The sequence below is a fragment of the Molossus molossus genome, unplaced genomic scaffold, assembly GCF_014108415.1.
Source record: "Molossus molossus isolate mMolMol1 unplaced genomic scaffold, mMolMol1.p scaffold_m16_p_18, whole genome shotgun sequence".
Lineage (NCBI taxonomy): Eukaryota > Metazoa > Chordata > Mammalia > Chiroptera > Molossidae > Molossus > Molossus molossus.
The window spans coordinates 55,652,638-55,774,533 of NW_023425353.1; the positions used below are offsets into that span (position 1 = coordinate 55,652,638).

Consider the following 121,896-nt stretch of genomic DNA (forward strand, 5'->3'; position numbering starts at 1 on the left):
CGCAAGAGTCCCCGTTTCTCGGGAAGGCCCCCGGCTGGCGACGGAGGGGAATCCAGCTCCGGAGGGCACTATGCCCCAGCGAGCGAGTTCAGCGGGTGTAGACGCGCGCGCACACACAGCACACTTCGGGCACCCCCGCGGGACCGGCACCCCCGCGGGACGGGCACCCCCGCGGGACCGGCACGGCTGCCCGCCCCGAACGGTGCGGGGTCTCAAGTCCGAGGGACAGAAGTGCTCCCACCCCCGAGGCGGCGTCCCCCGCCCGGGTCGGCGGGAGCGCCAGGCACTTACCCTGGGGAGGCCGCGCGGGGCAGCGGGGGGCCGGCGGGGCCGGCCGGGCCGGGGGCGGCGGCGGGCGCGGGGTGGGCGCGGCGGCCGGCATGGTGCGGGGTCGGCTCCGGGAGAGCGGGGCTCGGCGGGCGGCGGCTCGACGGTCGGGCGGGCGCGGGGAGGCGGGGCGCGCGGCCGGGAGCCCGCAGCCCGCGCCGCCCTCTCCGCTGCTTCCCTCCGCTGCCCGCCCTGCGCCGCGGCGACAGCCCGGAACGTCTCCGGGGGCGCCGGGCTTAGCAACCGCTCGCCCGCCGCAGCTCCCGGGCCCTGCGCCGGGCCGGGGCGGGCCCTGGAGACCAGGCGGGGCGGCGGGGAACGCGCGCTCGCACCCACTACTTTGACGGCGAGCGCCGGGGGGCGGCCCGGGGACCCTCGGCAGCCCCGCCCCGCCCCGCCCCGCCGGCCAGCCCCGCACGCCGGGAGCCAGGCCGCGCCGGGCTTTGAACGCGCGCCTCGCCCACGCGCTGTCTCCCACAGACCAAAGACGCCCCCAGCACCCCAGCAGTCCTCGCCGCTCCCGGCAGCCCAGACTTCCCACAGCACTCCCTCCTCCCACCCCACTCCCTCCTCCCACCCCCCACTGCCTCCTCCCACCCCCCACTCCCTCCCCCTACCCCCCACTCCCTCCCCCTACCCCACTCCCTCCCCCTACCCCACTCCCTCCTCCTACCCCCCCACTGCCTCCTCCTACCCCCCCACTGCCTCCTCCTACCTCCCACTCCCTCCCCCTACCCCCCACTCCCTCCTCCCACCCCACTCCCTCCTCCTACCCCTCACTCTCTCCTCCTACCCCACTGCCTCCTCCTACCCCCCCACTGCCTCCTCCTACCCCCCCACTGCCTCCTCCTACCTCCCACTCCCTCCCCCTACCCCCCACTCCGTCCTCCTACCCCACTCCCTCCTCCTACACCCCACTCCCTCCTCCTACCCCACTCCCACTGCCTCTGTCACACTGGCTCTGGGTCCAGCCGCTGCCCTGCGTCTTTGTTGCCCCTCAGAGACCTGCTCACACTCTGGGCCGCTCGTGGCCTCAAGAAACGGGCTGCAAAACATCCTTCCAGCTTCAGGACTTCCTGGTACCATCCAGAGGCTGCTCGATGCCCCTTGTGCTGGTATACCCCCAGACCCTTCCCAGCACCCCAGCCTAATCCTCGTATTTGTAGATCCCCCAGGTCTGTAGTCACAGGGCAGGTGGGGGTGGCCAGGGAAGACACACCATTTCTCAAGTGGCTCCCAGGTGCTGCTGGGGAGATGATGGATGCACCCGGAAAATCATGCCCACCTCTCGACATATCCACTGACATGGTTACGGCATGGTCTTGATTTTACCTCCATCCATCAAGTCACTGAGGAGCCTTGTCCAACGCGGGTGTTCTGTGAAATTGTTCATACTCAGCAGAACACCCAGACTGAGCTGACAGTACCAGGTCAGCTCCCAGGTGACAGTCTCTCTCTCACGCACATTACAGAAGTCTAGAAGGTTGCTGGGTGCTGCTTCCACTTCTCAGGGGTGACCTGAGGACCTAGTCTCCTTCCAGGCTTCTCCAAGGTCACTTTCAACAGTTTTCTTTTCTTCTCAGACTCACCTTGGGGTCACAAAATGGCTGCAACAGCCTCATGAAGCCACTGTGTGAAAAGGAACTTCAGAAGGTTCTAGCGGGTTTGATGACCCAAGGTGATCAAAGGACCTTTTACAAAGTTTACAGCAATCCAGTTCACCAAGAGTGAACAAAATGACAAATGACCTGCCTTCTGGTGGGGTGGCGGGGAGAGACATAATGCAATAACCAAGGACTGGAGAGCGTTGTTCTTTTCAGTAAGGCCTCCTGATGAGGTGACATTGAGAAAAAGCCTGAAGAAAGAGACTACAGTGGTCCCCTTTATCCATGGTTTCACTTTCCATGGTTTTAGTTATCTGTCACCCACCACAGTTCAAAAATGGTAAATGAAAGATTCCAGAAATAAACAATCAGTAAGTTTTCAATTGTGCACGGTTCTGAGTAGCATGATGAAATCTCGCACTGTCCCACTCCGTCCCACCTGGGACGCAAATCATTCCTTTGCCCAGTGTGAACCACACTGCGCACCCCTGGGTGCCCATTAGTCCCTCAGAAGCCAGATTAACTGTTGTGGTATCACCGTGCTTGTGTTCAAGTCACCCTTATTTTACTTAATGATGGCCCCAAAGTCATTCATATCACTTTTATTACAGCATATGGTTATAATTGTTCTATTTTTATTAGTTATTGTTGTTCATCTCTTACTGTGCCTAATTTATAAATTGAACTTTAGCAGAAGTATGTATGTATAGGAAGACATAGTATACATGGGGTTTGGTATTATCTGCAGTTTCAGGCATCTACTGGGACTCATGGAACATGTGCCCCGTGGATAAGAGGGGACTACTGTATCTGGAAATTTCTGTTGGGGGAAGTACCCCTCATGCACTTAAATACTTGCTTTTTAGGTGCCTTTACAGCGCTCTTCCTGGACCTATCATTTATATTTTAGGAGTAAATAAACCGAGTTTGGGGAAATGATTTAACTTTGTGGAGGAGAAATTAGATTTCTTACAGAAGGAGCAGTCCAGCAGTGTTTAATTAGTGGCTAGATAATCACTGATATGTTGATTAGCTATATACTTTAAACAATTACAATGAGCATCTTAACTCAAGTAATCAGGTTATTTTGCAACAGTGAGGGGTGACCATGATGCCTCTTGGTGAAGAAATTGCTAGCTGTGTACTCAATACCTACTCTCTTTTTCTGACCAATAACAGTCCCTGATTTTTAGCCAAGAACACTGCAACCTTGAATAAAGAATGGATTCCCCAGTCTCCCTTGCAGCCAGGAATAGATATATGAAAAATTTCTGGCCAATAAGACAGAATTGGAAGTGTTGGATTAAAGTTTCAGATGGGTTCCTTAGAGATGCTAATGCCCTTAATAGGTACATTTCCTTGTCCCTCTCAACCTCCTTCTTGGTCCTGGATTTTGGACATCGTGTCTGTGGTGGTTTGGATTGTTACTTTTGACTCTTCACTCTGTCCCTCAGTGGAATTAGACAACCACCCTCTCTGGTACGTGGAGTGTACTCCCTATACGGATTTTACACTCACTGACTTTGACCAATGGGATAGTTTTGGACCGAATGTGAACAGAGGGTTGGAATGTACTCCTGAGGGTTGGTTTGCATTTGTGTGCTCCTGTCAATGGTCCAGGTAGCTGCCTGTCCCAGAAAAATGTGAGGAAACACACAGCAGCCCTAAACTTCAACCTGCTGCTGGGTTTATAGTAAGAGAAACACTGACATACACATGCACAATTATTTAAATAAAATAAAAGGCAGGGAAGGAAGCCCAGCCAGTGTGGCTCAGTAGTTGAGCATTGACCCATGCACCAAGAGGTCACCAGTTCAATTCCTGCTCAGGGCACATGCCCAGGTTGTGAGCCTGATCCCCAGTGGGGGGGGCATGCAGGAGGCGGCCAATCAATGTTCTCTCTCATTGATGTTTCTATCTCTCTCTCCCTCTCCCTTCTTGTCTCTCTAAAACCAATAAAGAAAACAAACAAACAAAATTTTAAAGGGGGGGAGGAATATCACATTTGTAGTGAGCCACTTAACTAGCAACTCCACAGAGCTAAAGAGGGGAAAACAAGCCCCGATGATCGAGTCAAGGTGTCTGAGCAGAATTTCACTCAAGTAGTTCAAGTGCAGGGAACACAGGGTAAGTTCAGGCTATCTGAAGAAACTCACAGACATCCCAAAGCAAACTGGCCTCCACCTCATGACCTGACTACCCCTCAGAATCCAGTTTCTCCAGGGAGACAATATACTCGGCCCAGTTTATTTATTCTGACCAGGCCATTTAGACCACTGGCCAACCACCGGACCGGCTGCTTCGGGCTCGGTGTGTCCATCCTGGTGCGCACAGCCATGGCTCTGGGAAAGAGGCTGGAGGGCGTGGACAGAGGTGGACGCTAGAGGGCTGGCATGACTGCCTCCGCTTAGGACTTTTAGGCCAAAAGGGGAAATGACCGATGGAAGAAACTGACAGACATCTCCAGGACACCAGGGCGGCTCTGTTGAGGAAGGAGCTAGAGGCATTTCTAGGAGGTCAAGCCTCGGTGGGGTACCACTGTGTATTTTTGTTCTTAGGAGAGACTTGGAGGGAAGACTAGAAAAGGGGATGATGGAGCCTCTGAGAGAAATTCCCAGCGTTACCCGGGATGACTCCAGATTGAAATCTGGGGAAAGGAGAAAACTGCAGAATCTTATACAGATCACCCTTCTAATTAATTTGCGATGTATTTTCTTCCTTGACACTTTACATTTCTTTCCATCACGTCGATAGAAACTTCCTCAGCGCCTTCCGTCCCCAGCTGTCACCTCTCTCCCTCCTTCCCAGGTAGACTCCTGGAGAGACCACTTCACATTCCCCACCTACCCCTTTTCTGTCGTGCTCCTCAGACCTGCCGCCACCTCCCTTGTTTCCCTGCTGCATTACCTGAGGTTAACGACCTTTTACCTGCCAGATTTACTTGCACAATTCAGTCCTAGTTTTATTTTCTCTCAGTGCGGCGTGTGAGCGTCTTGAGACTCTCTCCTCTCCTGACCGCTATAGATCCTTCTCCACCCTCTTAAACACTTTTTTCTCTACTTCGTGGGTCTCTCTTTCTTTCGTCTAGTCCTTGTTGCTATTTCTAAGGGCTCTATTCTTGTCTTTGGTAGATTCTCCCTGGGTGACCTTTTTCTTTTTTTGTTAAGTTCTAAGTTTATTAATCTTCTCCTGAAAAATCTGCGCAGTCGCCACAGATAAAGTCACGGGAGAATCTTCGCTCCTTCTGCGGTCCCATCCCCAGCTCACTCTGCAGCACCACCGTTGGCCTCTGCAGACCTGACGCTCTTCATCCTGTTCTCGTGTTCCTTCCTCTGTCTTCCAGAGGGCTTCTCGTGCAGGCTGGGCCTTGCAGGTCTATGTCTGGGTTCATTTTTCTTTGCGTGATCGAAGGAATCATACATACATCATGCCAGAGCCAATTGTCTTGCCACCACCAAAGTGGGTTCTGAATCCAAACACAAAGGTGACATCTGGGGTGGTCTTATCCATGTTGGCTAGTTTTTCACGAATTTCTGTCTTAGGTACTGTTATCTTTCCAGGGTGAAGGACATCAGTGACCCTTGGTTTCCACTGAAGTAGTCAGTTGCTAGGTCATTCATGGTGGCGGCCAACCTTCAAGTAGCCTGGGAGGAAAAGACTTTCTAGTTGATCTCATCTCCTCTCTTGGTTTTAACTCCAGACCAATTTCTTCTCCTCTCTTTCAACATCCAGTTGTCCTACTGGACAACTCCTCACAAACATCTCATAACCACCTCTTACAACACATCCAAAACAAAGCTCATCATCTTTCCCCCAAAATCTGTCTCTCCCATTGGGTTCTTCTCATTTAATTCCGTTTTCCAAGCCATAACCCAGCAATTACTGTCAACTCCACTTCCAGCCACCAAGTCCGCTGCTCTCCCTCGGCCTCCTCTCGTCTCCCTGCCGTTTCCTTACCACACTCTCGGGACAGCCCATCGTGACCATGCCAAGCGTCTCCCACCTACATTCCTACACCCTCTCCATTCTCGCTCCTGGATCATCAGCCTTCCTGGAGACAAGGAAATCATTCTCAATATGACTCTCTCTGTTACATAATTTCTCCACTAGAGGCCTGTCGCCTGAGAGTTGAAATCTAAACCCCTTAGAATGATCCTCAAGGCCCTTCAACCTAGGGTCTTGTCTACCTGTGACCCTCCCCTCCCGCCGTTCCCGTGCATACTCAGGGCTCCAGCTACTGCAGATTCCTTGCTTTGGCTTGTCCCCTACCTCTTTCCGTACGCTGCTCCATCTGCCCCTGGGCAGCCCTGACTCAGGCATCACCTCCTCACGAGAGGAAACTGCCAAGCTGTGATTCAGATCCTAACCATTCTGCCCTCCCGACCAGCAGAAAGCTAGGAAGGCCGGTGTCCGACATGACCTGTCCCCAGGGCTGACTCCTGACCCTGCACACTCCATTCAGCCAGTGATTCTTATCCACCTTGAAGGCAACCCAAATGCTTCAGTCTGGGGTGAAAGGCTCACCACAGAGGCCATTCTAGTGAAAGGTTTCACAAAAGAAGGAGTCCGAACTAAGGCCGAGGATAAAGCCCAGGATTGTCCGTGGATGTCCTGGGAGCGCGCAGCCTGCCTTTTCGCTCCGGTTCAGATGACCGTGCGCCGGGTGTGTGCAGCCGTGATGTAAGGAATGTATCAAAATATGTACCTTCCTGGAGACCAGCGCCTGCTTCCAAATGAATCCCTTTATTTCCAGTGTCTACTGAAATTGCCATCTGGGCCGTCCTGATGCCCCAAAATATGGCATTCTGTGCTGTAAAAGCAAGGTGCAGAAAATTGTTTCTGTACTAAATAAAGCAATAAAAACAAATTCACTTGCAAAACAACTAATCCGTTTTCAAATATGGAAGGGTAATAAACGGACAGTCCAAGACGTTCTCAAGTCCTTGCAGTACAGTTTACGCTCAGGGCAAGATTTCAGGTAGCATAGGACCCTAGGTTACTTTTAAAACTTACTCAGAATTTCTCAAAATACTGCCTATAATTAGATATATGAGCTAGAGAACTGAAGTGTGCCTAAGTCTGAAAAAGCTGGACTATGGTAGAAACATGCTTGTGATCTCTATTGAATTACTGAACTTTCCTTCAAAAAGAAGAGAGATAATAAGTACATGCCACCCAGTCCTCAAGCTCCAGAATCAGAGAGGTGGGTGGGCTCTCACACACACGCTACGTATGGTTCCTGCCTTTGTATGGGGCACACTGAAACTCAGAGTGCTATACCGAAATTCCTAAATTAGGGGCTCAAATTCTCTCACATGAAAACTTAAAATAAATGTACCAATGATTCACTTGGCATTAGATAAATTCTCCCTGTTCATCGTAATGTTAAGGGAAGAATAGAAGTCACCTCGGATACAGGTACTGCCCTCAGAGTGAGGCAGAGAGAACGTGGACAGACCTTTCCTGGTTCTCAGATTTAGCACAAGGTAGCTGCCCTAGGGCAGAGGTCTGCAAGCTACACGGACCTCATGGACGATCTGGCCCACTGCCAGTGTGTATAAATAAAGTTTTATTAGACTGCAGCCACACCTATCATTTCTATATTGTCTGTGCTACTTTTGAATACTTGAGACAGAGACTGTATATTCCACAAAGCCAAAAAGATTTATTATACGGTCCTTTACAGGAAAAAAAAAAAGTGCAGACCCTTGCTCTAATGTCAGCATATTTCTGTGCTCTGTGTTTGAATGAAATGGAGACGAGTAAGTCACCAAAATCTACTTATTGATAGGTTTAATAAGGATGAGATCTTTTCTGGGGGAAAAAAAAAATCGAAGTTCCTCATTCTCAGGTTCAAGACAGTTGTTCTGTTTAAATGTAACACTTTCAGCATCTAGCTCACTCAGTAGATTAACGCCCTCTCTGAACATTCTCAAAATCTCTATCAGGTCGAGAAGATCGAGACGAGAGGAAAGACGAACATTTCCAAATTTTCAGGAGCTTCCAAAATGGGTCATTTCTTTCAAACCTCATAACTGTATGAAAAACTATCATTCTTGCCGTTTTTCTGAGACTCAAACACTTGAGAAAGCTGGGAATTGAAGAGCTTAAGAAACTCCTCCAAAGTCACCCAGCAGCCCGGTAAGTTACTGAAGCAAAACTGGAATCCAGGTCTGTCTGATCCCATTGCCCGTGCTCCTCCCACCACATCCTGCGCCTGGTCGATTTATTCATATAGTCATCCAATGAATAATTATCCAGCACTTCAGGGGTATCTGCTACATTCAATCACCAAGGACACAAAGATCATCAAAAACAATGAAAAGAGACTGATAAGATCCAATTCTAATAAGATTGATGTGACCCTCCACCCCGGAATCCCCTCAATTTGTAATCTAATAAAAAAAATTTAAGAGTAACCGTATCATTATGAAATACAGCACATGGTTTCATTTTTTCTAAAAGATGCAGCATTTACTTATTATACTGTGACCCTGAAATATATGCATTATGTAGATACAATGCAGAGAGGTTGCCTCGCTCATGAAATTGGAAGCAATTTCTCTAACCAATTTGGTTTTTCTTTTATCTAGATTACCTTTGAATTTCTATTACCCATCACATCAAACATAATTCTTGTAGCACAGAACCACCAGACTGTGATGAATTATGCACAGTCACTGTGCAATAGTCTCTTACTTGGGTGCCATTATTCTTCAATGTGATCTTGGGAAATCTTTTTTGTCTAATGTTTAAAGAATTGAACACAACAGAGAAGAGAATTCTGCATTGTGTGTGTGTGTGTATGTGTGTGTGTGTAATAGAAGTTACTTCCTCTTAGATTTGGACAATGTGCTACAAAATATAATCTAACTCATTTTTTCAAATTAGAGTTGACACACAATATTAGTTTGACATGTAACTAACACACTATAACTAATATACATATACTATATTCATTTCAGGTATAAGTAGAGTGATTCAACGTTTATATACCTTACAATGTGGTCACCATGCTAAGTATAGACAGCACCTGTCACTGTATTAGCATGTTATTAGCATGTAATTAGCAAGTTATTAGCATGTTGGCTATATGCCCTGTGCTGTCCATTGCATCCCTGTGGCTTCCTTTGTAACTGAAAGGCTGTACAGTTCAGCTCTTCACACCAGGATGGAACATCTCTAGGGAGAAGTGTCCAATGATTTCCATGCTCCGGGAGAAGAGATTATTTTGGCAGCTGGGTTATATGTTGGAAAACAAGCGTCGAGGTCAAGGCTGATGGGGCATTGGCCACATCTGAAGCAAAAAAGTATATTTTTATACAAAAAAGGGCCTGCTCCCGCAGGCCAACTTACATGCAGCTTTGATAGAGAACAGTCAGTGGTCAACAGCAGGCCCTCTGGTACCATGTCAAGGGAGCCAGTGAAAACCACAGACATGATTAGATCAGAGCAACTTAGTGTCGGCCTGGGCAACACGCTGCGAGAAGAAATGGACAGGTGACGCTCCGCTTTGCCCTCGCTCAAGTGTGGTTACAGCCAAGAAGAAATGTGCTTCCATTAAATTATGACGACGAGAATTGTACTTTTCTTTTTCATGTCACTGATGCTGTAAAAAAAAAAAAAGACCTATTCTATGATTCCAAGTGGCAAGTGTCATTGACATATTCAGTATTGGAGAGAGGCCGAGGTTATAACCTCAAAGCTAATATGTCACAATTATAAATACTATCAAAGCTAAAACATTCTAATTCCATTGGGCAGAGTCTTCAGTAAGAAATCGCTCCATGATTTCTGGGTGATAGCCCGATGCCAATATCCAAAGCAACCAACAGAGCTATCAAACACCTGCTGGTATCCCGAGAGCCTACAATTGTGATTTAGTGGAAAGAAGGAATTAGACAAGAAAACTGCTAGAGAGTGAGCCTGACTATTTTTCAAGTTGGCAGAGATAGATACCCTGGTGAAAAAAAATATATTCTTCTCCTACATAATGTGAAACTATTGTTACTAGTGTCAACATTTTATTTTATTTTTTTCTTTATTGATTTGAGAGAGAGAGAAAGGGAGAGGGAGAGATAGATAGAAACACGAATGAGAGAGAACATCGATTGGCCACCTCCTGCATGCCCCCCACTGGGGATCGGGCCCACAACCTGGGCATGTGCCCTGACCGGGAATTGAACCAGTGACCTCTCGGTGTATGGGTTGATGCTCAACCATTGAGCCACACCAGCCAGGCTAGTGTCGACATTTCAATGTCATGCTTTGCAATATTTGAATATCGTGATGATATTTTGAACTTAAAGTAGGTACAGTGTGTGATCTGTACCCCCATGAGTGGTCTAAATTTTTTTTAAAGGATCATTCCCAAATGAGCATGTTGAAGACAAATAAGCACTGGAGCACAGCTGCTGTAGCGAAATGAACGCAGGGCCGCGGCGGGGTCTGGACAGCCAGTGCCGTCCGTGTGTAGCTCTCTTTGTCATTCACACTCCACAGAACCTTCCTGGCTGGAAATTTCAGGCATTTTGCAAGTGCTCCGTGAACCTTTGACTATCCCACTTAGAGTGGGTGGAGACCCAGGGAAATGAAACAGACTCTTCTGGGTGAGAGAAGAGAATAAGAATGGGGAAAAAAATCCCAACTTTGTTCTGGTTCACTTTTAATAATGTTGTTTCTTGCAGCATGCTAGCGACAAGAAAATTAAAATTAAAATTGAAAAAGACTCAAATTGCCCCTAAGTTTCAGAAAAGGTAGAAAATATAGATTATTTTTTAAAAGTTATTTTCAGGAAGGCATTTAAAAAGCACAATTATTGCCCAGCAGGTGTGGCTCAGTGGTTGAGCGTTGACCCATGCACCAAGAGGTCACCAGTTTGATTCCCAGTCAGGACACATGCCCAGGTTGTGGGCCTGATCCCCAGTGGGGGGCATGCAGGAGGCGGCCAATCGATGTTCTCTCTCATCGATGTTTCTATCTCTGTCTCCCTCTCCCTTCCTCTCTCCCTAAAATCAATAAAGAAAAAGAAAAATAAAAAAGAATTTTTTTAAAAGCACAATTATCTAACAAAGCAAAACAGATAATTATATCATTCCACAGCCCTGGCAGCATGATAACTTGTTTAAAAGGATGGGTGGGGTTTATCTGATTCCTTCACATCTGCAGAACTTTGTGCCTGGGCTCTTTAGAGCTCCCCCCCCACACACCCCCGCAGAACAACACGGGATCCCCAATCACGTGTCTTGCGGGAACAGACAGTACATATCTTAGTCTTTAGGAAAACAGAACTCAGAGAATGCAGTTGGGAATTGCTGATAATTAAAACAGCCCAGATGTGGTTTAAAGAATGTTTTCTCTGAAAAAGGAAAGCAAGGAGGGAGGGAGGGAGGAAGGGAGGGAGGGAGGGAGGGAGGGAGGGAGGGAGGGAGAGAGGGAGAGAGAGAGGGAGAGAGAGGGAATGACACACAGTGAGAGAAGACTTGGTTCCCCAAAGATGGCATCTCCTACACCTTGAGCTTTAAGCAGGTGTCACCTTCATTCTTAGAACCTCAGCTACAGAACATCTATTGTGTACTAAGCTGTGTGGCTACCCGTATGTGAATATTTTTATTTACTCTTCACAACAACCTGTTTGGAAATTGTTGTGCCCATGTCAAAAATGAATCCGATGAAGTGACCCTCCAAGAAGCCACACCTTGATAAATCCAACAACAAGAAATGAAAACGCAACCAACGTACTGATGGATAACACGTAAGCCATTCCAACACAAAGCCAAGGCCAAACAATAATTACCAACGAGAAGGTAATGCATGTTATAAACCACACCATGTGTTTAAACCATCTCAATAACTGGTTTTCATGGTAACAACACATGGATTGCGCTGTTTGGCTGGTGTTTTTTGCTATGTGTATGTGAGAAGGTAATGCTTGTTTTAAAATCATAGCATATTTCCTAGTTTTTGTTGTTACATATGGAAAGATTACCTACCTGACTCCTTTTGACTTTACTGTGAGCATGGACGTAGGGAAGCAGGTCACAGGAAACCACTGTTGGATTTGTGCGTCTACTCTTTATGTGGCAACAGCCCAGTTTCCAGTCTAAATGCAGAAAACAATGAGGGGATCAGGTTCAAGTTCATGCCCAGCTTCGGGACTCAAATGTCAACAGATTTCTCCATGCAATACCCAGAACCCTAGAAAAGGGATTTGGGGGCATGGAAATGGCACTGAATGCAAAATGTGAAAGCAAGACAATTCATTTAAGGCCAAAGACTTTTTAATTAATTTGCCAGATTCTATAGCTCAATTGTAATAACCTAAAGGCAAGGCCTACTCAGTCATGATCCTCGTTAGGGAAGTACTTCACAGAACATGTTCCCAGGTCTTAGCTCATTTCACCCTCAGTACCGAGCCTGCCAGGCAGAGATGTTACCATCCTCATTTCTCATGGGGAATCAGACTCTCCAAGAGGTTAAGTGACTTATCCAAGGTCATTCAGCTAAGTCCATTATGGGCCTGGAAGTGGATGTTAAGGCCTTTGACTGCAAAAACTGTGTTTCTTCCCCTATGTTAGTGGTTCTCAAACTTTTTAAAATGTAGGTTCTGATCTATCAGGTGGGATAGGGCCTGAGATTCTGCATTTCCCACTCCTAGGTGATGCCGAGGCTGCCGACCTGTAAACCTCACATTGAAACACAAGGCTCTGCATTGACCAGCCTCACTTCCCCTGGTCAGGGAGGGGAAGCAGCTTATGAGCCGTGACCTGAGGGCCTGCTCTGGCCCCAGCAAACCTCCTTACCACTGTCAGAAGATGAGAAGTTTGGGGGTCCGTGAGGAAGAGGTAGGGCAGAAGCCTCTTTACATAGGATAGCGATTTCCAAACGGGTATTTTTAGCAAAGCCCTTTTTTAAACTGAAACTTTAATGCATAAGACCAACAACAGCAGAATTTTCTTGGCGAAGATTTATGTTATATATTCACATCTATAACATACTCGTGTTACAGTTAAACAATGACATTGTTTTCACAACAGTATTTTGAAAGAGTTTATGGAAGATAAAATATTATGTAAATCCCAGTATCTAGAAGACAAGGTGTCCCAGTAAACAGAAGGCAAAGTACACCAGAAGTCTATCGAGTGTTTAAAAAGTATATACAGTATAGCAAAATATTCAACTGCAGTTGCTATCAAAGCAATATAACACAGTGAGAATAACCCAATATAACAGCAGACAGAACCTTTTTACTCAATGTTGGCCAGTATGTGGCAAGATGTACATTCACAAACATCACTTTCATCATGGTACGATTTTTGAAAAGTAATTAGCTTTGAGATTCTATAAAACATGTTTGCATCCTTTTCCCCCCGTAATTTCCTTTCTAAGATTCTGCCCTGGAGAAATAACCTTGGCTACCGAAAGATGAAAGAAACGAATATTTACGAAGTGCCTACACTGTTAGACATCCTGCTAGGAGCTTCAGATTGTGGAAAACTATGAGTTGGATGTGAAATAGATACGATTCTCTTCATTTTACACAGTGTCTAACTTATCTCATATCACACAAGTAGACATTCCAGTCCAGCTTTATGTGCCTCTGAGGTCCAACTTGTGTCTTTAACATTTCTTGGGTGTCAAGAACCCGTACCATCATTCCCCATGCTTGTCAGTGACCATCCTTCACCTCCCTTCCGTCTTACCTGGAGTCACAATATCTGTGAGAATCTGAGGCTTTAAGAGACACAACTAGAGGATGCCAATTAGATGAACAAACTAATGTCATCAGATGAAACTTGACTCTCTACATTTGGGAAATTGTTAGCGGGAAACCATCTGGATCCAACAGGAAATACTGAGAGAAACCCAGGAATGCAAGTGTGGGAGCCCATTGTACTATTTCCAGTTCTCAGTGAAAAAGTCCATCTTTAAGGGTGTTACAGACAGATGCCATTGCGTCATGGGAATCGCCCATAAGAAACCAGGTCAATGGGAAACCAGTGTGCTCCAGGGACATAAAAAGCATGCTATTCTGTGAATAGACACGAAGAACTCCTATGAGACCTAAGCCATGGAAAATTCGACGGGACACGGGAACATTCCAGGAAACAGCTAATGAGGCTCCTCCCTTCTGCTCAGCCTGCATGAGCCTGATGAAGCCCATGGGGGAAGAAGGTGCTCCCCCCAGGAAAGGGACTCAAGGAAAGAATTCCTAGACAGAGCTGCCACGCCACACCCTCCGTTCCAACATGAACTCTGTGGACGGGACACCGCAAGTGATGGTTGACGTCTGCTGTACTGGCCTTGGATGGGGGCCCAAGGTCACGCAGGTGCATACTTTCCGTGTGGAAAGCCAGGGACAGGGTGCATTGCCCTAGTTGACATCAGGCTCTGTGTCTTAATGGGAGATGGTAACTTTTGATTTACCTAAAAGAATAAAAATATGAAAGAAAATGATGGTCACCCATGGCCATAGCCTGTGTGAGCTGTGGCCAGAAATCAGGTTGCTGGCCTCTTCTCCCTAATTTGTCACACATGTCTTCACTGGTCCTGGGAGCACAGGTGGCCCTCTCAGCCCTGCCAGCTTTGGAGCAGGGATTCCTCCGCATGGGTGCACTTAAGATCCTGGATGATCCTTTGGATTCCCATAAGGATTGGCATCCTTCCCAAGATGGGCGTGAGGATGAACCACAGAAAATACCCCTTGAAACTCTATCCCACCAGCCAGACCCACAGTCTGAAGGTCTCGGCGCTTCAGAGAATTCTCTCACCACCAAGGTAATATTTATCTAGGTCCTTGCATTGTTTCACTTGAGTCATCTGAAACTTAAAACTTTAGGAACCCTAGAGAATAAAAGAAGTCAAATAAAATATGAATAATAAAAAGGTCCTTTTCCATTACCATATGCAATTGAATCGTGTTTCTTTTTGAAACACACCGTCGAAAGGTGTGTTTCTTTTTTCCAATTGAAATTTGCTTTTGCAGTCTTTGGGGAGTAACAAAATAACCTTAAAGAAAACTTGAATAATGACAGCAACCTAAATGCAGAATAGAAAGCGACAGTGGGCTCGCCAGAAATTTTATTGCTGTAATTTTATACCTTCCTCTCTCAGCCCCTGCATCTACTTCACCACCAAGTCCTGTCAATATTACCTCTAAACTAGCAAATTCATCCACGTCCCAACTACCACCACCACCTAGTCCAAGCTGTTGTCACATCCTGCCTGGACCACTGCCACAAGCTCCTAATTAGTATCCCCCTTAGAACCCTGCTCTCTGCCCCGCTATTCCACACCAGAAGCGGGAGAGGGCTTCTTAGGATGCACATGTGATTGTGTTGTGATCTTGCAGAAGTCTCCAATGGCCAATAAACATTTAAAAAGATGCTCCCCTGTTTATTCATTTGAAAAATGCAAATTAAAAACACAATGAAATATGACCACAGAACACACAAAAGAGCTAAATTTAAAAAGCTGCAGCCCAGCCAGTGTAGGTCTGTGGAATGAGCGTCATCCCATGGACTAAGAGGTCCCAGTCGAGATTCCTGGTCAGGGCACACGCCCAAGTTGCAGGCTCGATCCCCAGTAGGGGGCGTGCAGGAGGCAGCAGATTGATGTCTCTCTCACATTGATGTTTCTATCTCTCCCTTCCTCTCTCTCTAAACAAATCAATATAAAGATTTTTTTTTTAAAGATGCAAAATGCCGAGTATAGGTGAGTATGAAGAGAGACTGAAAGTCTCATACCATGCTGGTGAGAATGTAAAATGATGCCACCACTTTGGAAAAATAGTTTTATAGTATCTGCTAAAGCTGAACATATGTACATCCTGTGATCCTGCAATTATGCCATCAAGGGATCTAGGCAACAGAAATGCATATGTATCTAGACACGGTCACAAATGTTCCCCACGATTTGCAACAGCCTGTAACTAGAAACTCCCCAGACACTCATCCACATTACCAGGGATAATCCGCAGTGGTAAAGTCATGCAATGAGAATGAACAGTCGGCAGGTACGACTGCAACAGGTGAATCTCGTGGACAGTATTGTGAGCGATACCGGATCCCAGAGTACATATTGTCTAATTTTGTTTGTATCGGGTATAAAAACAGGCTGGCTGAAGGGATAAAGGAGAGATTATATTGTAGTGGAATTATTCTATACTCCCAAAGCTAGTCTGAGCAAAGAATTTGAGAGTATTTGGGGGAGTGCACAAGAAAGAGCCAGTGTGGGGGTTGGTTGCCGTAGGTATTGTCTAGGAGGCCACCCTAGAAGGACAAGCCGAGTTTAGCATTAGAGAGACTGAGGCCACTGCCTGAGCCTAACATTGTGCTAGGGCCTTGACCTACATTATCTTAGCTGACCTTGAGAAACCAGGAGCTGGCATTTACAGTAAAGAAGCCCCCATCTGGTTAGAGAAAACGACGGTTCACCAGGGGTGGAGGCTTTGTCCCCAAAGCGCCCACAAGAGGAGGGGTCAACATCTTCTGCCTGCCACATTCAGAGCTGCAAAGACACCTTAGTGTAGCCCAGCACCTCTCTGTTCTCTCCTCCCCTCTAAGAGAGCAGACACCAATGTTACCGGGCAACGAGGGGGGCAGAAATCTGAGGCAGACACACCTATGAACATGGCTAAACTTTAAAAAAAACTGACCATATCAAATGCTGCTAAGAATGCAAAACAATCATACATTGCTGATGAGAGAGCAAAATGCTACAAGCCAGTTCAGAAAATAGGCGACTTCTCATGAAGTTAAACATACGCTTTCTATGTGACCCAGCCATCCCACTCTTAGGTATTGAATGAAAGAGAAATAAAAACTACAAAGAGCCCTGGCCGGTTTGGCCCAGCGGTTAGAACGTCGGCCTGCGGTCCAGAGAGACCCGGGTTCGGTTCCCGCTAAGGGCACGTACCTCGGTTGCAGTTTGTCCCCGGCCCTGGCTGGTCGTGCGGGTGGCAGCCACTCGAAGTGTCCCTTCACATCGATGTTTCTCTCTCTCTTCCTCTTTCTCCCTCCCACTCTATGTTAACAAAAAAGTAGAAAAATGTCCTCGGGTGAGGATAAAAAAAAACACAAAGACCTGTACTTAAATGTTTTATTTCTAATCACCCCAAACTCAAAATACCCAAATGTCCATCAGCTGGTGAATAGACAAATTAACTCTGATACGTCTATACAGTGGACTCTGACAATAGTGGAATGAACTACACTTGGGTGGTACTCAGATGCATTAGGCTAATCGAAAGGAGTTGGACGCGAAATCTACAAGTGTGTGATTGTATTTCTATGACATTCTGGAAAAGACCAAACTACAGGAACAGAAATCAAATAAAGGATGGGAATGGAGGAAAGAAGTTGACCACAAAAGGGGTCTGAGGGAACTTTCAGGACGATGGAAATATTTTGTATCTTGGTCGTGGTGGTGGTTATACAATCAAACACATTTGCCCAAACTCCTAGACCTGCACGCCTGAAAAAGGTGAACTTTACCACACATAAATGATACTTCAGTAAACCTAATTTTTAAACGGGGAAGAAAGAAGAAATGAGAGGCAGGAGAAGAACATTGATGTGCTGCTTCTAGAGAGCAGGGATCTGTAAGGAGGACTTGGTTTGTCATTATGCTGGTGACATCGAGTTTCAGACATTCTTTTATTTACAAGGGACCAATAAAGAGAAGAACAGCCCAGCTACAAAACGTAAAATTAGCAGTTGGAAGTGAAAAACATGAGCTACGTTTGTTTAGCACAGCAGACCCCCTGGTGATGACCTTGTTCGGTGCCTCACCCTGGGCTGGCTTCCCCACACCAGGCTCTTTGATCAGCTCCCCAGAGAACAGCAGCACTGTGGCGACCAGAACACCAACCACAAAGCGAAAGATGGCAGAGAACTGGAAGGAAATGCATTTTGAGACTCAGGCAAGAATATCCTTAGTGTGGCTCATTTCCTCACACAGATCTAAAGTGTGATTTATTTAGTGCTAATTAAAGACTAGTGGGCAACTCTGAAAAGAGAGGTTTTTCTCATCCAAATTATATAATGAACGCACCAAATCCTATAGGCACACCAAAATCTTCCTACTCGCTAAGATTTTTTTCAATGAAAGGAAAGGTTTTATGAACAAAAGCACAACAGAATCAACTATTAGAATAAATAACAGAGTTCACCATGGTTTTCAGAAACATAACTAACAGAAAAATCAATTTCGGGGAGGAGGGAATAGAGAGTTATTGTTCAATGGGTATAAAATCTTCATTTCACAAAATGAAGAGAGTGACAGAGATAGACGATGCTAATGGTTGCACATTATGAATGTATTTAATATCATTGAACTGTACAACCTTAAAATGGATAATATAGTACATTTTTTTATGTTTATTGCACCACAATTTTTTAAATCAAAAAAAAAATCAATAGCAATTCAACCATTTTTGGAAAATTATTGGGTGGTCTCTACTAAAAATGGCCATACGCAGACCATATTCTACTCCTAGGTGTTTAGAAATATGTACATATGTGAATGATTATAATCAAATTAGCCATAATTGATTCGCAATGCCTGCAGTGGTGGTATCTATGCTGTAGTGTGTGTTTTTTTCAATCCTCACCCGAGGACATTTTTTTGCATTTATCTTCAGATAGAGTGGGAGGGAGAAAGGGAGGAAAAGAGAGAGAGAAACATCGACATGATAGAACCACATCGACTGGTTGCCACCCACACAACCCCAACAGGGGCAGGGACAAACTGCAAGTGAGGTACATGCTTTTAACGGGAACCAAACCCAGGTCTCTCTGGTCCACAGGCCAATGCTCTAACCACGCTGAGCCCAACCAGTCAGGGCTATGCTGTCATTTTTACCATTATATTATGTAATGAAAAGACACTTCCCTTAACCAAACTTCAGTCAGGCGCCTCTGAGCCCTCTTTTCAACCAGGCCTTGACATGGACCCTCGTCCTGGGTGGGGCCTGCCTAGCCCAGTCTTAACAAGAATGCTGCAAAGTCCGGTTAGTAAGGGTCTCTCCCGCCTTGGTATCTGACCACCCTTTCTACTCGATCAAGTTCCTTGTCCCCCACCTTGATGTGCACGTTCTTGGCCTACCTTCAACATTATTCCTGTTAAGTCAGTTTAGCGAGAATCCCCCTTCCTTTCCTGTCTTCCCCGAGTAATCTTCCATCCTCTGACCCCCTTACTCCATCCGTGGGCCATGCATCCTCACTTGCCCCTGTTATATTCTGAGTGAAGCCTGATCCCTCAGCCCAGTTGTGCTACCCCTGCTGGAACAGTCTGGAATGAAGTCTTCCTCGCCTTTTTAAAAAGTGTCGGAATGATTGTTTTTATTTAACAATCGTCTTTAGGGTAACCCTTCCATGGGGAAGGCCGTTAAGACGGAAGGACCCGCACCCCAGGAGGAGTGGAGGGTGTGCCGTGGTGGGCGGACTAGCAAGCAGATGGGCGACGACAAAGAGCCTGTGACAGGTATTTTGGTTTGTGTGAGAACCCAGAGAGACCTGTGAACAGATCTGAGTTTCATTTCAGGGTAAAAAAAAATCCTGCAGTAGTTATATAAAGACGAGGTTAGACTAAAAAGAATAAAAAATATAGGCTATGGTAGCAAGAAGGGTAAGGGGCTGAAGCCAAGTGACCGGGACTAGGAAAACACACATTGAAGACACGTAGACGGTAGACCCGAAAGGTGGACTATGGAACACAGATGTCAATGCCAGCCTTCCAGAAGACACCCCAGATAACCTGATTAGCAAGCAAAATCGCTGTAACCAAACTTGCTACAGTAGGGGACTGCAGCCTTGACATGTTCTTGCTAGTGTCTTAGCAGGGTCAGGAGCAGACATTTATAGGGTTTGGGCCCTGGCCAGTTTGGCTCAGTGGTTAGAGCGTTGGCCTGCGGTCCGGAGAGACCCGGGTTCGGTTCTCACTAAGGGCACGTACTTCGGTTGCAGTTTGTCCCCAGCCCTGGTTGGTTGTGCGGGTGGCAGCCACTCGATGTGTCCCTTCACATTGATGTTTCTCTCTCTCTCCCTTCCTCTCTCTCCCTCCCACTCTATCTGTACAAAAAATGGAAAAATATCCTCGGGTGAGGATAAAAAAATAAATATAGGGTTTAGGTCTGGGATCAGTGGTTTAAGATAGGTCTTCAGGTGGATTAAGCAAAGTTTGTGACATTTGTAAAGGCAAATGTATATATATTTTTAGAAGAGGCTTCATTCTCCCTGTTGAAAATAAGGGAAGAGACTTCTCCCTGCTCTTTTTTTTCTTTCAGAATTTCTTTGTCCTTTTCAAATATATGTATATCTTTTTTTTTCTTTATTGATTTGAGAGAGAGAGGAAAAGAGAGGGAGAGAGAGATAGAAACATCGATGAGAGAGGCCCTGGCTGGTTTGGCTCAGCAGTTAGAGCGTCGGCCTGCGGTCCGGAGAGACCAGGGTTTGGTTCCTGTTAAGGGCATGTACCTTGGTTGCAGTTTGTCCCTGGTCCTGGTTGGCTGTGCGGGTGACGACCACTCGATGTGTGTCCCTTTCACGTCGATGTTTCTCTCTCTCTCTCTCTCTCTCTCTCTCTTCCTCTCTCTCTCTCCCACTCTGTCTGAACAAAGAATGGAAAAATGTCCTTGGGTGAGGATAAAAAAAAAAAAGAAAAAGGAACATCGATAAGAGAGAACATTGATTGGCCGCCTCCTGCATGCCCCTCACTGAGGATCAAGCCTACAACCTGGGCATGTGCCTGACCGGGAATCAAACCAGCGACCTCTTGGTGCACAGGGTCGATACTCAACCACTGAGCCACACCCGCCAGGCTCAAATATATGTATATCTTTATAATGGCTAACTAGCCTCCTGTCAGCCTCACAACTCAAGAATGTTCCTCACAAACACGGGAGCTATCTCTTTGAAATGCAAACATCAAGGCTGGGAGCACCCCTACCTCCCAGTTCCTGTGGGAGGGCAAGAAGCTGAGTTCCATGGATGCCTTGCTCCAGTTTGCAAAACCATCTCCTGTCGTAAAGATGTGAGAAGTATGTTTCTCCTCCAATAAAGCCAACACTGGGCGTCTCCCCACTGACCATGTTGGTTAAGACAACTATGTGTGACCACAGGTATTATCAAGTCTCCTTTCTTGAGGACCAGTTATCATTTATTTTAAAAATATGTATGCCATGGGTTGAAGCTGCTTGGATATAAAAACGGGTGAGATTTCTTTCTGTCTTTGCTGTAACTTAGAGGATGGCTTGTGCTGGTTAATTCAATCACATTCTGATTACACAAAAATGAAAGTGTTTTCTTTCTCTGCCCTCTTTGTGGCCAGGACTTCTGGGTCAGAAGAAGATTCTGTTTTTAATCTAGTTCCCCAATCCATTATAGTTTAGGATTTGTGGTGCAGGGGAGAAAAAAAACATCCTTCTCCACTACCTGTTCTAGGTTCTCCCCTGGGGTGCTGCAAATTCAAGTTAAATGACAAAAGACAAGTTAACAAGAGAGAAACACACAGTTGCTTGTTAACAGGTGCATCTCTCAGACACAGGGGAGCACTCAGTGATGAGTATCTCAAAGGGGTGGTTAGAACTGGGGTTCATAACATCTTAAAAATAATAACAATCTATTTCTAGAGATGTGACAGAACAAAGGAAAAAGACTGAGTTTCAAAGGGCAGCCAATTGTGCGGAAGCAAATGTAGGAAGAAACTAGCGCAGATAAGGGTAGTTAGTAAGGTTTTTATGTGATTCCTTTGCTGTCCTCTCCAGACTGACCCAGTCTGGCATTGTCTCCAGTGATTCACTTTTGTTTTTTCTGATAAAGAGGGACAGGCTCTCGGTGCTGAAGATGCAGAGGTGAACAGAGAGATTTCCACCTCTCGAGGAACTTCCACTCCAATGGGAGAAGACAGACAGTAAAGGAAAAAACAAATAAGAGAGATAACTTCTAATTCTGCCAAGTCCTATAAGGTGACTAAAGCAGAAAGCTATGACCAAACGTAAGGAGCTAAGACAGGTGAGCCTCTCAACTGCTTGCTTCTGGCCTCGTGTGGTCTTGGCAACTGAAGGCAACAATCCTCATCCTCCAAGGGAAGAAGAGAAACACCTTGGGGAGGGGGTGAGAAGTGGGGGTGGATCCCTCTGTCATTTCAGCAGATTGTTGTCATCGGAGCCTCGTTGCCAGGCAACCCAGACATGCCACAGGCAAACCTGGCAGAGAGCTTAGAACCCAGGTAAGCAAAGCTAATTTCTGCTGAGCAAGACTGCTCTCCCCAGAGCATCTGGGTGTCTGGATAGCCTTGCCCAGTGGTCCTTGAAGAAGAGAGAAGAGAGCACTTATGGGGACAGGGGCAGCAGGCCTAACTCTTGGTCCATGGAAGAAGACAAGACTGAAGCATCTTTTCGGAAAAACAGTGTCAACAGCCACAATGCTTAGCACTGGGCAAAGCAAATCTCGGCCAGAAAGGTCATTCAGTGTCTCTCGTTTACACCCTCCCTTTCAGTTTGATTATGATGTGTCTAGACGTAATTCTCCATGTTCAGTTGTCCTTTTCAGCTCCAAAAGTTCTATTCATTTCCTTTACAGCATTTCCACCTTTTTATCCATGTTCTCTATCGCCATGAGATATTGTTCTCCTGGTTTTATTGAGTCCTCTGGCCCTGGGACATTGGGGCAGGTGGGTCGTGTGCCTAAATGAGAAAGCCTGAAAGAGGAGGTGACGGTGTGTGACCCTAATTGGCTGCTCAGGAAGGAGAATTTCCCAGCCTCTAGCCAGAGCCTCTGAACTGGGTCAAGACAGTATTTTTTAAAACTACGATTCACAGTTATAGTCCCTGTGGTCCTGTGGAGTTTATCCTACAGGATTTGTACTAAGCAGCAACCAGAGGCAGGCGTCCTGGGGGGTATTTGTTGAAAACACTTATAGGCTAAAAGACAAACGTGTTAGTTACTGCTGCCTGAGATGCGAGATAACAGTTGGAGCCAACAATAGACCAGCCTAAACGCTTGGGAGAAAAAGCTGGGGGGGGAGGGGAGGGTCAGAAAAAGAATGTATCCATTGTTATTAATTATTAGGATTGAAAATCCACTAGGGTGCTCCAGTTACCTATGGCTGCATAGCAAACTACCCCAAAACACAGTGGCTTAAAACATTTCTTCTGTCTACAGTTCTACGATTTGAGTCGGCCTCGGTGGGCAGAGCCTGTCTATGCTCCACTTGGCATCACACGGGGCAAGGGTAGAGGCTGAGATCACCTGGAGTCTTGCTCACTCACATACCTAGTGGTTGATGCCGGCTATGGCTGGGACTTCGCTGGGGCTATTGGCTGGAACATGGGGCCTCTCCCAATGGCTACTTGGGCTTCCTTTCAACATGGTGGCTGGGTTCTCCAAGAGAGAGAGCCAGGGGGAAGCCATATCGCCTTTTATGACCTAGCCTAGGAAATAACGCCGTTTTTCTTCTGCCATATTCTGTTCCTTAAGGAACTAACAACATCCCACCCAGCTCAAGGGGCGAGGAGTATCAGACTGCTGGTAGAGCATGTGGGACTAGAAACAGTGCTGTATCTCCAGTTCTGGAAGATCCAACCTACCACAGGAGAGGAGGGGAAGAGAAGTTGGAGACGGTAGGGAGCACAGGAGATGAGGTAGGGGTGTCTCTTAGGGGAGAAAGGCAGTAGGGGCACATTAAGCTTGGCTGCAAGGAGCTGAGAGAAGCACGCGCAGCGCCCGGCCCGGTGGAGACCGAGCTCGGAGAGGCTGCTCGGCAGCAAGGGGCTCTCAGGTCCTGCCTGAAGTCATCTTTAGAGGCAGCTGTGCTGGGCTGATGATGCCGGGGTGTGGAGGGACAGGTAGTCAGTGGTACCTGCTGCTGGGTCAGATCCCAGGGTGCACTGGCTCAGCCTTGGCAGGCAGGAAGGGCAAGTCGGAGCGTCCACGGACATGGTGGGGCAGCGAACGGCATTCCTGAGTTTATGCCGTGCCAGCGCGGGGCAGAGCAGGGCATGAGATGGGTGAGGAAGGGCAGGGGCGGGCGGCTTGGCCTCTGCACCTGTCTCTACATCTGCACACTGCTGGCTTCCCAAGGTCACCGGGAGGCTTAAATACGACGACCATGAGACCCTTGGTTCCGAATGCCAGCTGGTGGGAGCCCCGCACAGGAGCCCGATCACGGGGAGAAATAGCTCCCGAGCCTTCTGGAAGGAAAAGGGACTAAGGGACAATTTGGGACCAGGAATAGATTGAGTTCCCGGTGTCAAAATCATCTTGTGATACTAATTCCTGGGGGGCACCTACGGGAAGGCAGGAGAGTGTGATGGGAGCGACGACCCACTTCTTGACTTGAGCCTGGCGGAGCTCCGAGCTCCCTCTGTGTCAGGACCTGAGGGGGGGGGGGTTCCCAGAGAAACCAGCTCGCTGCCCTGCAAGGGAGGTGCCTCTGTTTGAAGCTAAGAGTGACACACAGCCCTAGATTCGGGCTGGAACAAGGCCAGGTGCCTGGCTCTTCTCTCTCTGCAGGAGCCTCCAGCATTTTCTCGAGTCTCCCCATGGGGACTCGCGGTGGCCTGGCCCTGTGGACTGGCAGGGCCGTCAGTGGGTCAGCAACACGGGAGGCTGTGCTCAAACAGACATTATGACGGTTTCAGATGCACCCACTCGAGTGCACACTCTTGGCTCTGATTCTGTGTTAAGCTGTGAGCCAAAAATGTGTCTCCTCTCTAGGGAAAAATGTGTCTGGAACAGCAATCGTCTGCACCTGTACACGTACCCCAGCAGCCCCCACAAATTTAGGGGCTGTACTCAGGCCTGGCACTTAGTGAGTGCTCCTCTCTGGGCCTCCCTTCCTTTCACCCCACCCCCTGCCCCTCAGGGACGGCTTCCAGTCCACTTTGGAAGACAGAAAGCCTGGTTGGAGGGCACCAAGGATTCTTTTTTCTTTTTTAATGGTCCTCTGAGTCCCTCGCTCCCTCTAATACATAAGTCCAATTGAATCCAACAGGCATTTATTGAGCAGCTACTATGGCCATGGCCCTTGCTTACTGCCAGGACGCATCCAGGAGCTCTCGGAGAGCACGTCTGTCCAGCGGAACTTTCGGGGCGGTGGAAACGCCCCGTGTCTGTGGGTGCTGCAGAACCACCAGGTGGTTCATTTTAACTGGTTCTATTTTTAATCACCACGTGGCCGGGGACTGCTAGGAGGCGGGCAGGGGCACCAGCCTGATTCCACATTAGGCTCTGAAGCAGGGTGGAGGCACGGAGACTACATGCTGGGAGCGGAGTCTCAGTCCCCACCCATCCCCCAAACAGGGCCGTGTCCACATGGGGATTAGAGAAGGCTTCCTGGGGGTGGTGGCCTGGGAAAAGAGGAATCGAGGAGGGAAAGGGTTTCAACAGGCGGATCTGGGTAGGAAAGGGACTTCCAGGCAGAAACCAGCACTTGGCAGAGGTGCAGACGCTGGAACGTGCCACGTGTTCAGGGCACGGCTAGGAAAAGGGAGGCTTGGGGGCAGGGGGTGCACATGAGGCTGGAGAGGCGGGCTGGTGAGAGCTCCACGGGCAGGCTGGGCACCCGTGTACCTGGGTGCCTCTGCGCAGCAGGTGAGCGCGGCCAGTGTGAGCTTTGAGAGCCGCCAGCGCCGGCCAAGACGCGCGAGGGGAAAGCCGAGCCGTCCCAGCAGGCACGGGCCATGGTCCAAGGAGGAGGAAGGAAGACCTGCATCAGGACAGAGGTAAGGGTTGGGGGGAGGGGAGCCGGGCTTGTCCTCCAAGGCCACTCCTAGCACCTCCTACTCTGCCTTGCAGCCCTAGAACCCAGCTAAGTTTCAGCTGATACAAGGAGACCACAGCACATAGTAGGTGCTCAATAAATGTTTTCAGGGGGATGGATGAAACTTGGCAACTGATTAGAAATTAGCCATGGGGATAAAGCGGGGTTAGAGATTCATGCCGTCAGTCTCCAGACAGCTCCCGAGCGCCTGCTAAGGGCTGCATGGGTCAGAGAGAGGGATACGGCAGCAAGCAGTCCAAGTCCTGCCCTGAGGGAGACCAGTCTCATGAGGGATGCCACCAGCCTCTTCTGAGGCCTGTGACCGGGGGAAGATAACCTTTCATGGAAATCGAGACACCGGGAAGAAACGCTGGCCTGCAGAGCATTCTGTTTGGGGCCCAAGTGAAGTGCACCAGGAGACACCAGGGTGGAGAAGTCCAGCAGCCTCATGGAGAGGGGTTGGGGCGGGAAGACTTGACTGGGAAGTCACGAGCACAGCAGGGAAACTGAGGCCGTAAGAGTGACGGAGACGTCCAGGGAGTATGATCAGAACAGACAAGAGGGAGACACAAGACAGAGCCTAAAGGACAGGCTCAAGCCCAGCCTCAGCCAGTGTCCAGGTCCCAGCAGCACCTGGACCTTCTAGTCAGCCAGATGACAGGTCCCTGTGCTCAGCCAGAACGTCCCCGTCACAGGCTCCATTCGCTGTGATTTCACAGCTGGGGCCGACGGAGTCTCCAAACTCCTTCTTCCTCGGTGTTCCTCAGAAAAGCCGGAGCCCGGTGCCCGTCCCTGGTGCCCGTCCCTGGTGCAACGGGCTGCGTGCGTCCTCCGAAAACCCGGGTGCAGGGCTCCCAACCCCCAGCGCCTCAGAGGCTGCCTGCATTTGGAGATAGGCCTTTGAAGAGGTAATCAAGTTAAAATGAGTCTATCAGAATGGGCCCTCATCCAATACCCCCGTGTCCCTACAAGAAGAGGAGATAAGACACACACACACACAGAGGAAGACCATGTGAAGACACAGGGTGAACAGGGCCCCCTGTGAGCCGGGGAGGGAGGTCTCAGGGGAAAGCAGACTGCCGACCCCTTGACCTTGGACTTCCAGCCTCCAGCACTGTGAGGAAATACGTTTTGTTGCGTAAGCCCCCAGGTCGGGGTACGGGCACACTGGGTTTGATGCCAGATCGCCACCACAGAGCAAGTATCACAATAAAGCAGGTTGTGATCATTTTCCATGCAGAGCGTCTTGCCTCCATTTATAAAAACGCCAGCATCTGTGGAGCACAGCACACAGGTGTGCCTGGACTTTGTTCGCGTGGAAATACACCTGGTTATCACTAGTGGTGTGATGGCCCTAATCAAGCAGGCCTCTGTTCTCCACCCCAAAGGGGCAGCGCCCGCCCCACCCACGGAGCTCCCGGCCCTCCTGCGGCCGCACCCACACGCACCTACTGCGTCAGCACCAGATGGGAAAGAATGTGCATCCTTCTGGACTGCAGGCTCTTACTTTACTTTTTAAAAGACCTCCTGCAAGAAGAGCAGACAAAACAGGGTTTGTCCTTTGGCAAAGACTCCTCCCCAAACATATGTGCGGATTGTAGGTCCCTTGGACCACAAGGCCAGACTTAATTCCACCTGGACACCCCCGGAGCAGCCGGTGTGTTTTAACCTTTGAATTAAATGCGATGAAGAGACAGAAAAGATAAGAATTTTCAGCCACTTGCACCCTCTTTCCCCAAGTCACAGCCTCCTACACACACGCATACGCACACGCATGCACACACACATGCACATGCATGCATGCACAGATACCGTCCTGCCTACTCACACGCTGTGCCCTCGGGGCCCAGGCCACGACCTCCAGCGTAGACACCTGACAGCCCAGCATCTGCAGCGTCTACTTCTCTTCTAACACAATTACTGCTGCTTTCAAAATGTGTGTGAAAGCCCTCGCCAGGAAGACGACTTGAGCTCCAGGAAAAGGGTTTCAGCTGGACACCCAGGTCTCCCTGAAAACGCTAACCTAACTGAGTTCCTAAGAGCTGAGTTTCGACGAGCCAAGAGAATCGACCATCGAGGTCGGCAAACCTGAGGTTGGCTTCCAGGTTCAGATGCTTGGCCTCAGGAACTCAAACTCCAGGACGGCAGACACATCCTCCGCCTTCCGCCCGCGGGCCTGACATCTCACAGCCCCAGCGGAAGGAGGCAAGTGTGTTTCCCAGCTCTGACCCAGAAACTCTGAGTAAAGCTGAAGAAGTCACCAGCCTGGCCTGTTCTGTCTGCTCCCTTGTGAAATCAGGAACATCCCGTGCGAAGGACTCTCTCCCTTCCTTGGACGTGGCCCAGCCCTCTCCTGTCCCAGGGGCCCCACTCCTGGGCTGACAAGACCATCACACGGTGGGAAAGAACCCCTGATGCTGGGTTCACCACTGAGCTCTCACCCAGCACAAGGGACTTTGTGCAAAGCAACGAAAAACACTCCCCCCTCCTTCCACTTCCAAATGAGCACCTGCAAGGTGGGCAACCAAACAGCCAAAGGACTCCAAGAAACTGGAACACACAGATCTGCTTGAAAAATAAAACAACACCAACCTGGAGGAGGAAGTTGCTGAAGTTGAAGATGAAAAAGACGTCTTTTTATTCCTATGAAAACTTCCAAACTTCCACCCTCTCTCTGTCTGTACAGTTCCAACGAACTTGCCTGTGTGGGCCAGTGCTGCAGGGGGTCCTGAGGGCCAGGACAGGCTGGCTACCGCTCCAAGGCCTTGGTTCCCGGCTGTGTGACGGGTGTGATCACATCTCTCTCACCAGCCCTCGTGAGTACGCACGGGGGCGGTACCTGTTCGAGCTGGCCCCGAAGCACTCGGTCACTAAATGGCAGCTGTTACTATCATGGTGGCTATTGCATCGTCTCAGGTCCCGTGGCCGGAGGAGTATGTCTTCATAGCTTAGGAAAGAAGCCAGTAAAGGTCGTGGGAGGGTATCATCACTTGTGAGACTTAAGGGAAGAATGCCCTCAGGGAGTAGGACAGGTCTAGAACCAAGATTACGACGAGCAGGGCATACAGGGATCAGGTGATCAAGGTCAAGGTGGAAGTGATGGACAAGCTTGGAAGCTGAGGTTCCTTCTTCTTCACAGCTGGCTGAAGCTGCCCACCAGTTCGGTGGGGGTCAGTTAGGTGAGAAGTGGAGGACCAAGCTGGAGCTGAGCAGGCCCACAAGGGGTGTCCAGAACAGCATCCTCTCCTACTGGGTCACCACGGCCAGGGAGCACATGACATCATCTCTTAATGTCGCTTCTTAAATTCCTGAGTGGGCGGAGCACATTCATCTCTGACCATCTCACTGAGCAACAAATATTTGCCTCCTGCACCTCTTCGTTTTGATTTCCAAATATTCATTACTTTTTGTGACCACAAATAGACTCCTCACTATTTTTAAAACCCCACGTCTTCCAGAGCACTCAAGGTCACCACCTCCAACAATTTGAAATTAATTTTCTAATTTTACAGAAGTGGCCGGAATGGTAGACTCAAACCCTTTAGCGTGAGTTTTCCGTGAACGGTTAGATCTTTGCCATATTTCCATACGCACAGGGTCTTTCCAAAACCTGCGCCAGGTCCCTGCTGAGCACGCAGCTTGTCTCCAGCTTGGGACCCTGCCAGACACCTCTGCAATGAACACTGATTTGGATATTTGTAAGACGGTGTCTTTAATATAAATCCCTAAAAGTAGGAATGCTGGTAATATACATACAATGGAACATTATTCACCCTAAAAAAAGGAAGGAAATTCTGCCACATGTTACAACCTGGGTGAACCTTGAGGACGTTATTCTTTGTGAAATAAGCCAGTTGCCAAAAGACAAAGACCACAGGAATCCACGTGCAGGAGGCACCTGGTGTAGTCAAAATCACAGGCAGAGATAGGAGGGCGATGGCCAGGGGCTCGGGGCAGGACAAACGGGTCCTCCGAAGGGGCAGGCTTCCGGTTGTGTAAAACAAACACGTTCTGGAGACTGGTTCACAGCCACGTGAACGCACTGAGCCCTCCTGAGCTGTCAGGGCAAAAACAGGTTGCGAGAGTAAAGTATATGCTATGTGGATTTACCATCATTAAAAATAAAAACAAACAAGTGGGAATGCTAAGTCCGAAGGGCTGTTCTGGTCTTGTTCCCACCGCACTGGGCAGGCGCCCTTCTCCCCGCCTCCCTGCCACCGGCCAATGTCTCTCCACCGTGATCCCGTCATGGCAGATGGGGACCGAAAGAAGACAGAAATGGACACTCAACTTGCAGGGAACAGAAGGATGTTGTTCTCCTCAGCCCCTGCAGACCCTCAAGAGTGGCCACGAAGTAACCTCAGGTGGCAGGGGCAGCTCTCCGTGACGCTGCCTCCGGGAACTCCAGAGAGAGTATTCTCGCTCTCTTCCCCCATCCCACTCCCTAACCTTAAAATGATGAGTCCAAATATCACAGACTGGCCTACATATTTCCCTGGAACAGCTGTCCTGCAGAATCACTAAAACTTGGGTTAAAAATAGTCTCCGTCTCTAAAACAAGGTTGGGTCCCTGGGAACAAAGCCCTCTTAGAAATGTCCCCACCTCCATAAAGGACACCCAAAAGCTGACCCAGCTTTGTCCCCAGGGCTCATCATTGCTCGTGACCACCTCTCCCTGCTCTGGAAACAGATCTCTGCCTAAAACCTTGTCACATTCTTGGTCCAGCTATGGAAGAGAGGCAGGGGGAGGAAGAGTGATGATATTACAGCCAAGCTACAAGCTTGCGTCTTTATTTCCATTTTATAAATCCCCCAATAGGCTCCGAGACTTTCCTTTCCCTCTGGTCTACTTCTGAATGCCCCTCACCAACACCTAAGTCAAGATTGCATGATTTGAACAGGCTCTTCATTGTGTTTTGCTTTTTTAATTAAAAAAAAATTTTTTTTCAATAACCATTGACATACAATATTATATTCGTTTCAGGTACGCAGCATAGTGGTTAGACATTTATATAACTTACAAAGTGATTCCCCCCATACGCCTAGTACCCTTTGGGCACCACACATAGTTATTCCAATATTGTTGACTAGATTCCTTAGGCTGTACTTTCCATCCTGGTGACTGTTTTTGTGACAGTCACATTTTAATCCCCCTTTGCACCCATTTACCCAACCCCCCTCCCATCTGGCATCAAAATGTTCTCTGTATCTATGAGTTTGTTTCTGTTTTGTTTGTTCATTTATTTTGTGTTGTTGTTTTCAGAGACTTTAACTAACATGCTTGAATTTCCAGGAAAAGAGGATGAATTTCAATCTTGTGGCTCACTTCAAAGGTACTGTGATGAAGGTACTGTTTCCCCAGAGCAGCCCCGCCCACAGAAAGGTCCTATTAGGTTTCCAGGTCGCATCGGCAGTGAGGAGGGCAAGATGGGGTTTAAGCACAGAACGCAGGGTTAGAATTCTGCAGCACCAGGAGACAGGGTTCTGAACAGCCCACCTAAAGAACACCTGCCCCCTTGCTGATGGCTTCTCCCTCCCCCTTGGCGAGCAGGGAGACACATTTTCCTGGGCGGTGGGTAGGCGTGAGAATCAGCTGCCTGCTGTTGTGGGCAGACCTGTTTCTCAGCTTCAGAAAACAATGCCAGTCTATCAGGTTCAATAGGGAGGCTCCCGTGAACTCCTACCCTCTGCGCCCGTATGAGGCTTGCTGGGAGGACAGTGGCTCCTCAGGCTGCCCAGACCTTCCCCTTGGCAGCTGGCACCTCCGAAGCATATTTCAATTGACAAGATCCAAAATGAGTCACAGTTGCTTAGGAAAGGTATTTGCAGCAGAAGGGAGAGCAGTTCCCTACTGCGTTGATTTACCCATCCTCCGATCATAAACTTGAGGGTGACCCCAGGCACACAGCAGTTCCACTGCATTGACCCAGGGACACGTTCAAGGCATCCCAGCCCCGGGATACGCCTGTGGGAGAAGGCCAGGGAGGGACGGCAGCTATGTTAAGCATTTCAGAAGAATTAGATGGTAATCATGGCTGCAGAATCTATGGGTATTGGAATCCTGTCCTGCAAGGACTCAAGGACACAGATGCAGGAGAAATGACCAAGAGAAGCAGCACAATGCTGTGTCATTAGCTAAATACTGTGCCTCAAATGTGCAAAACCAGTACAGATCCATGGCCTCTTCCAGTTCACATTTTGTACCCAGGAGCACCCCGCCTCCCCAAATACCCCTGGGTCTCTTCCCTGCTGATGTGCTGGGTCCAGGAGGTGTTTGGGGAGGAAGGGGTGCAAATATATAATGAGCTTGCATGTGAGGCTGGAATGTCCACACACACACAAGGGAAGTCCCACTGGTGCAGGATGAAGCAAAGGGTGGGTAGAAAGAGAAGGGATAGGGGAGAGGTCTCTTGTATTCACACCCCAAGCCCCCAAAATATTAGGGGCAGACCTGCCCTTATGTGACAGCCAATGGTGTTGGCCACCAGGGTCTCAGGGGAACCAGACCCAGGAGCTGAGTGGAGAGAACCCGGTAACATTGGTCGGGGTAACTCCTCCTGCTGGTTGCCCTGGCAACCAAGTCTCCACTGCTGGCAAAGGCCTGAGGGCCAGCTAAGGTCAGGGCTTGGAGGGGAGGTGGCTAAGAGGACGAATGGCTGGTTCCAGGATCCCTCAGGGTACGGGGCACGAGGATCCCCTCTGGGCCAGGAAAACGGGAAGAGGCTGAGGCCCTTTCCTTCCAAAGGCAGACCGTGCACCACCAGGGAGCTCTGCTCTCGGCCCTCAGGCAACCCTCCCTTTCCACATACACAGACCAGAGGTCCGTGCGTATTACACTATCATTGTTCAACCACTAAACTCCAGGACGATCAAAGCCATACTGACATCAGATGAAAACACAGGAAGCTTACATTCAACGCCATTAACACTTTTTGAAAAAGGAGAGAATAAAGCCATCTGTTTGGGGGGCAGTGCTGTGCCTGCTACCCACTGGGAATGACTTCTGGTGACTCCCTGGTCCAGTCCTTGGGGGTCAGAGGCCAGGCTGCCAGGGTGGATGACAGTGGAATATGTTAATTTTCTAGCCAGGAAACATTGGGGGTGAAAGCAGGAGAGGTGGAAGGGAGTTCGCTCTGTGAGCAGCCAGGAGCCACCGGGAGCCACCGGGGTCTGCGCTGCACTGGGCAGGGAGGAGCCCCGAAAAGAATCGCTGGCATTTGCTGTGAGCCTCAGTGTGTGAGTTGTCCATGGAAAGAGCGCTGGCCGGCATCAGGACACCCAGGTCCAGGCTCAGCCCTGACCCAGGCTGGCCCTGCAACCCAGAATAGGAAATAGCCCCTAGGCCTCAGTTTCCCCTCCAGCACCTAGGTCAGGGCCGAGGTGCTAGCACAGAGCTGGGGGAAGCTGTTATCTCCCACATTCGTGTCCTCCCCTCCATCAGTGAAAGATGACTCTTGTCCCCTGAGAGAATGTGAGGAGGACGAGGGCTCTTGGCTGAGAACAGTCAGGACAAAGTGTATCTGTGAGAGTGGGAAGGGGGAGGGAACAGCCACCAGAGGCATCGGGCCCTATCCCTTTCCCGGCAGACCCCAGGGGCCCAAGCTGCATTCTGGAAGGTTAACAGTGGCTGCAAAGAAGTGGAATACGTGTCTGAGACAGCCAGAGAGAGCTGGTTCTTCATGAAGACGCACTATCGCTACAAGTCCACTCCCTGGACCGGAGACACAGAGCAGGTACACACGCACCCTATTCACAGCTGGATACACAGGGGGATCTGCAGGCAAGCTCACAGGGTGATCGGGACAGAGCCCCAACCTGGGGGAACACCCCCCCCCCCCTCAGTGCAGAGAAGAGCTGTGGCACAGCAGACCTGGCTACTGTCCTCTGAATGGCCTGCTGCAAGGGTGGCCCTCGGCTGGGGTCAGGGGACTTGGATTACAGGAGGGTTCCTGTAATTCCCAGGACTAATAACCAGCTTGCAGAGCCCCAACTGTCTGCACAATGTGGCTTATGCTGAACACCTGCTCTGCATCTGAGACTCTGGGGCTTCGGTATGTTCGAGGCAGAGGATGCCTGGGTGACCAGCACCCGGTAAAATCCCTGAGCTCTGAGTCTCCAGTAAGTTTCCCAATTGGCACCGTTTACATGTGTTGTCACACTTGTTGCTGGGGGACTGCACTGGTATCTCCCAGACTTCGCCCCTGTGCCTTTTCCCTTTGTGGGTGCTGCTAGGTGGGGTTTCACTATAATAAATCAGAGCCATGAGTACAGGTCTATGCTGAGTCCTGTGAACCTCCTAGTGAATTACCAAACCTGACAGTGGTCTTGGGGACCCCTGACACATACCCCATCCTGATCTGCCAGGCAAGGCCTGGGACACTGAAGTGCCTGCTACTGGCCTGGGCCTCAGAACTCAGGGTGGGAATTACTGATTCTGCCGCTGAGTCCCAGCCTCCTCCCCAGTCTCCACACCCACACGTGGACCCGTACGAGTCGAGGACGCGGTTCCGGAGCAGCTCCTTTAGACAGCGCTGACACACACGGTAGCAGCCTCGTTTCTCCCAGTCCTGAGCCGCAGGGACCTTGAAGCTTAGGACCGGAGGACACTTTGCTTTCTTAGACCCAGCTGTCCTGCTCACCCAACACCAGCACACACTGGGATCACACAGCCAAGACCTGAGGGTGTTCAAACCCATGGCAACAGCCTACACAACCCTCTGCATCAGGACAGGAAAAAGTCAGACCATTTCCCAAAGGGGAAACCGGCCAGGCGGGGTTACGTAAATGCTGCTCCGTCCCCAGGCCATCGCCGCCATCCCTGCCTCCCTCTCTCTCCCACAGCAGATGGGAGACCCCGAGGCCGGACCGCGTTCAGGCGCTCGAGAGTGCTGACGGATCTGACTCACCTCAGGTTACACGGCTCATCAGGGCAGGTGGAGGATGCGACTCCAGGTCCCGCCTCCCAGGGCAATGTTCCTGTGAGGGGCAGTCCCAATACCCAATAGACGGCACTGGCAAAATTCTGTACAGTCCACACCCCGCATGCTCGGGAGCATCCAAATGGAAAAGAAGATGCCCAAGCAGGCCCTCGGGAGACGCTGGGAGCAGCTGTGAGGGCCAGGCTGTGCCTTCATTCTCGGTCCCTGTCTTAATTTCAGGAAGCTCAGAGAGCGTCTGCCCTGGTCAACATCGACCAGCTACCAGGAAGAACCACCCAGGGTTACCCCTTTACGCTGAGTAGAGAGTGGAAATAAACAAATGGACAGCAGCATGTAAGAGAAATGACTTAACTTTATAAAAATGTGATAGTACAGCAAGATTTGATTGGGTGTTTTTTTTTTTTTTCTTTTTTTTCCTGGCAAGTAAAGTTTATAAAAAAACACCTGGAATAAAAATTAGAAACAGAACTAATAAAAATTAGAATCATGAACATTTCAAGGAAATAAAGTCATTTGGAAAGACAGTGAAGAGAGACAATGAGCAGCAAAAGCAGCAGCTTTGTCGTGATGACAAAACAGTGAGGGACTGAAGGGAACCTGACCTTTCAACCCAGGCAGAACTGAGGGGCTGGGGAAATGGTGGGCAGTGATCGCCAGAGAGGCACGAAGACTTCCCACATGGGACTCTGCTGCCCGCTGGCCCAGCGGGGTGCAGGAGACAGCGACACCCCTTGCACACAGACCCGCCCCCACCCTCCTCTTCCAGGGCCCACCAGCCGTGGGCAGTGATTCAGAGCCCTGTCCCTACAAGCGGGCACCACACAACAAGCCTCCTCCTCTGTGCACCTGTGCCAGCCTGCGTCACTGCAGGTCCCTATCCCACGGTGGTGAGCTCAGTGGGAGAAAACTCATCAGAATGTCAACCTGAGCTAGGATGACAAACCGGCCAGGGAGAGCTAAGGACACCAGACATACAAGGCTACATACAAAACACTTTCTGAAAATGCCTCATCACAGCTGGGGCAGAGTGAGGACCACCATGGCGAGGCAGCCTGGGAAGCCCCCAGCAATAACCCCCAGCCTCTTTCCAAGGGGAAGTCCTTAGCTGGCTGCCACAAGGACACTGGGGGGATTCTCGACTACATTCTGAGGTAGTCTAACTGCGATTTGCACAGGTAGCTGAGCATGTGGGGGGAGGGGGCAGAAAAGTTGCCACGGAGAGAAAAGGCTAACGTATGTAACGAGACCAGCTACACTACAAGTGAGCTCGGAGATGACTAGACTGTGGCTTGGGGTCAGGGGAGCCGGCGGCAGGGCTCACTCAGATCTGGGCATACGCAGCTCTTGCTGCAGCTGTGGGGAAGGAGTTGCGGGAATCCCTGGGTCCCTGGAAGGATTTCCTGGCCCAGGGCAACAGCAACTGTGAGGTGAGGGGTGTCCCTCCTACTGGCTCAGGTGGTGATGGTTTTGAGCCAGGGAACTTGACAGCTTTGGGGTGAGGCATCCCAAGGTCCCCTTCAGTGATGACTTAACTCGTTTTAGGGGAATTAATACTTCTAGACTTGAACCAGGAAAGCATTCAAGGTCCCTGCTGAGGGAGAAGTCAGACCCTCAGCCACCATAGAAAAAGAAGTAAGGACAACCAAGGTCAAAGAGATTGCTAGACTCCCCTCCCTGTCCATGCTAATGAACACCCTTTGCCCTTCTGCCAGCACTCCGAATTCTAAGTTGGGACGGACTGTTCCAAAGGGTTCGGCGGTGGCAGCTGTGTAGATCTCAGTATTTTCTCTGCTTTCCACATTTCCGCAAACGCCTTCTGGGCTGGAGCTCACCGAAGTCCTCGATTTCGTTTTCATAATCATCTTCCTGAACGATTCCTATTTAAAAAGCACACAAAAAGAAAAGAGAAAGAAACAACATGCAGAATGATGTTTTCCCCCTCTCCACTGCAAAATATAACCTCCTAGTAAAACTCAATGTCTCTGTAATTGTCGCTGTAACGTAAAGAGGAAAGCCTTCTGCCAGGGCACCACAGAGTGAGGCCGTGTCTTTGAGCCAAAGCCAGAGGAACCCCTCTTCTCTAGAATTATCTTACAGGCCTTAGAGTAGAGGCCCTTTAAATGGAATAAATCAAACAAAACCTAAACTCAACCACAGACTTGACTTGATATACCAGTTAGCTTCCTTTTGAAATAATAACCAACACCAGAGTCCCAGGTTTTTTATTGGTACACATGTGCCAAATCCCCTCAAGTTTTCCCCAGCTTTAGGGTCTGAATTTTCCAGTAGCATCTGGAGGAAAAGAACTCACAGAAGGGTGACCTGGGGTGAGCGGAATACTTAAGAGCATGAAGAAATGTAAGCAGGCAGGGAGGGGGCAGCAGTTGAAATGGGCAAGAGAGAAGACATCCCAGATCAAATGACACTTGACAATTCCGACAATTCCAGGCAATTCCGTCTGGAGAGAAAGCTGACTCATCACACAAGCCTTGACTGCTTGTAGGAAGACACACGCAGGCTGCCCTGATGACTGTGTTTGTTTTCTATCCCCAAGCCCAAGAGAGTTCTAACACATACTAAACACTTAATAAATAATCATTAGCTCGAATGCAAACACACTGACCAAGGAATAGCTCTACACTACTTTAGGTAAACTTGGGAGTCAGTATTCTGAGCACGAGTAGAGACTGAACAGCATTGATAAGAGGCAAAAGAGGTCTTTGAAAAAGCAACTAAGATGAGCCCAGAGTAATGCCCTCACAGTCAGATGGCTAACAATCTGATCAGCGGGTAATGCTCCCAGACAGAGAGTGGTCAATACCGACGGCACAGGCAGCCCCACTTCAGACTGACCTGCAAGTCAGCAGAACCAAGAGCAATATCCTAGGACAGATGGCTCCTTACCTTCCTCCAAGTGCAGTTCTGTTTTCTCCAGCCACTTCCTCGCTTCCTTGACTAACGGGATCAGAGTGTTGACGAGCCGGGTCATCATCTCCTCCGCTATGGGAACCAAAGAACAGGGCTCCAAGTGAAGGGGTGCTGTAGGGTCCAAACCCCTCAAACCTCCCAAGCGTGTGTCTCTGTGCTACCACTGAGGAAAATGACAGGTAAGGACCCACAGCTGCCTTCTGCCGCCAGAAGCATAAACTACAATTGAATGCTAGCCTGATGCCCTCACTGTGAGTCTACAGAGTGCCAACAGCAAGCCTCTCAAGGAAGCTTTGTTCCAAGTGTCATTAAACCTAAAACAGTCGTGCCTGAATTATAGAGTGATTCTAAAATATGCAATTTCACTCATTTTATATGTAGCATAACTTCCATTCAGTGTTTCTAAGAAGTAGCTAATGAAGTTACAGGAAATCGGAATCAAAGACCCGCTGAATTGTCATCATTAAAGGCTCACGCTAGCTGTGGTTTATGCCCCCCTCCTAAAAGGAAAAGACCAGCTATGCACATCCAGGTCTTAGTCCTGAGTGAGTGCTCAAGGAATGATCGCCAAATGAAGGAATCAAGCTTAAAGAGCTTCCTCGAGACTTTAAACGTTCTCCTAGTATCGTCTCCACTGAGCCAGTTAGCAAGCCCTTTTCTTGTATATAGGGCCAAGGAAACATCCGGCCCAGGATAACCAGGAAGTTTTAACTGGGGCAAGGGTGGTCCAAACCATGGGTTTTGCTCTAATTTGAGAACACACAGTCCTCACCTGTATCTCTGCAAACGCCAAGTTCCATCACCCCAGGTAGACCTCAACAAAAGGACTTGACTCTGACATGTGTTCCCAAAGCCCAGGTTCTAACACTATCTGGGCCCCCATTTCCAAGGGCCCCTTACCGCCAGCCCAGGTCTTCTGCCTGTAGAAGTCCTCCACAGCATCCGAGACCTTCTTGATGTTCTCCTGGATCTTCCTCTGCAGCATGCGGCTGTGCTCTTTAGAGCCCTGATTGCGAATCCGCACGCTCTGCTCGATGTCCTGCACTACCTGCCTGCCTTGGTCAATGGCCGGGTCTACCTTCTCACGGAAAAATTCAGAGTATTTCTGGTAGGCCATCTGCTGCCTCTGGTGGCCCTCCAGGCGGATGTGATGCTCAAAAGACTCGCTATTCCTCTCCCGACCTTCCTTGTCATCCAGCTCAGCCTCAGATAGGGCCACCGCCTCCGAAGTCTCTCCCTCAAAGGCTTTACTGGAGCTGAAATAGTTCTCAAGACCTCGGGTGAACTTCACTCCACACAGGTCGCACTGGGTCCTGTCAATGTCAGCCTTTTTGAAGATCCCGGTCCCAGGCTCCCCGGTCTCCTCTCTGGAGCACCCTGTCTGGGCACTCACCCTTCTCTTCCAGCTGATGCACAGGGACACCACCAGGCACGCTCTCCTCAACTTCCGCCGGATGGAAGCCTTCCGCTGTTTCTGGGAGAGGATGGTGGCAAGGAGGGAGTCCCGGTCCTCTAATGCCAGCTCATCCATCTCGTCCTGACCAAACTCACACTGTGGTTCAGCAAAGTAGTCCACGGGGTCCAGAGAGAGCAAGCGGTTCAGTTTGACCTCCTCATGATAGAGGCCGCGGACCATGACCCCTTTGGTGTGCATGCTGTCCCACCGCCAGTGACAGTCCATAAGGTACTCCTCATCCCGCTCAAAGAGCAGGTCCTGCAGTGCTTCGGCCACAGACTTCACATCAGCCGCCATCAACACCCGCTTCACCACGTTCCGGAGCCTCTCGGGGACTTGGTTTGGGAAGTTCACACTCATCAGCTGCAGCCTCTTCTCGACCTCCTGGAAGTGGTGGTACAGCAGAGGCTTGCACAGCGGCTGCAGAACCACCTCGGCATTCACCAGCATCACCAAGCACAGCACCAGGGTCCGCTCTGCCTCCCCGGAGACCACGTAGTCCACGTCACTGAAGGCATCGAGCAGGACATTGAAGTGCATATTCTCGTAGCCGCATAGCACCCTGGCGAGGTAGGAGAGGTGGAATCGGAAATCCTGAATGGCTCTTGTCACATCCTTCGGTTTGTACTCCTGAATGATGGAGAACACGTCCCCAAGCTCCTTGTCCTTCTTGCTGAACAGAAACTCCCAGTAGTGCATGAGCGCGATGTAGCTTTTGGGGAGGCACAGGACGGTGCTCTTCCAGAGGCGGGCCAGGACCACTCCGCAGTGGACAAACTGGAACTCCAACAGGGCCACTGTGTTCCCAATGCTGGGGATGAGTGGTTCTTTGCACCTCTTGACAAGGACGTTCATGAAACGGAAGAAGAACCTCTTGTAGTTTTCTGGGTTCCTGTGCACGTAGAGCTGGTCGAGGCAGCTCTCCAGCAGCCGGATGAAACACAGGTGGGTCTTCTCGGTGCTCTCGTCATCTTTGTTGGGCGCCAGCATGCCGAACTTCCCCTCTATTCCTTTCAGCCTGCTGCCTCGCCCCCTGCCCCTTTCCTCTTTCTCCAATGCTAGAGCTTTGAGCTCCCTGTGGTAGTTGTCTTCCTCCTGGTGGAGCAGCTTCCCAAACTCCTCGGGGTAATTGGAAGAGAGAAGGAAGGCCTGCATGGCGCTCAGCCACAGGTCGGTAGATTCCCGGCGGCTCCGTGCCCTTTCGTTCTGAAACTGAAAATAGATGTACTCTCTCAGAGCGAACCTGTAGGATCGAAAGGATTTGTAATTCAGTTTGAGGATTTCCTTGCATGCCATGGGGTTTTCTGACAGCACTCGCTGGTGGAAGTGCTTAGGGAAGAGGGCCTTCAAGATGGATTTGCAATGGCTGTACTTGTCTGTCGGCAAAATATTATCAATTCCTTCAAGTTCTTCAGCTAAGATTTTAGGGAATACTTTTTTGGCTTCCAAAAGCAATCCACTGATTGCCACCTGGTGTGTTTTTGACTGAACCAAACACCTGGCCTCACAACGCCGCAGAGGCCTGTGGTAATCTTCACAGTTTTCATCCTCACATTTGAGGCCAACGATAAACCGCGTGCAGACATCCGGGTAGGTCTTCCCAAGCAGGCTCTGTGTGATCTGGCACAGCCTGCTCAACAGGTGTTTGTTTAGGGCCAGTTTCACTTGGTCAGTCAAGATCAAGAAATGGTCTTTGGTTTTCTTCTCTCTCAAATTCAAATCCAGGCCAACAATTATTTTTAATATGGGTCCAGGGTCGTTCTGAGCTATCTGGCAATACTTGGCATCCACTTGAGAAATCCCAAAAAACTCAAAGCAAGACTTGACCATATCCTTCTCAGCATTGTTGTTCACTCTCTTGAGGGCTCTGACCAGACTGAGGAGGACTTCCAGCCCCCCTGGAGCCAGGGCCAGCACCTTCTGCGGGTCCTCCTCACACTGGCTGGCGGCCTCGTAGAGCGCTTCCACCACGCCGGCCGCGTGGTTGAGCGTGTCAAACTTGAAGAAGGCGTCCTTGAGCTTCTGAAAGTCTCTCAGGATCACCCCCAGCAGGAACTGGGCCTCAGCGATGCCGGACTGCTGCCTGGTTTGGGAGCAGAGATCAAGGGCTTCTGTCAGAATGGCCTGGGTGTGCTCTACATCCGAACCCCGGGCCACATTGAGGCGGGCGGCCTCCAGCAGACATGAGGCCTGGAAGTCCTTGTCAGCGGTGAGTCTGGCAGCCTCTAGGAGGTAGCCATGCTGCTTCATCAGCAAGGCAGCCTCTTCTCTCCGGCCTTCCCTGTCCAGCAGGTCTGCGGCTTCTGTCAGCCGTTTCCGGGACTTCAGGAACTCCAGCTGGTCGTCTGTGTCCAGCTTCGAGAGGACAGCCATCATCTCTTTGGTCTTGTTTGCACTCAGGTACTTCGCTGCAGCCTCCAAGTAGAACTGACTGGCTGAATAGGAGAGCTTGAATACAGGAAGGGTCTTGGCCCTTAGCATTTCTTCATACCTGCAATGACAGGTGACTCAAATCATCTCATTATCACTCAACCAATAGAAAACATCCTCCAACATGCAGTGCAGAGCAACTTAAACAGAACTGTCACACATAGTTATAAATTACAAAATAGGACCTCAACTTATTATCCAGCTTCTTTAAAACTGCATCATTTTACAATGACAAAATTAATTCTTGATTCTCCAAAGGAACCAAGCATTAGCAAAATAGAGTAGAGTTGCAACCTAAGCAAGTGAGAGGTAAGTTTCAAAGTCAATCTCTAGGGCAAAAATTATGCACAGTCAAAATTACCCTTGAAAAATAAATTCCTTAAGCTTTCATAAAAGCATGAGAATCCTTTTAGGTATACAACCCCATTCCACTCAACGTGTCATTGAGAGAGGATGAAGAAGGGGCTGTCCACACCAGTGATTCCATTCGTCTTCCTTTGATTAGCCAATCTGTGGTGTTCCTCTTTGCCAGGTCTGCATGGGGCTGAGTAAGGGTGAGATTAATGAAGCTCTGAAGGGCTCCCCTTTACTCTGCTGATCAAAGTTGGTATATGTCCCACACTATCAATTTTCAAGGCATTGGAACAATCCAATAAAACATGCTTACTTTTGAGCTCTCATAGGACAAAATACACGTTCTCACAACCAGAGAAGTGCCCAGGGATCTTATGATTCCCCAGGTTAGCCTGCAAACATCAGACTTCCTAGAATCACAGGCCCCCATGAAGGGTGTAAATGAGGATGAAGGAAGGGAATATACTTCTCATGAGAGTACTGGCTGATGGGGTAGGGAGTGTTTGAGCAAATTTAAGGGGCTATCTAGGTATTTTCTTTTCAAATCTAAAATGTCCTCAATGTATTTTGAGTCAGGCCATTTAGCAACTGAATTCTACATCCAGCATGCAACATGTTCAAAGGACACTCAGATAAGCCCAGTGAGAGGTCCCAGTTACGCAGACACTTAGATATGAACTCAATACACCATTTAAAACTTAGTTGTATATCTCATTAAGCTGAAAAAATAAACAAGGTCATTAGAAACTGGGGGGGGGGGACGTTTTGGGGGAAACTCTATTATTCAATGCTCTTCTGCAAAAGTGAGAAGAGGTTAAATAAATAGATGAAAGTATAAAAACAATAACTCTCAATCAGTTTTGTCATACGAACTTACAAGGGAATTGGCCTGGTCCATTTCTCACAACACCACTGCATAGCACACTGGTATCTGAGTACCCAGGAAATGTCACAGTTGGCACCCTGTATGGGCTGACAATTTGTGTCCCCCAAAATTCCTATGTCGAAGCCTTAATCCCCAGTGTGATTGTCTTTGAAGACAGGGCCTCCAAGGAACTAATTAAGATTAAATGAGGCCAGAAGGGTGGAGTCCTGGTCTGATAGGATTAGTGTCCTTGTAAGAGGAGACACCAGAGAGTGAGTGCACTCCCCCTGCCTCCAGGTATAAGCACCAAAGAAAAAGCATATGAGGACATGGTGAGAAGGCAGTCACCTGCAAGCCAGGAAGAGAGCTCTCACCAGTAACCCAATGGGCCAGAGCCTTGATCTTGGACTTCTAGCCTCTAAAGCTTTGAGAAAATTAATTTCTATTGTTTAAGCCACCCAATGTATGACATTTGTTATGGCATTCTGAGCTGACTAATACACACTCGTTTTGTGTATCATAGTCATAATGGCATCAAAGACCTGGATAAAGGAATATGCTCAATTACCAACCATGGCAATGGACACCTACTTTTCCATTTCCAAAAATAAACCTCAATTTCTTTATCTAGATGCTGGTTATGCAAATGTATTTATTGTGCATATTCTGTGCACCTTTTTTTAAATATAAGTTAACCTTATATAAAAGTTTAACATAAGACCTTAATATATAAGGTCTTCAACAAAACCTTAATAAAATCAAACTTAAAATTAAAATCTAAAGTATGAACATCTTTTATGGTCAATTATATTCATTTCTTCACATGTATAATTTACTAAAAAGCAAAGAAGATATAGAACTAACCCATAGCCTACTTTCCAGGAGCCGAGAGGGGACTCAAACCCCTGCTAAGCAAAATACAGAATAGCAGACTCTAATACCACCACGGAGATCTCCTGGGGGCCTCAACCACATGCTGTTTCTAGATTCCTTGCCAACCTTTAACCCCAGCCATCTCCATTTCCCCCTTGGAATATCAACTGGGCTAAAGGTTCAAGGAGCCTCCACTGGATCATGTATGAAACCTATGTGTCACTGAAACCTATGTGTCTATAACCAAGGGTATGTACACATACATAGCACACACATATTTATAAGTACATGGCTGAGCACCTACCAGTAGATCACAATGAAGCAAAATCCTGACTGCCCACTAGTGCTCTTACCTGTATCCAGCCATACATCAGCAAAATCATCAACTTGGCAGGTAAAGGAGAGAGGACAGAACCATCATTAAACACAAAACTGCTGCATGTTATCTATAAGTTATATACATACTCATAACACCTTCAGCCCCCTCTCCTCAGGACATTGTGTCTAAGCTCATAAAGAACGTCAAAGCTCATACAGAGTCCTGCTCTCAGGGAGTTCTGGGCCCAGCACCGAGGCCACCACTCAAATGGAAGAAGGATGACATGGCCAAGCCACTGTGGAAGCACAGGATAACAGAATCCAGGGCAGGCTGCCCCAGAGAGCAGGGGTAGGGAGGGAGAGAATAAAACCACCTACTTTTCCACTGCAACAGCAGCTTCTTCATAAAGTTCCTCTTGACAGTACATTTCAAGAGCTAGATCAAATTCCTGAATCTGCTCAAAGCATCTGAAAGCATCTCGGTAGCACTGGCTTCGCTTAAAGAAATAGGCGGCATCTTTTATCTAAAACAGAGAAAATATTTCCTCTTTGAGCATTCAGAACATCACTTTTTAAGTTAAAAATAAACCAAACACCCTAAATCATAAAGAGGATGGTCATATGCCTTGCTATTTGTTATAATCCAGTTAAAAACACTGAGACACAGGTAAAAAGAGGAAAACTAATTCTTAATAGGGAGAAAAATAAAGTTAGATCCCAACCTCACACCATACACTATACACCAACTGCAGATCCAGATGGTTTGTTAAAGCTCTAAATACAAAAGCTATTGGTATATTGGAAGAAGGTGTGAGACTAGCTCTTGTGACTTGAGAGGTAAAGAAAGTCTTCAACGAAACCTGAGACAAACATTTCAGGGGAGAAACGGAGGCTTTGAGTACATCAAAACTGTCCAACAATGGACACATGAAACACAGTTAACAGAGAAGACAAACATTAACATCTAGATCAGCACCATCCAATCAATCTTTCTGCGGAGATGGAAATGTCCCATATCTATGCTGTCCAACATGGCAGCCACTTGCCGTGTGTGGACAGTAAGCACATGAAATGTGGGTAGTGCAACTGAAGAACTGATTTCATTTAATGTTAATTAATTTTAAATGCCACTTGTGGCTAATGGCTACTAGACTAAGCAGGCCTAGAACATAAAATGGATTCCTGAAATCACCAAAAAAAAAAAAAAAAGAAGACGACGACTTTCCTGAAAACACAACAGAGGATTGGGCCAAGGATATCAACTGGACATCCACAGTGGGGGAAACTTAAATGACAAACAAATAAATGAAGATGCTCAGCCTCACTGATAATCAGAGAAATGCAAACTACAACCACAGTGAGATCCATCCACAAGGTTTGCAGAAACCAGAAAATCAGGACCCACTGAATGTGGTGAAGAATGTGGGACCATGGCACCGTCAGGCACAAGGTGCATGGCTGTCCTGGAAAGCTCTCACCTTCACTAGTGACATTAAGTAAGTTCACACCCCGGGGCCAGCAAGCCCGTTTCTAGCTCTGCACTTCCAGGGCTCACACAGAACTGGACGAGGCACGCTTCGCCACTGTGTGTAGCAGCCTCCAGCTGGTGGCAGCTTGGATGTCCGCCACTAGGGAAATGGGTAAAGAATGCAGGAGATGCCCGCTGTGGAATACTATCAGCGATCAGAAGCCTGGTCAGACACAACACTATAGCAGGAGGTAAAAAAAAAATTAAAAACAAAATAAGATGCTATTTAGATAAGCTTAAAATAGATATGCACAGAAAATACTATTTATTCTTCCACCAAACCTGCCTACGGGGACATCTAGTTAATGCACTGGGATGGCTGCTGTCAAGGAGAATAGGAATGGAGACTGGCTAGGAAGAGGAAGAAGATGAACACAATGAGTGTAACCTTGGACCACGTTCATTGGTGGGTTTGCCAGGAACAGAAGAGTACATTCCACTCCCTTTCCTCTCATACTTCCCACCCAGACCACCGGTTAATCCTGTCTGCTTGGCTCTCCCAGCGTTTCCCAGATATGAGCCGTTCCCCCTCCTCCACCACCATCATGACAATCCAAGCCACATATCCCAGCCTCAGCCACCACTAGACTCTCTTGACCTTTCTGCTTCTCCTCTTGCTGCCCACAGACCTCTTGACAGAACAGCCAAATAATTAGCTTCACATCAGTCCTCCAATCCAAACCTTCCAGTGGCTACCCCACCACACTTGAACGAAGTCCAGTCCCCTGCCATGGACCCTGAGGCCTGACATGATTTGTTCCTGCCCCCTCTCTTGCTCATTTTACCATGTCTACCCAGCTCACTCTGCTCCTGCCAAATGGCATCCTTGCTGTTCTTCAAACTCGCCCACATGGTCCCACCTGCAGCCTTTTGTCTGAGAGATCTGCAACCTGCTGTGCCCCCCAGCAACTGTTCTCACTGTCTCAGCTCAAAAGTCAGCTCCCAATGCCCCCTGTCTAGAACAGCAACACCTACCACCCTCTCTCCTCTCCCCTAGCCCTCAGCCCCGCTGGCATCCTATATACCGCTGCTTATCTATCATCTCTCACCAGACAGGGAAGCTCTGCAGAGGGAAAGCAGAGCCCCTGCTCTGTCGCCTGCTGCCTGCTGAGCACCCACGGAGCCTGGCACAGAGCAGGGGTCAATAGACTTGTTAAATATTTAACCTCACAGCTCTACCTGCTGCACCTGAAGTCCAAAGAGAAAAACAAAACAAAATACATATGCCAGGTCCTCTAATAAATCCCAGCGGGCTCTTATTTAACAAGACACACTCCCCAGAGAGCCAAAATAGACACAAGCTTCAGGTGAGAGGTTCTTCTGTGTCCAGAGACCTCACAGACTGGGCAGCTCTTAGATCCATCTTGCCACATCAATAAAACCCCAAATTAGTGCATCTAAACACACTGTCTTTGTTCCTCTCCTTGACAATGTTCATTACTCAGGAAACAATGCCCTGAGTGTGAGTGAAGGCCCTCTTAGGTGCTAAGTGTGCACCCAGTTGGAGAAGCGGGGGTGGTTCTAAAAGCCAGCCCCCAACTGGGCCAGCTCTGCTCCATGAGGAGGTCCCTACCGCCATCCAGAGCAAAGGCTTTGAATGGTTTCCAGGGAAACCAATATTACCCTCAGAGAGACGCATGAAGCGGGCACGCAGAGGAATCCCTGCAAGGAAATCTTCCACTCCCACAGCCCCCTCACAAGCATGTCTTCCCAGGGGCAGCACACACGTGGGGGCTGGGAGCAGGGAGGTGATCTGGCTTAAGGATTGTCACAAAGGCTGCTAGCAAGCTGGTCATTTTGAGACAGGCTGGTTGTTTGGTGGGATGACTCCAAGAAGCCTGAAGCTGGCTGAGGGTAGAATCCCCTTCCAGGGAGGGGCCTAAGCAAAAAAGAAAAGGGGGGGTGGATAGACCAGACTCTGCCCTGGTTGGGGCTGGGAGCTACTAGAATGTACTGGTCAAGCCTGCAGAAGTGGAAGGAAAGAGGGAGGGCTCTGCCTTTAGGAGCACGTGGCCTCCACATTCTGAAATCCTAGAGAAGGGAACGAGGGCTGTGCTTATGGCTGCCTGGGCCGCCCACCCCACCCCACTTTCAGAGGCAGAGCTGGGCATGCTGGGGAAGGCAAGGTGAACAGATGAGGAGCAGGTCTCTGGCTCAGTCATGATGGGCACTGGTAGGCAGAAAGCGGAAAGTAATAGGCTTAGGCCTGTAGTTGCCACTGCTCGGGGTCCCAGGTGGTGGCATTAGAGATTGGAGGGCGTGGGACTAAGGAACATGGAGAGACTGGAAACTATTCTAGTTCCTAGAATCCAGGACCCACACTGAAATCCCTATTCCATCCCCATCTCCCACATCCTAAGAAGTCACATCCCATAACAAACATGAGGCAGGGCAGGCAGACTTCAAACTTCCCAACAGCTCCCCCTGCCCCACTCTGTGCCCATGGTGCTCTGAGGATCTAGGAGCCACTACATTCCATGCCACCTCCCTACTGGAGGGTCATAAAGGCCCTCAGGGCCAATGCACCAGCAGCAGCTGGACACCATAGAGCACAGCTTCACAGACTGCCCAAGCTGAAAGACCAGATGTCTCTCTACGTCCAACCCACCTCACCCAATACACTGAAATGTATCACGTGACCTCCAGCACAGTGACTATAATTAATGAAGCTGCCTTGTATATTTGAAAGTTGTAAGAGAGTAAATCCTAAAAGTTCTCATCACAAGAAATTATAACTATGGTGATGATATTAAACTTAAGGTGGTGACCATCTGACAATATATACATATATTAAATGACAATGCTGTATACCTAAAACTGATACAATGTTCCATCCAATTATAACTCAATCAAAAAATGATCACTGCCCAGGCGGTGTGGCTCAGTGGTGTAGCATTGACCCATGAACCAAGAGGTCACCAGTTTGATTCCCGGTCAGGGCACATGCCCAGGTTGTGGGCCTGATCCCTGGTGTGGGCATGCAGGAGGCCACCAATCGATGTTATCTCTCATCGATGCTTCTCTCTCTCTCTCCCTCTCTCTTCCTCTCTCTCTAAAAAAAGAAAAATGATCACTAAGAAAGCTATCACCACTAGGGTGTCATCGCAATGCTAAATTGCCATAAAAATGCCTAACTGCTTACTTTCATCTTCTGTGTTCATCTGGCTGCGGACAAGTAATCATGCGTGGCCCTCAGCCAGCCTGCTGACCACCCTGTGAGTCACTGTGCTCCAGGCTAGCAGCTCTGTCCAACTGAGCTTTCCGCGATGATGGAAATGTTCTATCACAATGAGCACTTGAAATGTGGCCAGTGAGACTCAGGAAATGAATTTTTCATTTTCTCACATTTTAATTAACTTAAGTTTTAAATTAAATCGCCACATGTGGCCAGTGGCTGCCAGAATGGTCGGTGCAGATCTAGAGCAATCACAGGGAACGAAGAAAAACCCAGGCAAATGTCAAGCCATTCACCCAGGAGGACCCCAGACTGTGAATACAGAGAAAGAGAAGGCAGGAATATTCAAAAGCCCATCTTGTCTTTGATTGGAACATATGGCCTCCTTGTGGTTAATATCAGGTCTCAATATTCCCACAGATGTGCGCGCGTACACACACACACACACACACACACACAACGTGTCCTTGAAGCCATCCAAACACTTGTGCAAGTGCAGAAAGAAGGACTACCTAGAGTCGACAGCACGAACCTCGCCCTCTTTGGAGGACTGAAGCCCCTTCCTGAAGTAAGCAGAGGCAGCCCCCCCCCCCGCCCCACCTCAATCTGCCCAGGGGGAGCCCAGTTCTCCCAGGAGCAGCCGCAGCCAGGCTATACCTTCCCCAGCCTCTCGCACAGCCGAGCAGAGAGCTGGAACTCCTTGGCGTAGCTCAGACACTTAAGGGACAGCTTTGGCTCTTTGCATTCCAGATAGGTCTTAGCCAGTTCCAAGTACTCCACCTGCTTTTCCCTGGGAGGGGAGGAACAAAACAGAGTTTCCATGGGATGTTAACCTAACACCAATATCTTTACCTGCTGATCTCATCAGAGCAAACCTGAAATGACCTGAGACTCTTACTTGGGGCTGAGTTTCTTGGATTTCATGTTCAGGGCGGTGTTATGAGCGAGTGCTAGTTTCTCCTTCTCAAATGCACCTCCTTTTTGGTAACATTTGGCTGCAACCTGGAAAAGACCAAAGGTATGGATTCCCTACAAGGTAATGGAGGTGACAAACAGAACCAGAGTCAGCCTGCGCTGAGTCTCAACCCAGCCCAATCTGAGGGAGGAGCAAGAAGGTGCTGGTGAGGTAAAGAAAACAACCTCCAAGGATAAAGCCCAACACTCTTGCCAGCAAACACTTCACACTCAAAGATTCCTTCTGGAAGTACCCAGAAGCCATGGGAAGAGCACAAAATATATATTTTTACAAGCCACCATAATAACACCCTCAGTTAACCTTCCAACAGCCATGCATGAGAAGTTACATCTTTCTCTTGTATGTAGCAGCAACTTTAGGTAAGAGACACAGAAAGATTGGCCAAAAGGTAACCAGGAGCTTTTCTGGGCTCAAAACAGGTTCTCTCCAGTTGGCACCTATAATGGCTAACTGGTGGTGTTGGTGGAATAGCCTCAGTGCACCTACAGGGGGTAGAAATGGGGCTAGAGATATCCCAGAAGATAAATGACCAGATCCTTGGGACATGGAGATCTGTGTAGACCTAACAGAAGGTGGGCAGACAAGTGTCACAGGGGAGTCAGCCTGCACCCTGATCCCTGCCAGCAGAAAGCTGCTTTTCTCAAACAGGAATGCTGACACCATGTCTCCAAACACAGCCCACAGGGGCAGAAAGTTCACATTCTGTCCAACCTGCAGACACTGGGTCTCAGTGTGGGCAAGGGATGGGTTAAGTGGCACTTGCTGATCAAATGGACAGGATTGCATCTCTTCCCCTCAGGCACTTCTGCAGACTCCCAGCCACACAGGCCTCCTTTCATTCCCCTTCCCACCACAGGGCCTTTGCACATACTCTTCCTCTAATTGAAATGTTCTCTCCCTTCTCTGTCTGGTTAACTTCATCCCATAGGCATCAGCTCAACACTACCTTACTTAAAGTAGAGGTCCCTGTCCAGCACAGGTGGTTCTGGGGGCAACTGGTCTCTCATCTACGACACCTGCAACAGCTGGGACTGTTCTGTGTGCCTGCCTTCCTCATCATCATATCCCCACAACCTGAACACAATGTTGGCCCCTAGCTTAACAGGAATCTGTTGAATGAATTAATGAATCTCAAGTGCTTTCCAATTGTATAGTGGCTCGGAAACATTCACTGGCATGCAGCCAAAAGCTCAATAAACCACCTGAGTTCTGAAGTCCTTTAGTGGAGTATAAATAAAGTCAGGCAAGGAGAAGGCTTTTTATAACATTCTCATTTGTGCTAGCTCCCCTAAAAAGACTTTAGATTAACATTCAATAGGCATTTTTAAAGAGCTAAAGAATTGGAAATTATGGGCAATGCGTATGGGTGATACCAACAGTGTTCTGAAAGAATGAAGGGATGTGATCTAGTTTTCCAGTTCGTACCCATACCTCTTGCCCATATCACCTCTCCCTTTTCTCCCTACCCCCTCTCCAAAAAAACAAAAAAAAATTATTGATTGTATAACAATAGCCAAGTGTTTGATATTTCTTTGCAGTTATAACAAGGACGAGCAGTGAATAAAGTTCTGGGGCTGTATCAACTTCTGGGGCTGTATCAACTTCTGCAGCTAAATGGTACATTTACAGAAACTTTCCAGACACACCCAATAATGAGAATTCTGCTTTCTCACCCTCAGGATTGATTCAAGGGTGGCCACGGTCCTCCATTCCTCCATGTGTCTGCCCTCACCCCTTTACCAAACAACCCAGCACCTCCTCCCATCAAAAAGGCTGCCCATTTCCCCCGCTTCAGATCTGAGCTGTGACTGGCTTGGCCAGCAGGGGAAGCAACACTGGGCGAGCCCAGGCCTCAAGAGGACTGTGTGCTTCTGCTACCCTCCCTGAATCCTGCTCAGGCATCATGTGAACAAGCCCAGGTTAGCCTGCGAGGGGCTAAAGGGCATGGGATCCACTCACCTCCATCCCCAGAGCCAAAAGCCAGCCAAGCCTCAGAAGCAACCTGCTTGCCAGCTGGCAGCTGAGCTCAGACTCGGGAGGGCCCAGCAGAGACCGGAACTGCTCAGCTGGGTCCAGCTTTGCCAACCCACAGAACCAGGAGTGCAGGAGTGACTTGTTTTAAGCCATACATTTTGGGGTTGTTTGTTATGCAGGTGAACCTCAGATATGACTTACTTGCTGTAGACTTACAATCACTTTCCCTGCCGCAGGAGACAAAATGCTCCTAAGAATTGGGGAAAAGAAAACTCTTGGGAGTCCTTCTCCAGGCAGGTCAGATGGAAGACACCACCAACAGTGACTTCCAGAAAGTTCTGACGTTCATTTTCATCGCACTCATCCCTCCTAGCACCTCCACTCAGGTCCAACGCTAAAAATTCCAAGGAGAAGGGTCATGAAAGCAGCAGGACAAGGTCTTCAGGGAAATTTCTGTCTCAAAACGTTTCTTCAGGCGCTTTTCTGGGAACGTGAGCATGGACACATGGGGAAGAAAAATAGCGCCCTGCCCACAACTCCGCTCCGGATGTTCCCTGGGCAGCACGGCTGAGCCCGCAAGCACGAGACACTTGGGGGCTCGGGGAGTCAAATCTGAGGGCAATGTGCATTTCTGTGTGGTCATGCCTGCCATGGCTGACAATGTCAGTCAGTTACCCACACCTACTCCTCCCCTTCTTGCCTGTTAGTAGAACCTGCCTCCCATAAAAGGCTGTAACTGCCAGATGGGCTTGCTCTCCCAGACTCCCTTACAGCCAGGCATGTGACCCAGTAGTGACCAATGAGATATAAGGAGAAGTCCACGGGGGACATCTTGATAAAAAAAAGAGACCCATGAGAAGAAAGTGCCTGCCCTTCCTTCCTGCGTGGGATGCTACTGAGGGAAATGAGATGGTTGGCACTGCCACAGTCATCATGCAACCATGAGGGGGACGTCTCTGACCAGCTGCAGGTGACCCAAGGAGGAGATGGGAAGAGAAGGGGCCCATATTGACTTGGTTGAGCTGAAGGTGTTTGTGACCTGCAGGTGAAGACGTCAGTAACGCCACATCACAGCAGACACACGTGCCACAGTGTCCCACCCGAGACCACAGGATCTGGAGAGATGCTGACTGTGGGGAAAGAGGTGGGGCTCTTTTAGCTACATCACAGTCCAGTGATGGCATTTCTCGGAAGAAACTGCTCAAGCTCACGAAGATGGCTTGTGGCTGGAAATGAGTCAGCTCGGTCTAGTGAAAAAGCTCAACTATGCCTACCAGACTCAAACAAGCTGTGAAGTCTGTCTGGTCAATTTTACAAAAAAACCAAGAGGATGAATCTGTTACTATTTTAAAATGTCTCATGAGCCCTGGCCATTTGGCTCAGCGGTTAGAGCATAGATCCACAGACCAGAGAGACCTGGGTTCGGTTCCCGCGAAGGGCACGTACCTCAGTTGCAGTTTGTCCCCAGCCCCAGTTGGGGTCGTGTGGTGGTGACTACACAATGTGTCTCTCTCACATCGATGTTTTTCTCCCTCTTCCCTCCCCCCCACTCTATCTGAAGATAAATGCAAAAATGTCCTCAGGTGAGGATAAAAAAAATGTCTTATGATTGCAGCAAACACTTTTAAGCATAGAACATGGATGGAAAGTAAATAACTGGAAGTGTCCCTCGGTAGGGCAAAAACCCTCAGTTTTGGTACCAGCACTTGCTGGCATTGGCCACAATGAAGGGCTGTTGTGGTTGCATTAGGGAAGGAGCAGGACGGGGCCTCTCCTCATCAAGGGGTGAGCCGATGTTGCAGGAAGTGGCACAAGCACCAGCACCCGCGCCGTCCTGGCAGAGGTACGATGGTGGGAAGCCGCCTGTGAGGCCTGATGAGGACGCCGGGCATCAAGACCGCCGCCGGCGCCCGGCCCAGCCCCTTACCTTCCAGCACTGGTGTTTAGCATAGTACTCCCCTTGTGCGATCCATTCCTCGGGGGTTGAGGTCTTAACAAACATGCTATCATCAAAGTCTAAAATGAAAAAGAAAAGTGAATTTGCTTTATTCACTTAAACCTATTGTTATGAGATAAATTTTGTCCCCCCTCCTCACCCTCTGAAAATTTAAATGGGACTGTATTTAGAAATCAGGCCTAAATGAGGCTATTCTGTGGGCCCTGATCCAATCTGACAGGCGTCCTTATTAGAAAAGGAGATTAACATACACCAAGAGAGACACCAGGTGCTCGCACAGAGGAAAGACCATCTGGAAGTCAAGGAGAAGCCTAAGAAGCCAAACCTGCTGGCAACTTGATCTTGGACTTGTAGCCTTCAGCACTGCAAGAAAATAAATGTCTATTGTGTAAGCCACCTAGTCTGTGGTGGTCTGCTTTGGTGCCCCAGCAAACAAATACACCTGTGGTTGTCTTTCTAGCATTCCTTAAAAGATATACTACAGCTTCTCAGGTCAGGTTGTTGTGGGTTTGGGGAGCGTATGGGGGTGAGAAAGGATGCTGTTTGGTTTTTGAACTTGGCTCTACCTTCCCTTTCCAGGGCTATGAATCAGAAGACAAGTAGCATTTCTAATTCCTCCCTGAAAATCCAAAGCCTTGTAGCTCTTAGCAAACTCAGATGTTGGGGCCTTAGCAAGGGACAAGGTGACAGAATGACAGTGTTTTCAAATGTGCAGACTTTGACCTCCTCATAGTGAGCCATCCGACAATCCCGCTGGTAGACACAGACTAGTATAAGCTCCTGCTGTCAGACCCACCTGTTATCCTCACTAGCCTACGGGGACTGTGTCAGCTCCCCCTCCCTCCACTTCTGAGCATCGCCAGCAGTGGGCAGCACTCTCTGTGGGTCGAGCCACAGCTCCATCGAGCACATGAGTGACAGTGACTATCAGGACAACACAGACAGCCAAATCTGAGACACCCAGGACAATGGATGTTAGCCAGAGCCAGGGAGCAAGGCAGACATGCCCTGCCAACTTTGGTTCGAAGGTGCAAAAACACACGTTAAGCCTTGCAGCCTGACTCCTCCCTGTGGGCCCTCTGCCATGCCCTACAGCACTGTGTGCAAAGATGACTTCATAGCATCTTGTTCTGACTCCATGTGCACAATCAGTGCCCTGGTGACACTGTATCCCCATGGCAAAGCCTGCAGAGGGTCAGTGATCTCAGCCAGCACCACACTGAAGAAACCCACATTGCAGTCACTATACTCATCCCCAGCTCCCTTGCACAGTGGGGACAGATATTCTCAAAGATACCATGTGCAACTTATAACACAATTAAGACTGTATTTTTGTTGTATTCTTAATGCTACCAAGACAAAACAAACTATAATCCTTTTTCATTTTGAATTTTTAAATTTATAAAATGCCTATCTTGATGGTCTCATAATGGGTGGCTGAACAGGTTTTGAGGATAAAAGGTGTGCAAGAAAGGTCAAGCATGGCCACAGCAGAGCAACCCACCTGCTTTCCTTTCAGTTGAGGAAGTGGAGGCTCAAGTTGAGAAAGTGGGGCCTGAACGAGGTCATGTGGCTACACAGGTGGAGAATTCTAATATGATGCTAGGTTAACCCCAAGCCTTCAACTTTTCCCACAGCACCACAAAAGTCAGGGCCCAGGAACAGAACATCTAATCCTGGTTCCCAATCGAGCCATTGGCTATAACCAGAAAGCCTTCATAAAACTGGCTGAAAGATGCTCGGGAAGCCAGCGAACACCTCTGTGCGGCAGCTGGGCCCTGTGCTTGCCCCTGTCCTTGGAGAAATCAACCAAGACCTGGAAGTTAATTAACCAAGTCTTAATTAACCAAGACTAATCCACAAGAAAAAGTCACAGTTACCTCCTTCATGCAGGGCTGATTATTTCTCCCCGAGTTATCCTATCAGGAGAACTTCACTCCATTTTTTAATTACCTAGTTTTTGTAAATTATGAAAATAATGCATAAAAATTAAAATTAAATAAAAAAACTGAAAACATCACGGAAGGGTATAGAGGCGAAGAGGAAAAGGTACCCACATCTCCACACCCGCCAGTCCTACTTGGCAGCAGAGGAGCAGCTAGGAACAGTTTCACTGGGGGACATGTGGGTCACGTTTAGTTTCTTATCATTACAAACAGGGCTGTGATGAACACTCTTGTTCATGAAACTTTGAGATTTATACAAGAATATCTCTAGAATCCTAGAGTGGAATTCTTGGGTCAAAGGTATGCTCATTCTTTAACTGATACTGCCAGTCAGCTACCCAAAACCCATAGCCATGTGTGTTCTCCCAAGAGAGCCCATCTCCTCTAACCCTTGACCATGACCCTCTCTATTAAAGGACAAATAAAAGATCTTCCCTAAAGGAGCTAATCTCTTAATCCCATTACAGCCCTACTGTCCAGTCCAGCACACCTTATCAATAAATATGAACTCATTTCTCAGAAGAATAGGAAGATATTTCAAAACCTATACCATCTATACCCGACCACAAGAACAGTGGGGAATGACACACTTTCTATCCCACAGCCAGAATATTTTCATGAGTTCTCACCTTTATTTTCATCCATCTTCACAACTTTGACAAAATTTCTCCGAATGAAATATCCAAAGGCAGGAGCCCGCTTCTCCAGGTTTTCGTCGAAGATCCAGAGGTTAGCACGAGCCCGGGTGATGGCAGTGTAAAGCTGCTTCAGCTCTCCATTGAGGAGCTAGAGGCAAGATTGAGGACAAAAACGATGACCCTTTTGTCGAGAGCTACAGGGTGACACACATCCGTGGCTTACTCTGATTTTGGAGAAATGGGGGAAGTAAATTATTGAGAAGTCCAGCACAGGCCATGATGACACGAGGAGCTCCCTGTGGCCTCCGCACAGATAAGCAAAGCTCTAGCATGCAGTACACTTCAGGACCACCCTGGAATTTGCAGCAAATTTATCTTTCGAAATAATGATAGATTCATAGGAAGTTACAAAGATAGTCCAGAGAGCTCCCATGTACCTTCTGCTCCATTCACCCCAGTGGTTATATCTTACACAGTTACTGTGACTTATTTTTTAAAATTAAACCAGTCCTACACTTCTTTTATAACTATCACTAATACTAAATGACTCACTACCTACCCTATGACTGAGTTCTGTGGATACAAGTGATTATGACGTGGACACAGGGATGGCCTACTCAATTCAATAATGCACATTTCAAGACAATAGCGGATTTGCGGCTACCTAAAAGTCCACAAAGTTTGGCAGTAACTTCACTTCTATTTCCACAGAGCCTTCAAGGCATTTACAGAAACAACCTGATAACTGCTCCTGTGTTTCATACTTTGAGATATAAAACTAGAATAGTACTTTCTCCTAAAGTGTTTGGTTTTGCTGGTTCCATTTTCTGTGATGTCACCCTCACTTCCTTGAGTCAAGAACTCCATGGGACTTTCCAGCTTTGCCTCCTCCTCGGTGACATAGCTGGGACGTGAAGAACATGGAAAGTCAGGCCCTTAACAGTCACGGCTGCTATCCACTCACTACGGTCTGGGCCTACTTCCAAGATCCCATCAGCAACATCAAAATTTCTGAACAGAGCCCAGTTCCCAAGGGAAACAGAAGGTACAACCCACCCTCCTCCACTTTCAGATGATGCCCCCCCATCAAGCCCAGCTCCGCTAAGACCAGGGAGTCTGCTGGGATGGAGGTCCCTGCTGCTCCACTCCCCGGGGCTGATGTGCAGGAAGACAGGCCAAGTGCGAGCCTCCCGTCTTTCATCTCATCCTCTGGCCCAAACCTTGTTCACTGGCTCTCTGTCAAATAAGTGAGGGGACAAATGGCAGAAATCACCTTATACATTTCTGGATTCACCATGGAAGAGCGACCCTGAGAGGAGCTAGGTTTCTCCAGGGGCACGTCAATCAGGGGCCCATTATCTTCTCTGCAGTCCGATGATGAAGGTGTAAATGAGGAAATGATCTTCCATTCCTTGTAAGCCTGAACAACAATGACAAATTAAAGACCAACGGAATGTGCTTTTGAACTCTACACACAGACCCCCTGAGCCTCATAGAGAACTGAGCCCCTTTTCCCTAGCCTGGGGGCCAGGCCATCAGCCCCAGCCACGAGGAGGGGGCCATCCGATGGCCTTAGAGTGGTAGGGCGAGACTCAGGTTGCGCAGGCAGAGGTCGGGGGTGCTTCCAGAAAAACTCCCCGAGACTTCGTCAAGACAACTGAGAAGCCAGGCACATGTGCCCACTTCCAGAAGGAAGGCTGAGGGCCCAAGTTCTGCTTGTTGAAAAAATTCAAAAAGCAGCATGGAAAAAAGAAACCCAGTGTCCACACCACTGTTCATTACATGTTAAGAGATGCCATTACGGTCAGCTGCTAAAATACATGAGGCAGAAGTATCTAACTGACCTATTCAATCAAAGATGGAAGAAAATTCCAGAGCTGCGCGGTACACTGTGCAAGGTAGATTCTGAGCTCAGACAGAACAAATTCATATCCCAGTTCTTTCACTTAATAGCTGTGGGGCCTTGGACAAATTATCTCTTCAAGGTCTCCTTTTTCTGCTCTATAAGATGAGGATGCTAGAATTGCTCAAGTTTGTTGGGAAAATAAATGATCATCAATGCCAAGTATCTAATGCTATGCCTGATAAAGAATTTGATATTTTAGCCAGTTTTCCCTTTTTATAAACTCAGGCCACACTGACTGTGTAAATCAGGGGTGGGGGCATGTTTTTTCTCTAAAGGATCAGATAATAAATATTTTTGGCTTTGTAGGCCATCTGGTCTCTCTTGCAACTACTCAGCTTGGCCACTGCAATGCAAAAGCAGCCAAGACCGATATGTAAATGAATGGGCATGGCACAGGTGTGTTCCAGTGAAACATGCTTTTCAAAACTAAAATTGAATTTAATGTAATTTTCATGTGCCATGAAATATTATTTTCCTTTTAATTTTTTTTAACCATTTTTAAATGTATAAACCATCTTAGCCCACAGGCCATACAAAAATAGTCAGTGGCCCTGGCCAGTTTGGCTCAGCGGTTAGAGCGTCGGCCTGCGGTCTGGAGACACCCGGGTTCGGTTCCCGCTAAGGGCACGTACTTCGGTTGCAGTTTGTCTCCGGCCCTGGTTGGCAGTTAGGGTGGCAGCCACTCGATGTGTCCCTTCACGTCGATGTTTCTCTCTCTCTCTCCCTTCCTCTCTCTCCCACCCACTCTATCTGTACAAAAAATGGAAAAATATCCTCGGGTGAGGATAAAAAAATAAAAATAAAAAAAAAGTCAGTGGACTGGATTTGGGCCTCAAGGCCATGTCGTAGACCTGGTGAAGCTCAAGTGCCCAGATCAATGCAGAATTTAGAGTCCAGAATTCCTATAAAAGTCTAAATTTCATAACTTGACTGTGCCTTGTGGGAGTAGCTTGTTAACTCTCCTAGACATGACTTGTCATCTGTGTATCTTTTCAAGGAGGACAAAAAAATGGAGTGGATACTGTTCATTACCTCCTATGAGTTACTCTATAAATTAAACTATATAAATATTAGGTTTAAAGGCTTACAACACTACCTATTACATAAGAATGGTTATGCCAGTAACCAATTATGGACTCAATCACCAGGTTCTGAAAAGAGATGTGAATCGTTACATCATTTACATAGCTGGAAGTTAAACAGCCTCAGGACATATTACGGCTATCCTATTGGTAAAACTGTTTACACACCGAATTGTTTGCCAAGGAAAGCAGGCAAAACACAAGTGCTTGACATGTGAGAGGACCTCGTAGCAAACCGCAGAGGTGCAGACTGGCTGGCCTTGGAGGGCTAGTGAGGCAGAGTGTATTTTAGGACTGCTGAATGAGAAGAACGGTGGCTCTTATGGCACATGACTATCTGTTTCCATGAATAAAACACATCTGACTTTCAAGACAAAGCCTTGTCGGAGTGAGTACATGTATTTGTGCAAAAGACACAAACAAGAATACAGGCCTGCGGCACTTCTGGCAATAAAAGAAGAAGCATTTAAATCTTCTGGCTTCTTCTATTGAAATTAATCATTAGGAAGGAATAAGGCTTAGTTTCTACAAGCCTACCATTGTAGGGCCTGCTCTCTAGGTTAGTTGAGCAACCCACAGAAGTTGTGGTTTTCAAAGTCTTTACTGTCCTATTTGCACCTGAGTGTGAAGGAAAGGCTCCCCACTGGGGCAGACTGTAAATGCCAAGTGCCCTTCCAAAGCCCCAGAGGAGGAGAGTTTGGGGGTGACTGGGAAAATGACTGCTCCTCCCCAAAACGAGGCAAACTCCTACAAGAGAAGGACTTGGTGTAACATTCGCTGGTTCTTTCCCCAGCTCAGAAGAGGGCCCTGGTGAACTGTGGCTGACCAGGTACGAGTAAATCCTCTAGAGAGAAGAATCACAAACCAGGGCAATAAGAATCCCCCCTTACACATGCATGCACACATGCACACTCACCCAAGTGGCAGATTCTGCAAAGGGAGTGCCTGCTAGAAACATAAAAGCAGGGCAGGGGGTGGAAGAAGCCAGGTATGGAGAGGAATGCTCCACAGTTCCCCCATCTCAAATGGCAATTAATATTCAACAGCCCTCTGCCAATCACCCCAAAAGAACCCACTTGAGCAGTCAGCCCACAGGCAACTGGGGACTTATGTGATCCCTGTCTTTCCTCTGCTTTGATTAAAGCATTTCCTCTCATGTGCTGAATGACATTTTTGGGTCTTAGAGTTGTCAATGATAGACTGAGGGTATACTTTGTACCAGGGATGCATAATTATATTGCCTGGTACCCAGGGAAGCACCATTTCAGAGGTCTTTCTATAAGTTTTGTTGTGTATATAGGAGGAAGTGGACGATACCAAGATTCCATTTGTGATTGTTTTATTTTCATGTAACTCACAAGCCATTGGTGGGAGCATAGGGTCAAGATATCTGGGCCTTTCCCATTTCCAGGATCAAGATGAGACAATCACTGGATTTTTCCTTCACAAACAGCGGTACCACAAGTTACACATCCATAAGTCCAGAGCTCCTTGAGCTTCTTATTGGCACAAGCATACAACTGGCACTTAATAAAGGACAGGAACAACAAAGTCTTACCCCTTCCTCTTTAGGAGAGCCTCGGTCCAACCATGACCAATGGATGTATTATGAGAAAAAAAAGTTAGTCCTCAGAGATTAAAAATGGTTCCAGGGTTAATGAAAGTGCATCTGATTTTATCAGCAAAAGTCAATAGAAAAGGAATGTACTTAAGGAATGGCAGTGACATACATATTGTGGAAGGTTCTGGAAGCTGATGCATGCAGGGCTTTGAAAAGAAGGGAGTACAGTGGAATTCAGAACTCAAAGCATTTGAGTTCATTTCTAAGCTCTGCCGCCTTATCACCATAGGCCACGGATGTAATTTCCATGACCTTCAGCCTTATCTACAGAATGAGGGTAATAAAATTACATACAACCTCAGAGCACTGGCGGAGAATAAAGTGAGACAACACTTCAAAGGTGTTTCGCAAACTGTAAAGCACCCATAGCAATATTAGTCATAGGTATTATCAAGTAAAAGATGACTTTTTTTTTTTTTCAAAGATCACAAAAAATAAAATAAAACCCCATGTAAAGGGTCAGTTCTGGGATAGATTTTAAGGTGTCAGAGCTAACGGTGGTCTGACTTGGCTATGGAAACAGACCTTCAAGCATGCACCATGTGCAGAGGAAGTCTGCAACAGGGACCAGGGCCCTGCCAGCTAAGTCCCCAAAGGAGACCCCACAGCACATTCAGCAGCCAGCCTGAGTCCCCACCAAAGACAATGGTGAAGAGAAATCAGTGGCTAGAAAACTGAGGACAATGATCTTGAGTTAGTGGCTCTACCCATAATGCACTGAGTTTGGGGAGAAAGACCATCAAGTCAAAGCAATGAGTTGGCACAGAGGTCACTGGGGGTCAGTCTGGGGACATTGTTGCTGCCATTGTCTGCATGGGCGGCAAGCAGTGGTGGTGAAGCCATGCCAGAAGGCAGCTCCCAGGCAGGGCGGCTGTTCTCGTCCCCCGCATTACCTGATCCAGTGGGCAGGAACCAAGCCTCATTTGTCTTCCCGGAGTTTTCTCTTTCTAAAGACTGACCTTGCCCAGTTCTGTCCTCAGTGGGTGGACACTGCTAACCTTGCCTTCATTTGTAAGGCTCTCCTTAGAGCTCACTCCAACTTGAGCATCCTTGGGAGTCAAGCATAACAGTAGCTAGTGAAAACCAGAAGCTGGCACTTGGGTACCAGGCATTTAGAAGGTGAAAACAAGAGAACAGGGAAGGGCAGGGCACGGGGAGAACCAGCCCATGGCACACTGTGAAACAACCCACAGCCATTGTCAAAACCCACATCAAACACTCCAAGCCCCACAATGAATGGGTGATGCTCCAAAACAGAAACAGGCACCTGTGACAAACTCTCTCCTACTCAGCTCCCAATTCTCTTTCACGGAGAGGCCGTGTAACTTGGACACAGACATGCACTGTGTGAAAAGAAGCCAGTGTGACATACCTCAGAATCAGTAAAAAAGTTGTAAAGGAGCACATCATCAAATTCTAAGCCTTTTGCTTCATAAACAGTTAGCACAAGCGCTAACTCCAGCTCTTCTGGAATTTTCTCCTTTGCCATTTCATTGGCTACAAGGATGACCTAGAAAAAGAAAAAAGAGATGGGAGAAAAACAAAACAAAACATCAAATTCTGCAAGGAGAAATCTGCCGAAGTTCAGTCCATTTCTAGAGGAGGCAGGTAATATCATTAAAGAGATGTGGCCAGCATGGATTTGGTCAGCCAGGCTGGTGGAAATATTAATAACAATTAGTCACTCACCCATCTCTGAAACTTAACCATTCTGGGAGAAGGGCTATTGAATTCTACCTTGTAGAATAATTTAGCCTCTCAAACCCTTTTTCAATTGAACACTGCCTTTAATTTCAAAGCATACAATCCCAAGAAGCTCACCTGGTGGGCCCCAAATTCAATGGGCTGGGTTTTCCTCTTGTTCCCTTGCAGCAGAATTGCTAAGTCGCTTAAACTACAAGACTCCAGGACTGTTGGTTTGGGACCATCAAAGAGACCAGAGTCCCTTGGAAGGCGATCAAAAGATTCTGGGAAGTAGAATTGAAGTAAATCAACCACTCCCGATGCCAGATTGAGGATTCCTGGGATAAAACAGAAAACACGTGTCCAATATTGAACAGCATGACAATATGGCTGGGTTTTTTTTGCTTTTTGTGGTGTGTTTGTTTGTCTGTTTGTTTTTGGTATGTGCCCCTAGCAGGAACTGAACCCAGGACTCTCTAGTCTGCCGGTCGACACTCCAACTGCTGAGCCAAACTGACCAGGGCTTTTTGTGGTGTTTTTTGTTTGTTGTTTTTTCCTGAGAAGTATTACTAGCCCTGATAATACACATAATTGCAAGCCAATCTCCAGTTCTCATTAGATTACCACTTTGGCCCTGGGCCGCATTACTCCAGGTACAGTCGATGAAGGCAGAGATGAGTTACTGTGCTAAGGTTTTATGGGATCTCACTCCCGACCTATGTTCATATTAGAGAAAATTACCTCATAAAGAAGAGTCAAGGCAGAAATGTAATCTGAACAATTAGAGCTGTTAGAAGGCTAATATCAGGGGCTAGTATCGATAGTAAGGAAGCAAGACTCATCCTGCTCTCATTGGAGCTTAGAGCACTGGAGACAACGTTGTCATGGTAACAGCAGTGCTGGATGTTAGCTGGAGCAACAACGAAGGCCTCTGTCGCCCTTTTCCAGCAGGTTTATAGCTAGCTGGGAGAGGACTATACCAAGAAAAATCATCAGAGCCAGAGAAAAGATTTTCTAAAGAGCTTTCTCCCTGGGTCCCTTTTCTCTCCAAGCTCTGAAGTAACAGTGATGCTGACTGAATGCTACCGTACAACGGGCACTTGCACAGACACAGTTCCCCTTCACCCTCATGACGGCCCAGAGAAACAGACTAGGTAATCACACTGTAACAAACGGGACCTCCAAGGTCTGAGGAGTCAACATCTCCAGGTGACGGGGTCTGAAGCTGGACTGAACATAGATCGTCCCAGGTCTCTCAACTCTTCCTAGGTGCTGTGTGCCCTTTGCTAACAACATACAGAATAAGCACCATGTTCTTGGTAGAGGACCATAAAATGGGCTTCTGTGTCCCCAATGTTATCACCAAGTAGTAAAGGTAATTTTACTGTCTGATACTTAGTAAAAGAATACAATACAAAGAAATCATGAGCACAAGGGGAAACTGCTGAAAATCAGCTATTACAGCCCTGGCCGGTTTGGCTCAGCGGTTAGAGCATCGGCCTGCGGTCCTGAGAGACCCGGGTTCGGTTCCCGCTAAGGGCGCATACCTTGGATGCAGTTTGTCCCCGGCCCTGGTCGGTTGTGCGGGTGGCAGCCACTCGATGTGTTCCTTTCACATCGATGTTTCTCTCTCTCTCTCTGTTCCTCTCTCTCCCTCCCACTCTACCTGAACCAAAAAAAAAATGGAAAAATGTCCTCGGGTGAGGATAAAAAAAAAAAAAAAAAAATCAGCTATTACAGTGGTTCCCGCCCCATGAAGAGCCAGCAGGGGCCAGAGGTACACCAGTGGGAGAATCCGAAAAGGGTACGGAGGTTCACTGCAGGGAGAACTGGGGTCCACTTAAATGCCCTTCTAGGTAACTAGATCAATACTTTTTTTTTTTTTATCCTCACCCTAGGAATTTTTGCCTTTATCCTCAGATAGAGCGGGAAGAAGAGAGGGAGGAAGAGAGAGAGGGAAACATCGATGTGAGAGAGACACAGCGACTGGCTGCCACCCACACAACCCCAACCGGGGCCAGGGACAAACTACAACCGAGGCACATGCCCTTATCGGGAACCGAACCCGGGCCTCTCTGGTCCACAGGCTGACACTCTAACCACTGAGCAAAACTGGCCAGGGCTAGATCAATACTTTTTATATAAACATACTTAAAGAACAAGAGACGGTCTCGCCATAAGAAGGAATGAAGTGCTGGTCCATGCTATAGCCTGGACGAGCCTTGAAAGCATCACACTAAATGAAAGAAGTTAGGCACAAATGGCCGCAGTGTAGGATTCCATTAATACGAAGTGTCCAGAACAGCAGGCAAACCCAAAAAGACAGAAAATAAATTAATGTTCCCAGAGTGGGGGAGGGGAAAGAAAGACTGCTGACTGCTAATGGTTATGGGGTTCTCTTTGGGGTGATGAAAATGTTGTGGAATTAGAGAGTGGTATTGGTTGCACAACCTTGTGAATGTATTAAAAATCATTAAACTATACATTTTAAACAGGTGAATGTTATGCTATATGAATCTCAATTTAAAAAACAATAAAAGATGGGGGAAATATTCACTAAACATAGTCTATCTTCACAATTAATCAATAAATATAGGTGAGTGATAAACACATATAATATATAAAAAAGAAAAAGATCAGAAGGAAATGAAACAAAATGTTAGTAGTGAAGAACCTTATAGGCAGCTAGTAATATTCTTTTACATTTTATGTGTTTTCTAAAGTCTCTAAAATCTAGTAATACATATTATTTGGGCTTTTTCTGGTTCTGTACACAGAAATATATGCACATAGTCGTGTCCTCAATCTGAAAGACTAAGTAGAAAATGGGATTCGTGCAGTAATGGTCCGAGTAGGTTCCTTAGTATAAAATAAAGACTTGCTCTGCCACGCTCCAGGCTTCTGGCCCCAGTCCAGTGCTGCTGAACCAGGAACACACATCAGAATAAGGAGCTCATTGAACCGCTATGCCAGGTCCTCTCTGATGGATGCCACAACAGAAAGGGGAGCCACTCTCTGAGGACAAAGAAGCATGAACTGTGTGTCTGGTCACCCAGGCCCTACACAGTGCCAGGCAGGATAGAGCTCAATAAATGTATAAATGTTTCCTGAATGGCTGAGGGAAGGACAAGGGCTGATGTTTCCTACTAAGAACATAAAGTACCTTGTGCCAACTCTTCTGGACAACCAAGTCCAGGTCTAAGACCATGGAAGTGCAAGAAGTTGAGCTGCTCAGACCCAGCCAGATCCTGTGATTCACAGGCAGCATCAGTGAGGACTTGGAGAGCCCTGCAACGCCGGCTGAGTTGTGTGGTGTATGCTGCACTCTGGGAGGCCACCTGGCTTCTAATCATTTCCTGACTCCCTGGTTGAACAAATCAGAATGTTAATCTAATTTTACAATGTGTCTGTGCATATGAGTATGAGTTTGTATGTGTCTATATGTGTGGCTAAGTGCATGTGGTATGTATGTATTTGCTCTTTCCACCAAGCCAGAGACTACTTGAAATGCATCCAGAAAAAGAACATCTATCAAAAACCTACAATAAACATCACACTTAAAATGATGAAACAGCCCTGGCTGATATTGCTCAGCGGTTAGAGCGATGGCCTGCAGACCAGAGAGTCCGGGGTTCGGTTCCCACTAAGGGCACATACCTCGGTTGCAGTTTGTCCCTGGCCCCGGTTGGGGTTGTGTGGGTGGCAGCCAGTCGATGTGTCTCTCTCACATTGATGTTTCTCTCTCTCTTCCTCCCTCTCTCCCTCTTGCTCTATCTAAAGATGAATGCAAAGTATCCTCGGGTGAGGATAAAAAAATAAATTTTAAAAATAAGTAAATAAAAGAATATAACAGTAGAGATATTCCCATTAACTGCAGAAATAACACACACATGCCTGTTGTTGCTTCTACTTAAGGCCCTAACCAATGAAATAGGATAGGAAAGAGAAACAAGTATGTAAAAGAAGATAAAAACTGCCCTTATCGCCCTGGCCGGTTTAGCTCAGCGGTTAGAGCATCGGCCCACGGAGCAAAGAGTCGCAGGTTCGATTCTGGTCAAGGACATGTAGCTCGGTTGTGGTTAGGTCCCTGGCCCTGGTCAGGGTCGTGCAGGAGGCAGCCGGTCAATGTATCTCTCTCACATTGATGTTTCTTTCTTTCTGTTTCTGTTTCTCTCTCTCCTACCCCTTCCCACTCTACCTGAAGATAAATGGAAAAAAATATCCTTGGGTAAGAATTTAAAAACAAACAAACTGCATCCGGCCAGTGTGGCTCAGTGGTTGAGTGTTGACCCATGCACCAAGAAATCGCCGGTCCGATTCCCAGTCAGGACACATGCCCAGGTTGTGGGCCCAATCCCCAGTGCGGGACATGCAGGAGGTAGTCAACGAATGTTCTCTCTCATCGATGTTTCTATCTCTCTGTCCCTCTCACTTCCTCTCTCTCTATAATCAATAAAAGGAAAAAAAAAGACAGATATTTTAAAAAAACAAACTGCCCTTATCTACAGAAAAATGCTAAAATCTAAGTCAGAATGTTCAGCAAGATCATTAGATACTAGATCAAGAGACAAAGCTAACAGCATTCTCCTATATGGTTAATAACCGATTAGAAAAATGTACAAAAAGAAAAGGGCAGCCACGACAGTAACAAGAAGTACAAGGACGATCTAAGAGCTATGTAAAATGTCTGGAGGAAATTATAAAATATTACTGAAGGCAGTAAAAAAAGACCTGAACAGAGAAATGTGTCATGGCTCAGACGTCTCAAGGGATGTAAAAATGTGACTTCTTCCCAAAAAGCAAAGACATATGAAAAAAAGAGCCTTACGAGTCAGAGAGGATGGACTAAGGCGTAAAGGGCATCAGCTGATTACCCATATGGAAAAAAGTAAAATTAGACTATAGAAGCATTCTACAGTGCTAAGGTGGAGAACCCCTAAAATAACCTCGTAAATTCCAGTAAGATCCTTCATGTCAGGACCCTTGAAATGGTGTCAACAAATGGAAAATATTTATCAGCTATGGATAGCCAACTTTGAAACTTAATTCACTCCAGGACTGTATGTCACAGTAAAAAGCAGGAGGAACCTAACGTCCATCACTGGGAAATGGACAACAAATTGTGTTACAGTCACAAAATGGAATGCTAACAAGTTAGAAGCGCATGGCGTGCGGTTCCACATGACGGACACGCGGAAGTCCCAAAATGTAATGCTAAGCTGAAATATAAAGTTGCAAAAGGACATGCCTGGCATGATCCCATTAAATAAAATTTCTAGACAGGTAAAATAATACTGTATATCATTCACGGACACATTTGGGACACAGGAGGTGAATTTGTGAGCATTCTGTAAACCACAAAGTAGTATTGGTGTCATGTTATTTAAACCCTCTGTGCCTCACTTTCCTTCTCTGTAAAATGGGAATGATGCCTGCCTGATGGGTTGAAGATAAGGTGAGGATACCTATTAGATGAAAACTGACTGGCATTATGCCTGGCACAGAGCAACTGAGGTACAAGTTCAAAGCACCTGTGTATGTGTTATCTGTCACCACCTGCCACTCCTGTTTGTTGGCTTCTACTTAGTAGAAAAGCTACTTTAAGGACTGATAACTTGCCCTGGCCAGTTTGGCTCAGCGGTTAGAGCATCGGCCTGCGGTCTAGAGAGACCTGGGTTTGGTTCCTGTTAAGGGCATGTGCCTGGGTTACAGTTTGCCCCCGGCCCTGGTTGGGTCGTGCAGGTGGCAGCCACTTGGTGTGTCCCTTTCACGTCGATGTTTCTCTCTCTCTGTCTCTTCCTCTCTCTCCTTCCCACTCTATCTGAACAAAAAATGGAAAAATGTCCTCGGGTGAGGATAAAAAAAAAGGACTGATAACTTGAACTTGTGCATTACTTTACATTGTATAAGCAGGTGTTCCAAAGTGCTCTGAAACAAGTTCTCAGCAGTTTAAATGTTCCTCTGAAAAGTTTTCAGGTCATGGCACACTTCCTAAGATGTAATTACTTAACAGTCCATTTCCACTCAACCACAGCTTGCTTACCAACCTAAGGATGAGTGGTAGCAGAAATCATAAGACCTCTTATTGGTGAGTTCCCAAGCCCTGGACATACCTGAATGGGACCTGTAGTTCTGATAAAGCTGGTGGATCTTCTTGGGCTTCCGGACAGCACACTTCTTGTCCACAGCGCTTCTGCTGGCGTAGTGGAACAGAGAGCGCAGATCACTGAAGCGGAAGGCCACGCCCTTCATGATGCTCTGGGCCGTGTCCCCTGTGAGGAACATGGCATTGGGGTCATTGATGCATTTCATCAGCAGCGTGAGCTCGCCCTGAGTGAAGTCCTGAATCTCATCGCCGTAGAGCTCATGGATGGACCACGGGAGCACCTTCAGCTTTGACAGTCTCTGGGACAGGTTGAACACAACATCCTCTTCGTCAAAATAACCTTTCTGGGACCTGATCTGCTGATACAGGCAGAAGAGGCTGTAGATCTCACTCCGGTCTTCCTTGAAATTGGGAGACCGTTTCCTGCCTAATTTCTTATACTCTTCTTCCGTGAGTCTCCCCTGGGGGCAGCTGAGGGCCTCAAATGACCCCTTCAAAAAAGATTTTATTTCTTTCCAAATCAGTGCAGGGTTGTAGAAGGTTTTCCCTTTGTTCATTTTGGGCCATATTTCATTGGTGAACACCTCAAACGTCACGTACACCCGGGGGTCAATGTCATATGAACGTGTTTCCACAATCTTATCCTCCTCACCGTTGTCCCCATCCACCTCAGCCTCCTCCTCCTCCTCCTGCCAATTGGGGATGGTCAACTCTTCCTGCGTGGACCATCCAGTGATGGTTCTTTTCAAGCTCCCATCTTCATTTCTCAGGAAAAACGGATTGGGCAGAGAGGCATCGAGCAGGAGGAGCAACTGCTTGGAAGTGACAAACAGAGGAAAGTTCTCGTCCTTCAGGTCCTGGAGTTTGTGAACATTGGGTTCCAGCGGTTTGTAGTGACTGGTGGCCTTGGCAGACTTGGAAAGCTCAATGAAATTCCTCTGCACCTGCTGACAGAGCACATGGTTCTTGGTCACGAAGATCTGGTGTAAGTGCTCCAGCTGTTGGGGATCATCTGGGGCACAGACTTCTGCCACTTGCTCAGGCCCCTCCAGGTCCCCACTGGCTCTCCCTGCACAGGCTTCACTCTCCTGCTCCTCACCTATGCTATCCACTGTCTCCACTTCAATGGAACCTTCCTCTTCCTCGTCCTCCTCCTTCTCTTCCTCTTCTTCCCTGCCTGGACCTTCCTTTCTAGGTTCCACTTCCAGCCTCCTCTTCAGCCAGACCTGTTTGGCCAGCAATGGGCTTCCTGCCTGCCCAGCGTTTTCCCAGTAAATGTGGAATTTCTTCCACAGCCTGTACAAGCAGCAAGTTGTCTTCCCGGTGCCGCTCCGCCCGATCAGGATGATGGGCTCCAGCGGCCTGGGATCGAGGTGGATCACCGCGTACTCGAGCTCGCCCACCCGGAAGGGGTACTCCACGGTTGCCATCATGTCATTGAGGATGTTGAAGGCCATGTTGGTGCTGAAGCTGTGGAACTTCATGATGTTGTACTCTGTCTGCACCGCACTGGCTGGGGGGAAATACTCGGGCTCCACATGCTCCCTGCCCTTCTCGGCCTCTGTGTCCTCCACGTAGCAGCGGGGTATCCGCTTTTTGATTTTCATGTTGGCCGACACCTGGCCTTTGTTGATATCTTTCAGCTTCTTCCGTAGAATGCAGGACAAGCCCCGGTTGTAGGCACTGCAGATGGCCCTGATGGAGTCCTTCAATTTGTCGTGATCTAAGACAATGTCCCAGATCCGGATGATTTCTGTATAGACCTGTCCCGACTTGCCCATGGAGTGTGAACTCTGCTCTGTGGCAATGATCTTCTCTGGGTTCTTGCTGCATCGAGGGGAGAAGTCAATGGCGAGCTCCCACAGCATCCGGGCTCCTTTGTCTAGCTTGGCCTCGTAGAGCTTGATATTCCCTTCCAGGTGCTTCAGCCGCTTCTTCAGGCTCTTGGTCCACTCACCGTTCCCCAGCTGATCGATGGCCAGGATGATTTTCTTCTTCATGACCTTGCTCATCACCTTACTGGATAGCTTCTTCAGGATTTCCGAGGTACACTCAATCTCCCATGTCATGTTCTCGAAGTCCTGGAGGCAGGCCTCCATCTCCTGCCAGTTGTCCTGATCGCCGCTGTCCTCCCTGCCTCTGTGACCAGCAGGAATGAGCTGCGAGGCCCCAAGGCTCACCTGAGGGTGCTCAGCCCCTGCCTCAGGGACAGCAGGGTTGTTCCCACTACAGTCACAGCCCCTGGCCCCTAGGGTTCGCTGGAGCTCGCCCTTCTTCACTTCTGTGCCAGCTCCTGTCTCCACAAGCTTGACGCCCTGAGCAAAGTCCTCTGGGAGAGACATGTCCAGTTCCACCTGCTCGATCAGAACCATGATGTCCTGCACAAGGCGGTCCCTCTGAGAGCAGGGCCTGACTGTTTCAAGCTCCCGTCTCATCATCTGGACATCTGGGAGCATCTCCCAGCTGTCAGGGACCGTGGCTTCTTTAGGCAGGGATCCGACAGTGACACCGCACGGCGGCAACTTGGATGAAACCTGAGACTCAAGCTGAGACGTGTGGCCAGGGACAGAAGGCCTCAGGAACCTCCCTGGCTGAGCGGCAGAGTCCTGCCGGCCCCGGCGCCGGCTCTCCGACACAGCCTTCTTCCAGGCCAAGAGCAGGGCATCATTCTTCTTGATCCGGTGCCGTGCGTCTTTGCCTTCTTTGTTCTTCAGGTTGATATTGATGTCAAACTTCGCCAGCAGGTCTAACAGCTTCTTCATGCGCCTCAGCATGCCCCTCTGGAAGAGGACATGCATCAGCGTGTTCCCATTGCTGTCCTGGATGTTGGGGCTGAGGTAATCGAACTCCGTGGGGTTGGACCAGAATAGATCCAACAGGTGACTGAGGAAGTTAAAACCGATGTCAGCTGAAAGACACAAATAAACCCTCTGAGTGCTGAGCCGCTCTTCTGCATTAACAGAGACCCCTGGATTAAAAGAGATGCCAGCCTGGGGTGTCTCAGAACACCCAACTCCCCTAAGTATTTGATAACCTGGTGATTCTCAACTGGGGGGCAATTTGTGCCCCAAGAGACATGTGACAATGTCTGGGGACATTTTTTATAGTCACAATTTGGGAGGTGCTCCTGGCATCGAGTGGTGGAGGCCAGGGATGCTGCCCAACATCCATCCTACAGAGCACAGGACAGACTCCACAACAAAAAAGGTATCCAACCCAAAGGTCAACAGTGCCAAGGCTGAGAAACCCTGAGATAACCTTATAAGATTCCAGTAAGATCCTGTCAGGATCCTTGAAAATGGTGCAAATAAATGGCAAGTATCTGTTAGCTATGGAGCCAACTTTGAAACGTAAGAACCCTCCTCTGATCATTTCCCATGGTGGTTACTCCTTCCCGTCAAGCTACAAGCAGGCCTTGCCAAGAAATGGGCTTTTTCCAGATTGTTGGTTTTCCCAATAGAAACAAAAAACCGAGCATCCATCCTCCTCAAGGAGAAGACCAGTTTGAAAACAGAGGCCTACCATTGACATCTAAAAAGATGTGGAGTGCCGCATGCAAAGGGGTGTCTCCTTCCATGAGAGAAATGCCGTGGGGGTCTGCACCCCTGCTCAGGAGAAGAAGAGCCAACTCGAAGTCCTCATGCTTCAGGCACATGACCAGTGGCGGCTCCCGGCTGCCCTTGAGACCCTCGGGCAAGGCTGGGGAGAGGCAGAAAAGGGCACCATGAGCTGCATTCATAAGATGAGGTATAGCCTGGTTCATCTGGGGAGGGCAGGACAAGCGCTGCCATTTATTCCCAGGGGAGAGCTGATGCTCACCTGACTTCTGAGGTCCCCCTACCACCTCCTGGGAGGCCAAGGCTTCCCAGCATCCTAAGAGTGAAAACCCAACTCCTTCAAGTGCCCTGTTCATGGGCCTTGTCTCTCCTGCCTCTCTAGCTCCCCCCGTCGTCCCAGCACAGGACACAGACCCCAGCATTAGCACTGCTGGGAGGAGGGACAGGGCCTGCAAACGGCCGACTCCCCAGTGCTGCCTGCCACCATACCTCCTGCACAGACGGTGATCAGGACATTAGCACCACTTCCACCCTTTGTTTCTACGAAGCATCTTCCCAAGAATGCTCTCTACCCTCGATTGCAATCCTCCCTGATGCCTCTCCAGCCCCCACATACCTTCCTTTAGCTCAGTCCACACTTCCCCTCTGCACTGCAGTCTCCCCGACCTCCATGCACTATGGATCTGCAGCCCTCTGGCACATGCCTCCAGCAGCCATGCACTCACTTTGTACTTGGGCCCTAGCACCTGACCCCCAGGTAGTGCTCCATCCGTGCTTGGGGGAATCAGGAATAAAACTGGAATTCCATCACAGCCATCGTTTCTGGGCAAAGGGAGCAAGACTCCCTACAAGGAACAGGTTTGAAGAAATAAACTCTAGGAGGCATTCCATCCACCTCCTGGAACCTGTGGGTGGAGCCAGTGCCTAAGGGCTTTGTTTGGCACTGTGAGGGCTGAGGACCAGTGTGGCATCACTCCCCTTAAACGGCAAAGCAAATAGAAAACCCGCAGCCAAGGTGCTCTTCCAAGAACCACTCCGTGAACTCACTTAACATTCAAAACATCCCAAAGACAGAGGGACCATTATCGTTCCTGTTGTATGGAGATGAAGGCACAAACAGCACGCCCACGGCCACACAGCTAGCAATGGCATTAGTGGTGGGGGTGGGGAGGCTGGGAGGAGGTTGGTGTTTCCAAACTTGTTTTAAAATAAAACCCAACCCACCAAGAAGCTGCACTCTCCAGACGAACATCGAGCCAAGTGCTATTGTGCTGATTAAAGCGGCAGGTGTTTCCACCCACCCATCATTTGACTGTTTTTTTTAAAAGCAAGCATCTCAAACCCCAATGTGTTGATTAGAAAAGAACGCCCAGAGTTGGCGAGGCCCCACGCAGCACATGCAGTGCGGGGATAAGTCCAGCCAGAGGCCAGGAGGAAGTGCCACCGTGGGCTGAGCCGGGACCAAGGACCCTCTCCCACCACGTACCTGAGATTTCTCAAAACTGTAATTCGCAGAAATCGTATAGGGCAACACCCACTGACAGGCCTCACTGTTTCAAGATGAGAAGATATGGAGGAAGAGAAGGAGGCAGAATTTAAAGGAGTCTCCCAAACCAGGTGAAAAACGCCATGAACGGCAGTGGCCTGAGCTCCCGTGGGAGGAACTCCCCAGTGCTTAGCATCTCGGCATCCTCACCTCCACTGTCTATCAGGCGGCCCAGGAGCTGTACCCGGCGCTGGTCCCAGGCGCTGAGCAGGGGGATGATGGAGCAGAGGTCGAGGTCCGCGAAGTTGCAGTCTTTGATGAGGCCGTCTCCGAGCGGTGGCTCTCCGCTCACTTTGCGGGTCAGCAGCAGAAGCACTTCCGGCCATTTCTGTTTTTCCAGCAAAATCTTGATGAAGGTGTTGGCACAGTCGCGATTAATGTCACAGACCAGATCGGGAGGAATTTCTTTCAAAAATAAAAATACAGCACACTCCAGAAAAGGTTCATATGGTTTTTGTTCCCAACTACAACTTATCACCAATATATGTAATTAAGCACAAGTTATTCATCAGTAGTTTTAAAGAACTGGAGAAACTATCAACAAGAAATGAATTACTTGCAACGCTTCTTCGGAAGGTTAGAAATACCCTAAGGAGGGTAGACCTGGTCCAGGAGGAGAGCAGAATGCTGCCTGCATCTTGAGAAAGAATACTTGAGTTAGGGCAGTCTATTGAGATAGAAGGGCAAGAGCCCAGCTTAAATTCTGCATAATATAAAGAGTTTGTCTTGCTTAAGAACACTGAAATACAGAAAGACACTAGAGAATAATTTAAAAGTCAAGAGTTATAGGGTAATGGTAAGAGGATGATTTAACCCCCAATTCCTAATTTTGTACTGTGAAACCTAAGAGTTTCCATTTGATCTTGGATGTCTAGGGACAGGATAATGGTTATCCCAGTTCATGAGGCTGGTGTCTCTTAAGAGTGAAAAACTTTTCAAAGAGATCCTTAGTAAGTACATTGCAGGGTCAGCAAATAAAAATATAAGAAACCAGTTACATTTGAATTTCAGATCAACAACAAACAAATGTTCAGCATTAGTATGTCTCGTGCAATATTAAGGACATACTTATACTATTCATTGTATACTTATACTACTTATGTATTTATTCACTGTTTATCTGAAATTATAATTCAACTGACATTCTGTATTTTTTCTGGCAATTCTACCAGTAAGAAAAGCAGGAAGGAAAAGAAGGGAAGAAATCAGGGTTACCTAAATAAGAGCATTTTGATTTGCACTTGCTAGTTTTTGCTTCCCATCTTTTTCTAAGTTTTCTAAAATAAATATTATTTTTAATATTTAAAAAGTTCATTTGAAGACAAGAAGAAAACTTCAATATAGGCTATCCTATCATAACAGGAATCAGCAAAACAAAAGTGTAAAATACAGCCCTGGCCAATTTGGCTCAGCGATTTAAGCATCAGCCCACAGACCAAAGAACCTCGGGTTCGATTCCGGTCAAGGGCACATCCCTCGGTTGCGGTTCGTCCTCAGCCCTGGTCGGGGTTGTGCAGGAGGCAGCCAGTCAATGTGTCTCTCTCTTGTCGATATTTCTCTCTCTCTCTCTCTCTCTCTCTCTCTCTCTCTCTCTCTCTCCTTTTTTCTCCCTCTCTCTCCCTCCCTCCTATTCTGTCTGATGATAAAATAGAAAAATATCCTCAGGTGAGGATTAAAAAAAAAATGTGAAACACAGACTTTCATCACAGACATGTAATTTGTGTGCTCCAGAATCTATGCTCTTGTCTTCTGGTGCACATGCTCCCACTCACCAGCACTGTCCATTCCACGAGGCAGAGATGGGGGCAGCATAGGCTTGGTAAGCCAAGGTGGACTCTCCATCCTTTTGACCACAAGTATTGGTTCAGAGGTTCACATTGTAACCAAAAGTGAAGGACTTTTGTTCAAACAACTGGAAGAGAGATGGGGCCACAGATTCCAGAAACTCCGGACAAAGTTAGTGGTTAGACGCCTGGATCCTGTCTCCACAGAGTCTGAGATGAAAGCCAACCAAAGGGCAGGTGGGTTGAAAGGTGGGAAACACTGGGTCCTGCTGACATTGGTTAGATCCCTGAAGCCAGCCTCATACTCCTATTATGACTGTCAAAAATGTCACTTTTTTGCTGATGTAAGCCCATTTGAGTCTACCTGCTACTTCTAACACAGTTCTAAACATCCTATACTGTGGTCAATTAAGGAAAGAAAGAGGGAAAGTACAGAGGAAAAATATTCAAGAATAAGATGGATTAAAGCTGCTAGAATAGAGCTGCGAGAAGACCTTCAGGAAAGATAGGAACAGAAAGAAACAGAGTAACCGAACCCAAGTGAGAGAAAAAGGAACCACACCAACATACACAATCCCCCCAGAGAAGCAGAGAAAACACAGGAGCACAGACCATCAGACCGGAATGACAGTCTAGGAGTAGCTTTCCCATCCTGTGGCCCCTTAGGAGATGTTTACCAAAAACCAATATTTTATTTTCAAAACCCTAAGATTAAAGGAGGACAGTCTTCATGGGTCATGGGCCAGATAAGATCAAGTCCAAAAGCCAAAGGCTCCCTAGCAACAACTGCACAAAATGGCCTATGTCTACTAGGTCCAACACAAGGCAGCCCATTCAGAGTCTTGGGTGTGCTGTTTACCTCTGACCCACTCGTATCCAAGAAAGAAAGATCATTCTGGCAACTTTACCTCGCCTCCACCCACCGCATTCTGTGTGTGGGCCACTGGACATCCCTCATCTCAGGAGGTTAAGGCTCTGGCCAAGGCCAAGAGGGAGAAACTGAAGTGTAAGGAAGTTAAGTGGTTGGCCCAGGGTCTCAGATCTGGTAAGTGGCAGTATTAAGATTCAAAACTCCAAGCCCTAAATACTGTATACCCTGAAGAGCACATGGGGCCCCGGCCATGCCTTCCTGTATTCTCTGTGGAATCGAGAAACCTCAGCCGTACGAATGAATGGTCCAAGTGAATGCTTTATAGACCATGCTGAATACTGATGTTAAGAACTAAATTTCACCTACTAAGGATTTCTAGAATCTCCCCTAATTATCTAAAGTTTGCCATCTAAAGTTCTTTTCTGGTACTTTCCTTATTTCCCCATAATGGAAAGAAATTAACTCAATTCTACAATAACGATATGCCCCGACGTCAGGCAATATCTATAGAAGAGAGAAACATCTGTGGTGTTTTTAGAAGGATAGTCTAGGCAAAAAGTAATTCTAAGAGGATACATGAAAAACTAGTTATGGAGGTTGCATTGGGAATGGGATTGAAGGACGGGTGTTCACAGGTGTATGACAGACTTTTCACTGATAGATAACTGCTGTTTGACTGTGTTACATGTAGATCATTGTTTTTAAATCCATTTCTAAAAGGTATTCAAAAAGTTTTAATGAGCATAAATAACCTTTCACACAATTGAATTTGTGAGAAAAATTACCTTGCAGAGAAGAAAGGAGGCGCAAGAACCTCTGAACTACATCTTGCTTCATAAAGTTTTTAGGCAATAACCGGTTTCCTGAGTTCATGTACTTCACCAGCTGTGCAGAGGCCTTCCGGAAAATGTCGCTCTCACTAACGGATCCATCACCATTGCTCAGTCCTGCAAAACACCACCAGGTGATGCTTCCAAATACAGAGAGCACAGCTTCTGCACCTCCTCCAAGTACCTACATGCATTGCCATGTGACCTTGTAACTCCTCCCATCAAGAGGTGAAGCCTGTTCCCCTCCACCACCCCTGATTCTGGCCTAGCTTCATGACTAGTTATGACCATTAGAATGCAGAGGATGTGACTTCTGTGCTGGATCTGAGCCTAGGCTTCCAGAGGCCTTTCGTTCTCTTCACTCTCTTGGGACCCTGGCCTCCACCATGTGAAAGGGCCCAGGCTGGTCTTCTGGGGAATGAGACAGTATAGAGCATAGTGAAATCAGTCCAGTTGTCCAAACTGAGGCCTCACAGATGTTAAAGAGCCTGGCCAAGATCAGAAAGACTACAGACACATAAAGGAGTTCAGTTAAGGCTATGAGAACAGCCCAGCCTGAACCACTGACCTGCAGGGTCATGAGCTAAACATGTGTTTCTTGTTTTAAGCCAGTCAGTTTCGGGGTGGTCTGTGAAGCAGCAGTAGGTAACTGACAGAACAGTTCAGGAAAGTGACAGAAGGAGGATGACTTAGTGCCACGGCAATGTACAACTACAGCCGTCCCCCCTTCCCCATGATTTCATTTTCCACAGTTTCAGTTATCTCCAGTTAACCCCGATCTAAAAATACTAGATGAAAAATTCCAGAAATAAACAATTCATAGCTTTTGTTGCACGCTGCTCTGAGTGCCATGACAATATCTCACACCACCCACTCCCTCCCACCCAGGACATGAATCATCCCTTGTCCAGCTCTCTGCACTGGATATGCCACCTGCCCGTTAGTCACTTAGTAGCCGTCTGCTTCAGAGAAAGTATCCACATGCACATAACTTCTATTATGATATATTGTTATAACTGTCCTTTTGCATTATTATTGCTCATCTCTTTACTATGCCTAGTTTATAAATTAAACTTTGTCAGAGGTATGTACGTACAAGAAAAAAACAGTATATTTAGGGTTTGGGATTATCCGCAGTTTCAGGCATCCACTACAGATAAGGGGGGACTATGCATGACCGCCATCTGCGTGCCTTATTGGTAAGCAGAAAAAGCCAAAAATAAGGAGTCATCTCTCTGGCCAAAGAAGAGAATGCTATGCCCCCTGGTTCAATTTATTTGAGAAAGTAGTTATGACTAGAAAACACCCACTGATGAAATGTTGAAAAGGGCAAATGTTAATTACTGGGTATCAGATTATATACTCAAAACCACTCAGTTAAAATGGAATCTTACCACTCTGGCCAGTGGCTCAGCTGGCAGACCAAAGAGTCAGGTTCAATCCAAGTCAAGGGCACGTACCTCAGTTGCGGTTCAGTCCCAGGCCCTGGTCAGGGTTGTGTGGGAAGCAACCAATCAATGTGTTCCTCTCACATCGATGTTTCTCTCTCTCACTTCGATGTCCCTCTTTCTCTCTCTTTCTCTTTCCCACTCTATCTGAAAATAAATGAGAAAATATCCTCAGGTGAAGATAAAAAAAAATGGAATCTTACTGAACAACTCAGGGAGCAAAACTGGACACGTGTTTTCACACCCAATGAAAGGGCCTGGCCCACAGCACAGTCACCATCATGCTGCCAGGAGATCAACAAAAGTTCAGCGTCACATTCTAGCAGAGTCGGAGCTCTTTGAAAGAGATCGACTATTAAAATGGGGAAAAAGTAAAAAGCACCCTATCTTCAGTCAGGTTTCTAGTAGCAGGCCCTGAGTCAGGATTTCTGTTCAAGTAGTTTATCAAGGAGGAGACCAGTGAGGGAGTGGCCAGGGTCTGAGCTCAGGCCAAGTCCCACAGAGGGTGGCCTCTCCTGATCTCACAGCGGAGTTCTGGAGTAAGTGGCTTCTCACAGCTGTCCCCATGCAAGGCCAGGAAAACAAGCCTTCAATTCTCTCGTCTGTCACCAGCTACAGGTTGCTTTGGGAGGGAGGATGTAAATTCCCAGGCACTTCTGGTTTGAAGGACGAGCAAAACAGGTTCCATGAGCCCAAAGACTGTTAAGAACAAGCTTTAGGTGCTAATTTTTCAGAGTGAAGGCACAAGAGTGGAAAAAGGGGATCAATCCAAGCAGAGCTCTGATATTATCTGCTGTACCTTCTGATACACAGCTGATCACCTTTAACAAATCAAATCAGAATACCAGAATCTCACACACACACACACACACACACACACACACACACACACACACACTTTCTGGGGCAAACACCCATTGCCCTCTAATCAAGAGACCTCAGGTACCAGACAAAACAAGACAACTCTAGCACTATCTTCTAGAGCAGCAGTTCTCAACCTGTGGGTCACAACCCCTTTGGGGGTTGAACGATCTCTTCATAGGAGTGGCCTAAGACCATCGAAAAACACGTATTTCCGATGGTCTTAGGAACCGAGACACCGCTCCTCTGTCCGTCTCCAGGCGGGTCCGCCCACATGCAGATACGCCCACATACAACAGGAGGAACTGTATTAAAGAGTCGCAGCATTAGGAAGGTTGAGAATCACTGCTCTAAAGAAAAAGAAATGGAAACCATTTGGCAAAGGGAGACCTCCACCCCCTAAGCTAGAAGCCCACTCTGAGACAGAAAATGTGTGAGCTGGAGCTGTGACTGACTAGCACTCCTGAACTCAGCTCCCACCTTCATCCTAAAATCCCAGGAAGACACAGAAAACTGCAAACTCACAATACAGAAAAATAGGACCCTTGGGAAAAGAGCTTCCTTCACTACTGAGCAGATGGAAACCTGCCTCCTGCCCTGGCCGGTTTGGCTCAGCGGTTAGAGCGTCGGCCCACGGACCAGAGAGAAACCTGCCTCCCTGCCTCTTGCCATGACCAGCTTTTAGGGGACATCATTCTTCCACCAGAGGAATTAATTTAGTATAAAAGTCACCTGAAGCTGAACAGAAACATACCAAGTTTGACAACAGAGATAATTAGATGCCGTTGTATGATAAATGCGGGGTTGTATGGTTCAGGGTAGTTAAGAAAACAGTTACAGATCAGAGACAGCTCTAGACATCAGGAAAGAAACCAGAGAAGGAGCTAAACACTGTAAAAATGCCAAAGGGAACGATGCTGAGGCACTGGCAACAGTATCCCTGGGAGGTGTGGGTCATGTGTTTATTACTCCAAACTTGTCTGGGATTTTTTAAATTTTTCTATAAGCTTAATAAGAGACTAAAGAAACATCAGAATATAAAGTTGCTTATACATTATAATCACTTTCTTTTAAGTGACTATGTTAGTACTAAACAATAATAAAGAGACTGGGTAAAAATATGCCAAAGTGAGATTACAATAAATGTTTGTTTTTATGCAAAATCATATTTTACAAACCTGCTACAATAATCATGTTTAGTAAATATATATTAGCAGATTTGAAATAAAATAAAAAAAATGAGCCCTGGCCAGTTTTGCTCAGTGGTTAGAGTGTCAGCCTGCGGTCCAAAGAGGCCCAGGTTTGGTTCCTGCTAGGGGCATGTCCCTCGGTTGCGGTTTGTCCCCGGACCTGGTTGGGTCATGCGGGAGGCAGCTACTCGATGTGTCCCTTTCACATCGATGTTTCTCTCTCTCTCTCTCTTTGTCTCTCTCCCTCCCACTCTGTCTGAACAAAAAAAAATGGAAAAATGTCCTTGGGTGAGGATAAAAAAAAAAAAAGAAAACTAAAATGGATCTTCTGAAGTTACAACAGGGCACAGAAGTGTTAGAAAACAGAAATAAATCATTTCAAAAAGATTTCACTTTTCCCCTAAATCTTTCTTTCAAGCTATAAAAGACAAAACTGGTAAGTTTTATCACACAAACTGGTATGGTTTATTATACACATTTTATCAATTTAAATGTAATCACCTCATTTTTTTTTTTCTTAATCCTCACCCGAGGACACTTTTGCATTTATCTTCAGATAGAGCAGGAGGGAGAGAGGGAGGAAGAGAGAGAGAGAGAAACATCGATGCGAGAGAGACACATGGAATGGTTGCCACCCACACAACCCCAACCGAGGCCAAGAACAAACTGCAACCAAGGTACATGCCCTTAGCGGGAACTGAAACCGGGATTCTCTGATGCTCTAACTGCTGAGCCACAGGCTGATGCTCTAACTGCTGAGCCAAACCGGCCAGGGCATAATCACCTCATTTTTTATAAAAGAAAATGTAAAAACGTATAAATGTAAATGCATAAAAGGAGACTAAATAACTAAGTCACAAATATATTAATTTGCAGGTATAGGTTGGTTTATGGAGAATTAATATTTTCTTGTTTTCTTTTCCTATATTTTGTAGTTTTCATTTTTAAAATAAGAATATATTACTCTTATAATAAAATTTAAAAAGTATCATGGACATCCCTTAAGGAAATACTGCATCCCTGCATTACCGAAAACGGGGCAGGAAAACCAACACACAGAGAGAAGTTTCCAGTATCCTCCAGTGCTGTTCTAGAGATGCCTGCAGGAGCACAGAGCAGAAAGCAGCTGGCTTACCGGGGAGGACCAGAAAGAAAAGCTTCAAAGTGCTGGATTTGTTCTCACTTAAAAGCCATGCATTAGTGCATGAGAGATCGATCAATCAACCTTGCTCTAGGTCCTAAGCAAAGAGTTGAGCTGCCAGAGAAGGTGGACATGCTGCCACCTGGTGGTAAAGGGCAGGTAAGACAGTTACATAATCCTAACTCCTCAGGAATGAAGCCTTGCTCCTAAAAGTGGGCTCTGGCTTCCCCTGGCAGCTAGTGAGAATCTTGAATGAGGCCCTGAACCTGATGAAGGAAAATCAGCATTTTAACAGGCCCCCTAGTGATTCCTGTTCCTGTCGGGAAGCTCTGGTTTAGAGAACAGCAGAAAATCTTAAGCAAGACCCTCTGTTTCTCAGGCTTTATTTTTCACCCAGATGCAAAAGCGACCCTATCCACAGACACTATCACTTGCTAAGTCTTCCTGATAATTGTCATCCTCCGCTTTTCTGATTTTTGTCAGTTTCTTTTGCTTCTTTTGACTCAGTGTTTCCCTAACCTGGTCAATGGTCTGAAAAACTTTAAAGTAATCAGATACCCAATAAGTTTACCAATGAGTATTGGGGACTTTAGGCTTGACTGCATCCATCCCCTGCCATCACAGACTACCCAGTCAGCCCAAGGGCAGGCCTGGAATAGGCTACGTTCTTCCTGCATGTAATTTTCAGCCAAGCAAGTGCAGTTGAGTCCTAATAAGTAAAAAAGCAACCAGCTGCAATTCCAAGTCTCTTCTCTCGGTTCCAAACCTGAACCAGAATTAGCTGGTAAAGGAGCAGAGAGGAAGGAAGAGCGAGACCCTATCTTAATGGATGAGATGTTTTTAAGATCAGCAGAAATTCAAAAATTCTATTATACGAGGAAACCAAAAATATCAAAACTTTTAAAAACTAAATTAAAATGAATGACTTATGCTAACGTCTATAACACTAAATAAAATGTGATATTGATATATATATCCACATAGTATTCTAAGAATTAATATTAGAATTAATATTAGAATTAATAAGCATTAAGTTGGCAAAGAAACCATTTTCTACCATTAAATGGTGGTTGCTTTTTGCTGTTATTTTAAAACTTGGAAGTTCATTGGCAAAGAAAGTTTCAATTTCTCAATTTAATGTACCATTAAACTGGGGTATATCAGTGATGATGAAACACATTCCAATTTCAAAGATGTTAAAATGGCGGGAACAGGGGGTAACTTGGAATCAATGAAATACAATGCCTATATTCAGACATATTATCAACCAATAAAGGATAAAATAAAGACTTCGAAACTCCATAAGTCTCCTACCCATGTCTCCTCCATTAAAAACTTACATGAGCCCTGGCCGGTTTGGCTCAGCGGTTAGAGCCAACCAAAGAGTCGTGGGTTTGATTCTGGTCAAGGGCATGTACCTCAAATGCAGTTCAGCCCAGCCCTGGTCAGGTCATATGGGAGGCAACCAGTCAATGTGGCTCTATTACATCGATGTTTCTCTCTGTCTGTCTGTCTCTCTCTCTCTCTCCCTCCCTCCCATTCTATCTGATGACAAAGAGAAAAATATCCTCGGGTAAAGATTAAAAATAAAAAAAACTTACATAAGTTGGTGCTCTAGCTGGACCAGGGAGAAATCAAAACAGACATGAGCGACAAGAGTCATATATGAGTAACAGAATTAAAAGAAGCTTAATGTATACATGCTGGGACTAAAGTCTAAATAAACTCTAGAACGTATATATGTGTACATGCATATATACACATATATGCAATAATGTATGATTCATTAAACTGAGATGCCTAAAAAGTGTCACATTTTTAAAAATAATTTTCACTTTTCGTTTGCAATTGACATTCAATATTCTATTAGTTTCAGGTGCACAGCATAGTGGTTAGACATGTATATAACATACAAAGTGATCCCCCCAATATGTCTAGTACCCACCCGACACCATATATAGTTATTGCAATATTTAAAGAGCAAAGTTTTTAGGACATTTGGTAATTCTTTTCTATAAACCCAGTTATGCTACTAGTTGTAGAAAGTGTAATGTTTACATAATGATCCTACCATGAAAATGCCATTCACTGGTTTTCAACTTTTAGAATCAATCTATATAAGAAGCACAGAAAACTTAGAGTTAAGGAACAGGATGTAAATGACACAAATAACATTACTAGACCAAATTCAACAAGTGGGACTGACTTGTTGCACCTGATCTTATAGAGCAGTCAGTCAATGGATACTGTCCCAAACTGATAAATCAAGAAATAGAAATATAAGTTAATATACAAGTGCATAAGTGTAATTTAGTGTAATATAAGTGTATTTGACATTATTGGCTGTCTCTGAAAAGTAGGAATTGTTTTTATCTCCTGTTCTGATTTTTTTTTTTACTGTGTGCATGCATTCGGAAAAAAAATCCCCATCGTATCTAAAGGAGAACCTGGCAAAGTTCCCAGAATATCACAGATGCTCTCTAAATAAGAGTTGTCTCATTCTATCTTCCAAAAAAATGCAAACAAGTTTTCCAAAGATTGAGTCTCATTTCCATCTTCATATACCAAGAAAAGATAAACCAATTTGTATCTAATATCACAGAATCAGTTTTACATGCCCCCCCCCCACACACACACACCAAAAGAAAGTTAATTCACTGGAAGCTATACCTGATAGGTCCTTAGAACACGCAGCCAGTTTCTCCAAGTGACTATTGATTTTCTCAATGGCTTTGAAGTTCTTATTCCTCTTCAGGACATCCACTGGGGTCCTGAACTGTCGATCCACCAGGGTGGGGTCTGCCCCAAAGCGCAGAAGCATCTGCACATCCTCTGTTTGTCCTAGGGCAGGCCAAAAGGAAAAAGGGACATTGTCATGGTTCCTTCCGTAAGGAGATGTCCCCATGAGTGCTCGTCCTCCCAGTTTCCTGCCCGAGTAGCCTGAGGCAAGGGGACCAAGATCCCTCTGCTTACGGAACCTGAACTGCTGGCCTTGGGCAATCCACCCAACTCCCCAAAGCAAGGAGTCCTGTGTGGAGTGGGAAGGACAATAGCTTTTAAGAGGTTTAGAAGTGCGCTCCTCTATACCTTTCTCCCCTCTCCTTGGCAACAAGCAAGGAGAGGGGGAATCTGGTTACTAGGCAACAGTTACAGCTGTAAGGATAACAGCAAGCTGTGACTTCAGATTTCTTTATTCCCTGGAGAAGAAACAAAATATTCTTCCAGAAAGAAAAAGCCTGTCTGGGGACAGGAGAAGAAAGTGGCAATTGCTCTCTCATCAGGGTCTTTTGGTTGTCACTGTTTCCACCCTCCCAGCCCCTAACCCTCTGGCTGCCAGTTCCATTTGCTTTTTTGACAAATCTATTTGCCAAGCATCAAGGTGTCTCTGTAATCACAGATGTAAGTTTTCAGAATGGAACAGGTGTATCTCTGGGGCATAAAGACTTCCGTAGGTACGGAGAGTTCAAGGAATCAATGCCTGATCCCCAACTTCCACACCCACACTTTCCTAAAAGTCACTGCCTTGACCAGAAACCTGTACTCCAGGTACTGTCCTGCTCATGATGTTCTCCTTCCCATCTCCCCAGTAACATCTGCTCTTCTTCCACTTTACAAAAATAAGGCAAAATTTAAAAGTCCCACTTTTTTCTTCCCCATCAAGTATCTCACAGTGGTGGGCAGAATCTAAGACACCCCCTTAGATTCTCAGCACCTGATATACACCTTCTCCCAGTTCTTCAAGCAAATACTAATCTGGGTACTGCTGTGATGAGACTCTGAAAATGTCATTCAAGTCCCAAAGCAGTTGACCTTAAGTTAGAGGTATTTTCCAGGTTGGCTTGACCTAGTCATTTGAAACTTAAAGGTCAAATTCTCCCCTACCGGCTTTAAAGATAGAGGGTACCCCATGACAAGCTATGTGTGTGGTCTGTAGACACTAACAGCAGCCTCTGGCTGACAGCCAGCAAGGAAACGGGAACCTCAGTCCTACAACCACAAGAAACTGGATTCTGCCACAACCATGTACTTGAAGGAAGGCCTGGAACTTGAGGCAAGAACACAGTCCCTGTCAATACCTAATTTAAGCTTTGGGAGGCACTGAGCAGAAAATTCAGTCACATGGAAGCCCATCTTCTAAAAGGGAGGATGAGAGAGGAAACCCATTCCCATCCTGTCACTCATCTGGAGAGTGGCATAGGTTCTAGCATCCTGAGCCTTGTCATCTGTGAAGCTGGACTCATGACACCTTCCTCACAGCTGTCCCAGGTGAGTATATGGCATGTGGTGGGACTCCATAGCCCTTTAAGTCTTGGGACACAGCAATAGAGGCTGGCTGAGCCTCAGGGCCAAGGCTGGCATTGCGAAAAGCCATTTCTCATTGTTTCTCCTAATACAGGTATCTTTTTGAAGGAAGCAAATACCCTTTGGATAGGCCTTCAGTTCAAAGTTTTCAATACGCACAAAGTAGATTTTAAAAAACTGAATGGACTCTGGGTGTGTGTGTGTGTGTGTGTGTGTGTGTGTGTGTGTGTGTTTCTATGTCCCTCTAGCTCTATCAGTTGAAATACATGCTCACAGTTGGAGCTTTATCCTCAGTTTAGACCAGAGCTGTACTTCCAATCTCAAGATTAGATATCCCACAAAATGTGCTTTTATATCCTAGAAAAGTGGTGTATACAGGATTGTTCCAGTTAAGTGAAAATCCAGAAAACACTGACTGTACCTGCAAAGTCAAGCTCCTAACCTCCCTCCCACCCTCCCCTTTGCTGAGCCTGCTGGTCTGAGATTCTGAGCTGCAATCCTAGACTTGGCCACCAGGTGGCATTACATCTATCTCCATTTTTCCCCCCTTTATTGATTTTTAGAGAGAGATTTGGAAGGGAGAGGAAGAGAGAGATAGAAACATCGATGAGAGAGAACATCAACTGGCGGCCTCCTTCATGCCCCCCACTGGGGATCGGGCCCACAAGCTGGGCATGTGCCCTGACTGGGAATTGAACTGGCGACCTACTGGTGCGTGGGTGGATGCTCAACCACTGAGCCACACCAGCTGAGCCATTTTTGTTCTTTTTTACTAAAAAGGAGTACATTTTGCAAAGAGTAAAAAATATCATGAAATGGTTTGTTTACTAAGATGTCAATTATGTTTGAATTATACATTAATAAATGAGGTAGTGTTTTAAACCACTTAGTTTATGGTAGCTTGTGACACAGCATAGAAAACTAACGCAATTACCATAGTGTATTGTCCCAAATGAGGTGAAAACTTGGATCTCCAGGGTATCACGTAAGGGAAAATTAGGTGCCTGCCAAGCCCCTTTTAAGAAGCTCTATAATCCATCCTCTTTTTAAAGATTTTTTTTATTGATTTTTAGAGAGAGAGGAAAGGAGAGGGGGAGAGAGAGAGAGAAACATGGATGTGAGAACAAAACATCAATCGGTAGCCTCCTGCACGCCCCCTACTGGGGATCGAGGCTGCCACAGGGCATGTGCCCTGACTGGGAATCAAACCGGCAACCCCTCAGTGCAGGGGACAATGCTCAAGCAACTGAGCCACACTGGCCAAGGCAATATAAAAGTTTTTTCCTTTATACTCACCCAAGAACATTTTTTTCCAGTTTTTGTTCAGATAGAGTGGGAGGGAGAGCGAGGAAGAGAGAGAGAGAGAGAGAGAGAGAGAGAGAGAGAGAGAAACATCGACGTGAAAGGGATACATCGAGTGGTTGCCACCCACATGACCCAGCCAGGGCCGGGACAAACTGCAACTGAGGTACACGCCTTTAGCAGGAGCTGAACCCAGGTCTCTCTGGACCACAGGTCAAAGCCCTAACCACTGAGGCAAACTGGCCAGGGCTAGTTTTTAGTATGTTTCTGTTGTTTTGATAATCTCTGGAGTAGTGATTTTAGAAATAATATAATCCAAAAAAATGAACCCTTACACTATTACAATCACTAAATTTTTTTGAAATATAAAGTTATATGAATACTTTTGTTCCTTTTCAGTATCACTGAATGACTATTAAGACTTTGAAGCATAAAATATATTAGGGCAAACTTCTTTTCATAAAATAAATTGGAACTATGAATCCAAAAAAGAAGAAAGTCACATTTGATATTTTTCACCACTAAGGAACTTGTCTATAATTTTAAAAATAGATATTAGGGGATATCAAATTGTTGTGTATTTATAGTCTATTATATATACAAGTAAAGGAGTGAGATCAAAGTTTTATTTTAAATTATCAGTGTGTAAAAAATTCTGAAAATTACCCTTATAATTATTTAAACTTTCACGTAAAAAAATTCTAGATGTCAACTTAAAAACATGTAAAGAGGTACACAGGTTTTAAAAATTATTTAAGGGGATAAGAAAGCAAAATTTAAAGACCACTGACATATAATTTTTTTATTTGACTAGCATCCATTCCCCCTTTTCCTGAAAATAACACCCCAGTTTTCCTTTGGGAAAGCACCTCTGACCTATTCCCAGCTTACCTAATTTGATAGGAGTGAACACCAGACAGACTCACAGGTCTGTCACCATGACAACCTCCACACTGCCCCAGCCGTGGCTCTAGGGGTGAAAACCTGACCAGAACCTGGCCAATGAGATCATTCCATCCTTCTGGCTCCAGTGATTAGTTCATGGTGGGGGTGTGAGGGTAGTTTGTTACCAAAGTCAAATTATTGAGACTCTTTCCTAGGACTTTTACTGAAATATTCAGAGGAGGACTCAATGCTTCAGTCACATGAACCAATGAATCCCCTTTCCTGCCTAAACCAGTTTGAGTGTCTGTAGCTTGTACTACTCCCAAGCCATCCACAAATTTTCAATTTGACCGTTCCCACTGCTGCCTGGCTCTGATGATTCCCTGAGACTCTGTCCCTGGACTTTTAAAACCACTGCTCCAGAGCCAGGGACCACAGTAATAACAACTAGCACCTACCAAAATGCCAACAGGACCGAAGACTTCTAAGGCTGTGATGCTGCAGTTACTTCCAATGGGGATTTGACATTCGGGCCACATTAAAGAATATGCAGAGCTCTTGACTCTCCATGTACCAAAAATATATTCAAGATGGAGATAATCTCACACACGGCTGGGGCAACCTCTCTGGGGTCCAGGCTAGCAATAGCTTTCAAAATCCAAATACATATCATTATGTCAACATCTTAAAACTGTATATATGCTTTTACCTAAACATACATAAAATATTTGTGGAAGAAAACATAAGATATTGATAATACTGGTTCCTGAGTGGCTGAAGGACTGACATAGGATAGAGCCTCTCCATGTAGACCTTTCGTACCTTTTGATTTTTATTTGTTTGTTAAGCCTCAACCGAGGATATTTTTTCCATTGCTTTTTAGAGAGAGTGGAAGGGAGGGAGAAGGAAAGAGAGAAACATCGGTGTGAGAGAAACACACTGATTGGTTGCCTCCTACACAACCCCTAACAGGGCTGGAAATCAAACCTACAGCCCAGGTGCGTGCCCTTGACCGGGAATTGAACCCAAGACCCTTAGGTCTGCAGGCCAATGTTCTAACTGCTGAGCCACAGCAGCCAGGGCTGTACCTTTTGATTTTTTTTTTTTTTTTTTTTTTTTTATTCTCACCCGAGGACATTTTTCCATTTTTTGTTCAGGTAGAGTGGGAGGGAGAGAGAGGAACAGAGAGAGAGAGAGAAACATCGATGTGAAAGGAACACATCGAGTGGCTGCCACCCGCACAACCGACCAGGGCCGGGGACAAACTGCCACCGAGGTACGCGCCCTTAGCGGGAACCAAACCCGGGTCTCTCAGGACTGCAGGCTAACCGCTGAGCCAAACTGGCCAGGGCATACCTTTTGATTTTTTAATGTAATCTATTTAAAATCTTAATAAAATTAAAGTTTACCCAAATAAAGTGTACAAGTTCTTTCAATAAACAATTTGTCAACTAGGAAATTATCCTATGGATACACATTTGTAGCAGTTCACAAAGATGCATTTGGAAAAATATTCTCTGAGAAATGTTTTCAGGGACAAAATAACTCAAAACCATTTAAACATCCATCAGTATGATTAAGGACAGCACAATGATTAGAGGCACAGATCTGAACCACAAGTCACTAGGCTAATGACAGCTTTGGCCCAATGGTGTGCTGGACCAGCTCAGATCAGTCCACAAGGACCAACTGTTACATGTCTAGGAATGTTGCAAGCCAGTTGATAAACACAGTCATCAGGAACAACTAAGTTATATAAATTTACAACTAAATTGTTTAAATATAAACAAATAAATTATATTAAAAACAAAACTTATCCCTTCCTAATAATGTTTCTACATTTTGCTATTCTCTTTGATGAGGTTTCTTTACATCTCTCTTAACATGAATCCGTGTGGTGAAAATGGTGCTATTTAATGGCGTGCTACTGCACATGACCCCATGGTCAATGGCGGCTCCTTGGTAGCTTGAAATCAGCCACAGTGGGAATATTTACACCAGGGAAATCAGCAAACACTATAATTCAGGACTTTTCTTTGAGAAAATCCAGTTGTCAAACATGTGCCAGGATACCACTGTCTTTAAGAATGTACTAAAATATATAGGACATCAAAAAGATATATAATAACAAGTGTGGGCAAGGATACAGAAAAACTGGAACCCTCACACATTGCTGGTGGAAATGTAGAATGGTGTAACCACTTTGGAAAACAGTGCAGCAGTTCCTCAAAAGGTTAAACATAGAGTTACCATAGGATCCAGCAATACCACTCCTAGGTATCTCTCTGAGAAAAAGAAAAATATATTCCAACACAAAATCTTACACACAAATGTTCATAGCATTATTCATAAGCTGAAAAGTGGAAACGAGCCAAGTATCCACCAACTGATGAACGGATAAACAAATGAGACATGTCCATACAATGGAATATTACTTGGCAATAAAAAGAAATGAAATACTGATACACACTACAACATGAATGAACCATGACAATGTGCTCAGTGTCCAGAACAGGCAAATCCAAAGAGACAGAAAACAGATCAGTAGATACTTAGGGCTGAAGAGGGAGGGGGAAATGGGGAGTAACTGCTAATGGATGTGGGTTTCTTTTTGGGGTGATGAAAAGGTTCTAAAATTGTAATAATGGTTACCCAGCTCTGTGAATTATACTAAAAAAGCACTGAGTTGTACACTTTAAACAGGTTAACTATATGGTATATGATTTATATTTCAATAAAGCTCAAAATAAAAATCCACAGGACACCCAGACATAGATTACTGGGACCCAGGTCAGTGGGAGATAATAACAGAGAAACAAGCCTCACGGGACTACTCCTGAGACACACTGAAGAGAGGAGAAAACTGCAATTTCCTAGGAGGAACCACCAGTCTAGAGGTCCCCAACTGTAGGACTTCAAGCTGTGTCCAGTTCAGTCCAGCCTTGGCATGTTCAATTTCAAGCCAACATGTTATAATCATGAGTTTTCATATTTTTTAAAAACCAGACTTTCAACATTTCTTGCATCAGAGCTGTCGCAGCATTTCAACATCAGAAGACAGCAGCCTGGTTCCCATGCTCAGCGCCGGCTGCAGCCACTCCAGGCACAAGCTCCCCATTGCTCCCTGGCACCTCCCTTCCACTGGGGCTGGAAGTCCATTACCACATATCATCACAGCTACCATTTTTCACAGAGCTGTGGGGAGTGCACACAGTCTTCCTGTTTCACGGGCTAACAAGGTAGTCTGCATCAAAGAGCCAACTTTGCCCTGGCCGGTTTGGCTCAGCAGTTCGAGCATCTTGGCCGTGGACCAAAGAGTCGAGGGTTCAATCCCAGCACGTACCACAGTTGTGGTTCGGTCCTGGTCCTGGCCCTGGTTGGGGTCGTGCAGGAGGCAACCAATCAATGTTTCTCTCTTTCTGTCTGTCTCTCTCTCTCCCTCCCACTCTATCTGCAGATAAATGGCAAAGTACCCTCTGGTGAGCATTTAAAAAAAAAAAGAGCCAGCTCTTCCTCCCATGTATCAGCCCCCCTTGCACGTGGCCTGTCTGGCACCAGTGGGTATGGAAGGATGCAATTCCTGTGTTAGCTTCTAAGTGCCAGGAAGATAGGACCATGGCTGTTGTCTGGTTCACAATTTATCTCAGGTGGAGCACAGATATGGCATAAAATAGAACTCTCAGTAACCACATGATAAGAGCAGGAACAAATGCAGCCAAAAGCCCATGTCCTTGACTCATTCGACCCCACAGAAGCCATTTGAAGCCAACAGCACACGGAGCCCAGGTATTCTTCCTCTTCTCGCCCCACCTCTTTCTGCACAAAGCCTGTCCTCCCAATCATGTCTCATTTAAGGCAAACTTTCCTCCCTGAGCCTGCCACAGGAGAAACAGGTAGAACATAATGTCCTGTCAGGTGTGTTCTCCGATCTCTGAAGTTTTTCAGCCCACAGCACACCCTCCAACGTGGCATCAACACTTACGCTTGATGAGGTACCCCGGCGAGTGAGCAGCGACGATGTGCAGGACGGTGCAGCCGTCCTTGTCCTTTTGGTTGACACGGCCTTTCCACTCGGGTTGGTGCTCCATTAGCCACCGGAACAGATGGTTTTCCCCTGAAGGGTATGAACATGACTTACTGATGTTCTTTCCTGCACACAGAAAATCAGCAAAGCAGATCGATGCGGACCACACTAAGGGGACCCAGCGGGGAATCTGATACACATTGCCACTCACCACACACAAGTGTGGGAGACACAGGGGTTTGTGAATGAAAGGGATGAGTTTTAGAAAGTTACAATACACTTAAATCAGCTTCCTTAGAAGCAAAGCCTGAGACAGAGATTCGTGGCCATGTGACTTACTGAGAGAGGACGCTCAGGAGACAGTAAGGGAGGAAGGAATAGGACAGGGAAGGAGGCGAGCAGAGAGGTGGTCCCAGTTGCAACCACTCCAGCCTGATGCCACGGGGAGCTCTGGAGCATGAACTGCACTGCAGAGCTGACCCACCTGGAGGCAGAGGCTGGCCTTCTATACCCCCATGTCAGTCAGCTGAGACCTATAGGATGCCCCCGGGAAGAATGTGAGGTCGAGAGAGAAGCTCCCTGGGATGTGGTGCCTGTTGGCAAACAGTTCTCTGTCAGGGCCGCCAACACTCAGCACGTGGGGATGATCACTGGTGGTACAGAGGAGCTGGGCAGGGCCTAAGCGTGCCCATCAAGTCAGCATCTCTGCACAGATTGCCACAGTGCTGTCCATAGGACATATATTTTTAATTCTTTTCCCAGACTCCTTTCATTGTAGTTCCTGGGATTGAAGAAAGCCACATGCTTTTGCCAATTCAGTGGACACCACTGGTCACCATGTCAGAGTTTCCCTCTCAGAAGTGAATCAGGGATGAACTTGACTTGATTTTATTGATGCCTGCCTATGCCCACAGGAGCCACCTTAAAGAGTAGACAGGATAAGAAGTTCTGACTTTCATAACCAGAAGCACACTCCTCTGGGTTCCAGAGTCCTCATTTGAAACTGGGAAAACTGGATTAGATTGCTTTTAATCAAACTTTATCCGATATTTTATCCATCAATCCTTGTTTAAGAATAAAGTCTCTTATAGGTTCCCCAATACATAAAATGAATAATGGCAGGGCAAATCTGGCTAAAGCAAAGATGGGGACCAGGTCTGCAAGCTCCTGGCCTGCACCACTCCCTCACTCCTGGGGAGATGACAGCCTAGAAAAGGAAGACTGTCTAGACAAGTTCTCTTGGCCCCTCTGGCTCTAAAATGATACGGGTAAATATCCAACAGTGACGATGCCACATCTGCTTGGAAAATAAAAACAAGCTCCTGTCCAAAGTGTAAAATGTGTGTGTGTGTCTATCTGTGTGTCTGTGTGTATCTGTACGTCTGTGTCTGTGTGTATATCTGTGTGTCTGTGTGTGTATCTGTGTGTCTGTGTGTGCATCTGTGTGTGTGTGTCTGTGTATCTGTGTCTGTGTGTGCGCGTCTGTGAGCGTGTCTGTGTGTGTATCTGTGCGTCTGTGTGTGTCTGTGTGTTTCTGTGTGTCTGTGTGTGCATCTGTGTCTGTGTGTGTGTGTCTGTGTTTCTGTTTCTGTGTGTCTGTGTGTGCATCTGTGCGTGCATCTCTGTGTGTGTCTGTGTGTGTATCTGTGTGTCTGTGTGTGTATCTGTGTGTCTGTGTGTGTGTGGTAATTTTTTTAAAAAGACTTTTATGGAAATAGGAATCCTTTTTTTTTTTTTTTAATCCTCACCCGAGGACATTTTTACATTTTTTGTTCAGATAGAGTGGGAGGGGGAGAGAGAGAGAGAAACATCGACGTGAAAGGGACACATCGAGTGGTTGCCACCCGCACAACCCAACCAGGGCCGGGGACAAACTGCAACCAAGTTACATGCCCTTAGCGGGAACTGAACCCGGGTCTCTCCAGACCGCAGGCTAACGCTCTAACCGCTGAGCCAAACCGGCCAGGGCGGAAATAGGAATCCTTTAAAAGACCACAAGCAATCTGTATCAGCAATAGCCAGTGTTTCCCTACCCCCACCGTAGGCGGCCCTCTGGGCTACAGACAAAATGAACTTGAACCTTGGACAAAGACCACATCTGCCTTTGCCAGGAGGAGGAAACCCACAGCTGTCCTGGGAGCTCTGTCCAGCAAAGGCTGCACACTCATCCCATTCCTTGGGCCCCAGGGCTCCACCCAACTGCCAGGATCTAGGAACACAGAATCCCTTCAACCCAGGTCTCCTGTAGCTACTAGGTCCCAGGAGAAATAAAAACGATGCTGTTTCACCGCTTCCTTCATTCATTTGAATAATCAATCACTAAATATCCAAAACATCTGAACAGTCTCCACTCAAGTGGCTAAATTCTGCTTTCACTGGAGCTCAGCCAGAGCTCAGAGCTGGAAGGGCACCTGGAGGGTGTGTAGCTGGGAGAACACTCACTTGCTTGGATACAGAGGCGCATGAGTGCGTGAAGAGGATACGGTCCTATAGTTTCTATACTTGCACCAATGGAGATAAGCCACTGGACTAACTTGGGAATCTGTTCCATTTTCTCATACGATCCAATGCAGACATATTTCTGGAAAAGAAAACAACAGGAATACCCACGCAAGTCACTCTGTCAACATGTAACATTAAACTCCTTCACCCATAAAGTTCAAAATCAGTAAAACCTGGATTTGTTGTGGCCCAGGCAAAAGAGTATTATAAATAACAAATTTGCAGTTAGGCAGCTGAAAAAGAAGGTCCCAAATCCAAGCCCAAAGGAAAATCCTATGCTTCAAAAAGCCACCTTACCTCAAAGAGACTTTTCAGTGATAACTCTGGGACATGGATGTTTCTTGGTAGTCGATCTTTCTTTGCTGACAGAAGTAGAAATGACTGATGAGGGCAGAAAAAGAAAGGGTTGAAATAATGATCTTCTCCACATGGGTTATTAAAGCAAAGGTTACCTTAAGCTTTAAAATGAACAAACAAAACAAAACACCCACTGGCCCTGTCTCTTTTTTTACGCCACCTGCCATGCTTTTCAGCCTGAGCCGTGATAATCGAAGTCTCTCTGTTCTTGCTGAAAATGAAACTCGAAGCCTGCTGAGGACAGGAGCAGGGTATTGTCAGCGAGACAACAGTGAAGTGGAGTAAGAAAGCAACTCCCTGCAAAGTTCTTCAAGCTTAGCAAGCAGAAGAATCAAGTCCTTTAGATATATTATCCCAATTAATTCTTTGGCACATACGCCCCAGGTCTTTGGGGTCCATGAGAACCTATCGAGTGGTGGGCTGGAGCTGGCTTCTAACAGCTACTGAGACTGTTAGATGTGACTGTGCACATCTCTTCCCAACTCTAAGTCCCATAGTCGTTTTAGTTGCTTGAAATTGGCCATGGTTGAGAGTATTTACACTACAGAAACTGGCAAACACTATAAATCAGGACTGTTTTTCTCAGAGAGCCAGTTGTTAAACTACTGAGGAAACAAAATCCCAGAACAGTTAAGCAATTTTTCTTGGGTCACACAGATAGCCCATCCTGAGAGGCCCTTTATTGGGATCATCCAGGTATGCCAATAGGTCTAAGAGGTACAGCTCTGGGTTGGCCATGACAGGAGATCCAGTCTCAAAATCAGCTTCCCTCGTGTGTGCTCTTGCCAGGAACTGAGCCTATGACCACACTTGCTTCCAGTTTCTTTCAGTGTGATAACCACTCACTCTAAACAGGCCCCACTGCCCATATTAATCCAAGATGACAGTTTGAAGTTCTGACAGTCCTGACTGCTGGCCCAGGAGTTGTGTGTGTGTGTGTGTGTGTGTGTGTGTGTGTGTGTGTGTGTTTTCAGTAAGTAGGCTCTTTCTAATGAAACTCCCAGCCTTGGCCGACTCATTCTCAGGAGCACTTGTAGGTCACCATCAAGGACAACTACTATTCTGTGGGCATTCAGCACATGCCAGGTATTGTAAAATTCCTTTAGCTCAGTTCCTGGCACATTGTAAGCACTGAATAAACATTGGCTGGTATTCTTAGTAGGTGCTCTTGGTCCATTATTTCTAAGCCCCACCAAAACCCTGAGGAAATAGGTTTACATCCTGCTACTTACAAATGAGGAAATGAGGCTGAAAGGGGAAGTCATTAGTCCAAAATAGAGAGTGAAGGGTCAGGATTCACAGAGACATCTGTCTGACACTGTAGCCAGACTCCACAGTCCATTCTGATCCTCCATTCCATGGATTGCTGGCTCTGGGTTCAGGTCCTACAGCCTCAAGGCTACCTCTGGGTAGCAGTCTCTTAAAGCTACCCAGAAACCCTCCAAGCACACAGGCAGGTCACCTCCTGCACTAGCACATGCAGCATCAAAGGATTATGAAGATGAGCATGCACTGTTTCTTCTCCTCATTCCATGTCATCACTCACACTTGGCCTTCACATTTCTTTGATGACGATGGTAATCCAGAGCAAGGCGTGAGGCTGCCACAAACTAAGTGTATTTCCTATCTTCTAAAAAAATGAAAACTAGCTAATGAATTTCTCTCAGTGACTTTCCATCCTTCACAATGTTATAGTTAAAAAGTTATTTTGGCCCTGGCCGGTTTGGCTCAGCAGTTAGAGCGTCAGCCCGCAGACCAGAGAGTCTCTGGGTTCGGTTCCCGCTAAGGGCATGTACCTCGGTTGCGGTTTGTCCCCAGCCCCGGTTGGGGTCCTGTGAGTGGCAGCCAGTCAATGCGTGTTTCTCACATCAGTGTTTCTCTTCCTCCACCTCTCCATCCTGCTCTATCTGTTTTGTTTTTTTTTCTTTTGGTACGTGCCCCTAGCGGGAACCAAACCTAGGACTCTGGTCCACAGGCCGACGCTCCAATCGCTGAGCCAAACCAGCCAAGGCACCTCCTGCTCTATCTGAACATAAAAGAAAGAAAAAAATGTCCTCAGGTGAGAATAAAAAAAAAAAAGTTATTTTGGCATCGAGATAAATAAATGACACCCCCCAGGGCCAGCAGAAAGAAACCATTGAATGCAGAACATGCTCTCCGCACAAGAGAGCCACCTCCTTTTACTTACATGCCATAATCCTTTCTTTGCCAACTTTTCTATGACAGATTGCCACACCTCTGTGGAGAATCCAGTAGTGAAAATGTGATCAAAGTAGGGCAAGAAACTTTGCAAAACAATGGGATCACCTGAAAGAAAGTGCCATAGTTTAGACATTTTAACTCAGGGAAAGGCCAGAACATTTGGGAAAAGCTCTTCCAATTCAGACCACACACAGACAAATGATAAGTAAATGATGTTTGAAGTTGCAATCATTTTAACTTCGGGTGACAATTGCCCAGCTGGATTGAACATCATCCCATGGACTGAGAGGTCCTTAGGGTTCGATTCCCAGTCAGGGCACATGCCCGGGTTGCGGACTTGATCTCCAGTAGGGGGTGTGCAGGAGGCAGCTGATCGATGTTTCTATCTTTCTCCCTTCCTCACTGTCTAAAAAATCAATAAAAACATACTTTTTAATTCAGGTGACAATCAATCCCCTAAGAGTTAGACAGCATAATGTGAACCAACATTCACTTAGCTTTTCTATTCACCAAATCCAGTGATATGTGTTTATATTTAACCCCTCAAACAAGCCAAGAGGGCAGTGGCTATTCTCTCCACTTATAGAGGAGGAAATGGAAGCTGACGGAAGTTACACAATCCACTTCCTTGAAGAAACGTGTGACAGGCCCTGGCCAGTTTGGCTCAGCGTCTGAGCATCGACCTGCAGACCAGAGAGTCCCCCAGGTTCAGTTCCCACTAGGGTCACGTACCATAAAAAAAAAAAAGAAAGAAAGAAAGATAAGTGTGAAATATTATCCTCACCCAACAGATGAGAAACCATCACAAATGAGTTCAGCCTTCATGGCATATCATAGCCAAAAATAAGACTGTAACCCATATCTCACAACTCTTTTAGTCAATCACATTCTTCTAACCTGGCAGCCCAGCAACCTTGTATCCCATGATCCTTCAAACCACGTTTCTCAAGCTCAGGGAAGAGAAAAACATACAAGGGGAAAAGCCAGACAGAATAACATGGCACTTCTTCCGGGGTTATTAATTTCCAAAAATTAGTAAATATCAAAATAACCATATATTATATAAAAGGATATACAATTTCCAAAAGTACATTTTCCAAAATTTAAAAATTGGGCATGGGCACACTTTCCCGTCCAAGTACTTTTGTAGGAAAGTCTGGGAGGCCTTGCCCTAAGAAGTCCTGTTAACTGCTCCCTCTAAGGATGGTAGCAGAATAGAAACCATCCAGATTTCTTCAAGGGACAGTCATCAAGAGCAGTTGTTTATCCCACCTGGTTTCTGACAGAACAATGACTTTCAAAAGAACAGAGAAGACGTGAGGAAGTATATGGGAAGGACAAGCCATTTGATTCTGAAAAAGGGAAGCAGTCACTGTTGGCAAGTGAACAACTGGAAATCTGAAGACCTTCTACCTCTGTCTAGGACACACGGCTGTGCCCACCTCTCATCCCATCCCACTACTGAGACTGCTCTTAACCCTCTCTGTGCCTATCTTGCCAAAATCTGTAGGACTTCACCCACAGACCACAGAAGTCACTTTCCCACAGTCGAAATGGGAACAGTTGGATGTTTAACAGTTGAATCTGTCGCCAGCAGTGATTTCCCCACTTCTGAAAGCCACTTTTCACATTCTAACATCTCTAGAATCAGGATAAGTGTTACAACTGATGTTCTCTCGATGGCAGAACATACACTTAAATCAGTACGATCTTCAATCTGATCAAAGGTAATATTTTAAAACAATGGCCTGGTTACTGGTGAAACTTTCGAAGGAGCTCCTTTGTCACTGATAAGGAATATATTACACTGTGCTTTATGATTTCCTGTCCAGGTCACTGACAAAGCCACCTCATGCGTCAGCATCTAGCAGTGACACGCAAGGCCTCCCATGTGTCACTCCCAGATCACGTGCCTGGGTCCTCCGCTGCAGTGAGCATCACAGCCGGGACACTGAACACTGCACCGCTGTCAGCTTTCACGAGACCTCTGTCAGCACTTTCAGGTTACTTTCATAGCAAACCAGAATATTTTCTAAGCACACTGAAGAAATATGCAAAAATCACAAGGAAGGGCAAAAAAAAAGTACATAGAGCAAGTTGTATAACTAGGGAAAACTGTAGGAACAGCAATAGGACTTTGTCATTTTTACAAAAGCATGAGCCACCAAAGCTTTCAAAATGCTTTCTAATGTGAAAACCAGTTTCATTCAAACTACATAAATCAGCCACAAAAAAGCAGCCTGTAATTATCTCCCCAGGAGCCCAAGTCCAAAGGAGAAATTCTAGTAAAATAACCAGGACTGGAAGGAAGGAAGGAAGGAAGGAAGGAAGGAAGGAAGGAAGGAAGGAAGGAAGGGAGGGAGGGAGGGAGGGAGGGAGGGAGGGAGGGAGGGAGGGAGGGAGGAGAGGGAGGGAGGGAGGGGGAAGAGGGAGGGAGGGAGGGGGAGGGGGAGGGGACGGGGAGAAGGGGAGAATGCTTCCCCATGTCAGACTTACCGCCCATTGTGGTGAAGACTCCCACAAGGAAATCAGCAAACTGGCTCTGATCGCCATTGTCTTGAAGAAGTTGAAGACCTTCAAAAAACATGCGAGCAGCCTCATAATGCTGGAGCAACCGCAGTAAGGAGTAACCAGCTCGGTAGTATCCCTGGACCGAAAACAAAGGAAAACCTTAACACCCATCTCTTTCTTCCCCTATGCTGCTGAAAGGATGAGCAAGATTAAGGACATGGGGAAATGGACCCCAGAATCTCGCTTCTGTGTCAACACGGATTTCTAACAGGCACTGCATACAGGATTGCCACACTGTGTTCTGTGCCACATTCTTGCTGTCATTTTCTAACTGCTAAGAAAAGAATCCCTTTCAAATCTGGGAAATACACAGCATCTAACATGTGACACAGAGAGAAGGAAGCTGGCCTGCTTCCAATTATGTGTGTGGCTTATTTATCCATAACTCATATCACAGCCTGCACAAGAAAGGAATAAAAAAAATCCTATGACAACATGAGATTGTCATGTAACACAGAAGTTATTCCGTGCTCTTTTCAATCAAAGTGAACACAATTTGCACTGGGCATGTAGGTGAAAAAAATTGTAATCACAAGCACTGAGATTTACAGAACTCCACATTATGGACAAAAACAAATGTTGTTTTTCATTTCTGTAGAGACAGGAAAATTACAACGATTAATATACTAAAATGGTCTATTTTGCCTGTATACAAACTGTGATGCAAAGGCCTCCCATGCCCTGGCCGGGTGGCTCAGTTGGTTGGAGTGCCATCTCATACATAAACAGGTGGTGGGTTCAATTACCGGTCAGGGCACATACCTAGGTGGTGGGTTTGATCCCCAGTCAGGGCATGTGCAGGAAGTAACAGATCTGTTTCTCTCTCTGTATTTCTCTCTCTCTCTCTCTCTCTCTCTCCTTCTCTCTCTCCAAAATCAATAAACATATCCTTGGGTGAGGATAAAGGGGGGGGGGGGGAGAGGCCTCCCAGGAGTCTTGTACTGTAGTTTGAGTAAGAACAAAATAATACCCCTGCCTTGCTCACTCTGACCATCCATCTGCACTGCCACTTAAAATTCGACTTAATACCAACTCTCTGATCACTTAGTGATTTGTCTTAACCTTCATTTGAATGTCTCAACCACAGAGAACAATCAGAAAAAAAATGTGCTGTTGTTTCTTTCCAACCAGGCAAACTCATGCAGAACTCCCCATTTCTTTGGCTTCCTCAGGATTAAGTCTCATCTTTTTATTTTGGAGAGGGATATGGGGGGATCAGAATATGCCACCCCAAAATATGAAATGAGGACTGCATAAATCCCCTCCCGGGAATTTTTATGGCCACAGAAGAGACAAAGTCGGCAGGGAGATGGGCCTGCACAAACTAATATCGCCAAGAAAGCCCTTATCTCCTTAGTTTCTCAGGGTATTTACTTCACGATTCACAGACCCTGAGTCTTTAAAACCCTGTCCTTTGTCTTATCATGCCTCCAGTTTATCGCCCTCCAGCCCATCCACTTCTTTTCTCAGAAGCTCCCATGTCACACCAAAATTAACATCAAATAAAATCTGCGTGCTTTTTCTCTTGTTCATCTGTTTCTTAGGCTCATCTGCAGGGCTCTACGCCACTGAACCAAAAGAGGATAAAGGAAAAGGTTTTTTAACTCCTCCATTATGGAGGACATTTTGGGGGGAAGAACGAACAGGGGAAAGAATGGAGAAGGAGAGAAATACCCAGGAATTCAGGGTAAAAATGAGGGAGGGTTGCTATGCTGTCAGGGGCTGCTGCCGATTTGGCCACTCAGGTAAAAGCCAAGGGGCATTATCCAGGACCCCCTTTGCCCTCTGTGGGCCACAGGAAAGCAGGCAAACCCCAACAACTCCCCACCCTATCCCAGGGACAGGATGGGAAAATCCTAGATCTTTGGGCAAAATTCTTCAGGAATGCATTACCATTTTCAAAAATATTCAATCATTTCTAAAGTATCTGTCCTCCAAGAGAAGAGGTTTCCTATAAAGTATACAGGCCCCTCCCTCAAGGTTGGTGTAACCTTTAGGTCCAACCTCCTAGCCACTTCCTGCTATATTGTTTCTAGCAGTCAGACATCAAATGCAGAGCCCTGAGGACACAGTACAGACTCCTGTTTACTGGATTTCAGCAGCTTTACATCACGTCTCCGGAATCCTTGAAGCAAATGTAGGACAGAGGTATCATCTCACTTTACAGCTAGGGAGATGGAGGCTTGGAGAGGGAGAAGGAACTCATCGGGAACTGTGGAAACCAATCCAAGCAGAGTACGAGGGAGAAAGGGCCTCTCTGTAAACCATCTCTACCACTAATTTGACACTTAAGTGCATGTTGCCTCAGATAGTTCCAGACTGCAATTTAAGGCCCCTGATTTTGCACATGCTTTTCCTCTCCCCAGCTTGACTATGAATTTCTCAAGGTCTGGGATGGCATCTTCCACTTCTTTTGTCTGCCTTGGGGCACCAAGAACTTGAAGGTGCCTGGCAGAGGGCACTCAAAGCATTTTAGCTGGAAAAACAATCAAATGATTATTTACTGACCTTTGTTAACAGCCTTAAAGTGTCTTACTAGCCTCTCAAACCTTTCTGATCCCTCCAAGGGGCCTTATTTCTATTATAAGAAATGCGTCCTCAAGAATCAGTGTCATGTTGTCCACCCAGCTTGCATCTGAAGTGAAGCTTTGCTAAAAGTGAAACTTGCAAACAGCAAAGAACAGGAACAGACTATGAATTCTGGTGTCACTACTTCAAAACAAAACGAGCTCCAAGTGGATCTCCACTGCACTCCACCCACCATGAGGCCCAGCTCCGCTCTCCCCTACAAGGGCATTTCAACACTTTGCCATCATTGGTTTTACTCTTATTTGGGTACCACACACATGCCCTGTGGGCATCTGTGTGAAGTACAGAGAGAGGTGAATTAGAAGCACTCCCATCTTAGAAAGAGGCAGGCTAAGAGGAAGGAGGCCGCTGCCCCCAGCAGTCACACGCACCCTACCTTCACATAGGTTGGATCCCACTGAAGACATTCCTTGGCAGCCCCAAATGCCTCGTTCCATTTCCCAAGGTTGTAAAATGCATTGGATTTGTTGCACAGTAGCACAGCCAAGTCCCTGGGGGGAGCCCTGTGAAAAAGAACAAGCTGGAGATCTGTAAAATTATCTTCCTGCAAATACAGAAAGCAATCCTTGAAGGCCATCGCTTTGGTGCTGGCTGCTGCCATCCTGCTGGGGTTTCAGCAGGGAAGGTCCCAGGTATGCCTGTCAGAGCTGATCTCTGTAGAGTCCTAGAAAGCCTGGGGCACTCACAAGGTACAACTTGCCCTTCCTCACTCCCAAATCCTCTGCTCCCAGCTTTTAATGGCAAATGTTCTCAATACCTTGGTTCCATTTCTATTGGGCTCCACAGATCTTTTTATTTTTGGAGACTACTGGTGAACATGCTGCAAAAATGGTAACTAAGAATGGTGAGGATGGGAGTCTTCCCATTGAGTGTGAGCAAAGTCCAGACATGGTGTGAACACACTGCACATGTGTTCCTGCTAAATGGAAGCAGAACATATCACAGGAAGGCCTTTCAGAACACATGCCCACACCATCCCCATAGATCCACTACGAGAGGCCCAGGCCGAGCACTGTTCTATTATATTGGTAAGGCCACCCGAACATTTGAAGGACCCAGAGCCAGAGTACAAACAGAGCCTCACACACCATGTGGCTAAAATGCACTAGCCACATGCAGCTATTTAAGTTTACATTAATTTAAATAAATAAAATTCAGTTCCATAGTTGCATTAGCCACATTTCAGTATTCAACAGCCACCTTCTATATTATAGATCATTTTCATGAGCACAGAAAGTCCTACTGGACAGTGCTAGTCTAAGCATTTGAAGGCCATGACTCAAGCTTACAAACTCCTCAGTGAAATATGTTCTACCCTCCTAGTTTATAATAGCTGGAAGACAAGGTTCAAATTTAGATCTGCAGGCACTGTGTCAGGGCATGGTGAGCCAGGCCCGTACCCCTGCCCAATCTCTCCTCTCTCTCCACCTCAGCCTTCATCCTGACCTGCAGGAGGCACAATTCCAAACTCTGTCCACACCCCTGACCTTGGCCAGACCTCAGAAGAATAGGTGCAGGCAAGAGGCTTATGCAGGGCCTAGGAACAGAGTCCCTGGGCATAAATACCAGGGTCCTACCACCCACGGTGTGGACCAAAGGGGACAAAAGGGCTCTGGATGGATAGAGCCCCTGGCCCAACAGACTCATGCTTGTGGGGAGGCATACAGCTGGGGGAAGGTTAAAAGGGGTCCCTCTAAAGCATGGCAAGGTGGGACCCTTCTTGCCTGGGTCTCAGGATAACACAACTGCAAGGTTAGTGCTGAAACCAGATCAGAAAAAGAAGGAAAACAGAAAATATATCACAACATATTAACAGAAGCCCAGGTGCCATTGAATTCAAGACAGTGGGAAAAAGCAAGGCTTAGGCTTCTTTATTATTGAATATCCATATCTATATCTATATCTATATCTACATCTACATCTACATCTATATCTATATAATTTGTTATTGCTGTTGTTAATCCTCATCCAAGGATATTTTTTCCATTGATTTTTAGAGACAGTAGAAGGGAGGGAGGAAGAGGAACACTGATATGAGAGAGACACATCGATTGGTTACATCCTGCACGCGCCCCAACCAGGGCCAGAGATCGAATCTGCAACCCAGGCACATGCTCTTGACCAGGAATCAAGCCTGAGACCCTTTGGTCCATGGACCGATGCTCTAACCACTGAGCAACACCAGCCAGGGCTTGAATATATTTTTAATTTTGAAAATGATACAAATCATTATAGAAAAGTTAGGTGATGCAGATAAGCACAAAAATAAAGCAAAGAAAAAATTACTTTTGCTATTGTCTACATCCCAATGTTTTGTGTCCAGCTTCTCTCAGCGCCCACCAATCCCTCTAGGGCAAGAGATGAGGCCCCAGAAGCACAGACAAGGCAGGGGGCATCCAGTGGGGCACTGGCAAGGGCTGTGACTGAAGTGTAGTAGATGCCCTGGATTCTGGCCCAGATACCCTGGCCAGTGCAGCCATCCCCATCTGCAGTGAGTGTCGCCTGCAACCAGGGGCTCCAGAGACTTATCCTCAGGCTAACGGGAGCACCCTCTCCTCAGGAAGTTGTGCTCCTGCTATAGCCTGAAACGTGTCCCTGCCTGAACTCTTATGTTGAAGCCCTAGCCCCCAATGTGATGGTGTCTGGAGATGGGGCTTTGAGGAAGTGATTAGGTTCAGATGAGGTGATGAGGGCGGGGCCTTCAGGATGGGGTTAGTTCCCTTATAACAAGAGACACCAGAGAGCTTCCTTGCAAACCAAGAAGAAAGCTCTTACCAGGAACTGAACTGGCCAGCAGATTCCCAGCCTCCAGAACTGTGGGAAATAAATTCCTGTTGGTTAAATCACTAGTCTATGGTATTTTGTTACAGCAGCTCAAACTGATTAATAGAACCCCACTCCCTAGACAACTCCCAGGGGTTGCACAGCTAACAACCAATGATGGACTAACATGGGATACAAAAGGTCTGTCCCCTTGCCCCAAAGTGGGACCAGCTCTGCAGTACAACTCATATGCCAAAGTTCCCCAGGAGATCAGGCTGAAGGGGACTCAGGTGAGACAACAGCCCTGCTTGGAGCCGTCCTCTGCCCCATCCTGCTTCCCTCAGTCCTGGTCTCCTGAGAACACTTGCTCTGCAAACCACATGCACCCAAAGCCCTGTGTCAGCAGGGAGGCAGGAAAGAGACAGTGTCAGGAAGGTCCATGAAAGGCAACATGTGAGAGTCCGGGCAGAAGTCCCATTAGTGGTCACACAGCTAGTAAGCAGTGAGCTGACATCTGAGTACTCACAGTGTCAGTCTATGGACATAACCACCTTTCCAACGATACGGCTTTAAGAAAGCTGGATGTTTTGCCCTGAATGAGGAGTTCTAGGACCAGCTCTGACACAGTTCTGATTTGAACCAGAAGGGGGCAGAGTGACAGAAATACAGGCCCAAGTCAACTACACTCAACTCAGATCCAGCTGGAGTGTAGATCCCATGGTGATAGGGAGATAGGGAGTGGGAGCCACCTTTCAGTAATTGAATTCAGTGCCATTTCTAAGTACAACTTTAGGCTGCATGTACCCCACAAGTGCCAAGCTCTGCTTCTTCTGCTACAGCTATTCCCAAAATATGATCTCGAAGTATGAGTGGGGGAGGAGGGGTTTCCAAGACCATTTCAGGTGGTCCATAAGGTCAAAATATTTTCACAATTGTAGTGGACTGTATAATGGTTCCCAAATAATGTTACCTTTTATGGCAAAAGGGACTTTGCAGATGTGTTTAATTTATGAACCTCGGGAAGACATTGTTCCAGATTATATACAATCACAAGTATCCTTATGAGAGACAGAGAAAGAGAGAGAGAGAGAGACCGGCTACAGCAGAGGAGAAGGTGATTGATGACGATGCAGACTGAAATGATGTGCTATGAAGATGGAGGAAGGGGCCACAAGCCAAGGATAACAGGCAGCCACTCAAAGTTCAAAAGGCAAGGAAATGGATTCTTCTCCACAAGGAACCAGCCCTCCCAACACCTTGACTTTAGCCTTGTTGAGACTCATTTCAGACCTCCGACCTCCAGAACTGTAAGATGATAAATTTGTATTGTTTGAGGCCACTAAGTTTGTGGTAACTTGTTACAGCAACAATAGGAAACTAATACAATAACAATACTAAGACACTCTGTACCTTTTTCACACTCATTCTCTCACACGTGTTCCAGGGATTTTCCAGAGGCTACATGATGTGTACTATCACAACAGATTGAATGCAGAAACAGATGTGAGAGGCCAGATGTCTTCTACTGAGACAGACATTAAAGGGATTTGCAAAACTGTAAAATGTGCCGGTCTTCTCACCAAACCATTTGCTTTGGAAAATACAGTTATTTTTCTTTAAAATGTTATTTATATTAATATGCAATGAATTTCTTATTGATATTTTTAAATAGATGAATAAATACATACTTTGAATTTCTCTCAGTTCTAGGTTCTGATACAGACAATACTGACAGCCAAAAAGTTGCATAAACTAAAGCTCTTTGGGGTGTCCTCCATGACTTTTAAGCATTATCGTGATACCAAAATGTGTGGGAACAGGTCTACTAGAAGTGGAAGGGGCAGGGGAAGAGGTGAACCTCAGTTCCTGAGTGGTGTGCACTGTGGCCAGGGGGTACATGGCATAGGTGCTCAAGAAAATGAAATGAATGACAACCAAGAAGTTTGGGGACTTCAGTCATTCCGGGAAATCTGATCCTGTAACCAGACAGAAGGGAAGGTTTTGTAATGTTTATCAACAGTCCCTCCTGTTTCACTTTCCATTTCCCTGATTACTCTAGTGTTCTCTGTTCAGTTTCTGAGCTATGTAGAGAAGAGCAACAGGAAGCAGGCAAGAAAGAAAACAGAAACTAGGCAGAGTGATAAGAAATGACAAGAAAACATAAGCAACTGAGTTCCCATCTACTTGAAAAAGGTGGGGGGAAAATACAAACACTTACCCCCACTGGAGTAACTGCAGGAGAACCTGGATGGCTTCGTCGTACTTTCTGATGGCCAAAGAGTAGTTCCCATTCTTAAAAACTTGGTTGCCAGATTCTTTCAGCAGCTCAGCATAATCTGTGGGGTTCATTCTGTGAGGAGACAGAGGACAGGGCTGGCTGCCAGGCCTGCATGGGGCGATGTCCCCTTCACATCTGCATCGCTGAGAGTCTGGAGAGGCAGTTTGTTCATTCTGGCTCCACCTACCCGTGGAGGGCACACCCTAACAACACCCCTTGCCACGATGGGACTAGACAGAGAGTCTGACCAGGTCATTTCTTCCTCGATACTTTTCTGACCTCAGGGGCAGAGGCCAGAAAGAGTCCATCTAATCTGTGTTAATGATCAACTCTGCACTGAGCAAGGAGGCTGCTTCCACGCACAAGACAACATAAACCTGGCATGTAGTTTGGCTCAAGAAGTGGCAGTGGTTCCTGTAACTGCCACTATTATTATTACACTCTCATGTACCCATCACTACAGCCCACAAGAAGGTACTGTCCCCACCATTCAGATGAAACAATTCTCAAAGAGGTTTATGCCACTTGCCTTAGGATCTACTAATGACATTCCCGGTTCAGACCCCAAATTCAGGTTTCTGCTCTTGACCACTGTACCTCATCGCCTACTGGTACAAGTAAAACTCAGCTGGTAGTCCTGCTCAGAAAGGACAGGGGGAGTACAGTTCAGAAGACCACAATACACAAGGGATTACGTCACGGGACCACCAACGCCTCTCCTGTCCTCCTCCCTTCCTGAAACACGAGACAATAAGCCACGGAGCATTCATGTCTGAGATGAGTCCCTGAGTTTGCCATTGCCTGCTTATTCATCTGGTCCCCCTAAGAAGCACTGGCTTCTTTCAGGTCATGACTTCTGTCTTACTCATTTTGTAGCCCTAAGGCCTAACATATAATGGGTACTTAAATATTTGTGGGGTAACAAGTTTGAATGCCAGACCAAGAGGTTGCCTCTTACTGATTCTCTCTGGTGTGGCCTGGGTAGTCAGAGAGAAGTGCTTGAAGCCCTGCCCACATGAAGGGCCTCAGGAGAGCAGCTTGGAGAGCCTCAAGAGTAGAGGAAAGGGGGAGGGGGGCAGCTGAGATGTCCTTCAGGATTTCCTCCCCCTATGACAGCAGCAGGGAAGGGAAGGCAGTGGAGAAGGTCTTAAATAGGAGGACAATCGAGGTGTTTTGCAAATACCATGTACTTGTGGGGTTATACAATCCACTGGAGGTCTTATTAACCAACACAATTCTTGAATATACAATAACATATTATTTTTATCATTTCAAACCTTTTTTTTAATCCTCACCAGAGGATTTATTTTCACTGATTCTAAAGAGAGAGACAGAAAAAGAAACATCGATGTGAAAGTGAAACATCAATCAATTGCCTCCCATACATGACCCAACCAGGGATCGAACCCACAACCTAGGTATATGCCCTGACTAGGAATCAAACCCATGACCCTTCAGTGCATGAAACAACACTTCAACCAACTAAGCCACATCAACCAAGTCTCATTTCAAATCTTGATAAGGAGTTTTGGGTCAGAGACAGCAGACCCATGCAGGTAGGAGTAGCTTATTTTAAATCCGTACGAGCTTATTGGAAATGCAATAACTGAGCTGCATTCCTCAGACAGAGCTGTAGCAGAATGTGGCACATGATTCTTTAAACAAGTCAGGACGTGAAATTCCACTTACACTTTTCATTAAATGATCTCTCAATTCTGTGGCTCACAGTGATGTAGAGATGACTGAGGAGAACATGAAAAAAACTAAAGAACTGCCTAACTAGAGAATAGAAACATGTTTCTCTTTCAAATACTGTCAACTATTATGTCCCATAAATATTTTTTAAACTGGCCATGATCGGACAACGAGAAAAAGGAAATCGCTATTAACCAATGACAAAGGGTTAATAGCCCTCTTTTGTAAATATCTTTCCACCGCAAGAAAAGACCAATACCCTGACCAAAATGTGTTAAGTCCTAAACAGACAATTCACAAGGAATGTAAGTAATGGCTAAATATACAGAGAGAAGAGTAAACAGGATCACCTTCACTAGTGAGCAAGAAATGAAACATTAAAATAAGGTATCATTGGAAAATAATTAAAAGAATGATCCCAAGTGTTGGGCACTGTCATATCCTGCTTACAGGGGAAATACACTATATCATGGATGGATTTAGGCCCATAAATGTTGGCCACAGTGAAAAACTGGCAACAACCCTGAATGCTCCATAACGCATAATGGATTAGAATCAGTTATAGAGTATCCATGTGGTGTAACACCATGCAGTGATTTTTAAAATCACGTTGCAAAAGAAATTTAATAATAGGCTAAGTTAGTAAATAAAAAATACAAGCTATACAAAAAGGTGCATAATCCCAAATTAAATTTTAAAACCATATAATATATTGAAAATATGCCAAAATGTTAACAGTCACACTATTGGGATTAGGCAGGCTTTTAATTTTTCCAACTCTCAACTGCTCTACAATGTACATCTTTACAATCAGACCATCAAACTTTGACAGTTCTGTCAACACTACACAGAACAATCCCTGCCCTTTATTCATTTTGTTCTAGTGCTGTTCTTTTCATTCACTCACTAATTCAGTTAGGCATGTGCTCTACAGGCATCAGGGAGGACCTCAGCTCTAGGCCCCAAGCAATATTTCTGAGTCGGTCCTTCTTTATACCTCACAAGCTGCCTACAGGCATCTCAAAGTGGGGCAGGAAAGTTAAGGGGGTGGAAGCCATTGTCATCAGCTTGCATATTCTTAAAAACCATTAAAATGCCGGGCATTGTGTTTCCCTCTTGCTTATCTCTGCAACAGTATCTCTGGTTGACAAATCAGCCTCAGGTACTTATTGGGGGTGTTAACAAGTCCTCCTGTGTGATCCTCAATGCAGGAAACTCAGCTATTGTCGTTCTCTCTCCACTTGGCCTTAACACTGTGATCCTCTTTTCCTGTTGGCCAGGGGGAAGGCATTCTGGTCATCACCAATGTCTCATTCTCAGCAGCCCCCCTCAAAAGGCAGCCTCACTGGATGGGGGCCTTTCTTCTGGGAAACTCATATCCATTATCTCCATTTTGGGTTTAGCTCTAACGAATGCCGCTCCACGTTTCCATAGACTCAGGCCCTGTTTATGGTCCTAATTTCTCCAGGAAAGATTTCCAAATGCAAACAAGATGATCTTATGTCTTCTGAATATGGAGGATATGTTCTTGAAACCTCACTAGATGGAGCCCTATCACAGGCTGGGCAACCAGTGAGACTAAAGGAATCTGAGCTTCAAACCCCAAAACTCTGCTTCCATGAGCCCCCAGCAGGCTCCTCCACTGTGCCTTCCAAAGCAGTGCTTCAGTTTTGCTCTAGAACCTGCTACTTGGCCAGAATTCACTGGGGAGCTACTTGATACTCAGTGGGCTGAGGTCCTAACACAAACCCATCAGCCCCTTGAGAAGTCATGCTGCTAGAATTCATCGATTCGAGGCCTGTCAGCTCTGTGATACCCAGAACCAGGCCAGGTAAATGCTTCCCAACATGTCCATTTCTTTGGTAGGGGGTGTCCAGTTCTCTACGTTCTAGCTGGTCAAGTGGGGAGGAAACTCTCTGACATCCAAAGTCTTTAACCTAGTCCTGTCTGTGCTTCAGCTTCATCTTAGAGCAGTTAGAGCATCACATCTGTTTCCCACTCAGCCCTTTCCTAGCTGTGGAAAGCATGGTCACGTTACCTGGTCCCTCTGCGCTTCACTTTCTTCATCAGCAAAACAGGGCTGATTGAAGGGTTAAATGAAATAGTGTAAGTTATGGCCCTGGCCGGTTTGGCTCAGGGGTTAGAATGTTGGCCCGCAGACCAGAGAGTCCTGGGTTTGGTTCCCGCTAAGGGCACGTACCTCAGTTGCAGTTTGTTCCCTGCCCCGGTTGGGGTTGTGCGGGTGGCAACCACTCAGTGTGTCTCTCTCATATCAATGTTTCTCTCTTTCTCTCTCCGTCCTTTCCTCCCTCCCTCCCACTCTATCTGAAGATAAATGCAAAAATGACCTCGGGTGAGGATAAAAACTTTATAAATAAATAAATAATAACAATCCTGAAATAGTGTAAGTTATGCATGAGCTTAGTTCAGTAGAAATCCCCCCTAATGGCTCTAGGCCTATATGGTTCAATACAGAAGCCACATGGCTATTTTATATTTACGTGTTTAAAAATAAATTTATGCCCTGGCCGGTTTGGCTCAGCGGTTAGAGCGTCGGCCTGCGGTCCGGAGAGACCCGGGTTTGGTTCCCGCTAAGGGCATGTACCTCGGTTGCAGTTTGTCCCCGGCCCTGGTTGGTCGTGCGGGTGGCGGCCACTCGATGTGTCCCTTTCACATCGATGTTTCCCTCTCTCTCTCTTCCTCTCTCTCCCTCCCACTCTATCTGTACAAAAAATGGAAAAATGTCCTCAGGTGAGGATAAAAAAATAAATAAATAAAAATAAATTTATTACCCCCTTCACCCATGTTTCCCAATCCACAGCCCCACCTCTAGCGTCCACCAATTCGCTTTCTGTATCTATAAGCTTGGGTTTGTGTGTCTGTTTTAGATTCCATATATAAAAGAGATTATATGGTATTTGTCTTTCTCTGTCTGACCTATTTCATTCGCCTTTGAGGTCCATCCATGTGGCTGCAAATTTCAAGATTTCGTTCCTTTTTTTTATCCTCACCCGAGGACACTTTTCCATTTTTTGTTCAGGTAGAGTGGGAGGGAGAAAAAGGAAGAGAGAGAGAGAGAGAGAGAGAGAGAGAGAGAGAGAGAGAAACATCGACGTGAAAGGGACACATCGAGTGGCTGCCACCCGCATGACCAACCGGGGCCGGGGACAAACTGCAACCGAGGTACGCGCCCTTAGCAGGAACCGAACCCAGGTCTCTCAGGATCGCAGGTCGATGCTCTAACTGCTGAGCAAAACCGGCCAGGGCTCGTTCCTTTTTTTTTTTATCCTCACCCAAGGATATTTTTCCATTGATTTTTAGATAGAGTGGGAGGTAGGGAGAGAGAGAAACATCGATGTGAGAGAAACACATCTATTGGCTGCCTCCCATGTGACCATGACCAGGGCCAGGGACTGAATCCACATTTCTTTATAAGATGAAATTATTAAATACAAGTGGTAATAATGTAACATAATGGCAATATGCTAGAACACCAACTACGGGCTTTACATCATCATTTTATTCTTGCAAGAAGCCCTATGAAGTAGGCATGATTGTGTCTCCATTTGACACATAGAGAAACTGAGGCAAAGAGAGATTAAGCTACCTACCACGGTCACACAGAATGTGGTAGAGCTGGAATCAGATCTAGATGGCCTGACCTGAAGAGTTCTACTCCACTCTGAAGGGACAAGACAGAGGCCAAAGGGCAGCACCCAGTCAAATCGCTACGGTCCTGACATTCTGGCCGGCACTGAGCACTCACTCTCCTGCACTTTTCCTTTCGTTAATGTAGAGCCAGCTTCACAGCTGCAGCTGGTCAGTTTCACATCTCTATGAGAATTTAAGGTCCAACTTTTGGGAGGAGTCAACAGGATGCCTAGCTACACCCAAGGAAGCAGAAGCAAGAAAAATACAAATGCACCGAGCAGACTATGAAACAAGTTTGAAGGAAAGCAGATCCAGGTTGTTGTGGTTTTTATTATTTGTTGTGTGTATACGCATGAAACTATATAATTGACTCACAGGAATAGAGCAAAAACTGCCAACAGGAGTGGGCTCAGGGCAGCGGAAAGAGGCAAAGGGAGGCTTTACCTCCATACGTTATCTGGGTACCACTTGAAATCTTGAAAGCAATTTCGTTTTCTTTTTTGTTTTTTTGGTGGGTTTTTTTTGTTTGTTTGTTTTTTCACATAAAATCCTTTCAAAAGACCCTAAAGGCAGTCACTGATCCAAGATCAACTCTGGAATGCTGGGGGTGGAGACAGTTCCAAACTGAGGCCAGAGAGAACCAATTCTTCAAGCTGACTCCTACCTACTCCCAGGATAGGATAAGAATCCAAAGTCAGACTCATTCTGAGGACTCCAATTTGTTTTCTTTTCTTTCTTTCTTTTTTTTTTTTTCTCCTGGGGGGGTGGGGGGGAAGGGCAAAGGCAGGAGGACAGTAGGGATTTTCTTAAGAAACTCACTCAAAATCTTTCAAAAGGCCTCTGGAAAAGTATGAAGTACTAGGCCCAAGGTTTTCCTGTTTGGGTATCAAAACCAAACATGGAAAAACAGATCACCCTGCCACCCCACCTCAGCTCCTTCACCCTACCCATCCTGCCATAAACCTAGGGCTGCCCCAGTTCATCCAGTCTTCTTTGTCCATCAACTTGAAAGTATTCTGCCCCGATGTATAGCCTCATTAATCCCCACTACTCAGAACACCAAAGTCAAGTTGGCGATTCTAAAACCAGTTGACAAGTCCAACTCTGAACTGCCCTTGTAAAATTTACATCCTAAAACTCATATTCCCAGCAAGAAGTAAATATAAATAACAATCTACCTAATATGCAGGGTCTCTTGATCGTTTTTAAGTCGATGCCTCTTTTGATGAAATTTTCATACACTCACCCAACACACATGTGCCTCTCAAGAGGATCTATAACTGTCAGAATACTTCAATTTTAATGTTTACACAGCATCTACCCTGTGCTAGACACTGTACTAGGTACTAGAGGTTGATTGTGAAAAGACAACCACTATTCCCATATTTGAGAAGCTTATTGTCTGTTAGGGAGATGGACATTAAATAAATCATCACACATATATTGTAGCGAACAGATTTTCCTTCTTAAGTAGAGGGTACAAGGAAGCATATAAAAGGAGAATATAACCTAAACTAGAGGGAACAAGGTAGGTTTCCCTGAGAAATAACATTTAAGCTCAGATCCAGAAAATCAGTAGTTAGCTCTGTGAAGAGGACAGGTAGGTGTCCTGGCAAGGGGGAAAGTATATGCAAGGGCTCTGAGCTCACAGTGCAAGAACTGTCAGGTGGGTAGGGGACAGAGTGAGACTGGTGGAGTAGGTAGGGGTTGCATTGGGCAGATGACCTGGGATCTTGAGGACATCCGAAGGTCTTGGGATTCATCTTAAATGCAGTTGGGAAATCAGTTCTGTCCCTTACAACATTCTGTGATGATGGAAACAATCTATTCCGTACTATCCAATACGGTAGCCATTAGCCACTGTGGCTATTATACAGTTGAAATATGGCCAGGACAACTGAAGAACTAAATTTTTCATTTTATTTAATTTTAACTAACTTCGATTTATATAGCCAGGTATGACGAGTAGTTAGTTTATTGGACAATACAGCACTAAAGGGTTTTGAACTGGGGATAAACAAGAACTAGCTTATACTGACTGCAGGCCAGATGGAGAGAAATAGGCCAACGTAGAACAACTTCAGGGGGCAGAGTCAACAAGCGTTGCTGATGGGACTACATAGGAGTAAAGGACTGGAAAAATCAACTTCAGAGCTTTTAGTCAAACTTTACTTTGCATTACAGAAATAGGAGCTTTGGTTTCAAATATAAATGCATGTAATATTTAACTTATACTTCACACACACACACACACACACACACACACACACACACACACAGCCTAGCCTTTAAGATTAACCATCCTGATGCCACTGCATCCAATGGGGTAAAGTATAGGAGCTATGAATAAATAATTTGGGGAAATACATGAAAGCCCAAGCATAAGTCACTTGTGACTGTCGAGGAGGTACTAAGTAGAAATATATTATACAGGAAAATTTATCCCATGCCAAACGTAGCATCATGAATCCCTTACAGCGTTCCAGTTACAGCAGCAGTTGCAGGGTCGGGTTGGGGGCAATGGCACATACAGACAGCCATTCTCCCCTCTAGAACAGAGGGAGCCATCTCTATACTTGGGCTGGAAAAGACATGTCTCTACTGCAACCAAACCAAACTCAGGATGTTTCCTTTTTCTGTTTGTTTCTCTGTCTGTCTGTTTAAGGGGTAGAATCCACAAAGGAAGAGGTTGAAGAGTGAGTTGGAGAAGAGAGAGCAGAGGTGAGTTTAAAATTTTCTTCAAGTGACATTTCTTTCATTACCGAGATATTTAGCAAATTTGGGGCTACCTCTATATACATTAGTCTGGCAGTAATTTTCCCTATAGCATGCATTGCCAAGAGAGCTATATTGTCCACCCCAGGGGTGAAAAATGGTTAAGGAGTGAAAATTTTTATTCTTTTTATGTACAAAGCACAGATATATATATAAAATACACAAATAGATATACAAGGTATCTGTGGTGTTAAAATTTCATGGGGGGCCCTGGCTGGTTTGGCTCAGTGGTTAGAGCGTCGGCCTGTGGTCCAGAGAGACCCAGGTTCGGTTCCCGCTAAGGGCATGTACCTCGGTTGCAGTTTGTCCCCGGCCCTGGTTGGGTCGTGTGGGTGGCGGCCACTCGATGTGTCCCTTTCACATCGATGTTTCTCTCTCTCTCTCTTCCTCTCTCTCCCTCCCACTCTATCTGAACAAAAAATAGAAAAATGTCCTCAGGTAAGGGTAAAAAAATAAAATTAAAAATTTCATGGGGGAAGAGAGCTATATTAGCAAAAAAGAGCTTAAAAGATTGAAAAGATTGAGGGTGGCTATAATGAAAAAAATAGTTAAGAAACATTGCCCTAGTGAAAATTCAGGGATAAGGAAATGATGAAAGTAAGCAAAATATCTATCTAAGAATGAACGGATAAACAAAATGCAGTATAAACATACAACAGAATTCTGCCTTAAAAAGGAAGGAAATTCTGGCACATGCTACCAACACGGATGAACCTGGAGGAGATGTGTTAAGTGAAATAAGCCAGTCACAAAAAGACAAATACTGTATGAGTTCACTTACATGAGGTACCTAGAATAGTCAAATTCATAGATACAGAAAGCAGACTAGTTGCCATCTACAGAAAATAGGTGGCTGCCAGGGGCTGGGGGAGGAGGCAGATAAAGATTGATAAGTATGGAGTTTCTGTTTGCAAATTCTGGAAATCTGTTGTTCAACGATATGCACACACACTTAACATTACTGCACTGTACACTTAAAGTGGCTAAGACAGTAACTTTCATGTTATGTGATTTTTGCCACAATTCCAGTTTTTGAAAAGTTAAAACCAAAAACCCAGAAAGGAAGAAAATGAAACACTACTACATCAGTGTAAAAGAATGTTTTCCAGACTTGTTATTTCTACTCCAAGTTTGACAGAAAAATTATTTATTTTCTCTATGTGTACTATGTTGTATGCCAAGATACCCAAAATATATGGCAGGGTACCCAAACCTCCCATCTCATGGTGGTGCTGGCCCCATGGAGAAGACGACAATCAAAACCCACCCCCCAATCAGGGTGATCACTTAAGTTATATAAATGTCTAATCGCTATGTTGTACACCTCAAACTACTATAATATTGTATGTCAACTGTAATTAAAAAATAGTTATTTTGAAAAACCATCCTCCAAATCCTTTCTCAACATATACATGTATCAATCATCACATTGTACAGTTTAAATATCTTACAATTTGCCCTGGCTGGTTTGGCTCAGCGGTTAGTGTCGGCCATCAGACCAAAGGGTCTCAGGTTTGATTCCCAGTCAAGGGCACATATCTGAGTTGCAGGTTCCCAGGGATTATGTAGGAGGCAACTAACTGATGTGTTTCTATCACATTGATGTTTTTCTCTCTTCCACTCTATCTAAAAATCAATGAAAAAATATCCTCGGGTGACGATTAACAACATAAATAAATTTAAATATCTTACAATTTTATTTGTCGATTATACCTCCATAAAGCTGCGGGGAAAAGTACCCTCTGGGAGGCAATACACACACACGGTTGACAATACTTAAAGGGTGATTTCTATGACCATAAAAAAAAAAAAAAAAACTACATTATGCAAATAATGTATTTGAGTGTATAATCCAATTGTCGGACAACATACATCAACAATTACATACAATATTAATGAAAAGATATATATAATAGAGATGTCCTAACCCATTACCTTGGAAAGGCCCGATTTATTTCTTTTAACACTGTCATTGAAGTAAAACACAGATTAGTGAGTTACACCCACTAATCTTAGGTGCTCAGATCAATTAATTTTTAATCCATGTAACTCCCATCAAGATCAATATATAGTATGTTGCCAGATGCCAGAAGGTTACCGCTTGCCCCTGCCTCAAGTAAACATACCACCACCACTGTTTTGATGTTTAAACTATAGATTAGTTTTATCTATTCTTGAACCTCACACTCACACAGTGGGAATTCTTGAGCCTGGTTTCTTTCCTTAAACGCTATATGTGTAGGACTCACCGATGTTACTGTATCAGCAATTCATTTATTTTATTGCTGTGCAGTGTCTCATTACATGATTTATATCATATTTATTTATCCATTCCACTGATGGACACTGAATTTCCAGTTTGAGGTAATTATAAATAAAGTTATAAATATCCCTGCATATCTCTTCCAGTGAATATATGTCTGCATTTCCTTTGAGTACATAACCCAGGGGTGGAAACTCTGGGTCACAGGGTACTGTATAGTTTTTGTAGATACTATCAGTTTTTCAGGTGGTTGGACCAATTCATATTCTCAATAGCAGTGTGTTGGGAGTATAAATTGCCAACATTTGTCAATACTATGCACTATCAGTCTTTTTCATTTTAACCAATGTGGTATCTCATTGTGGTTTTAATCAGCATTTTCCTGACGACTAATGATGTTGTGTACTTTTACATACAGATATTAGCCCCATGAATATCCTCTCTTGTGGAGTGCCAAACAGAACCAATCTTAAAAGTAAAGAGTTATTTGTTTTGTTTTTAATAAGTAACCACTAGATGACCACATGCCAGACCCACTTTAGCTCATTATTTAATCAAGACTTGACAGCAGAAAAAGAAGTAGACTCTTGCCTGGACACCCAACAACCATCACTCAACTAAACAGCATACAAATGATAACAACCTCAGGAAATAAATTTTCTGAAGGCTTTACAAGTAAGTGGCTAATGAGATTTCATTAGATTCGATAGTACCAACATGGTATCACAAGAAAAACTAAAAACAGGTTAAACTTTTATGGCAGAAACTTGAAAGTTGGCTCTGAATATCAATTAACAGTATTTATAACTCAGAAAGCTCGGACACTACCCATTTGGCTACAATGAACCATCCTAGGGCCTTTAAAAGTGGCCACTCTTCCCAAACTGAACCCCAGTTGTGTTTCCATTACCTCCCCCTGCTTTCCAAAGCCGCTAGCCTTATGGGAAACTGACTTCATCCCTAGTCTGAGGGTCTGATGAGCAAATCCTACCTCCCTGCCAGGGACTGGTTCAGGACTGGGTATGAGACTATTTTGGTCCTTGAAACTTGGAGACGGTTGTTAGAGGTTTCTGGGAACAGTTTTTCTCACTCTTCTGAACAAGCTTCCAGAAGCAAACTCTCTGCCACTTGGGGGCACTGGCCAGTGCTGCAGTGAGGCTGTGAATCTCGACACTGCATGTGCAGATGTGCAGCCCCAAACTTCAGCATGAGGATGAAGCCAACACTGAATGAAAGAGGACAGAGCCCAGGGAATCGTAGAACAGTACACGGGAGCCACAAGTTTGACAGAATCCTGAGGCCTGCCTTATTTGTGTGTCTATTTACATTTTAATCTAAAACAACAAAAACTAAACTCAGTGGAAAGCTTCAGTTCCTCGGTCACCACAGCCACATTTCAAGTGCTCAGCAGTCACATGAGGCCACCATACATGACAGATACAGAACATCATCAACCCTGAGCAAGTTCTATTGGACAGTACAGTTCTAGATAAACTAGTAACTTGGGCACAACATGTGACATATTATTTTTCTGCTCAGTGAGAAACGTAGCCTCTATTGTGAGAGTGCTATATTTGAGGGCTATTGCCCCAAATCTTGGTGTGCAGAGTCTGCCCGGGGACTGGGTATCTCCACATTTCTTGCACTACCCTATTCCTACCACTGAGCATCATGCCGTCTTTCTATTCCACACAACATCTAATACATAGAGATTAATAATACCTGCAACCAGGGACCAAGTTCTCTTGGAATTATCTCTGCACATATTTTGTATAGAATGCAATTGTGCTGAGTAAACCCGGCCATATCTCCTCCAAGCATCCCATCTGGTGCCCGCAGCAATACAAATAGAGACGAGGTCATTGCTCCATAGCTTCCCCATAAACACAGAACCTTACGTTTCTATCCCATTCCCTTCACAAACAGAGCAAAGCCCTGTAGAACCAAGGCACAACCTAAGAGAACTGCTACTGACCCTGGAAAGCAAGCATGCAGAAAATTTCCTGACATGATTTCATAAAGCAACACATTCTTTTATTTGAGAGGAGGGTAAAATAATTTTATTCTGCTGTTGCAGTTTTATCCCTGCTGAGTAACTATTTAGAATTTTCAATCAGCCAACTTTAAAGCCCTACATTTCCCTGGATATTCACATTAAGACTTGACTCACCACAGACTGACTCATTCTTGTCCCTCAACGAACCAGTATTTCAAAACACATTTTTCTGTTAAATTCTAGATCATAAATAAAACACTTCACTATGTGGAGAAAAGCAGAAAGAGAACACCTGGGAAGATTAATTATATTCACACTGCTTTATAATTTAATGTTTATAGGCTTAAATTAACACAGGAATAAAATAACTTGTATCTGTTCAACCCGAAGGAACAGACACAGATTTTCAAGGAAAAGCAGGTAATAAGAAAAATTTTAATAAAAAAATATACAAATATAGGTATATAAAAATTACTCACTAACACTCATAAAATTGCAAGACTTACATGGATTAAAAAAAAAAAAAACTTTACTCAAAAAATTAGTCTTGACTTTTTTTTTTACTTTTTTCTTTATTGATTTTAGAGAAAGAGGAAGGGAGAAGGAGAGAGAGAAACATCAATGAGAGAGAACATTGATTGGCTGCCTCCTACATGCCCCCCACTGGGGATTTGGCCCACAACCTGGGCATGTGCCCTGACCGGGAATTCAACTGGTGACCTCTTAGTGCATGGGTTGATACTCAACCACTGAGCCACACCGGCTGGGCTTGACTTTCTTTTTTTAAATATGTTTTTATTGATTTTTCAGAGAAAAAGGAAGGGAGAAGGAGACAGAGATAGAAACATCAATGTGAGAGAAACATGGATTGGCTACTTCCTGCACACACTCTACTGGGGATTGAGCCAGCAACGCCGGCATGTGACTGAGAATGGAACCGGGACCTCTCAGTCCATGGGATGATGCTCAATCCACTGAGCCACACAGGCTAGGTTTAGTCTTGACTTTTAAAATTACCCAACATGTTTCTGTGTGAGCAAAATCACTATTATAAAATGTCAAATCCTCTCCATATTAATGAATGTATATTTTCAACAAAATTTCTATTAAAAAACAGGCTGTTTAAGGAATTATTAATAAAAGAATTCTCATCTTCATCAAAAAAAATAAACAAGCCGGCATAGCCAAGGTATTTTTAATAAAAAGAAATGTATTAAGAGAAAATCTCTACCATTTTAAAATACATTTTCAAACTTATTTTTTTTAAACATTTTATTTTATTTATTTTTTTTATCCTCACCCAAGGACATTTTTCCATATTTTGTTCAGATAGAGTGAGAGTAAGAGAGAGAGAGAGAGAAATATCGACGTGAAAGGGACACATCGAGTGGCCGCCACCCGCACAGCCCAACCAGAGCCGGGGACAAACTGCAACCGAGGTACGTGCCCTTGGCAGGAACCAAACCCGGGTCTCTCTGGACCGCAGGCTGACACTAACTGCTGAGCCAAACCAGCCAGGGCAAACTTATTTAATTTTTAAAGTGTGATACTAACATGAGAGTAAGGAGATCCATGGAACAAACAGAATATACAGAAGTAATGTATATTATAAAGGAATTTCATGCGTGATGAAGATGGCTTTTTAAATCAATAGGGAAAGAAATAACCAGTTGGTACAATTAATTGGCTAGATATTTGGAATAGAAGTTAAATTTCTCCTTCACGCCATGTGGTAAACCAATAATGGACACCTCCTCCTGAAAATGTCCATGCCCCAACCCTCAGAACCTGTGAAAACACACCATATGGCAAAAGGGAATTTGTAGATGTGATTAGGATTACAGACCTTAAGATAAGGACATTTTCCTGGGTGACTTGGTGAGCCCGTTCCAGCACCATGAACCCCTGAAAGCAGAAAACTTGCAATGGCTGGAGGAAAAGAAATGCTAGGGAAGAGAAAGGCAGGAGAGATGCAGCTGCCAGATGTGAAGCATGAGGAAGACAGCCCATCACAGTGTCCCCTGAGGATGGAAGTGTTCTTGGAAACTCAGAGGCTCCTGGGTG

At 46.3% G+C, this 121,896-nt stretch overlaps 1 protein-coding gene across 2 annotated transcripts; it reads right to left on the bottom strand.

Annotated features, from left to right (window-relative positions):
• Window positions 1-35,082: 35,082 nt before the first annotated feature.
• TRANK1 (tetratricopeptide repeat and ankyrin repeat containing 1) lies at window positions 35,083-107,613 on the bottom strand. 2 transcript variants are annotated; one of them, XM_036267297.1, is made up of 23 exons: window positions 107,393-107,613; window positions 102,788-102,914; window positions 99,748-99,898; window positions 97,238-97,356; window positions 94,990-95,073; window positions 94,633-94,771; window positions 92,149-92,280; window positions 84,348-84,518; window positions 76,993-77,154; window positions 73,703-73,957; window positions 71,972-72,148; window positions 68,457-71,357; window positions 62,482-62,681; window positions 62,033-62,170; window positions 57,325-57,471; window positions 56,043-56,199; window positions 53,438-53,526; window positions 49,459-49,562; window positions 49,218-49,350; window positions 44,236-44,381; window positions 38,462-41,508; window positions 37,538-37,633; window positions 35,083-36,510 (listed from the first exon to the last, which is right to left on the bottom strand). In XM_036267297.1, exons 1-23 carry the CDS (start codon window positions 107,521-107,523, stop codon window positions 36,410-36,412), a joined length of 8,907 nt encoding a protein of 2,968 aa, XP_036123190.1. In that variant the 5' UTR covers window positions 107,524-107,613; the 3' UTR covers window positions 35,083-36,409. The 2 variants fall into 2 exon arrangements, with proteins under 2 accessions (XP_036123190.1, XP_036123191.1); XM_036267298.1 differs by lacking the exons at window positions 92,149-92,280; window positions 94,633-94,771; window positions 94,990-95,073; ... (2 more) ...; window positions 102,788-102,914; window positions 107,393-107,613 and adding an exon at window positions 88,625-88,921.
• Between the last annotated feature and the right edge of the window lie 14,283 nt (window positions 107,614-121,896).

Bases quoted from the DNA above. Each gene is read 5' to 3' on its own strand.
- TRANK1 (XM_036267297.1), bottom strand. From the start codon at position 107,523: ATGAACCCCACAGATTATGCTGAGCTGCTGAAAGAATCTGGCAACCAA. The intron at 56,200-57,324 runs GTGATTTCTGCC...TCTTGCCTCTAG, and splicing joins TGAATCCAGAAATGTATAAG to CTCCTCAATGGAGAGCTGAA. The intron at 44,382-49,217 runs GTATAGCCTGGC...TCTCTGTTTTAG, and splicing joins TGTGCGAGAGGCTGGGGAAG to ATAAAAGATGCCGCCTATTT.